We start from the raw sequence: 144,179 nt of genomic DNA, 5'->3' as shown, positions 1-144,179 counted from the left end.
AAAAGCAGATAGTTATCATAACATAAGCATCAATAGCACCATACACGAGGTGCTACTTTTACCATTTTTATAAACGTTTAATTAGGTTTCGGTTGATAAAGCTGATCGTCAGGAAAATCTTAAGCGGGCAGACAAGGCGTATGGGGCAAAATTTTTGAACAGCTGTGAGCTATTTTGACGTTTTTAAAATAATTTTTGTGATAGATTTTTACATGGCATTCACAAAAAATTACTGTATTTCAAAATTTGTTATTCAATTTTCGACTTTTTCTTCTTCCGCTTTTCTAGGTCGTGAAAAGTTTGGGGATTCGTGGCCTGCCAGACCTTTCTTCTCCCGTCTTTCGTCAGTGTTGATCAGAGCTCGCGTGCATTGATAAAGCGCGATAACACTGGGCTGTTGATTTATGTATATATGACGTATTATGTATCGCGCCTACAATACGTTTTAATTATAAAAAAAACACCTAGTTTTCATGATTGAAACTAAAAGCGACCCGAGTCATCGATACAGTTTCTGATATAGCATACCTCCATTGCTATAATGATTGTTTAACAATGTTTTTTTTTTTACTATTCACGTTGAAAGTTCTACTTTAAATTGATATTGTACAAGATTTTTGAAAGACAAAGAACAATAAAAAATCCCAAGCAAGAGAGTTTTTAGAACTTTATTTCAATGTACAAATAATGGACAGGGTTACATAACACAAAGGTTAGCGATTGATCGCTAATTTCAAAGAACAATTCTGATTGGTTCATACTCAGTCTACTTAGCAAAATGCGCATGCAACGAGGATCTTGACTGGTCATTTCATTTAGCGATTAATCGCTAACCTTTGTGTTACGGCGCCCAGGTGTCATCCTGGTCATGGGTGCACGAAAGGGAAAATCCCTTTACGAATAACAAATAGTATACATTGAATAAGAAAATAAGAGCGTGTATATAATGGAGAGGGAGAGAGAAAGGGGAGATAGGGCGAGCTAGAAACTGAGAAGGAGATCTAGCGTATATATATATGCGAGAATTATGAAATCATTTAAGCTCACATAATCTAGAAATGGCATAACCAGAATCACCACTTTTTTAAAGAAAACACGTCTTTAAAATTCGAAATAATGGTATATCGACTACGTCATAAAGTTACTACGAATGAGGGCAGATAGGGGGATACGCTGATAATAATCACGCAGTTATAGGTCTACTCTAATTGGAAAAATAAAAATACACTACATTTTTATCTCACCATTATAATATTTTGTACACATTTTAGCTTTTGTCATTCTGTTCTATTGTCGATGTACATCACTCAACCTTTCGAGTTTTGTACATTTATGCAACAGTTTCAGATGAATCTGAAAAGAAATACCCCAAATACTATCGAAAATAAATGGAGGGGCGATGCTCGCAAACACTCCATGGTATCAGGGAGTTACTCTCAACTCCCTGCCCGTATACTCTCATACACGAAAAACAAACACCCATTCCTCCTTTCTTCATACTCTTTCTCAGGCACATATGCACCACACACACACACACTCACACACACACACCAAAACACCCTCGCACACACACAAAGACGCATGTCCATACTGTATACCCCATACACACAATCCTCTATTATATGATGCTCCCACTCCTCTCCACCAACTACAATTTGGCCCCTTCTCACCTTAGAACACACCACGTCGGTATTTCTCGAGATTACTGATTTTCTTCACCATTTTAATCGGTTCTCTCTTCCTGACCAGTGTGATCATGGGCCCGTTGCAGAAAAGGTTGCGATCAAGCGTAACTAAAAAAATCTTGCGCAACCTAATTTTCAGCCAATGAAGCAACCGTATTCGACACTTGCGCTTAATATTTTGACCTGCGTTTAAATGCAACTTTTTCTGCAAAAGGCCCAATTTCTCTTCATATTTCTCATATCGACTTAACTTACAAATTAACAGTAGAGTCAGATTTTTTTAATGCAAAATCAAATATCTAATGAAACATATAATAAGTATGATAAATTAATCAAGAAAACTGAAATATCTTCAATACTCATGGCAACATTACGATTAATTATTTATCTGAAAAATATATAAATACATTTATATTGGCATTATGAATGCGTTATTTCTTTGACATTATTTTCAACTGTCACTTGAGAATCAACTAACTAGGTTATCAATTCAAATATTTTTGTTAATTATCCATTTCACATATTTAGTTTATCTCTCATTCATTCATGTGCCCTCCTTCAGTATATTGAATCTAATGAAATTCCTCATAATTTTCTCACGTCTGTCATGCCTATACAGCGCGTATCAAAGAAAAACGGGACAGTTTTTAAAAGTCTATCAAAATTTTGTTTCAAATTATTATGTCTATATTTTGATGTTGATAGATGCTCTGATGTATTATCTTTCAAATGCCATTAAAAAAATGAGTTTCGTTCATGCTTGAGCGAACACGAAACGTTTTTGTCAGGGGTTCAAAAAAAGGCTTGCGCCAAATGAGAATTATTGATCATCAAACTTCCTGCTAGTTTTTATTCAACTTGCTCTGCATAAATTATGTTCATACTTGGTACATACGATCCTTGGATGATACTGTATGTGTATCCATGAAGAGGATGGGGTCGAAGGTCATCTAGGGGTCAAAATATTATATTGCATATTTCAATTATCGCGAAATCAGGCGAGACTCATGGTTCGCAAACCACCTTGTTTCATTTAAATATGTTATCTCTGAGCATTGAATATTATTTGATAAGTAAGAAAAACAACTTTTTTGTCAACCAAAGCAAGGAGATTTCCATTATTAATGGGGAAAGCTTGTAATTTATTCATATCCTATTATTATGTGCAACAAAGGTTATGGTGCCTTTAAAAGACATGATTCCTATTGTCAAGGGGACATTGATTCCTTGAACAAGTTAAATTGTGTGCTCGACAGGACAATATTAATTCTAACAGAAGGATTCATGTCTTTCAAAGTCGCCATAGCCTTTGCAGCACATAATAAAAATATTTGATTAAATAACAAGCTCTCCTATTAATAAGGCGAATCCCCTTACTTGGGTCGACAATTTTTTAGCTTTTACTTATGAAAAAAATCACTGCTGAAAGATACCATATTAAAAAAAAACCAGAACAATTCAAGGAAATGAATAGGTTTCAAAATGAATATAATTCGAAATTATGGCAAAGATAATGAAAAGATTCAAAGGAGGTTTGCTGATTAGACTCAGATTTATTTCCAACAGAACAAAGAATAAGCAATTCGCAAGAAGTCTGATGATCAATATTTTATGCCATTTGGCGCAAGCATTTTTTTGGGACCCCTGACAAAAACGTCTCTTGTTCGCTCAAGCATGATCGAAACTCAATTTTTATAATGGCATTTGAAGGATAAGACATTAGAGCATCTTTTAACATCAAAATTTAGACATCATAATTTGAAACAAAATTTTGATAGACTTTTCAAAACTGTCCCGTTTTTTTTATATACGCACTGTAGTGCCTTTATATTCACGAAGATGCACTAAAGTGGACTTTTCTACTCATATTCATTTTATATTGTTTCAATAGTTGAAAAATATATACTGTGAATAACGTTCTTTTTACCGTTTTATCAGCTACTATAATTTCATATAGTGACCTGAATAAAATTATTTTCATTGATTAATTGAATAGTCATAATAAAATTATTGTTTGATGACCGTAATATTGTTAAGTACATTTATAATCATTGCCGATATGAATATGAACATTAATGCAATAACATTAGATTAACAAAATATGTAATTTTCTGAGCCTACATAAGAGGGCATTGGAAGGTTGGAAGAAATTACATCTCGGATCATAAAAGAAAAGATGGAATGCACACATGTATCATTAACTTGAGTTGAATAATCATATATGAAACACATCATAATGTCATACTTTAAATCGAACATACCACTAATTACGACAGCTGCTTGCTTTGTACATAATAAAGGCTCAAAACCAAAACATAGACACGATTTACAATATCATTGCAACCAACACCAATGTCAACAAAGGTAGCAATAGTACTGCTGCTACTACTAGTAGACATAATAATAATAATAATAATAATACTGATAATAATGATAATCATAATGATGATGATGATTTCCATTTCCATTTCCATTTATTGGTTTTTGCAACATTTTTCATAACAAAATTCTGGACAAGAAAATACATATCTGAAACTTGATATCAAGATAATGAACAATAGTTTTGTATATAAATCATCAAATATATCTTACATAAATGAAAATCATTAAGTGGTATTTTCTGTTTCACAATAAAAAATAGGATGGTTGCAAGGGTCGTCACAAAAGCAAAGCTTGAAAACGTAACAACCCTGGAATATAGCCAAAATAATTAATATCTATTGTCATTTAAACGTGCAGGTGCATGAGGGACTGGGGGGGGGGGGGAGATGCTTGGTCCTTAGCATGGAATTTTAGAAAATAACACGTTTTGTTGTTTGATTTTAATTTATACATGTTCTAGATAAAAGTCAATGTCTAATTAAAATAATGATAACAATTGTAATGATTTTCTTTTTTAATTTGTTAGGTATTGGTTTAATTGCATTTCTTTTATAGTTCGTTTAAAGGAATAAAATGATCTTGTCAGCTTGAGTGAATCTGGCAATGCATTCCAAATATCAGGTCCATGATGTCTTAGTGTTTTATGTGCAAATAGTGTCCTGGGATTGTTTAAGTGAATATTATTGCATGTTCTTGTTGGATATGAGTGTAAATTGTTATTATATGAAAATAAATCCGTGAATACCGGAGGAAGCATGTCGTAATTATATCTATACATAAAAAGTGCTATTTGTAAAGTATTAATATCATTTATCTTAAATATTTTCAGACGATAAAAAAGAGGGTCTGTATGTGAAAGATATGCAGATTTGGAACACATTCTAACCGCTTTCTTTTGCAATAAAAGTATATGATTAAGCCTTGTTTTGCAGCTATTCCCCCAAATGAGGTTACAGTAGTGAATATATGGTAAAATCAATGTATTATATATCATAACAAGAGATTTCTCTGGTAAGATTTGTTTTAGTCTACATAGTATTCCAATTCCTTTAGCTACAGAGGAAGACACGTTGCTTATGTGCGGAGTCCATGATAAATGATTGTCTATTGTTATACCAAGAAATTTTACGTATTCTTTTTTATCTAAAGGCACATTATCAATTTTTATATCTTGTATGAAATTTTCATTTCTATGAGATGATTGAAAATGCATAATATGAGTTTTACTTATGTTAAGAGATAACTTATTACATTTAAACCATGATGAAACTGATGATGATGATGATAATGATAATAATAGTAATAATAATAACAATGATGATGATGATAATAATAATAATAATTATAATAATAATAATAAATCATAATGATAATTAAGAATAATGATGATTACATAATTATTCTTAATTATCATTATGATAAAGAATAAATGAACAATAAAACAATACAATGACAAAAACAGTGACTCAAGAATAAAAATAACAAACACCTATAATAAGAGCAAAATACACAACGATTATATCAATTACAGCGCCACCGACGGTGACACTACCGATAACAGCACACTTGAACCTAAGTACACAACATCACTGATGCCAATAACTATGTGGGAAACATATAGGCCATAACAAGGTGCATATTGGAACTTGAATATGCCCTCCAGCATATTGGTGATGATCTCCGACCACGGCGGAGGAAGAAGGAGATTATTAAACACATATATCATCATAAATATATTTAATACTATGCCACAACATTTACTGATGATCTATAACATTACTTCGAACATACGTTGACACATCGACACAAACAACAATTGGCGCCTTGGGCACTCACCAGAACGGATACAAACGCTCCATCATTATAATTATTGTTAAATAAATGCACATTTAGCAAAACAGTATAATCAAATTAACACGAAGAATATAATTTACAAATTTAATTTACATGTAAATAACCGGCATGAAGGATACGAGCCTGGTGGTCGGCTGATGTATAGTAGTCAATAAACGGTAAAGGTTATTTTCATTAGGATGACAGAAGACAATAAGAAATATACTTAGAATACATAAACAATTAATTTCATCAATTATTTCATTTTGTTTTTTTCGTGCCATGGTTTCACTCGCATCTAGAATGCCAAGTGCTGAAACAATCAGTTTTGGCCCAAAGTTTTTCCCGTCACTGCATGATTTAGATTGCTCATATTTAAAAAAATTTGACACTTTACTTTGCCCTTAAAAATGTGTGTTATAATTTTCGAAAAGATCAATCAACATCCCAAAATGTCAACTTTATCAGATGTTATGCAAAATTAGTGAAACGCCAATTCGTCTCACCATACACAAATTTTGCTCCATTTGACAGGTACGGATCGTGACGTAATCACGTAATTTAGGACCTTCGATTAACATGATTTATAAATGGTATAACAGTCGGTATTTTGCAACAGGATAGCTATTGAAGAGCTATTCTATAATGCAGATCACGGTAATGAGGAGGTTAACTCCAGTATATTTTCAGGACACACACATTTCAGCAAAAATAATATATACATACAATGGTACATGTATGGTTTTATTATTTCTACTTTGTATGAGAAAAATGTCTTATCACGTTATTCCTCCAACTATATCGGATGAGTTGTGAGTTTCCAAAGATTAATAAAATGAACAATCAGTACTGAATTTTTATTGAGGATTCACATTCCTTTACGCAATAATAGCAACGGCATTAACAACATCACCGACGTCAACAACAAAGACAATAATGTTTGTCGCATAGAAGTATGTGAAACCGCAAACGATTTATGCTATGCCTGTCAACAACCATAGCAAGGAAAGTATGGAGAGAGAATTCAGGATTTTTTTAACGGCTTTGCATACTTTTCAAGGAATGGCAAGAATCTTGGGAAGACATCGTCAGATGCATCTTTCCCGACGATGCAGTCGAGATGTCCATAGTCAGGGACCATGAACCACTCATAGTCCTGATCTGGGTTCGCTTCCTTGCACCGTTCGTAGCTCTGCTTCGTGGTCTCTGGATCCCAACAATGGTTGTCCTGTCCGCTGAAGTACACGGTGGGAATGTCCAGGTGCTTCATCTGCTTTCGGTATGCTTCGGAGTTCAGCCTATCTGGACAGTGGAAATCGGGAAGGTACGGCTCTGCATCGTCTTCAATTCTGTCGAGGAACCCTTGGCGGGTACAGTGAGCAAAGTGCTTGAAGATATCAGAGTGGACGTAGCCATTCCATTCGTGCAGAGTGTCGTGCGTTGATGGGTTCATATTGTGATGAATCCAGAGGAGACTGTAAATGAACGTTATCCGATGACAGACATCGCTATCACATTGCTCTCGACTCTCAGACGTGATATTTGAGATGCCATCAAAGACTCGGTTCATGAACTTCCGATGCCAGGCATCCTCTATGTCAGAGTAAGCGCTCATGCCCTTCACTCCTATGCATTGGAGAAACTTCGGAAGGCGTGCGTTCGCCTTGAGCTTATTGAACCTGCTGACGATGAAGCGGAAGCCGACTTGGGAAATAACCATACTGCGGATTTTCCCAGTCAGGTGTCCACCAAGAAGAGAGGCATGCATTGTAGCCGATCCAGCGCAGTGAGCGAAGACTTGAATATTGGGTGCCCCAGTGACCTTCATCATAAAGTCTACAGCTGGGGGAATGTCTTTATCTGCAGGATCACTGATGAAGCTCCCCTTCTTGTGAGCCTGAAGGGCTATTGAGAAGCGCATCTCAAGGCCCCAGACATCAAAGCCATGCTTCACCAAGAACTCGACGAGACTGACTTCTACCGTGTCAAGAGCAAAGATACGATGTGTGACGCCAAGTCCGTGTAACAACAGAATAGGTCCTTTATCCCCACCTTTGTATCTAGTAAATACGAGTGGCGTGCCGTCGGTAGCCAGGAAATGATGTACTTCGGGAGTAATCCCGTTCAAATTCAATGGCCTTCGCTTCCGTGGCTCGGAATCGGGACTGAATGGAGAGCTCAAACCGTCAGGATCAAAAACGCCATAGGAATCCACTAAAATGCCTGTGAAGAAACTTCCGAACTTCGCTTTCCATTTCATCCTCAACCTCTTCTTGCAGCAACAGGTCACCTCCAACGTGGACAATTGCTTGATGAAATCCGAGAACTTCATCTCTAGTTTTCCCTCACCGATCTCCTTCCCGCCTGGTTTGGATCCTTCCGAGACCTTGATCGCAAGTGTCGTCGTATCGCTCATACCTATTTCCACCGCAGAGTCTTTGTGCACGGTCTTGACACCTTTGAAGACATAGAACTTGTCTCCGCCATGTAAATTCATGTCATATGTCATTTCCTTGGTCTCGACATGTTCATCGCTCTTCCGGAATAAGTGGAATACTCCGTTCGAGACTGTCAAGGGTTTATCGTGTAATGCCTTACACGTGACTGTCCCGTGGATAGCTGCCTTGTGTTCGGGATCCATTTCGAGCATGTGCTCGATGTCGTGACTCTCAATAGTCAGAGTGAATTCAGCAGGATACGGGAAATGATCAACGGTCAAGTGGCCGGCCATGCGTTCAGTGAACTTCAATCCAGGTTTACACTCGCTCTTCGGTTTCTTCTCTGTACGGATCAAGACAAAAGGAAAACTGTAGTCGTTAGCACAACCAAATATCAAAATATAATTTCGATGAACTGGGCATTCACTTCAGATTTGTAGTCGTTTCTGTTTTCTTTGATCTTTTCATGAAGAAATATGTAATCAACTGTTTTGCTTGATACAATAGAAAGACAACACGAATCTTTATAAAAATACATATGATAGTCTCATCTATATTTTTGACAGACGATTAATTGGCATGCCTGTGCATCGGGATAGCAGCCGGGCTTATAGTCACCGTAAAAAATGAACATTTGTGTATTGAGAAGTCTACAGAATGGATATGAGCGATTACGAATCCGTTATAAGAGTGTAGCCTGCCTGTACATTAGTTGAATTTATCATTGTCATTATCTATTCTCAATTCCCATGAAATTTAAACAGTTACAAAACACATATGCAAACAAGTAATACGCATACGCTGCATACAAAGAAAAATATCCGTATCCAATCCTTTTGAAGATTCGTTATGGATAGACGTACGGCCGCTTTCATACATACAGATGTTACGAAGTTGGATAGAGATGTAATATTCGCCGATTGTGACTATGAAGTTTGTGAAATCAATTACACCTCGGCTATAGATGAGAACAGATAATTTCAGGCCAATCTTCCCAATACACAGCTAACCCTGCACAATTGTTGTAATGAAGGAAAATAACCCCAATTTGATTGCAGGATCCCAGCAAACTATACAGTCGTGTAAAACTGAATACTTACCTAGAGGTTTACCGAATTTGTAGTTGATTGTCCAGCCATTACTCTCAGAAAGGAGACGCATGCATCTCTCTGCAACCATACTAATTGTCAGTGTGGGATTTACACCAAGACTTCGAGGCATGACAGCGCCATCTACGACGAGAAGACCGGGATAGGTTTCAGCTGAATCTCCTTTAAAGACGTGTCCAGAATGGTCAACCACACCTTTGAAAAAAGATTGACCATAAAATAATAAATTGAGCTTCCTACCTTGTTGAAATGAATTAGCTCATAGATACGGACAGCAAGAATAGTATAATGAGATCAATAAAGATATGTAATATGTAATTCGAATTACAACAACTTTTTTCCTTATCGTATCAACAGTATTTTAGCGATATCCGTTTATTCACTCATTGATTGGAACCAGAAGGAAATATCGTGGGCTTATTTTATTGTACAAACTCTCTTTAAAATAGATGTAAGTTCCCATTAATTTTACTAAAATTTCCTCTTTTCTGTTGTCTACATTTGAATTGAAAAAGGTGTTACAAGTAACAAGTTACCTTCTTTTCCGGATTCTGCCATGCAGCATCCGCCAAGAGGGTGTACGGTCACGACACCTTTGGTGCCTTTGAGCTTCGGAATAACACCACCCCAAGTAGGATTCGCTATGACCTCTCCTTTGAGAACTCTTGTTGCCGATCTTGCTGCATCATAGATCTTCTGGAAATTTCGTTCCTCACCTATCTTAGGGAAGTCTATCCAGACCCGGCCATTGGCTGGGTCATGGCGCATCCGGCCTGTGCTCGAGTCATGGCTCATGGAAAGGAACGCGAGAGTGTTCTTGAAAGCAGTACCGGTAATGGAGTGAAGGAACTCTGTGAGTTCATTCTCACAAGGTGACATGTCTTCCCCTATCGAGGTCTTCATGAGCACCTTGTAGGGTAGTTCCAGAAGAGACGGAGGTGTGCCGTCCTGAAGGACGAAGCCATCCTCGAGAGGCATGCCGTTCAGATGTCTACGCATGTCCAAGAATCCGGTGATGCAAGGTCCAGGCCCTTTATTTGGCTTCTTTGCCATGTCTTCTAAGGCTATTCCGACCGGGCGGATCTTCTCGGTGCCGTTGTAGCTGAAGTTGAGGGCGTCCCCGTTTGTGGTGAAACCTTCACCAAGTCTAGGTGAGAGGGACAAACCATAGAAGGCTGACTGGAGCAGAATGTTGGTAGAACCAAGAGATCCTGCTCCAAGGATGACTGTCCCTGCGGATACTGTACGTTCCTCTTCGTTAAAGTCATCTTGACCAAGAGGCACATAGTACACAAGCCATCTTCCAGATGATTCGTCTCTTCTGATGGACTGTACTTGAACCTAGTCACAAAAGGATAAAAAATTAAGAAAAATCTAAATTCATTTTGAATCAGACGAAGTACGATTAAAAAAATGCCAAGAGAGGTGTTGGAAGTTTTCATATTCATATCGAAAAATAAAATCGATGCAGCAGTAATCATCTGCAATAATGTTTACAAACCATGAATGACTTGACTTATAGTGGGCTTGCTATCCTCTGGCTATCCTCCGTAACAGTGATATGCAAGTAAAAACACATTCAGTGGCGTGATTTGAAATTAATTGTAAAAATAGCAATGGCTCTTGAGTTAAATTTGTTGTGTCAAAACAAGAAAAATCGGCCAAATTTCAGAAATTATATAGAATAACGTAATACAATCTACCCCAAATCATTATTTTTTAAAGGTGCAGAATCGCCCCCCCCCCCCACACACACACATCCCTGCATGCCATTGTTTAACCTATCACGATGTTCGGGTTCTCACCTCTGTAAACATGTAAGCGCCATGGGCCTTTGCATCGGGTAGGTAGTTCATGTTGAGTGTGTTCTTGGCACCAGTGTTACAGCCGCTGCAACAGTTGCCGCAACCGACACAAGCAGGTTGCGGTAACCCGATGTGGTTTTTCTTCGTCTTCTTGAAATTCACATAGAGCGGTAGCCTGTATAATTGGGATACAGCCGAGATGATGTTTAAAGTATTGTGTTTCTTCATAAATGCATAGGCTTACACAGCGATTTTCCCCCTTTCCCGAAGTCTGAGATTAACGATAGTGTGATATTCTCCATGACACGGAGAATACAGAGGCGTGCTGTCACGGTCTCTTGGTATGTTCACTTACATGGTGCATTTTTTAAGTGTGGCATGAATAGGGGCCGGGTTGCTTGCTAATGTATCCGAGTCCACTAAGGCTACAACATGATTTTTATCCTTTGTCGTTGACGTACAAAATGATGAATTGTTGCATTAACTGAACTTTAGGAATTATCTTTTAATTATCTCTTAAATCAATCTTTAGGGTATGATTTTATTCTGTTATTTATAACCTTCATTCTACTCCCTAAGCCATATGCAGCTAAAGGAAGAGACAAACTATAGAAAAAAACAATATTTCAATTTTCTATCTCATATCCATTGCAAAAGTTTAGTTTACTTTTTAATAATGACAAATTTATAGCAATTCAAATAAACACGTCAGCTTTACGTACTTCTTGTAGATTTCATTGGTTGCCAAGTCTTCGATGTCAGTGAGCAGTCCCTCTGCGATCTTCTTCATAGCTGCTTCCTTTGGGAGTGACGGGTGGCTATCAGGGTATTTCATTGGTCGAAGCATCGATACCACGTGATCACGATCGGCGCCGTTTAGGTTGAGGACGTCATGGCGCAGCTTTTGCGGCCAGGCCTGAATAGGTGAAAGAGTAAACGAAAATGGCGAAAGAGTTTCAAATAAATACATTGTGAAAAATAAAAGTCTCCATATGGTTGAGAACAATTTAAGCTAAGGCTTTCATACTACATGACTACCGCTTCACACAATCATCACTACAGAAGAATGAGCTACAAACACGGCAGAAAAAAAACTATAACGTAAATACCATCAACAATCAAGCCTATAGAAACACACACATCTAAAAATTTGTCCAAACAGGCAAGATACTGTCGTTCATCCTACCTTGTCTTCAAAGACTTCAGGGTCGGCATCCAGGCCGACGTTGGCGTTGATGAGTGATGTCCCACCAAGGCCACATCCCTGAACGACGGTCACCTCTGGTCCCATGATGATATCGTATAGATCAGTCGGTTTACCTAGAGTGAGGGGGAAAACAAATTGAACTAGTCTTAATACTTAAGTTGTAGTAACCTTCTTCTGTGTATACATATTCCGCAAATTTGTTTGTACATTATGGTCACTTGTTTCTCTTGTACTTCTTCAGATACCTGAAGAAGGCCCAATTATGGCCGAAAGCTTGTGATTAAACTTGATAAACTGAACCCCGACTACGTCTCATGGCTTATTCTCGCTGTATTTATAGCATGTTCTCAAATGTATATATCTATATATATATATATATATATATATATATACATATACATGTATATATTTATATACATATATATAATATCTTCCTGCTTACTATTTTTAAACGATTTTATTTTTCAGAAGAACTTTTTTTCTTATTCTTTCATCTACGATTTAAATCTTACATTGCAAGAAGAAATATTGATCAAAGCATCGTTCTCATAATATATCTATATATTTTTAATGTCAATAAACCAATCGAAAATTGATCAGTTCCATTCCACCCGATGAAAGAAAGGATTCATGGAAAAACTTAATTCCATTAGTTACAAATGGTTATTCTAGATTACAATTATGCCAATCGGAAAGTCCATGAAAAGAATATAATGGTACAAAACTGGAAACAATGTATTGTTGCATAGCATGTATTAAATGCAAACTTGTGGTAATATGGTTAGTTTACCAACAACGATTCGTCTAAAGAAATCTGTTATTGTTCATTCTCTTTTTTTTTTAAACCGTCACGTATTCAGTTCGCGTGATACTGCCAGATAATTGACGTGGCTGGTTATTTTAAGCACTCTGCGATAGTTGATATTTTAATTGGATCGTTGGGTATCCATTGATGGAGAAAAGTAACAACAAACAATATTCAAAAGGAATGAAACGTGCGGAATAACAGGCATAAATAAATGGTAGATAGTACTTTGGTCGAATGAGTGCTCAATACACACAGTGATATATGGTACGTAACAATTTATGTGACTGAGAGTATTTAATAGGTATATTATCAGTCATTCTGTATACGTGTCGCTTGTATCCAAACACACTCTCTTTTGGTCTCTCTTTCCATGTCCTCCACGACAACAACAATAACAGCAAAGGAATACATTTATTCCCAATTGTGTTTATAAATACCATGCATTGTACACCGAACACTTCCCTCTTTTTCCTGCATATGTTTCAAAAATATGTTATCTTATTTGCAGATGGGGGGGGGGCAAGGCCCCGGGATCGATTTTTTTTTAACTGGGGGTGCTGATGTAAATTTGAAAATAAAAAAAAGGTTTTACTCCATAAAGTGGTCATTTTGGTTACATTATTCCAGTTTTACACATCTTCCAGGATACCTGGGGGTGCTGCCTATGCAGAATGATACACGCAGTACCCCCAAGAATTTTTTTTTGGGGGGGAGGTGCTTCAACACCCCCAGAACCCCCTCTTCCCAGGACCACGAGGGGAAGGGGGTTAAAGCTGAAATCAGTTCTCATTTGTCATTAAAATTCTGAGTAATTTATTCTTTATTTTTTTTAATCTAGATGGAAAATTTCATCACGTTTTTTTGTTGGCAATTAACTTACCAGTTTCTAATATCCCACTATCTTTCTGAGTAATTTGGGTATTTTTCGCTGCTTCCACCAGTGTTTCGGGAAAGTCCCCTGGCCACCATTCTTTGCCCCTCTCCAAGACGCAAACAGTCTTGCCCGCTCGGGCGCAACGGCTAGCTGCAATGGACCCTCCATATCCGGATCCGATCACGATGACGTCATAATGGGGCTGGAGTTGACTCAGCAGAGAGGAAAGTTTGTATCCGGTGTAATCTGTACCGAATTCCTGCATGGAAAAAAGGAAGGAAAGAGTGGGGGAAAAAGCGCGGGATGGTAAGTGGTAGTCATTGAAGTAGAACAAGAAATTTCACTTCTCCTAGATAGGAAGCGGAGGAATGATAGGTTTATAAAACAGAATTCTCTATTGGCACCTTTGCAGTTCTAGTTTATTTTCATTTTCATCATTAACATCATAAGCAAACACAAATAAAACACCACAAATAAATAACAAAACATTTGTAGAGTAGCTTGTTTGGAAATGTTAAAATTCTGAAACGTAATGAAACCAGATTTATCATACATTTATCAAGAAATCGCGAACACAATTGGTGTTATTTTTTTTATATTAATTGATTTCTCATTGTGCATTCGATTTTGATGAAATTCAGTGTGTTATTCTCGTACAAATCAACCTCTCTTCTTAGTCTGCAGGCACAGACCCTGATTGAAACTTTGATCAACAAGTGTGTCTCCACGCAAAGACTAGCATATACAAAACTTGCTGTTTTCATTCAGTACACACTAACACAAGACATGAGTAGGCTGCACATTCAGACCCTTAACTCGATTGACGAGTTTGCACAGCAAACTACTCTCTTCTAGGGGAAGAGGATTTGACTTGACCTTTAATAAAAAGAACAGTGCCGTATATCGTGAGGAATATTAACATTGAATAATACATGTGGTATCAATTTAAGAAGCCTATATCAAAACAGTGTACTGATCAGTGAAATTCAATGGAAGACCATGGATTATCATAAAATAACATTGTTTTAATGACATGATAATAAACTCTCAATGCTGACTAACTTTCATCAAAGCCACATAAAAAAGCGACAAAGCGTAGAGTGCCTTTTTATCATTAGATACCGCGGATGCTTTTTATTCATATAATATGTTCAACGAATTTTTGTTTAGATAAAAATAGTGCATCCTCCAAAAAAAGAACAGTTTTGTTGAACATTTTGTTCAAAAACAGATGCAAAGTAAATTTTTTTTAAAAGATGTTTTATTGTTTTTCTCTCAAATCAAATTTCATACAATGCAGTTTACAAAGTAACAATTGTAAATAATAATTCGAACAAATTTCTTAAACTCGTATACATTATGCACATCATGAAATAATATTCTAAGACACTGCATCGTACCACTACCAGATGAGTTTAACAAACAAATATCACAGAGAAAAAACTTATAAAAGTATATGCGTTGTACCTTCCCCCTCCTTACCCACCCCCCCCCCCCTTCCCTCCGCAAACCCCCACACTTTACACCCTCAAACACTCACACACTTCATACGCCCTTGCATACGGTGCCCGCGTTCCGTTTGAAACACCATAATGAACGATCATAATCTCGTGAGCTCTGTCGCCTCTATACTCTTGTAAGAAAATGTTCCCATTTCCTTATATGGTTTGATAATTTACCCCGCGTTACTGCTAAAATTTTCTCTTCACGTTCATTTTCTAATATCTTCTCTCTAATTTCGTTGGGACTTGGTGGTCTTTTTTTAGTCCTGCTGTAAACAAAGATCAGATATTTTATAAAAAGAATAATGTGATTAATTATCTGTTCCTTCCCTATATTAATAGCATGCTTAACACCAATGTGTATATCCACCCACCTGACATTTTTTATTTCATAAATATTGAATAAGTTACCACAACCTATCCATACGTCTCTCGTCTTTTCACATGAAAAAAAAAACAGATGCTCGTAAGTTTCTTCAGTATTCCCACAAAATGAACATTCACTATCTGAGAACATTTTGAATAAATGTAAATATTTATTCGTGTATATTAATTCATAAAGCATTTTAAATTGAAACTCTCTAAGCCTATATACTGCTTAGAGTACATTTTCTGGGTCTTGAAAATATAGCACAGATATCTTTTTCGGAGAAATTATATGTCTTCTCTATATTATCAAACGCATACGATTTTTCCAAGTTAATACTTAAAAATAGTCCCAGACTACGATTACACCTTTTAAATAGATCTAGATTTTTTTGCCTGATGCAAGATAATTATAAAATGACAAAGAAGACAAGAAAATGACTTTACTGCATTGCCAGACAACTCTATGATATTGTTTTTTATGCCAATTGAAATCTTAGAAGAGAAGTTGTCCTGCAATATCATTTCAACAAGAACTGCCTTGTTACCAGAGTGACCCAGAATTTAAACTTTATTATCCGAATGGTCAGCTTTGATTCGGAAAAATGCGTCAGCTGGATTCAAATCCAACCGAGTAAAAAAAAATGACCCGTTATTTGTCGTGTTACTTTGACTCGGAATGAGTCAAAGTAATTAAATGTTGTTACCACACCATTCTGACTCAAAATCTATGTGGGTATCTGAATGACGTTAACCCTGAATCCCAGCGATTTGACTCCCAGCTGATAACATTCCGAGTCGAAATTGACTCCCCATCATACGAGCGTAGTCACATCTGACTGGGGAATATGACCGTATTGAATAGGTTCCGAATCTTTGTCAAAATAACTGAGGTTGCATTTAATATTTACATAGTTTGGGTCAAAATAACTGAGATTGCATTTAATCATTACATAATTTTCGTATATTTTAACTGAGGCAACATTTAATATTTACCGAATTTTCGTCAAAATAGTACTTTCTCTCCTTGATACCGTCTGCCACATCTGCCATATTCCCACGAACAATCCTCCCTCGTCTTGTAAAATATCCAAAGCTATATTTCACAATAATCTAATTTAGTTACACTTCAACAGTACCCAGACCTGTAGGCCTACTTTCGTTCGCTCCGTTTTCACTTGGTAATATTGATCAATATAATGAGTTGTTATACCAGTCGCAATTTATATACAACTGAAATTCAGCCAGCCAATGTCAATAAATCAAAGCAATCGATGATCGTCTGCAAACAATATTACGAGCGGAAACCGCAGAAAAGAGAAGTGGGTAGTGCAAGGTCCACTCTTTTCTAACATCCGGGTGTTATAGGACCCCATGCAGCTAGGAATGTATACCTTTTTTATACCCAAAATAATGATAATATATCCCGCTTTTATATAATGCTTGATACATCACAATGATGTCTCTAAGGGCTACACAGTATAGGATTCCACATAATACAAGCTTTATGTGATTACACACTCTTCAAAACAGTTTACCCAATATTGGGTAAAATGGGACCATGTATGTTTGCTGGGTAAATTGAGCCCAAAAATTTCCCGGTCATATCATGGAATAGGCAATGACGTCATGAGGCAAAAAGTTTGAGGGGGCGATATGGTGTATCGGGCAAAAAATTAAAATGCGAGCGAGCGAAGCGAGCGAGCAAAAATATTGACATTTTTATTACAAAAATCCAATTTTGTGATAGATTTTGATATGATATTAAAAAAAGATATATTTCATCACCCTTCTCTCTTTTTTTTTGTACGCCACGGTGAATAGGATTTTTGTTATATGATTGTGCGCATCAGTTTGAAGCTCTATATGCTCGAGGGGGCCTAGTATGGTGCGTGTGGCAAGAAGTAGCTTAATATAAGTCCCGAGCGAGCGAAGCGAGCGAGAAAAAAAATCACCTTTTCATGAGAATCTTACATGAAGATAGATTTTGACGTGATATTCAGAAAAAATATAATACACTTTTCCTTTGCTTTTCTTTCTTTCCTCCTTTTTTTGGTTTGGTTGTAGAACTATTGGGGGCCATAATTATAGTCCAAACTCATCCATACACCAGTGCTATGTGGGTGGGGTCCGGGGCGGAACCCCGGAACGTCTTGATTTTAAAGCCATTTTTAACCTTACAGATGGCCACTAATTTTAATCAAATTGCGTGTATATTTATATAGCTTTCACACAACACATAAATTCAATGCAGTTGTGTACCGTAATCATCCAAATATTTTGAGGGGGCACACCATAGCAAATGTGGGAAAATTTGTAAAAAGTCGCCAGCGAGCGAAGCGAGCCAGAAAGAAAAATGGCCTTTTGAAATTATAATTATGTGATAGATTTTTACATCAGAGCAAATATCATGTCATATATATATTTTGTCATTGATATCATTTCGCTGCCTCCTTTATTTTCTTTTATTGCCTGTGGAACCCCCCCCCCCCCCGGTACGCCAGTGCTTCAACGCAAAGTTTAATGCAGGAAGGGTCCATACAGTGGCCGTTATAGAGCCCTTTAAAGGTTACAGATGAAGAGCCCCCACTGCACAGGGTCTTGGACAGAGCACCCGGTAGTTGTGGAGATTTAGCAAGTTTATGATAGACTTTCATACGACATAATGCTATATACCATCCATCTTTCTTCCCGCTCGTTATCTTCAATCCTCGGCAGCCCGGTAGTTAGCTTAATCTTGTCCCTTCTCTTTATTTTCCAATTCAGATTTTGGCTCAGTCCATTCTACCTTCATTTCCCGCTTTTGTTTGCCGTTTTGTCATCTTTAATTTATTTCCCTGTCTTATTAATCATGCTGATGTATTTATATATCGAGGAGAATTCTTCTTTCTCACTTGTTCTTCTTTCCTTCCTTTTCCCGCGTTTTCTTTCCTTTTCCCCTTTTTTAATGTTTTTTTCTTAGTTTTCTTTTCTCTTTCCCTTTCCTTTTCTCCTTTCCTCTTTTTTCCTTTCCCTTTCTTTCTTTCTCCAACCTTTTTTTTTATTATTTTCCCCGTTTTTTTTATTTTCCCGGTGAACTCCGCCAGGGGGGGGGGGCAGCTTGCCCCCTGCCCCCCCCGCCTGTTACGCCACTGAATTCAGTATGTCATGCGAGTCCAAGCCACCAACTCTATAATTTTACACAGTAAAAAAAATAGCACGTTGTTTAAGCCTGTCACTCTAAAAACAACTTGTTTAAACTTTTCGTAATTGTTTAAACTTTTAATCAACTTGTTTACAAAGTTTAAACAGTTATTTAAAAAGTTTAAACGATATTGTTTAAAATGTTTAAACAGTAGTTCTTAGAGTGACGGGCTTAAACAACGTGCTTAACATTTTAAACAGCATTTTTACAGTATAATAGTTGTTTATTTTTAACCATGTATTTTAACCAAGTTAACCAACCTAAAAAAAATTAACTTTTGTCTATTTTCCTGCTGGCCAAATTTTCCCAGGATTTTCTTTGGTAGCGTGGGAAAAACTTGGATTTTATTTCAACATGCTTTGTGAATATTAAGGTATTCGAGACCGAACGATCAAATAAAACGCAAACGTCATTGCATTGTATTCTACGTATACCCAGCAAGTTTAACAACTCCCTTACGCCTCACGTTTAATTAATATTATTTCACTGTACAGGTTCATGTTTACACAGACATGTCGGATCAGGTTTTTTTTAATCAATATGAACTCGATAATGAGACAGTCACACTAATGAAATCGATTTCAAACCGATTGATGTCACTGCATCGGATATAACGGAAGAGATTTGATCGGACTGGAGTCGGGTTCGCCGATGTAAATGGGCCGAAATACACTTGAACGGTGGGCGTCATAATTTTAAATACAAGACCGAACCGGGTATGTAATTTCTCATCCTTTTCCGTCACGCATAATGGTAAGTATCACTGGCGGATCCAGGGGGGGGGGGGCACAGCCTGCCCGTGCCCCCCCCTTATGAGAAGCAAAATTAAAATTTGCAATGTAAATATGCCGTTGTAACAGAAGTGTGCCCCCCTTTTAAAGTGAAGTCCCTTTTTTTTGCTTGTCAAATTTTTTATGGGACGAAATATCCATAATTTTTTTGCTTGTAATATTTTTTCTCGGAAAAATGTGCCCCCACCTTTCGGAAAATCCAAAACAGGATTCTAAGACCGTTTCAAAGGTTATAGGAAGAGTCAAATTCCGAGGAAAAGTAAAGGCCTGGATAGAGGATGTCAAAGTTCTTTTTTTATGTATTGTTTAACTTGGCAATGTTACAGAGGATTTATAAAGCTGAGTTGCTATTGTAATAAATGGTTAAACTGTTTTTGAAGGTGCAACCTAATGCCACACTGGGGACACACATTTGGTATGTGAGCTCCTGTATGCAACTTCGCACCTTCCACACCAAAAAGATGCAAAATTGCACGTGCTCCCAAAGCAGTGGCGTACCGTGGGTCACGGCATCAGGGGAGGGGCACCAGCAAATTTTTTTGTCACTTAGTGAGCGCGCGAAGCGCGCTCAGTTGCCAGTTATACTGACCTAGAGACATTTTAAGTACAGTACCATTAAACGGATATGTATCTCACTGATCAAATAATGCGAGCGCTAAGCGCGAGCTGAAAATGTTTGATATTCAGACCTTAAAAGAGACGTTACAAGCAAATTTTTGTAATCATGATACAAAACTGTCTCGCTAAACAAACAATGCGAGCGCGAAGAGCGAGCTGAATTTTTTTGTAGATATTGACCCCAAACAGGGTCATTTTAAGAAATATATTTTAGGAATCCAGTAAGAGTATATATATCTCGCCATAGTCATCTAATGCGAGTGCCAAGCGCTTGCTGATTTTGTTAGAATTACATCTAAACACATGAAGCGCCTGTAGTCATTGTAATCATGATTAACATACGCATTTCTCTCAAATATTGCGAGCTCGAAGCGCGAGCTGAAAGTTTAGGAACTTCAGCCCTGCAGGCTCATTCTAAGGCTTGTTTGTAGGAATTCACTAACCAAATTCAGATCAGAAAAAGGGACATTTAAGGACTGATTTTTTTAACGAAATCACTGCGTATATATATGCCCAGTGCAACTTATCTTGCTCCATCGGCACAGCAAGACAGTCACTCGGTTTGGAGATTCGGAGTGGGGGACTCGGGGGATGTTCAAATATGCAAATCGAAAGGTGGTGTATTCTTTCTTTCTTTCAATTTTAGCCATTTTCAATTGAATATTTCGACGTTTTTTTTTGGAGGAGGGGTTAGGGGGGTTCACCCACCCCTTAAAATAAAGTTTCTGCTGCAATTAATACATTGCTGTCCTTGGAATGGCCTCAAACATCACCAGACAAGAAATGGGATAGAAAATCAAACGAGTACAGAATGCGCACCCTGGATGACGTGCACGAAGTGAGATTAAAATGAAAATCAGAAATGGCAGGCAATATATCATGATCATGAACATGATGAACGATTGAAGCGGCGAGATTGGAGTATAAATCCAGTTGCGCTCCGAGTCCCCAGCCCCAGCGGACAATCTAAATTATTTCAACAACAGCAACAACAAATAATGGTGACACTATAAGCCACTGATTGACGACAGAAGATGCAAGGCTGATGTTGGCACGAATAAACACAAAAAAACGCAGAAAGAGGAAATACTTAAACAAAATCAATTTAGGAAGGATGCTACACATAATTATTCTCAGACAGTCGTACCGGTGGACCGGATAGAGAAATAACCCGGATTCATGAACATGTTGGATAGCACGTACACTTCTAATATCCGATCCAACACGTAATACCACCATGCAATATGTTTTTAAGGAATTGTTGGTACTCTTATAATGATTTGTAGATACTCTTCTTGATTTTCTTAAATATTTGTATACAATGTACTGTATGCTACCATCTGAAGTATGTAGGCATTTGCGTTAAGTACACACACAATACACGAACTCTCACGAACTCTTTCGAACAATGTTTTCCTATTTAAAAAAAAGACTCTCACTTTCTGCTCTGATTATTTTTTGTTTAATATTCATCAAAACTGAATGATTTGCTTAAGTGTGTATACCTATCAAATTCACAGAAACAAGGGACCGAAAACTGATAGGTTCTTCATGTTTTTGTTTTTGAAGAATATGAAATTTATACTCAGTATAAACATTGACATGCTGGTGGGATGGGGTTCGACCCCTTAGATTTCGTTGCAATCGCATTTATAATTAAAACGTTGTACTTCATAAATGTCATTGATTTTTTTTTCCTTTTGAAATTCGTAGTCCCCCATCTCATTTCAAGAGACACGCGTTATACAAATTGAACCACAATGTACACGTTGGTCGGGGCGGGCGTGGAGGGGGGTATTCGCGTGTCCTTCCTAGTATACAGGGACACTAGTCCTTCCTAGTGTTCCTGTATAAAACGCTAGTCCTTCCTATCCCTTCATCCGCCTCTAGAAGTACACATAGTATTTTTAGTATCCACATGAAAAGTATAGTGATGCATGCATGTATCTTGAATATACTGCATTTTTTTAGTGATTTCATAAAGTTGTGAATGATTAAGGTTCTAAAAACAAAACACTGTCTCTAATCTCTTTTAAAGCAAAATCATTGATTATACCATAACACAGACGTTTATCTAGTGTTTTTAATGATGGCGCCATTAAGGATTAAAAAATACCATCATAGACTTTACTTAGGGGCGCACCATAGAGATGTATACTAATACATCTCTATGGGGCGCACGTACACTGCTAATAGGATCCGGCAATTTCGGGAATCCCCTTTAGACCCGTAAAATGACGTAATGGTTGGAAAAATATTCATATAAAATCAACGGTGCATATCTGAACAATTTTTTTCCATATAGGCATAGAGAGGGATTACTACTGGATCTGTCCAGTCCCATAAGAGAGCAGTAATTTGTCAATGCTGGATTTTATGGGAACTTAATTAGTTGCCCAAGAAACCCGGCCTGTGAGCACTGTGACTGCAACCAAGTTTGCATGTAGTCTTGGTTTGAGCCCCTGTAGCGCGAAAAAATGTTGAAAAACACCTTTTCATATCTTTAGCGCTTGAAGGATATTGGATGAACTACCAAATGATAAAGGTGTGAATGATGTCAAGTGGAGAAATACTTCCAAGAAACCAACCTAATATATAAATTTCAGTCCGGCTTTCGTAACGGATATTCCACTGAAACTTGTTTAATACATTTAACAGATTTTATCAGGAATGAAATTTCACATGGGCGCATGGTTGGAATGGTTCTCCTAGACTTACAAAAAGCCTTTGATACTGTGAATCATAGCATACTTTTTAAGAAATTAGAAGTGATGGGTTTAGACTCTGCATGTGTGACATGGTTTAGATCATATTTATCTAACCGTCATCAGGTAGTTACCATGCAGACGGTACTTTCTGATTCACTGCCTATTAAATGCGGAGTCCCTCAAGGAAGCATTTTAGGCCCCATTCTTTTTATGTCTTACATCAATGATATGTGTACTTGTATTAACGAATCTAAATTAATTTTATATGCTGATGATAGTGTCTTGCTATATTCAGATACAAATCCCAAGATAATTGATAAAAAACTTAGTGCTGATTTGGCTAATTGCATCGAATGGATGTCTGACAACAAGCTTAGTTTACACGTTGGGAAAACGGAAAGCATTTTATTTTGTTCTAAACGAAAGTTAAGATATACACACGATTTCAAGGTTTCATATAATAATCAGGTAATTGAAAGAAAAGATTCAGTAAGATATTTGGGAATTAATTTAACAAGTAACCTATCATGGACGGGTCTGGTAGACTCAATCGCCAAAAAGGCTAATTCACGCTTGAAATTTTTGTATAGATATCAAACCTGTTTGAATATGAAGTCTAGACGTATTTTATGCTTTGCGTTAATACAATGTTTATTCGACTATGCTAATGCGGCTTGGTACGGTAGTCTGGGTGTTACGGATAAGAAAAAGCTAAGAATAATTCAAAATAAAATTGTGAGATATATAAATGTTTTAGGACCAAGAGCACATGTCGGATATAATGAACTTGAAAAGGCAGGATTGCTTCATGTAGATCACAGGTCACAACAATTAGTATTACACCACGTGCATAAAATATTCTATTCGGATAAATTAGATCATTATATAGCAAATAATTTCACCCGGGTATCAAATATCCATAGGTACGATACTCGAAATAGTAATTTTAATTTCGTATTACCAAAACGTGAAGGACATATTGGAAACACTTTTTATTTTAATGGCATCCAATCTTGGAATGCTCTTCCTGATAAAATAAAAGCCGTTAAATTCTTTTGTCAATTTAAGAGTGCATTAAAAAATCACCTAAAACTGGAAACTGCCCGAGAACAGCATTACCAGTAAAATAACACATTTTGTACAGTTGGTTTCTAGTATTGTAGATAATGTATACATTAGGGTATGTTAAAATATAATCTTGTTTTACATATTAGGAAGATTATTGTTTGCTTCAGATGTTTGCAAATTATATGACTGATGGATATGTTTGTATGTATTTTATTTTTTCCCCCAATATTCCAGTACTTGTCGTAGTTTATATTTTTTGTTACAATATGTTAATGTTTTATACTAACTATAGGACCCCATTGGAAATAAGCCTTTCGGCTTTCATGGGCTATCCTGTCAAGGTATTTCCTCAATTTCATTGTAATCTCCTGTGATATTCTTGACGAATAAAATCAATCAATCAATCAAGACTTATTTTTGGCGATTTTTTCAAATCTCATTTTTAACACATGAGTCTATGGGGAAATAATTAGTGGTGTGTGCCCTTAGTACCTACATGACAATCGGGGTAGTATTTTAAATGATGGCGCTATTAAATAATTATTCATGAACTTTGTTTAGTTTGTTTTTGTGATATGACAACCGGGATAATGGTTGTCATCAATTGAATAAAATTTGTTCCCCATTATATCTAGATCATAACCGAGTAATTGAAAGGAATGGGAAAGTAAGAGGTGGGGGGGGGGAGGGAGCAGAGAAAGCAAGATAGATGGAGAGAGAGGATGAAGGAAGAGAGAGAGAGAAAAGGTGAGGGAAGAGAAAGTAGAGAGGGATGGGGAAGGAGATAGAAGGAGAGACGGGGATGATCGAGAGAGAGGGACTGAAAGGAGAGCATTGGCGTATATCAATGGGGGCATACATGGACCCCAAAATTTTCACGACTGAGAAAAAAATAATGAGGAGAGAAAGGAAAGTGAGAAGGGTGAAATGTACTATTTTCTGAGTATTATATCAAAATCTAGATCTCGATCAGAGAATTGGAGTTATGTAATAATAATAATTGTTGATTTTTTTGCTCGCTCGCTTCGCTCTCTCGCAATATTTTTCAAAATTTTGTTTTGCCCGATACGCCATGTCTGGGCTCTCAATTTTGTTTGGCTCATTTCGCCGTCGGGGGGGGGGGGGGTAACGGGAGAGGGGTAGAGAGATGAGAAGGAGGAGAGGTGGTGTACAACATAGGCCTCGCTTCCAACCTTTCTGATTCCTTGCTATCTGAACACATATGCGTGTATCTCATATAATACTCAAATCCATGATCATGGATGGTCTGGCCTGGATAACCATCGCAATCATTAATCACTCACATACTTTGTCCAACATGACTGATTTGGCGCATCACCAGCGTGATCACGTCACGTGATCATCAATGTTTGGCATCTATCCACATGGGGGCAGGTCGGTTTGAAGATAATTAAGGACCCATGCGGTGGGACAGGCGAGACGTGAATATTCCACTTTTAAAAATGACTTTTAAAGGCTGACATTAACACTGAAAAGCAGGCCTCTCACTGACACAGTAAATATGATATGAAAAGGAAAAGTGAAAGACGTTTAAAGCCTACTTCAAACATGCCAAAAGCGTCATCTTGTGTGCTGAAAATAAAGAATTTATTTATTTATTTTCGTTTTATTTCAACAGGGTAGCCCTTTCAGTTACAAAACTGCTCTACCAAGGGGCCCTGCACAATAAAAAACAAATACATATAAATAACAATTTACACACAAAAAACTTAAAACTATATACTTAACTACAAATATCTACTCAAGTAAAATCACATTAAATTAAAATTAAAAAACTAAAATCACATACAAGTAAGCAACATAAAGTAAATTAAGGAGGAAAAAATCTAATTTATTTCCATGTATGTTTCCTCGACGTATTTTACAAAGTGTACACATTCAGCTATAATATCAAAATTCATATTTGCGGTTCAAAATTAAATGTATCAGGCATAAAAATGAAAAAGTCAAGTTTGCACAACATTACAATTATTATTTCCTTTCAGAATTATCATCATTCTGTTGAGTTAATCTTTGGAGTAATGATAACTCCACGATATATAAAGTTGTCTTTTTTGTAACATGAGCTATGAATTGTATGCTTATGATTTTGCACACAATTCCAATATTTAATTTAGTGTTAAACATTATAATTAAACAGCAATATTTATATACCACCTACAACATTGATTCCAAGAGCATAATATGTAAATTCATGCCTACAATTTTCATTTCTTGTTGGCGGGTCATATGTTCATTTTATTTGCCACTCGATTGTTTGAATTCCTGCCGTGCCGCTGCCCCCAAACTAGTATGTAAACCGACTAGCTATCCGACTAGCACAAGTTCTAGCCTGCAATCTGGAATTTGCCAGGTGTTGTTTGTAGGTTTTATAGGTTAAAGTTCAAAGGTAATGGATGAAATCCAATCTGTCACACATGCAGGACGAATCACTAACGAATCGACCAAGATGAGTGAGAAATATGGTGTGCCAAAGTGGAGCCACGAACTATCGAATTTCTTAACCTGAAACCATTCTTTAAAAGAAAGAAGACATTTGCAAGGTATAAGGGAAGGTGGTTGCATTGGTATCTACGATCCTCTTGCAAATCTTAGCCTGTGTGACCTTTGACCTGTGTGATCTTTAAATAAGGCAAATTCCTTCAGGAAACTTGGACTTAACGAGAGGTGCCTTGAAGAGGGTCAACTCTCGAGTTTCTTGACATTGAACCCTTTTCTGTGAAAATAAAAATCACAACAAGAATCTTTGCCTTGGGCAGTATTTGTCTTTCAGTCTCAAATTTTATTCGTGGCTTGGCTCCGCTATTTGACAGAACAGGCGCGTACAGAGGGTAGGTACATCCATTGGCGGCGGAAGCCAAACAATTTTTAGGGGGGACCACCACAATTTTTTGACATGCAAAAAAAAAAAGTTATATATCAACCATAATTTTTAGGGGGACCGACAAAAAATTTGGACAAGCAAAAAAAAAAAAAAAAAAAAAAAAAAAGGTCATCAACGAAAAATTTAGGGGGGGACACGTCCCCCCCGCTTCCGCCGCCTATGGGTACATCCCCCAATCAGATATCAAACTTAAACAATACACGGTTGCATGTCTTATAGAGGGTTCCATGACATTTGCTCCTGTGACTAATAATGAAAATGCACACATTAAGCACGTTAAGCCAAACGTAAACCCGAGCTTCATTAAGCCTTCATACCTTACCTTATCCTAATCATAATCCTTATGTTTCTGAACAAACAAAACCATGCAGCTGCATGTAACAATCATATTATTTCTCTAGAGAATTTAGCGGAGGAGCATTTGTTGTAAAAAAGCAAATGTCGCAGTACCTTCTAAAGGGGGGGGGGGCTTGAGGAATACTTCCCTCCCTAAAAGGATCAAGAATAGCCCTCCCCTAAAAAAAAAGAGGAAAAAGGGAAAAGGACAAGTGGACTTGTTATATCATTTTCTGAATATTATACCAAAGCTTATTACAGATTAAGATGAGCGTTTTTAAGTCAAATGGTTTGGGATCGGTGGATTCGCTCGCTCGAAATTTTTAAAGAAATTTATGTTCCATACACCATGCTCTCATCACTATGCAATTGATTTTATTAATCTCTAATTGGAAATGACGAATAAGTGACGATCATGAATAATGATCGTGACTTATCCTTCATTTCCAATTAAAGATTAACAATGATTCATTATCAATAAACTCGTTCGGCTCAGGTAGGCGATTAATATTTTATGAATAACGGTTCTCAAAAATCGCGATATTGATACATCCCCACTTCTCTCTCTCTCTTTAAGAACCTATAATAAAATGTTCATTTGCATTATATGTATTGTACATCACCACTAGCGTACCTACGGGGGGGGGCAGAGGGGGCAGACTGCCCCCCCCCCCTGACGAGTTACTGATTGATTGATTGATTGATTTTATTTGGCAAGTCACCATAACATATATACAGTAGCATTAAAACAACAGGCTTGCACAGGATGACCCACGAAAGCTCGAAAGCTTATTTCCAGTGGGGTCCATACACCATGCTCTCATCACTATGCAATTGATTTTATTAATCTCTAATTGGAAATGACGAATAAGTGACGATCATGAATAATGATCGTGACTTATCCTTCATTTCCAATTAAAGATTAACAACCCATGCAACGGACATATCCCTGCCCCCCTGACGAGTCTTGAAGCCTTTTTTTTTTTTTTTTTTTTTTTTTTGCTTGTCAAATTTTTTGGCGGACGAGATCCTTTAATTGTGGTTGAAGACCTTTTTTTTTTTTGCTTGTCAAATTTTTTGGCCGACGAATTTGCCCCCCTGTGGAAAATCCTAGGTACGCCACTGTACATCACTGAAGAATAAGGCCTGCATTTCGCAAAACTCTTGCCATAGTGGTAGAGAGGAGGTTAAGCCATTCATTTGATTTTTTTATTTAAATTTTAATCATCTGCCGGGTCCCTTTCTAGGCAGTATGCACCAAGATCAGATAAGAAATTCGGAGAATTACCTTTCAACTTTTCAACCTAAACTATAAAAAAAAAACGGTAAAATTTGATACACTATCATGTGCAGTGAAGGCGGTAGTCAATTTATTCAAATTAAAGTCTGTGTATATATTTGCGGAGGGAATTACCATGTACTTGTACTCGGCAAACAACTTTCTATCAGCGGCGTAACAGGGGTCAGTGGCCAGGGGGGGCAAGAGCCAAAAATTTCCCGGTCATATCATGGTATGAACAGGTGTATTGGTGTAATGAGGCGACTATTTTGAGAAGGCCAGATATTGCGTATCAGGCAGAATTTATCTATTAAAAAAAAGTTGCGAGCGAGCGAAGCGAGCGAGCAAAAATTTTGACCTTTTTAATAAAAAACTCCAATTTTGTGATAGATTTTGACATGATATCCAGAGAATAATATATTTCACTCTTCTCTCTTTAGATTCCTTTTTTGTGGTCTGTACGCCACTGTGAACAGGATTCTGTGCGGCAGTAGCGTGAAGAGTAAAAAAAAAAAAAACCGAAGGGCGCATTATAGCACATGTGCTAAAAAGCTGCTTTATATAAGTCCCGAGCGAGCGAAGCGAGCGAGAAAAAATCACCTTTTCCTGAGAATCTAACTTTGAGCTATTTTTTATTCAGTAAATAAAATCATATCCTACACTTTCATAGTTTCCTTTGCTTTTCTTTCCCCCTTTTTTGTTGTTCTTGTTTGTAGGACTTTTTGAAGCCATGGCCCAACCCTTCCATACGCTGTGCTGTGCGGCTGGGGTCCGGGGCGGAGCCCCCGGAACTTCTTGATATCAAAGCCATTTAAACCTCGCAGATTGCCGCTATTTTAATCAAATCGCGGGCATATACAGAATATAGCTTAATTTTACACAACACATTTATTCAACCCAGTTGCGTAATGAACCATATATTTTGAGGGAGCAAAACATTGCAATGTGGGAAAAATTTGTAAAAAGTCGCCAGCGTGCAAAGCGAGCTGGGAAAAAAATGCCTATTGAAATTAAATTCTAATTATGTGATATATTTTTCCATTATATTCAGCAAATAACACCTTTTATTGTTTCCATTCATTTCATTATACGTTGTCTCATATAATTTATTTTATTTCCTCTTGGGTGTGGAACCAAGACCTCCCCCCCCGCCTGTCTGCCAGTGATTGAATGGGGGGCGTTATAGAGCCATTTGAAGGATATAAATGAAGAGCCCCTACTGCGTGGGGTCTGGGGCAAAGCCCCGGTAGCTTATTTGCATAAAATTTAGCCCCGCATTTAGCAAGCTTGAAGCACAATGTTGTATGCAGTCCATTAGCTTTTGACTAATTACATTCTACCTTTGTTTCCCACAATTGTTTGCCATTTTGTCATCTTTTGATTTATTTCCCACTGTGCTATTGCATTACATAGGCCTATTTCGGAATGATTTGCTCTTTCTCAGATGTTCTTCTTTCGTACATTTTCCCGCTTTTCTTCCTTTTCCATTAAAAAAAAGTTTTTTCTTCGTTTTCTTTTTACTTTTCCCTTTCCTTTTCCTCCTTTCCTTTTCCCCTTTCCTTCCCCTTTCCCTTGCTTTCTCCCTCTTTTTTTTTCTTTTTCCCGTTTTTCTTTTTTTTCCCCGGTGAAATCCGCCAGGGGGGGCAACTTGCCCCCCTGCCCCCCCCCCCCGCCTGTTACGCCACTGCTTTCTATCATTCATTGTCTGGGTTTACATTTCTCATACCGCACAAATGCGAAGCCCTTACTATACAGGCGCCTAGCCCCTTCCCTTCTTTGATCCCCCCCCCCCCGGGGGGGGGGGGGTACTCGACCAAAATAGTGGTACGTATGTGCCGCGGGCGAGAGATCCCCGGGACCCTCCCCCTCTCCCTTCCCCGCCCCCTCCCCCTCCTCTCTCTGACAACGAAACATCCTGATTGTAACGTGAAGCACAATAGCCGATTTTTGTTTCGAGTTCTGTTTAATGACATATGTTTCAGCACACTGGTGATTATATGCAATGCTCGTATAAATGCATGTGGTTGCTATTTAAATACGAGTGAGTTTTATCAGTCTACTCTTATTATCCCTATTCGTGGGGGAATGGATCAATTTTTAATTAGAAATACAAGACGAAACATTGCATTCCACTTCAAGCAACTTGTTTGACTTGACCCCCGATGGGTGAATTGTCTTGTTTCAGTACAGCAAATACACAAGTTGTTTTGTCAATACAAATATAACAGTATTTAACAACGGTGAATAACCTGACGGGCAGATAATATTTACAAGGAGTTGAGGTACATCCTTCACTGTAGCTTAAAAATTTAGGTGATTTCATGGATTGTTTATGGTGATATTATGTACCACAGGTCAAGTTTTTTTTTTTTGGTGATGGAACTTTTTTGGGGTGGGCAGCTCTGCATACCAGTAATCTTGGCCGTTGAACAAATTTACTCCTGTCATAGAAAAAGGGGAAAATAATAAAAGTAATGATAACCAACAGTGACAAAAATTTAAAAAAATTATCATCATTGGCTAAATAGCTTCTATCATTTTGAACGTCCTCCTCCCCCCCCCAAAAAAAATACAATATAGAAGAAAGATGATACAACCTCGTGCGAGAGCTTTGTCAACAATGCCAATGACAATGATGATAAGGTAAAATGTCTTGCTTGAAATCAAAAGATATATATACGTTTCAATCAAAGTCCATTTCTATACTCTTACTGTCTGTTTGTTCTATACGGCCTTTAATGAGCATAGGCGGCGGAAGCGGGGGGGACATGCCCCCCTAAATTTGAGGTGGGGGACGATTAGTTGATAACCTTTTTTTTTTTTTTTTTTTTGCTTGTCAAATTTTGTTGTTGGTCCCCCCCTAAAATTTTGGTTGATAACCTTTTTTTTTTTTTTTTTTTTTTTTTTTTTTTTTCCCCATTAATTTTTTGGGCTTCCGCCGCCATTGCTAATGAGTCTTCATAATATGCCTCGTCTATCTTTTTACTGATATCATATTACCGAAATATTTGTACTGTATGCAGATGAGTATCGATCCAATTATGATTTTATGTTTGCCAGTAATATGACACAGATGAAGAGTCTCTATAGTAATAATGTTAACATTCAAGATGTAATATTGGCGATGGGTGGGGGTCATGTGCACGTGTTATGCGATCGTGCCAAGTCGAGTCGTCAATGTCATTATTACGTAATCGAAATTAATTTATGTGAGGGCATACATACAACCGGAGACTTGATTAACCCGTTGACTACCGAATTTCGCAATACGAGAGCCACCTGTTCCAGCATGCATTGGCTTATAGTTTTTTTTTTCGAAAATGCCCGGCCTCGTCGTTATTGAATGTTCTATGATATCAATGAGAAACATTTTAATCGGATTTATAATATAGTACGCAAATACTAAAAATCTTCTCTTTTTTTTATTCCCCTTCATGTTGCTGACATAGTATGATTTATATACTCCTCCTTTCAGTTGATAATTGATGCGATGCTTATTTGGGTTTCTGTCTTGTCTTCATGATTCTCTTCCTTGGTGACACCACGAAGGTCCCGAAGGTAAATTATAAGAATATATATATATTATGCGCAATCCGCTCACACTCATTAAAAGCCCAATGGGGGACATGTTGCATATATAGTATACTGCTCGAGCTTTGATGATCAGCCAGAAAAAGTGAATCACAGTCAGGAGTTCCCTGGACATGCTGGAGTCTATTCTTATTATAATGAGCAACAATTCAATCCATCTGAATCAGTGATAGAAATTACAGGGTGTATAACTATAAGCTTCTGTTCAACATACAACATGGGATTATACTCGAGGATTATGACGTGAATATACGAAGATGGATATGGACACATGCATTATATTGCATGGTCAGATTTACAACCGCATTTCTTTAGAAGATGTATATAACCTGTGTATAGTGAAAATTTGGAGAATAAATATTTTAAACCATCCGTGCATGTTTTTAGGTCAAATATTATTTTGGGGTAGATGCTAAGAAATATCCCACTCTAATACACGATGCTAGGTTACACTACGATGTGAATATGAAGGATTATAAGCCTACCTTCTTGCCTGTGCTGGCACAAGTCCCCATACTGAGATGCGGAATGATGATGTCCTCCTTACCCAGTTGGGGAGTGGGTCAAATGTAATCTTACCTCCGAAGTACCTACTGCTCCATGTAGGGATGTAGTCTGCCGTTCGACGCCAGGCGTGCATAATATCGCCCGTCTGTTTACTGTGGGATGGGTGTGTGGTTTCAAGAAGAGAAGAAGCCAGAAGGCTGCGGTCTCGCGCCGTCATGAGAATGATAAAAAGAAAGAAAACAAAATCGATCGCCTGCGTCACCTCTTAAGACGTGTTTGTCCCCAGAGGCGTCGATCCTGGGGGGGGGGGGGCAGGGGGGGGGGCGATCGCCCCACCACTGAAAATATTGGGGGCAAACGTATCGTTTTGCTCCCCCCAATAATTCCGCATGTGCAAAAATAAAATGAGATTGTAATGTTACACAGAAATCAGCAAGCGAGAATGAGATACACAACTCGTATTTTATTTAAAATCGTACTCAAAATGTCCGCTTTTCAGATTGGAATTAAAAAAACTTCAGCTCGCGCTTCGCGCTCGCATCATTTCTATGGCGAAACCCCATACTTTTCATGATTAAATAGATGAATAGAATGTCCCGTTTTCAGTTCTAAACCCCCAAAGAACTCCCGCTTCGATTTGCAATAATCTTTTGTTGGATATATATTTTGTTCTTTATTAAAACGTCCATTAAACTGTCAAATTTTTTTTCAGATCGAAATATCAAACTTTTCAGCTCGCACTTCGCGCTCGCATCTATTATTCTTTTAGATACCCATCTTAATCCTTGGTACCAAAAATGCTTACAATATCAAGCTTTCAGGTCAGAATATAAAGAAATTTCAGCTCACTCTCGGCACTCGCATTATCTGTGTAGTGAGATATGTATCCTCCTCATGGGTTACTACTAACAGTCCTAAACAGGTACTTTTTTCCTGTTTTCAGGTCAGTATAGTATAAAATTTCAGCTCGCGCTTCGCGCTCGAATAAATTTGTTGGTGAGATATGTGTCTCTTTCTCATAAGTCATGTATATATATATATATATATATAACGTCCATTCAACTGTCAATTTAAAATATATATATATATATATATGTGTGTGTGTGTGTGTGTGTGTGTGTGGGAGTGTGTGTGTGTGTGTGTGTATGAGTGAGTTTGTTTGTTTTGTGTGATCGAGCGCCTTTGGAACGTTGACTCATGATTTCGCCCCCCCCCCCCATCTGAAAAATGGATCGACGCCCCTGCCCACCCCTACTCAATTTTCTCCATGCCCCTCTCCGCTTTGCTACCCATGTTCTTCCCCACGTGACGGTGATCCACATTTTCAATTGTGGGCCCGAAATTTAGATGACAATACATTTTTCATAAAACCAATATTCGACGACATGCTGCACTATTTATTTAAAAAAAAAAACACATGATGCATCGATAGCTTCGTTTTCCTAGAAGCATTTTTCAGAAACATACCTTTTTTTCTGGAGCAGTGCATTATGGTATATAAACTATATTACACCCTTTTGTTATATATCAAACTTATTTTATTAATTGTCAAAAGTTATGCCTGCTCAGTTCTGTATTAAAAATAATGATAAAAATGCTAAATACTTGTTTGTTGTTTTTAGCGCATGATAAACAAAAAAATTTTCTCTTTGCGTCTTGCATTCTATGTGAATTGCAGATCGATAACATTAAAATAAGGCATTTTTTTAAAAATATATATTGTCTCAATGATAATGTCCCTCTGAAAAACACTTAAATCAATCCTCATGGTTTATGAGGGCCGGAATTTCTAGATATATGTGAGAAAGCGAAACAAACAGGGGAAAAAATCAAAAATATTATTTTTGTGAAGATTCTAACACGCAATAGCCTAAAAATCAGTCCACATTTTATCCTTTTTCCTTTCATCTTTTTCTTTTCATTCTTCCTTTTCCTTTCTCAATTTCTTCTCGGTTGTGAAATCCGAGATTGGGGTGCCCCAAGAGCCCCTATCCGTGATGACGGAAAAGGTCCCGATGGTTGAGCCTATTTCTGAAAAAATGCTTCTTGGAAAATAAAGCATATCGATGAAAAGTATAATTCTCGATATGTTCGCTGTTTAATTAAACTGCAGAAAAAGTATGCCCGAATAATTTAAATAAGGACTATCTCACTCCCCCAACATGACTCTTGTCAATATACACTCAAATGGCAAACAGTGGAGGAACTTATCACATTTCAAGATTGTGTTCTTGCTTTCAAAATACAAAACGATTTAGCACCAACCATATCTGGAACCAATTCTGCAAACGTAATGTAACTTATAAAACACGATATTCTGAACAATATCCCCTTTAAATATCCTGCCCAAGGACGGATTATAGAAGATAATCATTGGAATATGTTGCTGCCGAGTCTTATTTAATTCGCTCCCTTGTGATATACATAAATGCACGAATTATCTCCATGATTAAAAAACACTGTAAATCATTAAAATTCTGACTGCTTTTTAATTACACTGAATAACTTGATGTAATGATTCCATGATTCTTGTTGATTCACACTATAATGATATTATGTATGATGTATTCTGTTTTACTTAATTATATGTTACATACATTGAATTGCTATGATGTTGAGTTATTTGTTAAACTGCAGGTCGCCTTTGGAAAGCAGTTTTGCATAACCGAACAGGCTTACCCTGCAGTATAAAATAAAGAAAACAAATGAATAAATGAATAAATAAATAAATGAATAAATAAATAAATAAATAAATAAATAAATAAATAAATGAATAAATAAATAAATAAATAAATAAATAAATAAATAAATAAATAAATAAATAAATAAATAAATAAATAAATAAATAAATGAAAATGCCTCGTGTCAGTGCGGTGTAGGCCTGTTCCTCATATCATGTCCCTATACTATAAAATTTGCCTTAGGGGTAATTACGATTAAGGAGGCTTACCCCCTTTTTCGAGCACATTTTTATCAGAGGTAGGCAATAGCTAGGGGGAGGCAAACACGGCGTACGGGGCAATAAAAAACTGTGAGCGACTGAAGTGAGCGAGCAAAACATTTAAATTAATTTTGCGATAGATTTAGACATAATATTTAAAAAAATGATGTAATAATATATTACCCATTCCTTTCCTTTTCTTTCCTTTTCTCCCCTTTTTCTTGGTCGTGAACATTTCGGGAGTCCATATGGTCCCCAAGCCCCCTAATCTGTACGTCACTGGAGATAAGCCTGCATTATATTTCCCACGTATTTTTTTTTTCATTAGATCGAGTCTGCTTCGTAAACAATTTTTAAAAGTTCTAATTCTTATCTTCTCAACTTCTAAAAGTAATCGGCCTCCACTTGAGTTCCAGTACAAATATATTTGAAAAACAGACAGAAAGGCAATTCTGCTCAGACTATAAACGACAATTAAAGGGGCCATAAAAGCCATTAAAAGGCCATGAAAAAAACCCATCGAATTATTATTATTATTATCGTTATTAATATTATCATCATTATTATTAATATTATCCTCCTCATTATTGCTATTATCATAATTATTATTAGTAATATTATTATTACTATTATTATCTTTACTATTTTTATTGTTATTTTTATCATATAATCATTATTATTGTTATTATTATTATTAACGTTATTGAAATAATCATCATTAGAATTATTGCTATTATTATTATGATTATGATTATTATAATATTTACTATTATCATTATTACTATTATTATCATTATTATTTTCATCATTATTATTAGTATTAATATCATTCTTCATATTATTCAGAGAGCTACATGTACTAGTATTAGATTTTGAAGACCTATGCCGAGAAAAAATTATGATTTTATATATATAATTATATATATATATATATATATATATATATAATTATATATATATAAATATATATATATATATATATATATATATATATAGATATATATATATATATATATATATTGGTGATTATAATAATCTGACAGGCAGTCATTATGATAGTCCCTTCATTTTCTTATTTCGTTTTGTAGCCTTTTTCAAAGCCTCATAAAACTAAATGTTAATAATACTTTGTATGTAATCACAGTAAAAATCAGTAATTTTTTCTACCAGGGCATGAATAAACCAAACAAAAAAGCTAATTGAAGCGTAACTTCAAAGTGATCCAACTTAGCTCTTTTGTGAAAAATATTTAAATCTGTCACATTCCATTTTAATTAGAAAGCCTTGAAACTAGCTAGCTTTAGTGCAATGTTTCTCTTTAATTTTTTATTTCAACGCGGGCGCGTCTTTGTAAACAAGGCCATAAACAAGGCCAAGCCCAAGGGCAGGCCTATTGACTGCTTACTAAGTTACTAGAGTCGAGAGAAGCGCAGTTTCAAACAGAGATAGTGAGAACATTTATTTGATGATAATAACGTGTAAGAAATGTTGTGTAATCTTATTTTTTGGAATTAAGTGATTTGTGTTTGAAATTGTTCGTGATTGAGCTGAGTGACCAGTGTTTTGCAGTAAATACTCGAGCGTAAGCGGAAACGTGAGGAGCTCCACCGCAGGAGCTTCGGCGGCGGAGTTCGGAGCGATCTTGTCGGAGTTGCGTGGGCGTGGTAAATGTGTGTCAATTGTGAAGTGTGCATATATTCCCGGGGGGGGGGGGGGCACCTATATTGACGAGTGGATACCATTCGCGACCAAAAAAAAACCATGTAAAAAGGATGTCTTTTTAAAGTTAGTAAGACTAGAGTTCCATATGCACCCCCAGCCCCCACTAAGTAAAATTGAAAATAAAAACATGGAGAAGGTTCAGAATAATAATGATTATATCTAGCCAGGCATATACCGTATATGATGGGGGAGTGGAAATACCAAAATATGGCTTTATTCCGTCAAATTTCGAGCAGGATCTAGTGCGTGTAATTGTCCATAGACATCGGTTTATTTAGTCAGTAAAGGGTCTGTGGCCAAATTCGCTATTGTGCCCAAGCGCCATTAAAACTGCTCAGCCCAGTGAAAATTCTTATCGCTAGACGTGCGTAAGAGCATGTGCGACCGCGGTGTCACACATGACCGCACAATAACAAAGCTCAGTCAGCGGGATATCGGCGTTCAGTGAAGTGGCGTGTTAATGGGTATTTCAGCTGAATGCGAGAGAGGGGCGGGGATTAGGGATTGGGGGGGGGGGGGGGGTGAAGGGGCACTAAAATATATGAAATCGGCGGGTTTTCAATAAAATACTATGTGCATCGTATTTTCGTTTTCTTATTGTGTTTTATGTATGATACATGGTGGGTAGATTTATTCCTCATTCATTCATTCATTCCATCCAATTTATTCATCATACTGTGCATTTAATTTCATTTCATATTATATTACATAACACTGTTTTACTAACCTTATTTTTTCTGTCCTTGATGGGGATCGAACTCCTACCTTTTGATCTGCAGTCCAGCATCGTAGTCAGCACACCACATGAGATGAGCTGACAGCCGAAACTGGTTTAGCGCTCAAGTCGTACGGAGGTTTCCCCGGCGCCGGCGGCAGTTAGCCGAGGCCAGGGAATCAACGATCAGTGATTTAATTCATTAGAAAATATATATATTTAAGGATCCAGGGGCTATAGATAATGGTACCGATAATTCCAAACAGGATTTTGTTATTGTTTTCACTTCGTTTATATTATCGCTATGTATTTTAACACGATGTGCGTTTACTATTGAGTATATTGAGTCACCTGAAATAACACCGGAACATTTCTCTGTTTAGGCAACAGGGGGCCTAAACATGGAACAAAAAACTCACGCAACTAGTTTGCACTTGATGTTCGTAGTCGGCGTGTAGGCCTAAAACTTTATTTTAACATATATATAGCTTCCTTTTTTTCATTCTAAACTCCCAAGTTATCCCCTCTACAGCAAACCTCATGTCGCTATCGGTCCGCCAATATACGATCTTCTCGGATATTTTCAAATAAATGTGGCATTTTGGTAGGCACGGCAAAATTGAAAAAAAAAGTATGCACAAGAAATTGTAAATAATTTCATATACTCACTTTTGCGTTATCCTTCTTGGTTATATATAAATGCCCCGTTATATTGAATTTTAACCTCCTTCACTCCTTCCGCCAAAATATTCCAAGTCAACAAATTTCCTCATTTTTTTTCGCCGGCAAGCTCATCAATCATCTCTCTCATTAAATCTTTCTTTCTTCACTCTAACCCTCTCAAACGATCCTCACTCTAATCCTCTGCGAAAAGTTGCGCCCTCCATGTCAATCGTGCCCCACTGACATCAAGATGTGTCTTGCCGCATCTCGCACATAATGCATAAACTTTTATGCATGATTTTATATATTCATGAACTTTCACTTTATGCTGTATTTTTATGTTGTTTCTCAATTTTCCTCCTTCGCGTTATTGCTTTATTCCGTAATTGTTAAACTCTATATAGGGCATTTTATTATGTCCAACATTTTTGCGTATCTTTTCTACTCTTCCATCGTCACCCTATCACAAATGGATTTTGTCAATGTTAGCTTATTTTTATTTTCCTCAAGAAAGAGCAAGACGGACTTTTAATGGTACAGATGTATATTCCAAAGGTGATTAGCTACAAATACGGAATAAAGGAAAAACATATGTTAAAACGCAATTTGAATTTTTTGATGGGCAAATTGATTAAGGTGTTAGTATGGTGACAAACTTCACTAAATACGGGATAAAGCTTATAGAGAAAACTTGGTGAGCATAGGGACGAATCAACCGAGATTCTTATAATTACTATTGACCGGAGGGCGGGAAAAGTGGTGTTCTGGGTTTGAAATGTCTGGCTGGGCGGGGGGTAGAGCGAAGGAAAAGTATATAAGGTAACAAAAATGGGAGGCATATTCGGGTGTTAGTATAAAATCTTCAACAAAATACGTAAAAACCGATATAGTAAAGTTGAAACGCAATAATAGATTTTTTTTTTTTTTTTTTGGGGGGGGGGCATAATTATTTAGGTGCTAATAAAGAGTGACAATTAAGCTTCACCAAAATACGGAATAAAGTAATAAAGAAAAGTTTGTGGGCATAAAGTACTAAGTGATGATCTAACCAAGATTCTTAATTCTCTATTGCTTTAGTCCGTATCAATTTGATGCAGTATAGAGTGACTGCATCAAAAATATACAGAATAAAGCAATACAGAAATGTTGGCATATTAAGGTGCTGGTATAAAGTGACAAACTTATCAAAATACGGAATAAAGCGATATAGAAAATTTTTTACACAATTTAATTTTCTGTGGGTATATTAAGGTGCTAGTATAGAGTGACAAACTTCATAAATATACGGAATAAAGCAATATAGAAAAGTTGGTGGGCATATTAAGTTGCTAGTATACAGGCCAAAATTTCTTGAAATATGGAATAAAGCAAGAGAGAAATGTTCTCATTTAATTGATTCCTCAAAAATTGAATATCTTATTTTTATACAATTATTTTACTAGTGATGATTCTGATTTTAATGTTATTGATATCGAATTCATTCACTATTTGTATAGAACCTAAGTTACACTTTTATCTTTTTGTATATATTGTTATTTCATTTTAACAGGACCATGTTTAAAAACAGTGAATCTGAGCTTGTTATCCTGTATAAAGATATTTAAATAAATAAATAAATTTGTTATGTTTGTTTATAGTCTTCATTCTTTATGGTGTATATTGCTTTATTACGTGTCTCTGTGTCTTTTTTTTTCTTTTTTTCATCCGTTTATGATTTTATTTATTCATGAACTTTCACTTTATGCTGTATTTTTATGTTGTTTCTCAATTTTCCTCCTTCGCAATATTGCTTTATTCCGTAATTTTTAAACTCTATAGGGCATTTTATTATGTCCAACATTTTTGCGTATCTTTTTTACTCTTCCATCGTCACCCAATCATAAATGGATTTTGTCAATGTTAGCTTATTTTTATTTTCCTCAAGAAAGAGCAAGACAAACTTTTAATGGTACAGATGTATATTTCAAAGGTGATTAGCTGCAAATATACGGAATAAAGGAAAAACATATGTTAAAACGCAATTTGAATTTTTTGATGGGCAAATTGATTAAGGTGCTAGTATAGTGACAAACTTCACTAAATACGGGATAAAGCATATAAAGAAAACTTGGTGAGCAAAGGGACGAATCAACCGAGATTCTAATAATTACTATTGACCGGAGGGCGGGAAAAGTGGTGTTCTGGGTTTGAAATGTCTGGCTGGGCGGGGGGTAGAGCGAAGGAAAAGTATATAAGGCAACAAAAATGGGAGGCATATTCGGGTGTTAGTATAAAATCTTCAACAAAATACGTAAAAACCGATATAGTAAAGTTCAAACGCAATAATATTTTTTTTTTTTTTTGGGGGGGGCATAATTATTTAGGTGCTAATAAAGAGTGACAATTAAGCTTCACCAAAATACGGAATAAAGTTATAAAGAAAAGTTTGTGGGCATAAAGTACTAAGTGATGATCGAGCCAAGATTCTTAATTCTCAATTGCCTTAGTCCGTATCAATTTGATTCAGTATAGAGTGACTGCATACAAAATATACAGAATAAAGCAATACAGAAATGTTGGCATATTAAGGTGCTGGTATAAAGTGACAAACTTATCAAAATACGGAATAAAGCGATATAGAAAATTTTTAACACAATTTAATATTCTGTGGGTATATTAAGGTGCTAGTATAGAGTGACAAACTTCATAAATATACGGAATAAAGCAATATAGAAAAGTTTGTGGGCATATTAAGTTGCTAGTATACAGGCCCAAATTTCTTGAAATATGGAATAAAGCAAGAGAGAAATGTTCTCATTTAATTGATTCCTCAAAAATTGAATATGTTATTTTTATACAATTGTTTTACTAGTGATGATTCTGATTTTAATGTTATTGATATCGAATTCATTCACTATTTGTATAGAACCTAAGTTACACTTTCATCTTTTTGTATATATTGTTATTTCATTTTAACAGGACCATGTTTAAAAACAGTGAATCTGAGCTTGTTATCCTGTATAAAGATATTTGAATAAATAAATAAATTTGTTATGTTTGTTTATAGTCTTCATTCTTTATGGTGTATATTGCTTTATTACGTGTCTCTGTGTTTTTTTTTTCTTTTTTTCATCTGTTCATGATTTTATTTATTCATGAACTTTCACTTTATGCTGTATTTTTATGTTGTTTCTTAATTTTCCTCCTTCGCAATATTGCTTTATTCCGTAATTGTTAAACTCTATATAGGGCATCTTATTATGTCCAACATTTTTGCGTATCTTTTCTACTCTTCCATCGTCACTCTATCATAAATGGATTTTGTCAATGTTAGCTTATTTTTATTTTCCTCAAGAAAGAGCAAGACGAACTTTTAATGGTACAGATGTATATTCCAAAGGTGATTAGCTACAAATACGGAATAAAGGAAAAACATATGTTAAAACGCAATTTGAATTTTTTGATGGGCAAATTGATTAAGGTGCTAGTATAGTGACAAACTTCACTAAATACGGGATAAAGCTTATAGAGAAAACTTGGTGAGCATAGGGACGAATCAACCGAGATTCTAATAATTACTATTGACCGGAGGGCTGGAAAAGTGGTGTTCTGGGTTTGAAATGTCTGGCTGGGCGGGGGGTAGAGCGAAGGAAAAGTAAGGCAACAAAAATGGGAGGCATATTAGGGTGTTAGTATAAAAACTTCAACAAAATACGTAAAAACCGATATAGTAAAGTTGAAACGCAATAATATATATATATTTTTTTTTAAGGTGCTAATAAAGAGTGACAAGCTTTACCAAAATACGGAATAAAGAAAAGTTTGTGGGCATAAAGTACTAAGTGATGATCGAGCCAAGATTCTTAATTCTCTATTGCTTTAGTCTGTATTAATTTGATGCAGTATAGAGTGACTGCATACAAAATATACAGAATAAAGCAATACAGAAATGTTGGCATATTAAGGTGCTGGTATAAAGTGACAAACTTATCAAAATACAGAATAAAGCGATATAGAAATTTTTTAACACAATTTAATATTCTGTGGGTATATTAAGGTGCTAGTATGGAGTGACAAATTTCATGAAAATACGGAATAAAGCAATATATAAAAGTTGTTGGGCATATCAAGGTGCTAAAATAGAGTGACAAGCTTCATGAAAATACGGAATAAAGCAATATTGAAAAGTTGTTGGGCATATTAAGGTGCTAGTATAGAGTGATGAACAAGCCAAGATTCTAATAATTCGTGTTGGCCCGGAGGGCGAGAAAAGGGGTTTTCTTTTGGGGGTATATAAGCAGCGGACAGGGGGATTGAAATGTCTGAGGGGGGATAGAGCGAAAGAGAAAAGTAGAAAAAGCAAATTTTATTCAAAATTCTTTTGGGCATATTAAGGTGCTAGTATAGAGTGACAAATTTCATGAAAATACGGAATAAAGCAATATCTAAAAGTTGTTGGGCATATTAAGGTGCTAGTATAGAGTGACAAGCTTCATGAAAATACGGAATAAAGCAATATTGAAAAGTTGTTGGGCATATTAAGGTGCTAGTATAGAGTGATGAACAAGCCAAGATTCTAATAATTCGTGTTGGCCCGGAGGGCGAGAAAAGGGGTTTTCTTTTGGGGGTATATAAGCAGCGGACAGGGGGATTGAAATGTCTGAGGGGGGGTAGAGCGAAAGAGAAAAGTAGAAAAAGCAAATTTTATTCAAAATTCTTTTGGGCATATTATGGGCTAGTATAGAGTGACAAATTTCATGAAAATACGGAATAAAGCAATATATAAAAGTTGTTGGGCATATTAAGGTGCTAGTATAGAGTGACAAGCTTCATGAAAATACGAAATAAAGCAATATTGAAAAGTTGTTGGGCATATTAAGGTGCTAGTATAGAGTGATGAACAAGCCAAGATTCTAATAATTCGTGTTGGCCCGGAGGGCGAGAAAAGGGGTTTTCTTTTGGGGGTATATAAGCAGCGGACAGGGGGATTGAAATGTCTGAGGGGGGATAGAGCGAAAGAGAAAAGTAGAAAAAGCAAATTTTATTCAAAATTCTTTTGGGCATATTAAGGTGCTAGTATAGAGTGACAAGCTTCATGAAAATACGGAATAAAGCAATATTGAAGAGTTGTTGGGCATATTAAGGTGCTAGTATAGAGTGATGAACAAGCCAAGATTCTAATAATTCGTGTTGGCCCGGAGGGCGAGAAATGGGGTTTTCTTTTGGGGGTATATAAGCAGCGGACAGGGGGATTGAAATGTCTGAGGGGGGGGGGATAGAGCGAAAAGAGAAAAGTAGGAAAAGCAAATTTTATTCAAAATTCTTTTGGGCATATTAAGGTGCTAGTATAGAGTGACAAGCTTCATGAAAATACGGAATAAAACAATATATAAAAGTTGTTGGGCATATTAAGGTGCTAGTATAGAGTGATGAACAAGCCAAGATTCTAATAATTCGTGTTGGCCCGGAGGGCGAGAAAAGGGGTTTTCTTTTGGGGGTATATAAGCAGCGGACAGGGGGATTGAAATGTCTGAGGGGGGATAGAGCGAAAAGTAGGAAAGGCATATTTTATTCAAAATTCTTTTGGGCATATTAAGGTGCTAGTATAGAGTGACAAATTTCATGAAAATACGGAATAAAGCAATATATAAAAGTTGTTGGGCATATTAAGGTGCTAGTATAGAGTGACAAGCTTCATGAAAATACGGAATAAAGCAATATTGAAAAGTTGTTGGGCATATTAAGGTGCTAGTATAGAGTGATGAACAAGCCAAGATTTTAATAATTCGTGTTGGCCCGGAGGGCGATAAAAGGGGTTTTCTTTTGGGGGTATATAAGCAGCGGACAGGGGGATTGAAATGTCTGAGGGGGGATAGAGCGAAAGAGAAAAGTAGAAAAAGCAAATTTTATTCAAAATTCTTTTGGGCATATTAAGGTGCTAGTATAGAGTGACAAATATCATGAAAATACGGAATAAAGCAATATTGAAGAGTTGTTGGGCATATTAAGGTGCTAGTATAGAGTGATGAACAAGCCAAGATTCTAATAATTCGTGTTGGCCCGGAGGGCGAGAAAAGGGGTTTTCTTTTGGGGGTATATAAGCAGCGGACAGGGGGATTGAAATGTCTGAGGGGGGATAGAGCGAAAAGAGAAAAGTAGGAAAAGCAAATTTTATTCAAAATTCTTTTGGGCATATTAAGGTGCTAGTATAGAGTGACAAGCTTCATGAAAATACGGAATAAAGCAATATTGAAAAGTTGTTGGGCATATTAAGGTGCTAGTATAGAGTGATGAACAAGCCAAGATTCTAATAATTCGTGTTGGCCCGGAGGGCGAGAAAAGGGGTTTTCTTTTGGGGGTATATAAGCAGCGGACAGGGGGATTGAAATGTCTGAGGGGGGATAGAGCGAAAAGAGAAAAGTAAGAAAGGCATATTTTATTTAAAATTCTTTTGGGCATATTAAGGTGCTAGTATAGAGTGACAAATTTCATGAAAATACGGAATAAAGCAATATATAAAAGGTGTTGGGCATATTAAGGTGCTAGTATAGAGTGACAAGCTTTATGAAAATACGGAATAAAGCAATATTGAAGAGTTGTTGGGCATATTAAGATGCTAGTATAGAGTGATGAACAAGCCAAGATTCTAATAATTCGTGTTGGCCCGGAGGGCGATAAAAGGGGTTTTCTTTTGGGGGTATATAAGCAGCGGACAGGGGGATTGAAATGTCTGAGGGGGGATAGAGCGAAAGAGAAAAGTAGAAAAAGCAAATTTTATTCAAAATTATTTTGGGCATATTAAGGTGCTAGTATAGAGTGACAAATTTCATGAAAATACGGAATAAAGCAATAATGAAGAGTTGTTGGGCATATTAAGGTGCTAGTATAGAGTGATGAACAAGCCAAGATTCTAATAATTCGTGTTGGCCCGGAGGGCGAGAAAAGGGGTTTTCTTTTGGGGGTATATAAGCAGCGGACAGGGGGATTGAAATGTCTGAGGGGGGATAGAGCGAAAAGAGAAAAGTAGGAAAAGCAAATTTTATTCAAAATTCTTTTGGGCATATTAAGGTGCTAGTATAGAGTGACAAGCTTCATGAAAATACGGAATAAAGCAATATTGAAAAGTTGTTGGGCATATTAAGGTGCTAGTATAGAGTGATGAACAAGCCAAGATTCTAATAATTCGTGTTGGCCCGGAGGGCGAGAAAAGGGGTTTTCTTTTGGGGGTATATAAGCAGCGGACAGGGGGATTGAAATGTCTGAGGGGGGATAGAGCGAAAAGAGAAAAGTAAGAAAGGCATATTTTTCATTAAAATTCTTTTGGGCATATTAAGGTGCTAGTATAGAGTGACAAATTTCATGAAAATACGGAATAAAGCAATATATAAAAGGTGTTGGGCATATTAAGGTGCTAGTATAGAGTGACAAGCTTTATGAAAATACGGAATAAAGCAATATTGAAGAGTTGTTGGGCATATTAAGATGCTAGTATAGAGTGATGAACAAGCCAAGATTCTAATAATTCGTGTTGGCCCGGAGGGCGAGAAAAGGGGTTTTCTTTTGGGGGTATATAAGCAGCCAGGGGGATTGAAATGTCTGAGGGGGGATAGAGCGAAAAGAGAAAAGTAGGAAAGGCATATTTCATTCAAAATTCTTTTGGGCATATTAAGGTGCTAGTATAGAGTGACAAATTTCCTGAAAATACGGATTTAAGCAATATAGAAAAGTTGTTGAAGTTCATGAAATTCGCAATAAAAACGAATGTCGAATTTTAGAAATAGCACCGAAATAATTCACATCCCCGATCCCCTTCAAAAAAAAAGAACCTTGTTGAGAATCAAACCACGAACGCCTAGATGCCTACGTATTATGCACTGCGCTACGCTCACCTATTCACTCGACGTAGTGAAATTAAGATTTATATATACCGCGTAAAGCTTCGCGAAGCACTGTACACGTGTGTTCATATGTGTGCGTTTTGCGCCCGTCCCGGATTTTTTACTTAGATGAGCGGTATTAATGGCGGCTGGGCATATTAGCTAATATGGCCGGGTCTGTGAGTCTAGGCTAGTCGAACTATCGGCTGATAATCGTTAAAATACCCCTTCCAGTATCAGCGCTTCTCGCTAGCATATAGCGGGAAGAGGTCTTGACTGCAGATAAAATGAGGTGAGTTCGAGTCCCAACTAAGGTAAGCAACAGTAAAAAAATGATAGAAAAAGCTGAGGTGAACGAACCAGAAGTCTCAACTCAACAATCTTTTGTTATTATTGGTGGGGGTGCATATGGAACTCTTTCCAAAAACACTAAAATAATGAAAAAAGGGTATCTATTTTCGCTCGGAAAGCTACGTGTTTAGTACCTCATTATGTTCATGCAGGCTCCACTTCACTACCGCTACACTACGCTCAGGGGTTTGAGAGTTCAGATATTTAGCTGATTTCAGATTTTGTTTGTTTTGCCTTTTGGTTTTCAGCTTCATTTCAGCTTATATTTGGCTTCCTCTGTACAAAAAGTATGGGAGCTCTTTCTATTTTAGACTTTTTCAACACTCCTCAGCTTTTTTCAGATCTTTTTATTTGTGCCCACTCACACCCCTGACTACGCTCCACCTACCCGAACATTAGGGTGCTTTTCGAGACCCCATGCTCGCGCATGGTATCCACTTGTCAATGGAAGTGGCCCCCCCCCCCTCCCCTGGCCATATATATTATGGGGAAATAACGTTAGAATTATGTGTGGTTACAATACATTTATTGTGGCAGAACTTGATTCATGTTGTTGATTTACATGTTACCACCATGCCCCACTGAAACTTGAAAGAACAAGAGGAAGAGAAAAAGCAGGGAAAAGTAAACAATAAGTAAGAAAGAATCAAAGACAAGACTAGAATGTCTAACTTAGAGTGAGAGGCTATTATTAATATATTAACTGGGGGGAGGGGACACTCAGTATATAATGCGTGGTGGGTATGTGTCGTGGGGAGGACCCTTATTTTTACACTCAAATTTCCGTTCCAATGGATAACATTCTTATCTTATTGAGAAAAAGAACAAAGAAAGCCGCTCTAATAGCATTTTCTTATTGAATTTTAGCGAGAAAAAGAAGAAAGAAGTCCGTTTTAAATCCAAAGCTTCGCATATTTTTCATTACGCCGTTCCGGTCGCATTGATCCGCTACAATGAGCTGCATTTTTGGTGAAAAGCGGCACACAGAGCACCGTCTGACCATCCCCTCTGCGCAAGTGCACCCGGCGCCCGTGCCGCCGGGCTAGCTGCATGCACGTATGCCCATTCCATAGGGATGCATGCACTCACACGCAGGCGACCCGTTCCAAGGACCCCCGTTTTTTTACAAACATTTGTAGTTCCGAAGCCCATTCCGAGGACCCTCCTTTTTACAACAAGCCCGCTCCAAAGCCCCCTTATTTTGTCTCGCCCGCAGCACATACCTACCACTTTTATGGTCGAGTAACCCCCCCCGGATCTTGCACAGGAAGGTACAAGGCACAACACTCCCAAAACTTCCATGGAATTATTTATTATTCAGATACTAGTTTACAAACTGTTCATGACTTTAATGTTTCTTATGAAACTTACTGAACGATATGAAGCCACACTTTTCCTCTTCTTTGTCTTTCTATAGAAATGGTAAGTATTATTATCTTGATGCCGAAGAAGATTTGAATCACGCATGTGGCATCCGATGGCGTATCTGGATGTATCGCATATTCATGTAGAGAGCTGAAAGAGGGCGCGCAATATTTATATAATGCTTGTTTGTTTACATCGGAAGCTTGTACTGCTGGTTGCGTTCTAGATGCTCAGCTTTTTTTTTCCTCTTGCCCTTTCATCATTTTGTCAAAAGATGGCGTACTTCACCTATAAGTCATTACATGAGGTGCAACCTGTTGAGTTTTTGTACAATTTCCTATTATACTCCGACAACTTGAATCAGGACTGTTATTCACATTTCGATTGTTGTTTGCATGATTTCGACCGCAGTATGAAAGGATCTTCGTGCAGCTTGTATTTTTTTTGTTTTTTTTCACTTTTTAGCATTAGTTGAATATGGAATAGGAAAGAAATTCAGAATACTATCTGTAGTTATTTGTTGCAAAAATTTACACTGTAAGAGTTCTAAAAACCTTAAAGGAGAATGAAACCTTTAGAACAAGATAGCTTGTGTGAAAACAGAAAAATCAAAGAAACAGATCAACGAAAGTTTGAGAAAAATCAGACAAATAATGAGAAATTTATGAGCATTTTAATATTGCGATCACTAATGCTATGGAGTTCCTCTCATTGGCAATGCGACAAACATGTGTGATGTCACTTGTGAACAACTCTCCCCATTACTTTTGTATATATTTCACTTAAACTGCCTCTTTTATCACATTTATCAGTAGATCATGTTTTCTTTTTATAGGAGGGCATGTAATACAGATCTTTAAAGAATACATCATGGACAAAGAGTTTGTATCACCATAAGAAAAGGAAAAAGAGACATTTTGGGGGTATTTTATAGTCCATCAAAGGGAAATTGTTCACATGTGACATCACACATCCTTGTCGCATTGCCAATGGGAGGATCTCCATAGCATTAGTGATTGCAATATTCAAATGCTCATGACTTTCTCATTATTTGTCAGATTTTTCTCAAACTTTCATTGTTCTTATTCTTTGATTTTTCTGTTTCGACAGAAGTCTACTTATTCTAAAGGTTTCATTTCCCTTTAAAAGAGAATTACAAAGAGATGGAAATGAATTTGATCAACAATATCAACTTCAAAATTCACATTTTCATACAGATTCAGGTAATGGTATTTTCACTTGATCAGAAAAAAATGTTTTAAAATAAAAATAATCATCACATTCATGGGGCTTTACCAATTTATTAATACATTAGGCTTTAACTCTACGTGCGCTGGGCCATGAACCCCTCTGTGAGTACTGAATTACTTTCAGAGTGGGAAATAACGCATTGTTTGCATGTGCGGGAAATGTACACAACTGCCAAAGATTGCTTTTACAGATCAAACTGTAACATGATGAATTTTCAGATCTAAAGGTATAAAAAATTGAAATTTAAGCCTCCTTTTTCACACTTTCTGTTCTTTACATGGACATACTATATAAATATATATGTACAAAATACATGTCAGCACGGGTGCCTTGAGGAGCATATTTTTTGCATATTTTATGCACTATTTTTGCTTCTCTGAAATGCTGTGGAAGTGTTTGGTACATATTCCGATTACAAATTCAACAACCCGCGAAAATGTCTGGATCCCCAAGATCTAAAAAAAAATTATGTATGCGAAAATAACAGTTCTTCCAGTATGTGTAAACTTACCTGTAGTTTTAATTGATTGCAAGCATAAAGGTAAAGTAACTGAAGATACTAAAGACTGAGATACTGGTATTTTCATCTCAAATCTGTAAAGTTATTTTTTGTCATTTCAAATTTTCAATTACCATATACCGGTAGTTTAAATTTACAAGTTGGGGATAAAATTTTTCTTCAGCCATAGTACTTTACTCTATATGCTAATGAACTCTTAATATATCATTGTATATGCAGATATTCCAGCGGCATGAGAGAAAAACGCAAACCTACCACATCCCAACGACTTGACGCAGAGAAGAGGCAATGCCTGTCATGGGACATGTACAGTGCAGCGGACACCGCCTCAACTGAAGGTCAGCCAAGCACAAGTCAAGTTGATGAAGGCATCGATCCAGATATGGTGTTTGGTGTAATGTCAGATGTGGGCCTGCGTCTTGTAGGGGATGGGACGTATGAGGTACCAGACCAATCATCTGGTGTGGACCTGTGCCCTATATCAGATGTGAGCCTTCATCTTGGAGAGGACAGTCCAAAGAATGCATCAGACCCTGTATCAGATGAGGAAGTTATTGACTTGACAGGGGTCAAGGATGTCCCCTTTCTTACAGAGGAAGTAGTCTGCACTGAGCCAGAGGATGTCCAATACCAGTTCCGCGTCTCAAGGTCCAAGTATGATATCTTGGAAGAAGAAGCAGCCTACAGCATCAAGATTCACTTGGACCAACCTGAAGAAAAAAATCAGAAAGGTCTTCTCTGCACCATGAAGGTGAAACTGTCACCTGTTTCTCCTGCTTTCATTCCTCAGCCAAACCCTCAACTCCCAAAAGATGGATACAGTACCCTCCTCCTGCGAGACGCACCCGGTTTGGATTTCCTGGTGTTCCACGATGAGCAGACCAAAAACTTGCCTATCTGTAAATTCAGCAAGAAGGATCGTCTGCTAGGACGTGGAAGCTTCCTGGCATTCGCTGTTGAGATGGACAGAAGACCAAGCTCCCCTTGCCTTGAAAGCTTCCAAGAACTTGTCAAAGTGAAGAAGGGGATGCTCCAGCTCTGTATTCATGACCATGATCCTGCGTCTGGATGTGCCGTGTTAGATGCTTGGATTCTTTCCGGTATAGTGTCTCAGCCATCCTTTGCATCTCAATGTCCGTCTAAGAAACGGCACCTTGAATACGTTCCCCAACTGATGAACTGGTATCATGGATATCCACCACCAAGTAAGTTTAATGAGTATCTTGGTTTTCCAAGCATTGGCAATAATTAGACATCAGAAATGATAGTATTCACGAGCAATGCATGTTTTAATTGCCAACAAGTTCTTTAATAATTTTTGGTAGTCATCAAACTTTTTTGTGGATGAATCGTGAATATTATCATTTCTTTCACATTTCTGATGTAAGTTTAATGATAAAGACCTCCCAATCCCCCCCATCTATAGGATAATTGCTATTATCATCTATATAGAGTGTTTTAGCAATACATAGAAACACATATTTTGGTCTGCATCAATTGCCTGTTCAATACAAGAGCGTATTCCGAAAAGGACCGAAATTTGAATATTTGCCCAAACTTTTGGAACATTTCTGGTATCCATTCTGAACCATCCAATATAGTATAAATGTCCTCACCAAGATGTGTAATGACATCTGAAGACAAAGGCTGACTGATTTGATAAAGATTAACTTAATATCTGTTTTAGAAATTGAACTTCATTTCTATTTTGATAGAAATGAAATGTAATCTAAAATATCTATCAGGGCGTACGGGTATTTAATCCACGGCCATCCAAAGCAATAACCATGGACGCCCTACATGTATAGATTGGCCTCATTGCCGTTTTCACTGGCCTTCATTGTTTTTGTGCCCTTTCTAACATTTCCTATTTTTTCTGTAATATAAAATTGTGCCCATTTGAAAAGTGGTCTTGCTCCCCAAGTACAAACTTTAAGGCCTGGTTCCCGTCTAACAAAGAGTTGTAATTGATCCAATGTACCTCAACTATATGGACGTCCATTTATATCATAATTTATCTAGCAGGAAATTTGCACAATGTCATTTTATGAACAATCAGTATCATAATTAATTGTAAAGAATTAGATGAATGAATGAAAAAAAATCATATCAAGAAAACATTTTGAACAGACATGCATTTTATTTGTTGACGTTGCTGGCTATCCGTAGTTGTGATTGATCGGATCGATTACAACTCTTTGTATTAAAGATGGGGCACTGATCTTTGTCATGAAATTTTGTTTAATATATGTTTATGTGCATGTCATTACAATGTAAAACATGTTACATTAAAGGAGTATAAAATACTACTGCCTTTACAAACGTTTTTACCGTATTATCTTCCTAGCTAATAAAAAAGGCAAGGTGCACAAAAGGTACGACTACAACACGCTCTTTGACAAAGTGCGCCAGTATCACGAGACACAGGAGGTAGTGGAGGTGATTGACGTCCAGCACTCAATCCTTGTCCCGGTCTTGCGGCCGTACCAGCGCGATGCTGTCCGCTGGATGGTCCAGAGGGAAACAATGACACAAAATGGTGAGGCATTATTGACATTCACAATTTATGACTTTCATCGCAATGAAATTTTATTTATTAATATGTAGCAGGGAAAAATTACACAGGGCTGGCGGCCCTGGAAACTAAGAAAAAAAAGGAGCCCTGGGAATTGACATTCATCGCAATGTTAAAGCTTATCCAATGTTGCGGATTTCGGCAGTAAGTTGTGAAAAGTAGGCCCCCCCCCAAAAAAAACACAATCTTTTGCCTGATGTGTAGCACTGCACGTCCCTTTAGTATAACTTGACCAATGCGGCAAAATGTTTCATGCCGCTTACAACATAAAGTTTGAGTGTGGCTTTCAGTCACACTTAACCAGTTGGAGACTGAACCTGAATATATGCTGGCTGGAGTCTATAGAAAACCTGTGTTATAGCTAAATCATTCAGTCTCCAACGGGTTAAATCTTTGTTAAATCCAGTGAGCTGTAGAACAAAAAAAATGTAGATTTATTTAATTGTATTCTTTTTTACAGATAAGGGTCAGCTGCATATCCTTTGGAGGCTGTTCAAGACAGTCGATGACAGGACCTTGTACTACAACCCCCAAAGTGGCGAGTGAGTAGGATTTGATTGTAATATTCTGCAACAGTGCACATTATATAATTTCAAACAGCCTTGTAACATTGATAAAATTAACTTTAACACTATGGCAGACTGTACAAAAAGTTACCATCAATTGTAAATATTAAGTATATCTCCTAGTAGTACACCCCAGGTGCACTTACCTATCATTGGTTTTCACTTTACATTTTTTTTACTTTTAATGTTTCCCTTTCAGGATCACTGACCAAATGCAAGAAATGCCAGAGGACTTTCCTGGTGGAATTTTGGCTGATGAGATGGGGCTTGGAAAGACAGTGGAAGTCCTGGCCTTGATCCTTGCTAATCCAAGGTGGGCCAAAGACTTCTCCAGAGGAACAGCTGCCTCATCCGGTCTACAGGATAACCCTGATGGCAATCACCTTTCGAGCGAACATTCCAATAATGACAACACTTCATCCTCCATGCAGGACAACTTACCAGAGTGTGCTAGTAGAGTTGAAGATATTCCTCAAGGCAATGACCTGTCAGAAGAACATTCCATAAACAACAATGCTATATCTTCCAAGCAGGACAAATCACCAGAGACTGCAAGCAATGTTGAAGATGTTGTGAATAGTAGAACTGAAGGAACATTGACTTCATCTGAAATTGTAGACATTCCTGATGTACCAAGCACATCATCCTCCATGCAGGACAAATTGTCAGAAAGTGTAGGAACTGGTCATTCTTCAGTGGAAGGTTCATCGGATCATAGAACCGCAGGAACATTAATTTCATCTGGGAAAATAGCCAATCCTAACGTACAAGAGGATGTAGCTTTAGCGGTACCAAATGAACAGGATGTCAATGGAACAGATGGAGAGACCCTTGAAGGAAGTACTGTGTTAGGTGATGATGTATCATCATTCCCAATAAATAAGATGGATGTGAGGCATACTGCTGCAGAGGAAGCAACAGAAACTCACCCAAGTCAGGAATCGTCCGAACTCACAGGATCAAATCCCAACAAAGGAGAGCATACACAGAATGTTGAGAACAGTGAAAGCCAGAGGCCAGGTGAAATGATGCCATCAGTTATCATTGATGGGGTGGAAACAAGAATCCTTGCTCTAAAAGTAGAATCTGAATTTGAGTCAGACATTGATCTCTGTAACTCTATGATCAATCAACAACCACAAGAGAATAACCCATTCTCAGAACCCAACGTGCAATACGCTAGCCAAGCTGTAAATCATGGGAATAGTACTACTCAAAATGCAATAGGAGTGGATTCCTCCATGCATTTACAAGGGGAAGAAGGAATGTCTTTGACAGTGATCAAAGAAGAACAGGACAATTCAAGTTCAGTTGAGATGCATGAACAACTTGAATCACCAATGGAAGATGTGAAAGAGCCAATATCAGAAAGGTAAATTGTTTAGTGTATCTCTTGACATCCTTATTGAGAGCTCGTGGAGGAGTATAAAAAAATATAGCATACCATCAGTGGATGACAAGACCATGTATATGAAATATTGTGGAAAAGCGCTTGTTTTCATGATTAGCGAATAGGTCAAGCAATATCCTAATCAAATCGCAGCTCTGTCAAAAAAAAAAAGCCATTTTGCATAATCTTAGACTTTCCAAATGGATACAGCTGGATGTAAACCATTTTATATTTTCTCCATTTTTGTCTCGCCTGCGTAGCGGATCGAGACATAGGTATCACTATTTCCGGTGTCGGCGTCGTCGTTGTCAACAATTGTGTTGTACACCCAATAACTTTCTATAGCTTCGAGGTGGGATCACCAAATTCATACCAGAGGTCCATCTCCTGAAGGCACAGGTCAAGTTCGAATATGAGTCGAATTTTAATAAGGTCAAAGGTTAATGAACTTTCCATGACTGGCACTGTGCTGTGTTGTACACATAATAACTTTGTACACCCAATAACTTTCTATAGCTTCGAGGTGGGATTACCAAATTAATACCAGACGTCCATCTCCTGAAGGCACAGGTCAAGTTCGAATATGAGTCGAATTTGAATAAGGTCAAAGGTCAATGAACTTTCCATGACTGGCAATGTGCTGTGTTGTACACATAACTTTCTATATCTTCGAGGTGGGATCACCAAATTCATACCAGAGGTCCATCTCCTGAAGGCACAGGTCAAGTTCGAATATGAGTCGAATTTGAATAAGGTCAAAGGTCAATGAACTTTCCATGACTGGCACTGCTGTGTTGTACACATAATAACTTTCTATATCGTCGAGATGGGATCACCAAATTCATACCAGAGGTCCATCTCCTGAAGGTGCAGGTCAAGTTCAAATGTAAGCCGAATTTTAATAAGGTCAAAGGTCAATGAACTTTCCATGACTGGCACTGTGCTGTGCTGTACACACAATAGCTTTCTATATCTTCGAGTTAGGATTGCCAAATTCATACAAGAGGTCCATCTTTTGAAGGTGCAGGTCAAGTTCAAATGTGAGTTGAATTTGATTAAGGTCAAAGGTCAATGAACTTTCCATGACTGGCACTGTGCTGTGTTGTACACATAATAACTTTTTATATCTTCGAGGTAGGATTGCCAAATTCAAACAAGAGGTCCATCTCTTGAAGGTGTAGGTCAAGTTCTAATGTGAGTTGAATTTGATTAAGGTCAAAGGTCAATGAACTTTCCATGACTGGCACTGCTGTGTTGTACACACAATAACTTTCTATAGCTTCGAGGTGGGATCGCCAAACTCGTAACAGAGGTCCATCTAAGTCATATAGCATACATGTAGTTTTGACATGCAGTGAGTCTCTTCATGACTGCAATATGCAGGCGAGACAACGCTTGGCGTTTGCCTTGTTATGATATTTAAAGGTAAAAGAAAGTTGTTGCATCAAACAATTATTTCACTAGAAAATCCTGAATATCAGGGTTAATTGTCACCATATCATTTCTAGATTTCTAGATCCGGTACATTAATGTAAACTTATCTTTGTGAAATCATGAAATCTTAGCTCAAAACCGGTAATTTTGATGATCACTAAGACAGAAAAACATATGTGGGACAATGTATTAATATTCCTTAGAAAAGTACCTGACATTTGATGGAATTCCGTGCTTACTTTGCTCATTTCTCAGCAATTACATACACATTTTCTTCCAGAGCCACTTGTCACATATTTTTATTCATACATACAAACATTTGGGTGGTGATTTTATTGGATTCTGTTTGAACTCATTTTAAGATCATTACCACAACTGGTATTTATCTTTAACATTTTGATACAAGGTTTTCGTACCCGTCAACATTAAACAAAAGTGACTTTATGCAAGACTGGTGACCCTTTCCTGTTCCAAATGATATATCCCTGTGTAGCTGACTTGGTACCTAAGAACATGTTCCAGTCATGACTGGTTACCCTTTCTTGTGCTAAATGATACATCCCTGTGTAGCTGACTTAGTGCCTGAGAACATTTTCCAGTCATGACTGGTGACCCTTTCATGTGCTAAATGATACATCCCTGTGTAGCTGACTTAGTGCCAAAGAACATGTTCTAGCCTTGCATAACCTTACAAACAACTTTTTGAAACGGCCTCATGAACTCTTTTTATCAGTTATATCTGTATTCACTTTGTAATTCCTCCTGTAGCCATGCTGATGATATTTTTTTTTTCATTTGTTCATCTTGTTTCTTCTTTATCCCCACACCAAATTTTTTTTCCAACTAATTTTGATTTGTGTGGTTTGCTTAATCGATGTAAGAACTCTCTCAGTCTATAATGATAAGCTAACAATTAACCTTAACTGTGCATTTCTCTGGAAATTGTTGCTCACTGTGTATACTCCAATTGAACTTTGATCAATTCTTGATTTATCATCCACAGTGAGAACCCTAAAGTCTTTGAGTGTATCTGTGGTCGGTACGAGCAATTCATCCGTTTACCAGCGTGCGTGCAGTGCCTGCGATGTCATTCCTGGCTCCATGCTGCATGCATTGGCTTTGATATCCACATGCGGGACAAACCCAGTCATGACCTGCAATTCTGGTGTCCGAACTGCTTTCCCAAGGTGGTAAGTCACATTATGAAGTAGTATCAAGTGAAAGTGAGATTAGAATTTATTTCACAGAGTGTATTGGTAGGTATGAGACACATTTGCTTGTATGTTGTATAAAGGCCACCGCACACCTTACGACTGGTCCACAATCCGATTTTCGGAACAAATAGCATTTTGCTTATTTTCTGAAAGTGTGAATGAAAAGTATCATTTTATTCGAGGTTAAATCAACTTAAAGAATACTAATATAACAATTTTTGATGATTTCACGCCTTCATTTTGGAGTAAAGAGCAAATTAGTTTCAAATCGTAGCCAATCGTACAATTGGTATAACATCATTACGACTAGATATTAAATTCACTTTTTTTCTTATCAGAATGATATAATAGTCACAGATTTGAACATAGGTATTCGTACGATGATATAAAACATTACACAGTAAGATATTCCATGTCTCAATAATAGCATCAAATTCTATTACGTTTTATTCCAAAATCGGATCGCAGACCAATCGTAAGGTGTTCGTTGGCCTTTGATATGGTTATTTCAGTATCACAGGTTAATATCCACTTGGTGTACTGGGACATGATCTAATTTCAGATTGACTAACACCACCATGGCTAACCCAATCTGTCTACTATCCATTTGGTCCAGTTGCCTTTTACTTAATGTACATGTAAGTTTTCACAAATGAAAAATCAGTTCACAGTTCATCTAATCAAACAGACCAGTACGACAAGACACCAGACAGTGGCCTGTACTGTTTTCAGAAGAAGAAGAACAAGTAGACTACCAGTAACTTACATTAAGTAAAAGGAACAAGATGCCATTCTATGAAATTTGCCAAAACAAGAAGCCGCCTTGACCTCAGGAAAACACTTTATAGCCAAAGAGTAATTAACAGATGGAATAAGCTTCCCCAGTCTGCCATCGGTGCTCCCGCACTCCTCAATTATAATAAAAATTGTCAAAACTGGGTTTTTAAATGGATCCCCTGGGACCTCCTTAACCCCGCCACACCATACATTCAACTGTACAGTGTATATACACCCTGCTATGATGGGGAGCGTTTCATGAAAGGACTTGTCGGACGTTTTATCCGACAAGTCCCATTTTATCCAACAGTTACCATAGGAACAGTGCCTCTCAGCCAATCAAAATCATGGAAAGATGTCAGATATGACAACTTGTCGGATGAAAATATTGATGAAACGCTCCCCAGGTGTGGCCTTCAAGGTAACTCAAGGTGTGACGTATAACTACTAGTGACTTGACAGTAGACAGTACTCAAACAAAAGACTCGGTGACGCGGAATTTCCAGTTATCATACGATGCATCAAGTATACAATCTGGGCATACCATCTAGCATACCATCGAGCATACCATCGAGCATGTTCAATCTGTAGCATAAAAATATAAACAAACAATAATAAGCATCTGTATATGCAGTTACATTTATGTACTTGCATGAGATAAAATAAATAGTCTATGTATTGCACAAATTATTTGTGACGTTTGAATCTTGCATAAATAAATATTCTGGTTTCCTGTAACAAATTTACCTATCAAATTCTGTCAATGTATTCAAATGACCTTGAATAAACTTTGCTATATGCGGTTAAATATACAAAACCTTTACTTTGTCTCATTTGTCCTTTATATCAACTATGATACTTAAATATTACCTTGCCTCTAAACTATATACTCTGGGGCATTATTGACTAGCAATAACTTTACTCAAACCAAATAACTAGGCTTTCATTTCACCTTCACTGTATGTGTTATTTGTAATTATCAGGGCTTTAAAATGCACCAAAAACTGGCTTTAATGCCTTATTTCCAAACTCATACATATACTGTATCCTTTTCAACAACTAGAACCAAATGTAGCTAACAAAGAACAACCTTTGTTTATTTGACATTCCATTTCGTTTACAACTCTGAACATGAATAGCCTACTATGCACTGTGTGCGAGATTACCACACAGTACCGTACCGATATGCTATTACGCAACACTCTTCATGTGCATGTCCAATTACCTATCAATGTACAATGTCAATATACGTTTATCACACGTGTATTCTATACGTAAACTCCAAACACTTTCACCAAAGTTATGAGCTAAATTAACAACAAATTAATTATCGTCTCGAGTTAATTTTGGTTCCATATATTCAGTTAAACATTACATTACGGAAATATAAAGGTCCTTTTACTTACAACATTGGACTTGTACCGATTATCTTGAATTCTACTGTAAAGTCACGACGGGCTGAACTTTAAATCTTGGTCGATCTTGGCAAGGCAAATTTCCAACGCCCTCTATCGACCCAGATAAATGATGCTACAACTCAATTAACGTCTCTGACGTCATGTTAAATATTTCAAAGAAAAAATACTTTCTAAATCTTACACAAGGTATGTGGTGTTAGATCAAATGGATATTATATGAAATGGTTGTAGCCTAATTGGAAATGAAAAAAAAATGGCTAGCAAATCAACTGGTAGACAGACTACTAGAATTAGACCATGTTGGATGAGACCCAACATTAAATTGACAGTGTTAATTTGCCGTATTTATGTCCATTAAGTTGAAATTACCCTTTCAAATACTTTACAGTGAATTAAATCATATAGAAATTATATTCTGTGAGATTACCTTGATGAGCACACTGTTTTTCATTGACATTTCAAGGAAAAAAGGCAACAATTTGATAAAATGTTTGTCTTTGGAATATTTGTGAAAATTTGTTGTAACATAATATCTTTGCAGCCACCACTTGAATCTGCTGCAACGCTGATCATTTCACCAGCCTCCATATCTTATCAGTGGGTTGATGAGATTAATAGGCACATCGACTCATCCACCCTCAAAGTTATGGTAAGTGTATATCAATACTGATTAATGTAGTTTTATCACATTAGCATGTATTGGCAAAGTAATATCAAACTGTTTTTGAAAAATCTATCAACTTTACCTATGAATCTCTTTCATCATGCAGTATTTTGTTAACAGTATATAATTGAGATTGAAATGTTATGTATCCATGAAAGAAAACGTTTTTCCTCATTATTTTATCATCTTCGTTTGGGCAAACAATTTTATTTCTAACTTTATCTCACAAACTGTATGTCTACCTTATTCAAGATATAAATTTCATATATAATACTGAAATATATTTTATGTTCCAAATTTTCTGTATTTCCTTTTAAAATGTTAAACATAGTGGTCTTTACAAAGTAATGATGGCTTTCAGGTAAACCTAATTTTATTTAAGAAACACTCTGGAATGTGTTAATTATAATATTACATTTCCCCCCTAGAGGCCTTTTAAACAGGAATAATATTCCCTCTTTCAAGCAGATCTCTATCCTTTTTTTTTTTTGGGGGGGGGGTGATCTTGAAGCAGAACTTCCTAGTGTTGCAGCCTCTCAGGCCATCTGATTGATGAAGTAAACCCCTTTGATATAATTTGATTTGGCAGATGTACGAGGGTGTAAAGAAAGAAGGCTACATCCAACCACAAACCCTTGCGAATTGTGACATTGTCATTACGACTTACAGCACACTCCGGACGGAGCTGGACTATGCTAATCTCTCTCAACCAGGTATTTCATGGAGCTCTAGCTAGCAAGTTTATTTCATGTTGTCAAGTTCTCTCAACGTAGGATGCAATGATAGTGTCATAGACAGTCAAAATGCTCACAAAAAAACTTGATCAGGCTCATATACAGATCAATTTGAGCAAGAAAGTAAAGAAACTTTGCAGGCAAGTCTTTATTTGATTGTTACGGTCTGAATATTACTAGACAGAAATGATGATAATAAATTGGTCCACCTACAAAGCAAAGCTACTTTAATATATATATATATATATATATATATATATATATCAATATATTATATATATATTATATATATATTACCCTGGCTGTAGATGAGCTGCCTTATTTGTGCTAAGAGTATAGAAGAAATGACATTGTGAAGGGTATTCTTCATATGTGTACATGAAATTTCTTTAAAATAAAATAATGTGACCCAATCTTCTACAGGTGCCGAGGGGCGTAGCCTTCGCAAAGCTAAGCGGTACCAGACCACGCCCAGTCCTTTACCCTGCATAGAGTGGTGGAGAATTTGCCTGGACGAGGCACAGATGATTGAGTACACGACGGCTAAGGTAAATGAAATACAATACAGAAGGTGGGATGTAATGTGTGTTCATGTTATATTATTTTGTGTGGTTTCGTTTCATTTCGATCCAGTTAGGTGGTTCGACAAGGAGGGGATTGCCAAAGAAGATATGGAAGACGCAAGGGGAGGAGGAGAGTTGGAGGGTTGGGTTCAGGATGGAGGATGCAATGAATCCGGCAAAGTGGACAGGGGGGTAAGGGCGATTGCTGCGAGTGTGAGATGAATTCGGCCACCCCCATCACAGGGATCAAACCAGATTAAAAACTTTGGATTGATGATGATGATGATAACCATCATTATTTCAATCGGCCTTTGCCCCCTACAGATCTACTGACTCAAGCCTTGATAACACCCTGTCCTTCATGAGCATCCTCCTTGTCAGACCAACCTTATCGCTTACCTTCTTCAAAACACTTCCATGTTGTCCCTGGTCTTTCCTTTCTATTGCTATCTACTTCCAGATCCCATGCTCTTTTCACAGGATCATCTTCCTTCCTCAACATGTGGCCCCTATTGTTTGTCATATTGTTGTGTTTTCTTTCTTAGTCAGCTGAGATGGCTAATAGGCTATCGGCAAGGAACAGATGGTGTGTGACTGGAACGCCTATCCAGAAGAGTCTTGATGGTAAGTGTTTGAAAAAAAATAAAACTTGCACTTCTTAGCTTGATTACAAACTCCTCTCTCTTATCTATCTGTTGTTTTTGTCACAAGTATATTAAAAAATTGTCAAAGATATTTAATCGTAAAATTTGATAAACATTGGTCTTGTAGTACAGACATGCAAGACCTGTTTTCAAAATGTGTTGGAAAGTGTATTGTCATGGTAACAGCATGTTATGGCAAAAAAACAAGGAAAAGTCATTGCGGATCAAACTACTCTCAATTATTTACCAGTGCTCATGAAATTTGGCAAAAACATTAATTTACGCTTGGAGCAAAGACATGCAAGACATAGTTTCCAATGTGTTTGTTATTGCGTTGCCATTGTAATGGCATGGAGCGGGGGTATTATACACCTTCAGTGATAAAATTTCTAGTTAAAAATTTTGTGCTGTGCCGAGGTAAAAATAGCCCCACTAGCCACAGGAAAAGGTCATCACCAAACTTTAAATCACCCTTTGTCATGCCTTTAATGAAATAGGCCATTCGATAGTGATGTTTCCTTCTTTTTGATCACTTTTGAATTCTAGATCTGTATGGCCTATTCTTGTTTCTTGGGATTGAACCTTACTGGGTTAAACACTGGTGGGATGTACTTCTCAGTATCCCTTACAGTAATGGCCACAGGGAACCACTACAGAAGGCACTTTGCAAGATCTTCTGGCGCTCTGCCAAGAAGGATGTCCTTGATCAGGTAAGGTTCAAAGACATTGCTACATGTTTTATCCTAGATCTGTACATGGGTTATTACCGTTCCTTGGAGTTGAAGCACTTGTGGGATGTACACCAAGAAAGATGTCCTTGATCAGGTAAGGTTCAAGGAAAATACTACTTGAAAATTACAAGCAATCAACTTACTCCAGGGCCCTGTTTTGTAAAAAAAAACTACATGTACCATGGACAGCTTGATTTTGATTGCCAGCTGAGCCCTGTAACCATGGTAACTGTATGGCTAAGCTATAATAGTTAAGTTGTTATGGAATGGGGCAAGGATACACAGAAAACCAATCATGCCCATAGACTCAGATGGTTAATCTTTAAGTTATTTGAATCATTGTCAAACATGAATTACATCACCCACACTCTGTGCTGGTATGATGTATTCATTAAGTCAATACGGCAGGCTTGTTTGGTTAAAAGATTAATATGATTCCAGTAACAAATGATTGTTGTTTGTATTCTGTAATATTGTGGCGTAACCGAGCTCTGTCGGGGTAGCGTTCTGCCGTCTCGCAGTCTCCAGAACCCGGTCCACGCTTCTTCTCACTTTTATATCTCTTTTGGGGTGGATTCGCTCACAAAAGTCTATTGTGCAACGTGGTACACTCTCTCACCCCTCTGAAATACACCGAATCACCCGCTCACTCACCCTAAATCATGCAAATGAAGCATCTTGGGAGATATTCAGTATACAGTTCAACTTGATTTATTCGGAGCTTACATCTTACAACCGCACGCCACCGCAGCTCCCAGCGAACTGACGTACTTCTCCAATAATCGCAAAGCATATCACAACTAAAATATCGCCCTCTACGATATAACTATGAAATACATCTTAAGGTATAACTCATTATGCTACAATATCATGAATTTAAATGAAACATTGTTAGAATGAAAGAGTTCTGGGTCTCTTTTCATAAAAACTTGTTATAATAATAGATGCACAATCTCCATAACAAGTTCACTCTCGGCTAATCAAATTGAATGAATTCAGTAGCTTTAAACTCTTACTGCAAATTTGTTATTATAACAAGCATTATGAAAGGGGACTCTTGTTGTATTAGTAGTAATGAATGTAATAATGATGACTAAGTACAAAGCAAGGAAATAAAAAAGGATTTGGGGAATTTGATAACATAGTTATCATGGAATTGCCCCAGAGGTAAATATTAAGTGGGGTTTTATTTCAAATTCTGCCTGTGGCTGTTTTGCAAAGATGTCAGGCCAATTGATTTCTTTCATTGTAATGTTATGAATTTTGTATCCTTTACTTCGTTTTTTTTTTTTTAATTTATAATCTGCTGCATTCGGTGTTATGCTTTAAATGCAGAGTAAACTTGATTGCTAAATATGTTGACGAGTTTCGGGAAGATTGATGTTTGATTTTAATAATTGTACTCCCATCCAGACGGAGGAAATACAACAGTTTTATCTAATGTACACCTATCTACATGATGTCCACTATAAATGTGTTTTGTGTTTCTGCATGATGATAGATTGCACTTCCACCCCAGAGGGAGGAGATCCACTGGTTGGATTTCTCACCTGTTGAGAAGTACTTCTACAAGACAAAACATGAAGAGTGCTCTGTCCACTTCACATTTGTGAGTATAGGCCCCTCTTACACAAAGCTTAGTACTTGATCATTGGGCTAATTTTTACCCTTGCTTACATTGATCAGTATGTGCAATAAGCTGTACAAATCCCTTGTATGATCAATCTTAAAGATTTGTGTAAAGGATCCTAGAATTCTCCTGAAATCATAAATTGAGAATTCTAGGATACGTAACAGATAATTACTATCATGTATTTTGACTTTCTAAACAACAAACAGTATCTTACAAGAAACCTCTTTTATTTTTATTAGGGGGGGGGGTGATTCCCTTACATTGGTGAAGACATTATATACTGAAATTCAAGCTTGCTTTTTTTCTTTTGTAATTGCTCCCTTAAAGTGATCAGTTGAAATTTTTAGATTCAGAAATAGTGTTGTCCTGATGTGTGTGAAAATGGCCTGAACATGTATGTTGTATGGGGTTATTTACAATTCATCTAATGCCAATTCGTCCATTTGCCAACTTGTCTACTATCATTAGGTCTACCATCAGTTCGTCCACTCACCACATGGTCTACTTTCATTTAGTCTAATGCCATTCCATCTAATAACCAGTTGGTCCAGTAGCCATTAATTCCATATACCATTTGGTCTTATCGGACTATTAATAGACCAACTGGTTATGAGTTGAAATGGTAATAGACCAAATGGTGATTAGACGAAGTGATGATTGGACCAAATGGTTGGTAGACAAAATGTTGATGGATGGAATGGCATTAGACTAAATGAAAGTAGACCATGTGGTGAGTGGAGGAGTTTACAGTAGACAAATTGGCAATTTACCCGTTGTAAATGTAGGTTACAAATAATATGTCTGAAATTCTCATTCTAAAATATTTATGGGAAGTATTCTTAATAGCGTGAAAATATTGAGGAGCCATATCTTTCTGTTTTAGGGTCATTTAAATTTTTAGATTTTTGTAAAGAATTGATTTTTAACCTGTTAGTCTGTAATTACCATATATTCTGTACAGGAATAATCAGGGAATAATTTAGCTTTACAAATTTAAATAGCATCTTTGATCATAAGAGTAAAGCTCTCAACTAAGTAATGTACAGTCCTATGTAAAAAAATGCTAGACAAAAGACTTTATGCATAGCAGTCTCTAAAGAATGTGGAGCAAATTGCGATGCGATACCAGGAAAATTATTCCCTGCAATAATACAGTTCCCGTAAACAATCTTTTAATAGTGTAGAAAGATCAGTCTAAGTTACTTAACCCTATCTAGGTCGGGGGGGGGGGGGGGGGGCCTCCGAGGGCCCGCCTCAACGAGTCGTGCGATATTTCCGCCGCGCTAAATTTTTTGACCGCGCTGCTCGCTGACTTTTTACTTTTAAGTCTTGCGCAACTTTTGCGTCATTCGAGTACGCGGTTCCGAAATTACGCAATGTTATGTAAGTGCATGTTAGATAAAAAAATGCTCAAAAACGTGATTTCGTGTACAAAGTCAATGTAAATTGTGTTTTCAACCAAAAATCATAAATGTATGATTATTTTTAGTTTTGCTGGTCTAAATGTTGTTTTTTTTATGCTGTTTATGATCTTAGAAGAGTCCCCAACGAATTTCATTGAAAAAACAATGAAAAACAAAGGGTCCAAAAAACAAGGAAATACATAAGAAATTGCAAAAAACAATATAATACATAAGAAATTGATCTGATATCACAATTTTATTAATGTACACTTGCTAAGAACATCACAAAGAGTTACTATGCCAAAAATTATAACATTTGGAGCTTTATAGAGTATGATTTTGCATACTAATTACGCATAAATTAGCATAATAACTTAATAACAATCGCATGAAATAAATTACTATACAATTTTGTAGATTATATCCCAGACAACTTGCGTGCCAATTTTCGGCGCGATCGCGTGGTCGACGGCCAAGATCTCAAGGGGCCCCCCCCCCCCGGCCATATGAACTCCCAAAATACCCCGGCCTAGATAGGGTTAAGTTGTAGCTGTAATATTATTTATATAAAAATAGACAAATTGTATGATGTACAAAATTTTAAACTGGACTTCAGAATTCAGGCTGAAAATTTTATCTTGTTTTGTATTTTCTATCTACCCTAGAATTCTGACAAGGCCAGCATCGGTCCTGAAACCAAGCTCTCGACCCTTGATAGAAGATCTCTTCAGAGTGTAAGTAATCAAATCTGCTTCATTAACCCATTAGAGACTAAATGATTTTGCTGTGGGCCCCATCTTACAAAGAGTTGCTATTGATCCAATCAACCCCAACTATGGAAAGCCAGCCATGTCAACATCTAAACGGCATGTTTATTCAAAATATTTTCTAGATTTTATGTATATTCATACATTCATCATTTCCTTGAAAATTCTGATTATTATTTCTCATGAATATATTTTGAAATGGGAGCATCGCTGAATTTTTTTCAGGCAAAAATTAGAATTTTGTTTGGACCCTGAATACTTGTTGCCCTATTGATACAGTTGATTAATAATCAGATGTTAACACACATTGCACTTTGTTACTTTTTCTGGTTAAAAGGTGACAGAGTTATGTGTAATTTTACAATTATTTGAGAACAAATAGACATTTGACTGCCTCTTTGAAAAGTCAAGGCATTTATATAGTGCTTTCAATCTTGATAAATCTATTTTGTGGCCTACTTTTATGATAAACTAAGCTTCATATGGTTATTTCAGTATGTTTTTTGTGTCTTTAAGTCATCTATTTTTATGTGCTTTCAGATCACGCCCTGTTTTCTAACCCACTTTAAATTGTTCTTTCTCATAATTTAGCTTCTTCGTTTTGTATAAATATAAAAAGTGATGAAGTATTCTATATTAATATTTGTATTAGTTCTTATATGATTTTTTTTCATTTTCTATAAATAGTGCTTTGTATTTTCTTTTGTATTGTCTTTAGCTATATAAAATGAATATATTATTGCTACATTTGCTCATGCGACATTAGCCCCTGACTTTATTTTGTCTGAGATATAGAGTTAGGGTTGCAATAGGGTTTTATGTTAGGTTTGGGGTAAGCCTAGGGATAGTGTTGCAGATAGTTATTCCATTAGTATGTGAAATTGATAGCGTAGCAATTGTCGTCTGAGCAAATGTCATGGTACCACATTTGTTCATCTTTGTTTATTCCTGTCTCCTCAGCTACTGGGACCTCTCCTGAGGGTGCGCCAGGCCTGCTGCCACCCTCGCATCGTTAGGGGTGAGTTCACCGCCCTGCAGAAGAAGAAGCAGCTTAGCATGCAGGATCTGCTGAAGACCATGATAACCAAGGCTGAGATAGACAGTGACGGGGCCCATCGTCAGCTGGTCTGTGCCATGAATGCCTTGGCTGCGGTACACTGCATCAAGGAGGAGGTATGGTATCTTAGAAATTCATCCTTGGGTTCAAAATCAGAGAAATTGAAAAACTGACTTTTGTAGCTAGAGTTAAATCTTTGTCTAAACACGGCATTTTGTTCACTTTAAAAAAAAAAAATTATTTAATATTCTGGTGGTTGAAACCATCAAGTATGCTGTTTTTGTCTCGCCTGCATAGCAGAGCGAGACTATACGCGCCGCTTTTCCGACGACGGCGGCGGCGTCAACATCAAATCTTAACCTAAGGTTAAGTTTTTGAAATGACATCATAACTTAGAAAGTATATGGACCTAGTTCATGAAACTTGGACATAATGTTAATCAAGTATTACTGAACATCCTGCCTGAATTTCAGGTCACGTGACCAATGTCAAAGGTCATTTAGGGTCAATGAACTTAGACTATGTTGGGAAAATTAATTTCAAAAACTTAACCTTCGGTTAAGATTTTGAAATGACATCATAACTTAGAAAGTATATGGACCTAGTTCATGAAATGACATCATAACTTAGAAAGTATATGGACCTAGTTCATGAAACTTAGGCATAAGGTTAATCAAGTATTAGTGAACATCCTGCTCGAGTCTCAGGTCACGTGACCAATGTCAAAGGTCATTTAGGGTCAATGAGCTTTGTTCAAGTTGGGGGTATTTGTTGAATTACTATCATAACTTTGAAAATTTATGGATCTAGTCCATGAAACTTGGACATAAGGTTAATCGAGTATTAGTGAACATCCTGCCTGAGTTTCAGGTCACGTGACCAAGGTCAAAGGTCATTTAGGGTCAATGAACTTTGGCCAAGTTGGGGGTATTTGTTGAATTACTATCATAACTTTGAAAATTTATGGATCTAGTCCATGAAACTTGGACATAAGGTTAATCGAGTATTAGTGAACATCCTGCCTGAGTTTCAGGTCACATGACCAAGGTCAAATGTCATTTAGGGTCAATGAACCTTGGCCAAGTTGGGGGTAATTGTTGAATTACCATCATAACTTTGAAAATTTATGGATCTAGTTCATGAAACTTGGACATTAGGTTAATCAAGTACCACTGAATATCCTGTGCGAGTTTCAGGTCACATGACCATGGTCAATGGTCATTTACAATGTAAGGTCAATGAACTTTGGCCGTGTTGGGGGTATTTGTTAAATTACCATCCTAACTCTGAAAGTTTATGGATCTAGTTCATAAAACTTGGACATAAGAGTAATCAAGTATCACTGAACATCCTGTACGAGTTTCAGGTCACATGACCATGGTCAAAGGTCATTAAAGGTCAATGAACTTTGGCCGTGTTGGGGGTATTTGTTGAATTACCATCCTAACTCTGAAAGTTTATGGATCTAGTTCATAAAACTTGGGATATAAGAGTAATCAAGCATCACTGAACATCCCCTGTGAGTTTCAGTTCACAAAACCAAGTTAAAGGTCAGTTAAGGTCAATAAACTTAGGCCATGTTGGGGTAATTGTTGAAGTGCCATCATAACTTTGAAAGTTTATGGATAGAGTGAATGAAATGTGGACATGGGTGTAGTTGACAGTCTTAAGTCTCTGTTCAAATGTCATTTATGGTCAATGAACGTGGTATTATGTCATTATATAAATGATGTCTTTGTGAATGATTATTTTATAGTAGTTTTCAAAGTTAGCACTGCTGCTATATTAAATTGCGTAATGCAGGCGAGACTGCCAGAGGCGTTCCACTTGTTCTTATTTTGTTTTTAAAATCATTTTTAATTTGGAAAAGCTTCGCATGTTATATGATATAATCATTTATCATTGAGATTTCTTTTATCACAATAGCTACCGGAAGCTGCTTCCCTGTATCGTGAAGTTCTGAAGTCGGCTGAAGAGCACAAAGACAAGATCAAGACGGACAAGCTCCAGATACTGCACGCCACCTACAACCTCGACAAGATAATCAAGGATAGACCAGAGGTTGTTCAACCCAGCCCAGCTGACGGCAATCTTGCTAGAAGGGTGGGTAGCGAATTCATACTTTAATATGCATATTACTTTCCTTGGAACCTGGTAACAAGGTATTCTTTTCAGCTGTTAAACTGTATGATTTGGAGTCATATTTTCATGCAATAGTTACTGCTATGTTTAGCATTGGTTCAGGTTGTTAAGAACAAGCTTTATATGCATTAGAAGTTGAACAGCAAACCACTTAAAGGGAGAAATATGACTTCACATTCGTTTCTTGTTTTGGACAATAGATGGTGTCCCTGAGAAATCAGTACTTGCAGAAAACGGCTCATCTTGTAAGTGGTAGCTTACAGACCGTTCAACCAATCAGAGACAAGGTCGTAGAGCAACAGGAGAAGGTATGTGAATGCAGTGTAAATGCCCAATTTACATACACTAAATAGTGTAGGATTCATTCATTCATATGCATTTATTTCGTTCATATATGAAAAATAACATTTACAAAACATATTGGAATATACAAGAAATAGAAATAATGTATGAAACGAGGAGACAGCTTAGAAGGCAGAGAAGCCTTATTGGTGCTGCTACCAATAGAACAAAATACAAATTATACCCCAAAAAATACAAACAAACTTACAATATACAACTCCTAAAAAACCTAAATACGTAACATAAACAAAGTAACGATAAAGCCTGTAATATAGAAAAAGAATTAAGTATTATAGTTGTCAATTAAATATGATTTTGGTCTCCTTTTGAAACGGAAAGGGAAGGGCTATCTTTTATATATAATAAGGAAGGTTATTCCAAATGATTGGACCTTTGAAACAAAAAAAATAGATTTTTTAGCAACATTAGTTCTCGTCAATGGTAAGTGAAAATGAGAGGAACTGCGTGTATTATATGAATGGAAATCGTCATTAAAAGAAAATTTATCAGAAAGACTTGGTGGAACGATTTTTTTATAAAAGAGGTACATGAAAATGGCCAAGTTGAAGTAGTATAGATCAAATATGTTCAAGACCTTTAATTGAGAAAATAATGGTTTAGTGTGAGCAAGGTAACCGGAATGATTGGTTGTGGAACAGGTACACATATTCCACTCCTGATACCAACGAGGTCAAAATATATTAAAGAGTAATTGGGACGACAAATGTACTCACTACTTGGGTGTATTCATTACCTAGTCTCATGGGCGGAAATCCCAGGGGGGACAGGGGGGACGTGTCCCCCCTACTCAAAATAGTAGGGGGACACAATATCAAATGTCCCCCCTACTATTTTTGGTCTTTTATGATGGTAAGAAATACATTATTCTAAATCAAAATAAAACATGTATTTTAACAGATGAACTTACTTTGGCGATGATAACCTTTTTTTTTGCTTGTCAAATTTTCCCGCCCCTTGTCCCCATAGGCGGATCCAGGGGGCCGAGGGGCCCGCCCCCCCCCCCCCCCCCCCCTTGGCGGAGCAAAAAAAGAAAAAAGGGAAAGAAAGAAGGAAAAAAGGAGGGAAAAGAGAGGAGAAAAAGAAGAGGATGACGAGTGCATAAAATAAGATGAGGGGAAGACTAGGAAAATAAAAAGAATCTTTCGTGCCACTATATATTTTTTTCTGCTCGCGCTTCGCGCTCGCATCAAACGTTAAGTTATAGCTATCCTGTTCACGATTACAAAAGCTGATTAAAATGTTCCATTCTTTCTTTAGAAAGTTCAAAATTTTTCAGCTCGCGCTTCGCGCTCGCATTTTTTGATTGTTGAAATATGTAACGCCTTCATGGCTAAGTGCATGCAGTCCTTAACAGGTACCAGTTCAAAACGTATATAAAAATTTTCTGCTCGTGCTTTGCGCTCGCATTATTAACACTCATCCTTTTCAGGATTTACAAAACATGAATAGAGTGTCTCGTACAGTAAATATTATAGGACTAAATCTAAAAATTTTCCGCTCACGCTTCGCGCTCGCATTGATTGTTTACTTATATACCTATTCTGCTTGAGTTACATAAAGTGCTTAGAATTTTCATTGTTTAGGTGAAAATGTCAAAAAAAAATTAGCTCGCGCTTCGCGCTCGCATTATTTGATTATTAAATGCTATTTTAACAGGTATCTTTTCCATCAGTTCATTTCTGCTCGCGCGTTGCGTTCGTAGTAATTATTAAGTTGCATACACATCTTTTTCAGGATAACAAACATTGCCCAAAATCAGTTCAAATTAAAAAAAAAATACATAAAATTTCCAAAAAAATTAGCTCGCGCTTCGCGCTCGCATCATTATATATTAATTTATAAGAATAAAGCTAAGAAGTGACTAATGAGGACACCCCTTCAAAGAAACAAGCAAAAATCATCTTCGTGCTGCCGATCGGGGAAAATATGGCTGAAACAAATTTCCGCCCCCCCCCCCTATTGGCGAAGGCTGGATTTGCCCTGTGTCCCCCCTACCTTTTGGGAGAGATTTCCGCTCCTGCCTAGTCTGCAGACACAGACCCTGATTGAAACTTTGATCAAAACATGGGTCTTCACACAAGATGAGACTAAAACTTCCTGAAATGAAGGAGATAGAAGCTATTCATCCTACCAAGAAAAAAAGCTAAAAAAACAGTGGCAAAAATAGTCATTACTTGACTGGTGGCCAGCCAAACCAAACAAGAAGAAGAAGAAGAAGCTGTTTCAACCAATATAGGAGCGAGAGAGCCTTCAGTACACACGTCATTGTAGGCTGCCCATTCAGACTACTTTAACTTGAGTGAAGGGTTTGCACAGGAGACTATTCAGTACCCACGATACTAGGGTAGAGACAGGGAATAATTTTGCTTTACAAATTTGAATAGCATTTTTGGTCATGAGAGAAAAGCTCTCAACTAAGTAACGTACAGTCCTATGTAAAAATATGCTATTCAAAAGACTTTATGTGAAGCAGTCTTTAAAAATTGTGGAGCAAATTGCGATGCGATACCAGGAAAATTATTCCCTGAGAGATGACAGAGCCTGACTGCATGTGCAGGCTGCTTCTTCATTATCATCCTGAGATGTATCCCCAACTGAATACTGTTCCCAGGAACAATGTTCATGACATCTTACCTCTGTCACTTGAGTGGAACTTGTATGAAGGTATTGGAAGTAGTCATGGTGTCAGAACACAGTGGCCCTTATTCTGAAGTCACGTTTAACTTAGACCACGTTCTAACTCTACTAAAATTATGGGGAGCCTAAATTTCAGAAATTCTGTTTATATTGTATATTTCTTATGTTTACTATTTTGTTTCCTTTTGCTTTCATAATGAAGAAGAATACTTCAGTTATCATTCCCAGACAATTATGAACAATTTGGGTGTCATACATGTACTGTATGAGTTAATAAATTGAATGTGTACTTTTAAGGATTTGTGCACTTATCGGTTCTCCATAGTTAAACCACAACTTTAAACCAGGGTTTAATTCAAACCTGAGTTCAGAATACGGGTCTATGCTTCCAACAATCGCATGAGGTATCATTCAGGAATATGAAAACGATATGGCTGCCTTAACACACTATCCAATGGATAGATTTCCCTTTGTCCTTGAATTGGGGGGGGGGGGTTTGTTAGATAGAGAGCTGAGATTTTGAAAGAAATTCACTTGATATACAATCTAGTCATAAAAAACTAGAAAGAGATTTTTTTTTATTGTGGTACTCAATTACATGTATGTTGTCGGGCCTGAAGGGCAACAGTTATCGATTACTGATGGAGAGGACTTACATGTAGTATTAACTCTTTGTGCGCTGGACCATGAACCCATCTGTACTGAATTATTTTCAGGGAGGGAAACAATGCATTGTTTGTTGAGTGTGAAATGCGAAGTTCGCACGGCACCGAGTGTTTTTCATTTCATTTCATTTCATTTATTTCACATTAAAAACCAATACACACAATTACAAAAGACAGAAAAGGAAATTACTCCATGTATATATAAAAGAGAGAGAGAAAAAAAAATTAAAATACAATGGTAAATAATGTGACCGGGGCTAGAAAAAGCAGAGCTTATCGAGTCTAGCCCCGGCAGAAATGGAGAATACAAGAGGAAGGAGAGGCCCACCCCGGGAGCACGTACGGTCAGAGGCATTAGGCACTCTGGCCGTGACCAACTAAGCTCCTGGAGTAGCTCTCTCCTCCAGTGAACACTTTAAAATCAACCTAATGGAAATAAGGGGGGGGGGACAGAAAAAAAAAGGGAATTAAAACGAGTTACACACTGATTTTGATTAATGATTATTTAGAATTGCACAGATACCTTTTGTATTTCATCTTAAACTGCCGTAATGACGGACTTTGTTTGATGTTATCATCTAAAGCAGACCATACTAGATAGCCCTGATACTTCACACTTCTCTGTCCTGTAGTGGTCCTGAAATACATGCTATGTAATTTCTTTGAGTTTCGAGTATTATGACAATGGACATCACTATTGCATTTAAACCAATTTTGGAGTGATTTTGGAAGTAATCCCTTTTCAGACCTGTACATGAATTCTCCAAGTTGTAACTTACACAATTCGTATATAGTTAGTACTCTAAATTGTTTAAAAAGGTCTTTTGTGTGAGCCAGATAATGAGTTTTACCAATTATACGTAATGCACGCTTTTGCAACAGATATAATTGATTTAACAATGTATTTGATGCATTCATCCAAAGCATATTCCCATATTGTAAGTGAGGTAGAACCAATGTATTGTATAACAAGAGTAATACATTTGATGGTAGTACAAATTTCAGCTTTGACATAACGCCAATTATTCTTGATATCTTCAGTGCGACATCGTTAACATGTAAAGACCATGATAATTTGTCATCAATACTAACTCCCAAAAAACGGGTACTACTCACTTGCTTTAAGGGTTCTGATGAGTCCGCAAACTTAAGTGAAAGTAAGCTCTTATCATATTGTTTATTACATGGGACAAAATGCATGAAATTTGTTTTGTCAATGTTTATCCTTAACCCATTCACTTTATACCAATCATTTACATTTTGTATTTCTTTATTCATGTTTTGTATTAAGGTACCTAGGTCTTTTGCACTTGCAAACACATTAGTGTCGTCAGCGAAAATAATGTATGACAAAGCAGAGGATGCATTTGGTAGGTCATTTATATATAAAATGAAAAACAAAGGCCCCAATATTGACCCTTGGGGTACTCCACAAGTCAGCTCTTTTTTAGATGAAGTTGAATTGTTATAAACAACATACTGTTTTCTGTTTTTTAGATAATTCTCAATCCACTGTAATGACAAACCCCTCACACCATAGTATTCCAGTTTTGATAACAAGACTTGATGATTAATTGAGTCAAATGCTTTGGATATATCTAATGATAAACATATGGAATGTTTGCTCTCATCAAGAGAAGTACACATTTGATCAAAAAAATGTGTTAAGGCTAATAAAGTTGAGTGTCCAGATCTAAAGCCATATTGGAAATTTGTTAAAATTCCTTTTTTCTCAATATAATCCAACAGTCTTGAATAGAACAGTTTTTCCAAAATTTTTGAAAAGACAGGCAAGAGAGACACCGGTCTATAATTACAAAATTGGTCGGAAGAGCCTTTCTTATAGATCGGAGTCACCCTTGCCAGTTTCATACTAGAAGGAAATGTACTTGTGGACAGTGAGAGGTTAAAAATATGTACCAGTGGAGCCAGTATAAAATATAGAGATTCTTTGATGATAGAAACTGTTATATTGTCATGACCAGGGCTTTTACCTATTTTCAATGCCTTTACTATGTCTATAATTTCATGGCCCTGGATTGGTTTTAGAAACATTGACTGTTGGTACTGACCATTCATTAAGGACCTACACTTCCGCAAGTCAGTATTACCTATATTGGTTATCACACGTATCCGACCGTCTTGCGTCCAGATGCTTTTATATTTTCCTTTTTGTTTAGACTTGACCTCTTTGAAGAGTTCAGATCTTAACCTCGTTAAGCTCTCTTGAATGAAGATTGGGTCACCAGATTGCTCCCTCAATTGTCTCCGTGCTTGATATACTCGGTTTCTGGCGTCGTAATTGGTGAACCGTATGATGATACCACGTGATCTACCACTTTTCGCGCCAAGGCGATGCGTCCTATCAATGTCGCCATCTTGAAGAATGATTCCAAGCTTTTCCTCACACACCTCTTTCACTATTCTAGTAGTATTTTCATTTTCATTCTCCTTAAGACCATGAAAAATAAGGCAGTTTCTCCTGGAATATTGCTCAGATTCATCTTGTTGTTCTTTTAAGCTCACAATTTCACTTTCCAAAGCGGTGATTCTCTTATCTCTTGAGGATAACTCAAAATCAATTGATTCTTTCAAGTCTTCTCCGACTTTCTGAGTTATGACAGCAGTTAAATCATCAATAAGAATTTCTTTTATTTTACTTACAAGAGTGTCGATTATTGAGCTAGCCTCTAGGGCTTTCCGAACTTCATCTTGTATGTTGTCCTTTGAGTGGTCATCTGCACCACGTCTCGATCTCCTCTCCATTGCGAAGTTATCACAGTAAATCAAAATATCAAGCACTAAATGACATATAATGAAGAATAAAATCCAGGTAGCATGTATGTTCACAAAGATAGTTAAGATCGCTGACGATAAATAAAGATGAGCAAACTGATGTTACAGCTGTGCATTGGTGCGAAGTACGCCTGTGTGCATTGGTGCGAAGTACGCCTGGAAAGGGTTAATAGTACATTAAAAATTAATAAATTAATAATAAATTTCAATTTGTACTGAAATAAAATGAACACTAAGAATACCGAAGCAAAATGACGTGAATTCTGAGAGTAGAAGGGTTGGGGTGAGGAGGGAGGATGCACTGAACTATGTGAAGTGGAGTGAGAGGGTATGGATGAATGCTGTGAGTGTGATGGAAATTAGGCCACCCCTTTCAACCGACAAAACCAGATGTAGACCATTGGAATACTGACTGACTGGCACTGTCACTGACTGATCAGCAATGGAATATTTTTCTATAAACGGTTTGATTATTTGTTTTATTTTGCCAGCTCCCGGGTGGCCCAGCATGGTACCTGGATGGCATTCAATGGGCCATCTACCAGGGATTAGGAGCAGAATTGGTTAAAAGAATCAAGACTGAACTAGAGGCAAAGAGTGAAGTTATGGGATTAGCTAACAGGTAAGATGAGGCTTGATGGCTAGCTATAATATGTGTGTTTCTATTTAATATCACAACAGCCAACCATAGGCCTGTACTGCAGGCTCATTAGATTTCCTTAAATTCCTTCTGTTTTAGACTCAAAATCACAAATAGACTGTCAACTCTTAAAATTGGCATTGCCACACATATATCATATATCTGTTCTTAATCCATATTTTTTGTGATATTGATGCTTGCTTGGTTACAAAGAAACATCAATTTGATTTTGATGTGAATTATTTAGATTGTGCACTGCAAAAACTCTGGTGTTGATTTAACACCAGCCCAGAATCTATATATGTCCACACCAGAGAAGTGTTAAACAACACCAGTATAGGTGTTTATACAACACCAATTAGTATTAAAACAGCATCGGTTTGATTCCAAACTGGTGTTGTTTCAATACTTCTCTGGTGTGGATATATATAGATTCCGGGCTGGTGTTAAGTCAACACCGGAGTTTTTGTAGTGTGGATACCTTGATGATGGTTGTTGAATGAATATAATCTTGAAATATAAACTTGGAATCTTATGTTGGGATCTAACCTTGAAATATTTATTACTCATCAGATTCCGAGATGCAAGGGGACTTCAGTTCATCCTGACCAATGAGCTTGAGGAGCTAGCTCAACTCTATGAGTCGGCCTGGGACGGAGTAGCTAGTCTACAAGACAGACTCCAGGACAAAGCTCTTCTAGCTGAAGCAACAGACTGCCATCTTAGACCCTTCAAAGGAAAAGCAAAGAACACGTAAGCTCAGAAGTAGACTATATAATTTTTGTCCTTGTTTGAGTTTATAACATGTGAAACTATAGAGTAACTTAGATATTTACTTTTAACCATGATTTGTAAAATCGCAACATTTAATAACGAAATATCAGAAGATGTGACTTATGAAGGCTTATGTATTATTATTAACCAAAGGTATCAAATAAATCAAGACCATGCTAATGTTCTCGTTAATTTTTATTATGTTTCTGTGTATCCTTCCTCATAGCGAACTTGCTCTGTCTTGACTTAACATTCAAATTCACCTTCAAATTTGATTGCGCCTTGACTTAAAGGGATGGTCCGGGCTGAAAATGTTTATATCGTAATACATAGAGTAGAATTCATTGAGCAAAATGCCGAAAATTTCATCAAAATCGGATAACAAATAATAAAGTTATTGGAGTTTAAAGTTTAGCAATATTTTGTGAAAACAGTCATCATGAATATTCATTAGGTGGGCTGATGATGTAACATCTCCACTTTCCGTTTTCTTATGTTATTACATAAAATCATATTTTTTTCATTATTTCATACTTGTGTGAATAATATGTCTCCCTTATAATGAAATAAGTTGCAGCAATAAATATCTAATGCACTAAATCAGTTGACAATCCAATTTTTCTAGTTCTTGGAGGAAAAAAATTGAATAAACCTATTTTCATATAATAAAATACAAAAGAACAAGTGAAGATGTGACATCATCAGCCCACCTAATAAATATTCATGACGAATGTTTTCACAAAATATTGCTAAACTTTAAACTTCAATAACTTTATTATTTGTTATCCGATTTTGATGAAATTTTCGGCATTTTGCTCAGTGAATTCTACTCTATGTATTAAGCTATACATACATTCAGCCCGGACCATCCCTTTAAGTGCAATGTGAGTTTCTAGATGAAATAAACACTTGTTAAACTACATGTAAGTCCTGCATGGGTGAAAGGCCAATTTAATCCTGAAACTGTTCATGATTTTACATTGATTTCATGTAAAATGGTAATTTTTTTGTGCAATGAGTTACATTTACACAATTACCTCAACTCCTTTTCTGCCATGCACTGCCTTTATCTCCCTCTGTTTCTGTGTCTCTCTGTCTCCCTCATTATTTCTTAATCTTGCTGTTGTTCATGTTCGTCTGTCTATCTCTCTTCCACCCTTTGCTCTCCACTCTTCTCTTGTCTCTTGCTCTATCTATCTCTATCTTTCTGTGTTTCTCCCATTAAACTCTCTCTTTTCCACACCCCCTCTCCCTTTCTCTCTCTCTCTCTTTCTCTTTCTCGCTATCCCTTTACATCTATCTCAAACTCTCTATCTGTATAGGTGTCCATTTTGCAAGGTTCAGGACCATCTGCAAAGATACGAGATGAAACTCTTCTCATTTGATGTCAGGTTTGTAGAGATCATTTCCTCTTCAACAAATATTTTTTGGGGGATCAGCCTGCATTTGAGAACATTTATGATCTGCCTCCCCCGAACCAAAATAAATCTTGATATTTATGTTGCTGTTTCGCAGTAAAAAGCACTTCCCAAGCTTTAAAATGAAATATACATTGTCAAACTTGATCAACCCAGAGTGCTTCAAAGATTAAGGAGAAAACAAGGGTTGAAGTTTACTGAAACATTAAATGTGTATACTTTGCAACCCCAGAGATTGTTTAAGTCCTGAAACTTCTAAGCAGTCTGTTGAAAGTAGTGTAAGTACAAAGAGAAAGTCAGTTTATGACATGTTCGGTCCATTCATTGGGTCACAGTGTCATTCCTTGCTTTTGAAATAGGACAGACTTTGAATTTTGTCGCTTAGGAGTAATTTGTTTCCGTTTTCAATTACATTTTCATGTTTTCGCAATAATGATTACAGATGATATTTAATCAACAAGGTTATGTAATTTTACTAAAAAGAATATTCACATATGGACTTGTTATTTCACATCAGAAATCTGGAGGCAGTTGGATTGGCTGGTCCATCCAATGCTGACCCCAACCAAGACGACTTCAACATGATGGCCGGTGGACCCCGTGGTAACTGGGCTATCAGTGAACACGAGAGGGCGCTGCGTATCCTGCACAGCTTCCTGAAGAGCTGCAGTGCCGATGACTTGACCTTAGAGGAGGGCACCATCTTTTTGGACATGCTTGAACAGCAACGGAAAGAATTCAAGGTATTGAATATTGTATTAGTGTAAAATTCTATGGTGTAGTAAATGTATGAATTAATGGGGTTTTTTGTGTTGGGGGGGGGGGGGAGGGTGTCGTAGCTTATTGCATATACACTACTCAAAAAAAGTTAAGGACCACTTTTTAAAACGTACATAAAGATTTTATACAAGGTGTTTTATTTCTGGAAATACCTCAGTACAACTGTCCTAAATGACCTTAAACACGCTGTAATCAATTTCACGCATGGGTGGTTTCAGTTGTTGCACAATGTCTCTCGCATCACTGCACATCCTGAAAAGTGGGCCCCGAGGGGTATCAGCTACCGACATGAAGTGGTAAAAACGAATGTCTGAGTGTCTTTCAGGCAGTTCAGTAACGAGTGTGACCACCTCCTGCAGCAATAACGGCTTCACAGCGCTGTCTCATGAAGCTGATGAGGCGATTGATGTCTCTGACGTCCAGTGCATCCCATGCAGCCTCCAGAGCCACACCCAGCTGCTGCAGTCCAAGTGGATGGGCTTCGAGCTGCTCGAGACTCCTCCCCATCATGTCCCAGACGTGCTCTATCGGGTTTAAGTCCGGGGACCTCGCTGGCCACTCCATACGCTCAATCCCCTGGCCCTCAAGGAACTCGGTCACCACCCTAGCTCGGTGGGCACGGGCATTGTCATCCATGAAAATGATGTTTTGTCCCACATTTTCTGCAAATGGCACCACCATAGGTTCAAGGACCTCATCCCTGTACCTCACTCCTGTCATTGCTCCCCCTGGGACCACGTAGAGACGAGTACGGTTGGCGTAGGTGATGCCTCCCCACACCATGACGCTGCCTCCCCCATAACGGTCATGTTCTGCAATACAGGGGTCTGCAAATCTCTCTCCTGGTCGCCTCCAGACTCTCGAACGTCCATCATTGTGGTCAAGGGAAAATCTGCTCTCATCTGTGAACAGAACTCTACGCCATTGCTGTCTGGTCCATCTGACATGCTCCCGGGCCCAGTTGAGACGAATTCTGCTGTGAGCAGGGGTGAGTGGGGCACACTGAGCTGGCCGTCTGGCATGCATATTGGCTCTGTGAAGTCGGTTACGGATTGTTTGAGTGGAAACAATCACTCCAGTTGCTGCAGCGAAGTCATTGTTGAGGCGGCGTGCACTGTGAAAGCGGTTGCGGAGGCTGAGATTCGTCAAGTAGCGATCATCTCTAGGGGTTGTCGAAACTGGTCGGCCACTGCGGGGTCTCTCGTAGTATAGCCCTGTCTCTCGGTGTCTTTGATTTGCTCTGCTAATGACACTGTGTGACACGCCCATCATTCTGGCTACTCTTCGCTGACTGAGGCCAGCTTCCAGCATCCCTAGGGCTCTGGCTACATCTGTTTCACTTAGGTGGTGTCTTGGCATTGCAAGTTGTTGATTGTACAGACTAAAGACGGAAAATGCTTTGGAAGACACTTGTCTTATGGCCCACTGCAATGATGCCCGTACAAAAGTGGCTTCCAAAGCATTTTCTGTCTTTAGTCTCTACAATCAACAACTTGCTGACAATAGCAATGCCAAGATACAGCTGTCCAGAATGCCATCAAACACAATGACATCAATTTCACACATGCAGTTCTTTCATGATGTCTCTGGCATCATTGCAGTGGGCCATAAGACAAGTGTCTTCCAAAGCATTTTCCGTCTTTAGTCTGTACAATCAACAACTTGCCTACAACAGCAATGCCAAGACACCACCTAAGTGAAACAGATGTAGCCAGAGCCCTAGGGATGCTGGAAGCTGGCCTCAGTCAGCGAAGAGTAGCCAGAATGATGGGCGTGTCACACAGTGTCATTAGCAGAGCAAATCAAAGACACCGAGAGACAGGGCTATACTCCGAGAGACCCCGCAGTGGCCGACCAGTTTCGACAACCCCTAGAGATGATCGCTACTTGACGAATCTCAGCCTCCGCAACCGCTTTCACAGTGCACGCCGCCTCAACAATGACTTCGCTGCAGCAACTGGAGTGATTGTTTCCACTCAAACAATCCGTAACCGACTTCACAGAGCCAATATGCATGCCAGACGGCCAGCTCAGTGTGTCCCACTCACCCCTGCTCACAGAAGAATTCGTCTCAACTGGGCCCGGGAGCATGTCAGATGGACCAGACAGCAATGGCGTAGAGTTCTGTTCACAGATGAGAGCAGATTTTCCCTTGACCACAATGATGGACGTTCGAGAGTCTGGAGGCGACCAGGAGAGAGATTTGCAGACCCCTGTATTGCAGAACATGACCGTTATGGGGGAGGCAGCGTCATGGTGTGGGGAGGCATCACCTACGCCAACCGTACTCGTCTCTACGTGGTCCCAGGGGGAGCAATGACAGGAGTGAGGTACAGGGATGAGGTCCTTGAACCTATAGTGGTGCCATTTGCAGAAAATGTGGGACAAAACATCATTTTCATGGATGACAATGCCCGTGCCCACCGAGCTAGGGTGGTGACCGAGTTCCTTGAGGGCCAGGGGATTGAGCGTATGGAGTGGCCAGCGAGGTCCCCGGACTTAAACCCGATAGAGCACGTCTGGGACATGATGGGGAGGAGTCTCGAGCAGCTCGAAGCCCATCCACTTGGACTGCAGCAGCTGGGTGTGGCTCTGGAGGCTGCATGGGATGCACTGGACGTCAGAGACATCAATCGCCTCATCAGCTCCATGAGACAGCGCTGTGAAGCCGTTATTGCTGCAGGAGGTGGTCACACTCGTTACTGAACTGCCTGAAAGACACTCAGACATTCGTTTTTACCACTTCATGTCGGTAGCTGATACCCCTCGGGGCCCACTTTTCAGGATGTGCAGTGATGCGAGAGACATTGTGCAACAACTGAAACCACCCATGCGTGAAATTGATTACAGCGTGTTTAAGGACATTTAGGACAGTTGTACTGAGGTATTTCCAGAAATAAAACACCTTGTATAAAATCTTTATGTACGTTTTAAAAAGTGGTCCTTAACTTTTTTTGAGTAGTGTATATTTTTTTTATTTCTTTAGTATAAAGTAGAGGCTAAAGAGATGTCATACAATTTTACTCAACATCATATCTGTGTCATTGTTTTTCCTTCAAGTTTATGTACATATTATTATGTTATGATGTTTGTAATTGTTCATCCAATCTTATTTCATTTGGCCAATGCCTGAACAAGTGGCAGTCTTGGATGAACTTGAAAAATCATTGTCAAAATTATAATTTATTTATCAAGCGTATAATGTCAATCTGTAAATAGCTTTTGTTTACTGGTAATCTTATTCGATGTAGCCACTGAGAGCATACTGGGGTGCCATGCGTGACAGAGTGGCAGCAATGGACGAATTGGAGATGGCAATGCTGAGGTTAAGGGTCAAACTTCCGGGAGAAGAAACAGATCCCGCCTCCCAGCCTTATATCATTGAACCATTGGAGGTATGTTGTCATTTTCTTTCAAGTTCATTAAATACGAGGATAATTTAATATTTTAAAAGGGTTATAAAATATATTCTTTTTCCAACAAATGCATATACAAAATCTAATAATCATTGGTTTGGCTGAATTTGCAAATGGGACGAACCTTCCTTTTGCGAATTGCAGTGTTCAATCAGTCTCTACCTGTAAATCTAGCATTCTAGCAATACCCCAGTCAAGAATTCACATATATTTTTTTGTGGGATATAATTTCTTATTATTGAATCAAAAGTGGAGTTTGAGAGGTTTATTTCCAATTTGTCTAATGCCAATTTGTCCAATTACCAACTAGTCTACTATCATTTGGTCTACCGTCAGTTCGTCCACTGTCCACATGGTCTAATTGCCAATTCGTCCACTTACCTTTTCATCTAACCAGTTGGTCCAATAGCCATTTAGTCCATATACCATTTGGTCTAATTTGACGTAGTGTTTGGCAAAATGGATGAAAAGAAAATGAGTATTGGACCAAATGGTTATGAGATGAAATGGTAATACACAAACTGGTGATTAGACAAATTGACTATTGGACCAAATGGTTGTTAGACGAAATGTTGATGGATGGAATGGCATTAGACTAAATGAAGGTAGACCATGAGATGAATGGACGAGTTGGCAATAGACAAATTGGCAATTTACCATTTGAGAGCTATCAATTATGTGCATGTCCGTATATTTCCATTGCCTAATGCCAAAGGACACCTACATGTTGAAATACACCATTACACTTTTTGATTAAGTAAAGCAAGATTTCCTTTGTCTTTTCATTTACATGTCTGTATGAGCATCATCAAAATTTATTTGTAAATTATTTGCAAATATGCTGCACTGTGTGATGTTAATTTGTCTTTTCCATGATATTTGTAATTCTGAAGAAGAAATTACTAATTTAATCCCCGAAAGATGAATGCTGAGCTACTGGTTGACATATTTGTACTTCTGGAGATTGATTTTGCCTGCAGGTTGCTTATATCTGTGGAGCGTTGTTGCCCAGTGGATTAGTCTTTGGACTTTGAAACAGAGGGTCGTGGGTTCGAATCCCAGCCATGGCGTAATTTCCTTCGGCAAGAAACTGATCCACAATGTGCTGCACTCAACCCAGGTGAGGTAAATGGGTACCGGTAGGAAGTAATTCCTTAAAAAGCTGTGTGCGCTATGAACGCCTAGCTTAGCCGGGTAATATAGGAGCGCCTTTAGCACCTAATAAGGTGGATATGTGCGCAATATAAATACCCTATATCATTATTATTATCTATGTTCATGTCCAATTACTCTAAATTCCAGGTTGAACAGCAGAGGTATAGGTTCCTGAATGACCGTATGGTCGCCAAGAATGACCTCAAGAGGAAGCTAGGTCAGTTGCTCTACCTGCAGAATCTGGACAAAGCTCAGTACAACCTCAAGGATGGTCATAACCCCGAGGTCTGTCCTATCTGTGTCAGACCTCTTGGTGGTCAGGTAAATTTAATCATTCTCCATCAATTCATCACTTTGATTAAAGGTCAAGTCCACCCCAGAAAATTGTTGATTTGAATCGATAGAAAAAAATCAACAAACATAACGCTGCAAATTTCATCGAAATCGGATGTAAAATAAGAAAGTTATGACATTTTTAAGTTTCGCTTATTTTTCACAAAACAGTTAAATGCACAACTCAGCTATATGCAAATGAGATAGTTGATGATGTCCATCACTCACTATTTCTTTTGTTTTTTATTGTTTGAATTATACAATATTTCAATTTTTACAAATTTGACAATAAGGACCAACTTAACTTAACCATAAACTGTTAAAATAATGGTAATTCCACATGTTCAGGGAGAAATAAAACTATGTTTCACTTGACAAGGAGGAGAAAATTAGAATATTTTATATTTCATATAATAAAATACAAAAGAAATAGTGAGTGGGTGACGTCATCAGTCTGCCAATTTGCATACTGACCAGGATGTGCATATAACTGTTTTGTGAAATTAAGCAAAACTTTAAAATGTCATAACTTTCTTATTTTACATCCGATTTTGATGAAATTTTCAGTATTTTGCTTGTTGGATTTTTCTCCTTTTTTTCAAATCAACTTTTTGTTAGGGTGGACTTGTCCTTTAAGGCAAGGAAATGAAATGATTAGACTGGTCACACCTAATGACATAATCAAACTGTGTGAATGATGTTTTGCGTAAGGTTCATCAATTTGATAAATCCATCTATTTAATTAAGTCAATGAAATTAAACGATAAGACTGATAACACCTAATGACATAATCAAGCAGTGTGAATTGTGTTTTACCTAGGGTATTTCCTTATAGTAACAAAGGACATAATAATGGAATGAATTATTTGTATTTGTATTGATTTTTTATATTACTATGAATGATTTCATTGTCTCATCTATCATGTTTAATGTGCAAATGTATTGTATTTGTACGTTGAAGCGTTTTACATTATAGAATTGGTAAAGTTGGGAGAATAGAATTGGTAAATTTGCACAGTTCAGTGGATTCCCTGTTTTTGCAGATCCCATTCTTCAAAACAAAAGTAACGCTAGGTGATAGAGCTATTGCGTCTGTAGCCTCCAAGCTCTGGAATAGCTTACCCCTGGAAGTTAGGAAAGTACCATCCGTAAACAACTTTAAATCAAAACTCAAAACAAATCTATTTAATTAATAACAAGTATTTTACGTCCTAAAAAGCGCAGCAGTAGAGTACCGTATATACTGTAGTGAATAGTTTCTGCACTCTATAAATCTATATAGTATATTATATTATTATTTTGCCTTGTCCTACAAAGTGTTTCAGATCACTTGAAAATATTTTTTTTCAAGAAGTAATTTTTTTATGGAAAAGTATACATACATTTAATTGTATACTTACATGTATGTAATCATGAAATCACAAAATGCCAATGAGAATGGTTTTAATGCTTCTCTTAAAATACCCAAGGATGAAAACTGTCTAACTGTACATGTAAGTATAAGTGGCATATTATCCCCAACTTTCAATTTGAAGCTAACACCGTAAACATTTTATGACCAGCTAAAATGTGAGTTACTGAATATATGAGACGGATGATTGTCATTGGCCAAAATAAGTGCTCTGAGTGGTGTATACAAGTCTGACAGTTACTCAAATAATCTGGAGCCTGGTTATTGAGTGTCTTGTAGACGAATATAGTTTTAGTAATTGTACAAATTTTTTGATATCCGATGTGTCCTTTGATTTCCAGTGGACTGTCCTTCAGTGTGGGCACTGTTTCTGCACCGAATGCATGGAGACCATGCTGATGCGTGTCCACATCGCTGGCCGCCAGGGTTCGGTCAAGTGCGCCGTCTGTCGCTTGCCTACAGAGGGCACGGACGTCTCCTACGTCAGCGTGACGCTGCAGGCGGGTTCCTCGGAGGCGGCGGAAGAGAGAGTTGTGGAGGAGAGTATCAAGGTCGAGGGGGATCACTCGACGAAAATCGAAGCGGTGGTGAGAACTCTGAAGAAGATTCAGATGATGGAGCCTGGAGCCAAGGCTATTGTGTTTTCAACGGTGAGTATTGTATTACAAGTTGGTTCTCTTGTTAAGATATAGGCTAGTAAGCTTTGAATCATTGCCGCTCTTGCAGGAAATGTTGCAATCAAATCGTCTTTCAGTGAATTAATCTCCATTTGATAGTAAGTTATAATGGGGAGCTATAAACTGACTTTATGTGTAGTTGCTAATTGACTGTGTGTTATAAGTAGCTAGTCTTAAGCCACTTTCATACCAACAGCCGAAGTGGAGTTACTCCGGACTCTAGAAGGAGTTAATCCACTTTAGAGGGCAGTATGAAAGTTCTAGGATTATTTCGATCCAGGTTCATAGCAGAGTACTCAACCCACTTCAGAAGATGGTTACAAACGGAGTTAGTTGGCACCAGAAGTGCGGTACTGCCTATTTCACGCGTAACTTCATTCATTTTTCGCATGGGGGAGATTGTGCGCGCCACACATGGCGCAAACTTGCTTGGAAACCACGGATACACTGCTGCGGAGCTTGCCAGTGTGAGAGGGGGTGCAATGTCGATCTGCAGTACAAGCATATCAACTCAATCCGGAATTACTCCAGAGTAACTCCACTTTACCTTCAGTATGGAATCTGCCTTAGAATATACCTTTTGGGAATGACTATTAATGATAAAAATATTAAGTTAGCCTATAATGTAATTTGTTTAATATTTTGAGAGGAATTGTACTTGTTTTGCTTCTTGGTAACGCAACTATTGCAGTATGAAAGTATTGAGTAATGAATTAGTGTGTTACCATTCAAGTGGGCCTTTATTACAAGACTACACCGCTCAGAATGTTGCATTATGGGTGAAGAACCTGGCCCGGTTTGAATAGCAGAGGACTTGAGATGGTGGTAGACAATGCTGTTTGTTCTTATTAATGCTTGTCGTTTGTTTCTTACGTTCGTCTTCTAGTGGTCCGAGGTCCTCGAACTCATCTCAAAAGCTCTGACTCAGTATGAAAGTATCGAGTAATGAATGAGTGTGTTATCATTCAAATGAGCTTTTATTACAAGACTGCACCACTCAGAATGTTGCATTATGGGTGAAGAACCTGGCCAGGTTTCAATAGCCAAGGATTTGAGGTGGTGGTAGACGATGTTGTTGGTTCTTATTAATGCTTGTCGTTTGTTTCTCACCTTTGTCTTCTAGTGGTCCGAGGTCCTTGAACTCATCTCAAAAGCTCTGACTCAGAACTGGATCAACTTTAAAAATGCGGCGAAGAATGGAGGCCAAAAATATTTTCATGTGAGTAGCCATTTATATATTACTTTAATTTGTTTATTTAAGTGTGATTTGAATAATCATTCATTGAATTTGATTTTAGAATGGAAGTAATGACATTTTACCTTTGTCTATACTGGCTTTTGTTCATTGATTGGAATTCGCGTTTGAAAATTCATTTTCATTTTAGGAAAAATCTGAAAAAATAGTTGTTTTGTTTGCAGTCTGAGGTTATAATGACCCTGGTTTGAGAAAAGTTAGTAGTGATGGTTTCATACTCATTACAAGGTCTCTCAGAGAGGACCTTTTTATGTTAAAAGCTGTCTGCCCTCTGGTTGCTTATTAGCAAGCATTCAGATAAAATAATTACTTTAATTGTTTTTATGACCTATTATCTTTTGTAGGCTGCATTGACAGACTTCAAGCATGATCCAGACATCACTGTCCTCCTTCTACCGGTCCATAGCGGTAGTAAAGGCCTTAATCTCATTGAGGCAACCCATGTTCTTCTGGTTGAACCCATTCTAAATCCAGCTAGCGAACTGCAGGCCATTGGCAGGGTGCATCGTATTGGACAAACAAAGTGAGTTCGTTTCTTCATGTTTCCTTATTAATTGAAATCACATTGGCCATATTCTGAAGTCTGGTTTAACTAAACCGTGGTCTACATGTAACTCTGTGCTAAAATTATGGGGAGCCAAAAAAAAAAAAAAATCTGTTTATATTGTATATTTCTTATGTTTACTATTTGGTTTCCTTTTGCTTTCATAATGAAGAAAAATACTTCAGTTATCATTCCCAGACAGTTATCAACAATTTGGGTGTCAAATGAGCTACTAAATTTGATGTGTACTGTTAGGGATATGTGACCCAATTGGCTATCCATAGTTAAACCACAACTTTAAACCCGAGTTCAGAATATAGGCCATCGTGTAAATGTGTAAAGAACATATTTCAACTGAATTAATTTATCCTGTATTTTTTTCACTTGTTATCATTTTCTGGGCAACATTACAGTAAGGGTGAATCTACAGATTCTGAGGGACTTCAATTCACTTGCGTATAAAGACAGTTTTTGTTAACTTGCGTAATAGTCTTTGTACATACATCATTCTATGTGATAGCTGTTTTCTCGATTACATTGTACATCAATGCTAATTGTATTATGTACACATTTCAAATTAACTGCAGATGGGTGTTTAGCATTGTTGATTTCTTAATTGTATAATGTATATATTTTTTCAAATATCTAACTTATGAATGAATTCCACATTTATGAAGCTATTTATGGTATTATCACATTATTTCCAGGCCAACGGTTGTACATCGCTTCCTCATCCATGAAACCATTGAAGAGAAACTTCATACCTACCTCAGTACACACACAATCAGGTATGAGATCAAGGAACTTGTATATATGATAATAATTATATCCTACATTAATTAAATCCTGTCTTCTGATTGGTTTAAATAGCATCATGTGACCAAACATATTCTCACTATTTTGTGATGTTAAAAATGAAACGCCCACTGAAGAAAATTTACTATTCCGTGACGTCAGATGTTGAAAATTATTTTTATCTAAAAAGTATAGAGGGAATTATTCATCCTCGGTTGGACTGGCAAAATTACTATTTTCCCCTCGGGGAAAAATAGTAATGCCAGGCCAACCTCGGACAATTAATTGCCGCTATTTGTTCTCAAAGCCTGGTATATTTGTATATTATACTTGCTTTCATAATGCTCAACACTTTATCGGAAGTTCTTATTGCTCTACAGTAATGCAGCATAATTTCCCTGGCTTTAGCGGAGCAGCTGTCACACTGTACGTGCCCTGCGTTTCAAAGAATAAATGCCTGCCCCCATCTACCTCACCTGGGTGGAGTGCAGCTCAATGCAGATTAATTTTTTGCTGAAGGAAAATGACGCCCGGAGTGTAGGATTTGAACTCACGACCCTCTGATTAAGGGTCGGGTGTCATTATTACTTTGACTGTGCTGTAAAAAAGTTGATACCATCATTAATTTATTTTCCCTCCAACCTGGGACACCTTAACCTGTTGACTCCTGGAACCAAGTGATCCCTCTACAAAGCCTATGATTGTTACAGAATTCAGTAATCGATGGGTTAACCTGTTTCTCTATCATCTTCTTCTTTTCAATCAGGGATGGACTCAACTCGGTGGAGACCGATACTGGAGACATGACCTTCTCCGACCTCAAGGGGTTATTCTCATCTGAAACTTAATCCGGAGCTTATCCAGAAAGGCTCCATGATCTGCAGCCGTTATGCAAGAATCAGCATGTATTCATGAAGCTGTTTCGTATGTGTCAAGTGAATGAGCATGTAGATAATTCTAAGTCTGGAAGCTCTACACTTGGTGTAAATGACCACCTTAAAAAGTTGTTTAAGGAAAAGTGAGAGGGCAGGTGTTAGATGACTTGTTCTCAAAGAAGTTTGATTTGAGATTCAAAATGACGAATGGGGAAAATTGTATGCATAGGCTGAATAGACCTTTAAGTTATTTGATTTCACAAAAAAGTTAAAGGAAAATGAAACCTTTGAAACGAGATACATGTAGCTTGTGCGAAAACAGAAAAATCAAAGAAACAGATCAACAAAGCTTTGAGAAAATTTTCATAAATGATAAGAAAGTTATAAGCATTCGAAGTTTAGATCATTATTGTAAAGTAGATCCTCCCATAGTGTTTTTTCTTCAATAGCATACCTTAGCCATTGTTTGGACATATATTACATATACATGCAATATTCCATCACCTATAGTTATATGTTCATCTCCATGTATATTAAATTATTAGCAACTTAACCCTAAAAGGACTGGGCCCCCGCCCCTCAACACGTTGTGTGATATTTCCAGAACGCGTAAAGATAGCGCCGAAAAATATTTGGACTTTTCTTTGAAGTCCTTTGATCCTTTAAATAAGATTACAAAAATGACATCTGGAAAAAAGAAGAAAAATTGAAGTGAAATTGGGTGTTAAATGTGCTAATAATGTTTTTCATGAATAAATTTGCATATTTTATTCATAATAAATGAGAAATTATTATTTTCGGAATTTTATTTCATGCTGGCTTGTAGTTTATGTGGTAAAGAATGTGCGTGCCAAATTTTGGCGCAATTGCACGAACGACGGCCGGGATCAGTCCTCAATACATCTCAAACAGCCCAGTCCTTTTAGGGTTAAAGGGAAAGTCCACCCTTCTGTCAAGATGGTTAAAGCAGAAATAAAATGGAAACATATTTATGGCATTTTGGTGAAAAGGTGGTTAAGATAAAATTATATTAAACTTTGAAACTTCATAGAATGGAATTACTTCATACATTCTTTAATGAAAGATCAATTATGTTAAAAAAGATGCTAATATGAACACTTGCAATGTGCCAGTATACATGAGTGAATGCTTATGATGCAGAATATTAAGGAAACCAATATTAGAAAATAGCTGTCCCAGGGCTCAAAGGAATTAAAGCTAAACATTGATTAAAGACTAGTGTAAGGATAAGCGAAATTGTAGATCTGAATTTTTTTTAAAAGAATAACGTAAAGTGAGAAAAGAGGAAACCTAATGAAAATCTCTAGGCTTGTATTAACTGCTTTTATTGAAACAAACTTAACATTTTGGTGGATTTTCCCTTGGAAATTAGTAGTGAGAACTATTTATTCATTTTCACTGTATGATCTTAGTTCAGTAGAAAGACAAATTCCTTGATATCAATCATGAATGCAGACTTGTATATTTGTATATGTTTACAAAGGATTATATATTTTTATAACGTAGTTTACAGTCATACGTACATCAATCATAGTATTCTGTATTCCATTTGATCATGTTCACACTATGTAGACCAATTGTTTCAGAAATTTGTTTTAGTGATTTTTTCATCTTGGGGGCCTCAAGTGTGCCCTAGAATAGATAATGAGAGCATCAACTTAACACCAATCCGGGGCCTGTCCAACAAAGTGTTCGGAGATTCAAGTAATTTAAGTGGTCGTGTGGTCCAGTAGTTAGAGCATTGGACTAATAATCGCAAGGTTGTGAGTTTGAATCTCCGCTCTACCATTTCTTCACTTTGATAAAATGACCATAGAATAATATCTGTAAGGTCAGCCACTATGACTGATTAACCTAGAAGTAATATGTTTCCTATTTAATTGGTTATATACCAGCTTGGCATTTATTAGCATAAAGCTGTCCTGCCAAGTTCGTATTTGAGTTATCTGTCTATTCTTAGGCACACGACTCGAGATTAAGCTCCTGACCTTCCCAGCGCTCAGTGCATTCAATGAATTGATCCTGCTGGGTACCCATTCACCTCACCAGGGTCGAGTGCAGCACAATGTGGGTAAATTTCTTGCGGAAAGAAAACATGCCATGGCCAGGGTTCAGTGTGTGTATAAGTATCGTAGGCCAATTAGGTTACATCTAATCAAACTTGCTTTGCTACAGTGTATGGATTGGGTTACATGTAAATGTAACTAAGATATATGCAGAAGTTGCATAAAGCCATAAGATAAAAAAAAGTATAAGGTAAGAACAAAAAAGACACTGAAACTTATTTAGATACATCTTCATATCTATGTTTATTAAAATATGAAAATATATTACAGCTTGTTTACAAATGCTTTTCAATCATGTGTATTTATTATCAATTCCCAACTCCCGAAGGTATATTATGTACACTAAATTCATTTACAACTCTAAGGCCTGTATTCTGAAGTCGGGTTTAACTTAAACTCCGGTTTAAAGTTGTGGTTTAAGTATGGATAGCCAATGGTTACATAAATCACTAACAGTAGAGATATCATATTTCAGCTCATTTTGCTCTCAAATCATTCATAATTGTCTAGGAAGTATAATAAATGATTGTCTTCACCATCGATGAATTGGGAAAGAGCACAGTAAACATAAGAAACATACAACTTAATAAAGATTTTGACACTTTTGGCTTCCATAATTTTAGCACAGAGTTAAACCATGGTCTAAGTTTAACCCGACTTCATAATACGGGCCTAAGTATGCACGCATGCATGTCTACCCAGTTAAAATAAGGGGTCAAGGCAATATAAGGTGGCTTGTCAAGATGACTTCTAAATGGTTAATTTATTATCATGACATGACTTCTAAAAAATTGTTGACATGGCGACATAAGATGTAGTGCCCAATGAACTTCTTAAAAGTATGGTAATATAGGGTGGGAGTCCGGCCTTGTTTTCTGTCAGTTTCCAAAAAAACTGCACAGGCTGGCTGGAAAATATAATGAAGACGATAATACACAGCATACAATGTGGAACTATGTACGTAATATATATTTTTAATGTAAACAACTGAACCTCAAGTCTAGCGGTATGAATGAGCATGTGACTTTGTGCAGAGCTACCAGAACTGTGGCTTGCTGTCGCTCCATCGCTCCCCAGTGGTGCAGTAACGCTCGCCTGTACGACCTACCCTTATGCATGCCAGGGACTTCACTACTCTGGATCTAAACAGAATTTTGACACAGGCTAACTTCAATAGGCACATGTCACTAATTAAAAGATTGGTTTAAGAACAAAGTTCCAGAATCCAAAGTCACAAAATGGCAAAAGAAATACCAATGAAAATGAGATGGGATAAAACAAACTTACCAGTATATAAAGGGTCACAGTATGACCATCGGCATGTTTAATTGATTGCCTCAATAACTAAGAAGTTACAGGAAGTTAAAATTAATATGTTAATCACACCTATTGAGGTCAAAAAAGCATAATGCATGAATGGACTCAATCATGTCAATGCAGTTATTAGGTTGAGACTGAAACAAAGACTTTCGTGACTTTGGATTCCGGAACCAATCGATTTGAGGGTCTACAGCCTCTTTATTATTAAACCAATAAAAAACGAGAATTATTATAATTACAATATGTTATGGCCTAAATATTCTCTGAATGAACAATACACACAACATGTGAGCTGCGCGCGTGGCGTGTCTCGATGAGCAATGCATGGAGCAGCATCATGCACGTAGTCAGCTATAATGTACACACGATATATCCGTGAGTAAATTGCGATCGTATTTAGTGTAGGCCTACCATTTCTATATTATAAAACAATTTGTGATTGCTAGACAAAATCAGTGTTTTTGTCCCACGTCCCACGAGCTGGGGCGTGTAAACGCTACGCAGAATAATTCGCAGGCCGAGTCTGCTCCACGAGGCGGGTCTGTCCCGCAAGCCGGGGCAGCGTGTAAACATGGTAGATGCTAGACAGCATCAAAGAGGTCCAAAAACCTTAGAATTTGAAGGTCACTGAATAACCGCGTTAGAAAGGGAAAAAATATACTAGTAGTTAGAGAAGCGCCTTGAAAAGGTAGAAAAAGCAAACCAAATATAAGACAAGGAGGACTGCTAGCCAAGATGTGGAGGCGTACTTGAAAGAAATTATTGCTGAGAAAGACAACTTTTGTGTTGTCGGGATGAATGAGGTGAAGGATGGCGTAGAAGATTGTTCAAAAGCTCTGGAAGATATTCTTTCATCCAAGTTCAAACTCAAAATCAAAGTGGAAAGTGCTTCGCATGCTGGGAAACAAGGAGATAGACCAAGACATATACCTGTAGCTGTGACAACACGCTTTCACAAAGAAAAAATACAGATGATGAAGAAGGCCAAAGTTGCTGTCAAAAAAAGAGGATACATGTATATACCTCATAGATGATGTAACCAGGATTGATCTGGAAGAAAATAAAAAATACAAGCGCAGGGACCAAGACCTGTATGCCAAGGGCACCAAGCTATGTTTCTTTAATGGACATTGACGAGGAAGTAATGCACCTCTACACTGGAAATATGAAGTTTTTAACTAAAATTTATGACAGATTGCACTACGAATGTAAGTCCATGTCCAGGGGAGCGTTTCATCAATATTTTCGTCCGACAAGTTGTCAGGTCTGACAACTTTCCTTGATTATGATTGGCTGAGAGGCACTGTTACCATAGTAATTGTCGGATAAAACAGTACTTGTCGGACAAAACGTCCGACAAGTCCTTTCATGAAACGCTCCCCAGAACATCAAGATCACCAGAAGAAACATTGAGGCCTTCCTGATGATGTCCTGCATGTCAAACTGTCTGTTGAAATGACAATGACTTTTTTCTCAATTATTGATGATAATATACATCATTGAGAGAGTCGAGGTCACAACAGAAACTCTGAAATTGAGATAAGAACGAAGATTGTTACAGACTATTTATCTCTGATTTAATCAATGTCGTACGTCCAAGACTACTTAAATATTGACTTATTGTGAAGAAGTTTGGATTGTAAACATTCATTTATCTTGAATCAACAAGGGAAACAAACTCACGAAGAATAAAAGATAAACAGATCGTTATGATTAATGAAGTTTAGAGGTTCCAACCATTTACCGTAGTGACTATAAGTTTACACAATGATACTGCAAAATACCTTATGTCGCCATGACAACAAGTATCATTTTACTCATAGATGTTGATCTGCTAGAAATATAGCACAGATGACAGAAGTTTTTAGAAGTCAATTTGACAAAAAACCTTACATCACCATGTCAAGATAAAAAGTAAACTTGAAAAGGCTAATATTAGCTTGACAAAATAAAAATATCTCGCCGTCTCATTAAAGTACATGGCATGTTAAATCTTCCATACATACATATACAATTCCTTTGAGCATGTACATGATCTCTTCATAATCACTTCACGATCATTTCTCAGTTAAGAGTAAAAAAATACTGATTTTTACAAGAAAAATATTTTTACATATTATAAAACTAATCCCAATGAACACTTATTCACATAATGTCTCGGTGACTATTTACAATTAACTGATAATACAAAATAACATTGTGCATCTGACAATTTTAATACAAACAGTACTGTATTGCACTTAGTGAACAAACATATATGTATAGAATTTTCAATCCAGTGTAATATTAATAGCCCTGTGATCTCAGGGATTATTCCAAACTGACCATGTATTGAAGCAATCTACAAAGTTTAAAACCTAACTGAATAAACATAAACAAGACATAATCGTAAGCATTAGAAAATCACCTCATTGAATCAACTGTTCAGCAATCCAAGTTCCGATATGATTTTATAATAGCATCATCATTATCATCATGAACAACATCAGCCATTTAGTCTAATCAAAATTCTGATAGATTTCAATATGGCATCATCATCATCACCAATTCCATCATTCCATAGGAAGCTTCAATATTCGTCATCATCTTCATCATCGACATCGTCTTCTGATTCAAACAGCTCATCGTCGATGTCACCACTGGACAGGATGATCTCAGGGCACTTGAAGTTGAAGCGAGGACATATCACATCAAAGTTCTCACCTGGGTAAAAACAGATGATGGCATGCTCAATAACTTGCAATGCAAACAATTTTTGCAAAAATGTCAGAAGTAATTTGGATTAGTACAAATCAGACAATTTTTTTCTTTGCCTAACGTAAAATTGATACCTTGTCTCACTTGGATAAAGACAGTCATAACATCAATACCTTTCAATGCAAACAATTTTTGTGTAATTGTCAGAAGTACTTTGGAAGATATAAAGTAAAGATTGACTAAAATTAACAATTTTTTTTTTGCCTTTAACGCAAAAAGGGATATCTTGTTGCGGAACGAACAACGTACATGTATTTGACATCAAGTTACTATATGAAATTTTTGTTTTCAAGATATCCTAATCCTGAAGGTATTCAGCAATCGAATATTTGGAAATATTTGCTGCTCTCTACATGGAAGGGTTTAATTAGTTATGATATTTAAAAAACTTAGCCTTGGTCAAGATTTCAATGTTAAGGACGCGGCCACCACCCCATCATCGGAAAAGCGGCACAAATAGTCTCGTTCTGCTATGCAGGTGAGACATTAACGTTGATGAAAAACTCGTCAGATTTTCTAACATTTTGTGAGACACTGTCCAGTTCCTGCTTAAAATGCCAATTCGTATGAAAAAGAGTAAAACAACTCACCGGTTTTAAGATTAACAAAGGTAAAGTGACCCTCCATGAAACCGCCATCACTATCGAGTGGTGTCCAGCTACAGTATGAGAACTTAGCCCCTGGCTTCATCACAGGGTATAGTCCTATAGGATAAAGAACAGGAAAATTGACATGGGGGGGGGGCTAGGGCAATTTCACCCCCGAAATGCTGAAAAGTGCCCTGGTGGGTGTTTCATCATGAAAGCTGTTCGTACGTTAAGAGCGACTTTAAGAACGACTGGTGATCCTTTCTTGTGGTAAATGGTATGTTCATTGGCGATGATTTAGCGCGTAAGAAAAGATCACCAGTCGCTCTTATCTTACGCACAGCTGTATGAAATGGCCCCCTGGAAATTAAAAAAGCCCAGAAGATGCCCTTAAACTGCAATGTTAAAGCTTATCCAATGCAGCAGATTTAGGCAGTAGGATGCATAATGTAGACACTGAAAATAAAAAGATATAGATATTTTTTTTGCCTGATAAAGAATGTGGTGTTATAAAGTTTGTTCAAAATTTCTTGCAGAAGTGCAATTCTGTGTGACTACTCAGGTATGAGCTACGTTCTCTTGTAGGTTCAGAGGAGAAATTAAATCCAACAAACAATAATTTGTCCCGTGTATATAGTGATATTACTATATACATATACTTTACCGCGATCCTATTATTACCCTGGCAGTAGCTGAGCCCCCATATAGGCACTAAAGCATTCAAGGAATAAATCCTACCAGGTACCCATTCACCTCACCTGGGTCGAGTGCAGCACATGTCAATCAATTTCTTGCTGAAACTACGCCATGGCTAGGATTTGAGCCCACAACCCTCTGTGTCAAAGTCTGGAGACTAATCCACTGGGCCAAAACACTCTACAATGCTCCAGATATTTGGTTACCATACATAAATTTGCTAGTCATAGATAATCTAATAAAAGAAATAATTTAAGATTATCTTTTTCAATCCACTCACTATTGCTGACATTTTGCTTCTGAAAAATGTATCTCATGTTCATAGTTAATCTAATCATATAATTTAAGTGGTATTCAAGAGGATATCAGACGACATAGTCACAGACAAACTGGAAATTCCCTGACCATTTCAAACCATGTACATTACAAACTCACCAATCACCGCCTCCCCATTGACCTCATGATACTGTCCCTGTGAATCTGTGATCTCCCAATGGCGGCTCAGTAATCTACATGATCCTGGATAGAAAAATTTACAAATATGGCTTTGTGAAACAAAGGGGCAACAAAAGAAATAACATATGGGACCACGTAAAATGTTGACAATGAGGTTTGACCAAGAAATGCTTGATAAATTTCCAATATAAGCGGATTTGAAGAGCACTCCTTTGCATTGAGCCATTTTAGTCCAATATTATGTGAAACACAGTACCACCAACACTCATCAAGTTGCTATGAGAATCATCATAGATGTATTTAATGGATGGCAAAAATAGTACAGTTCCTGTGTATCACATAAATAAAGTCTCTTTGTGTTACCTAAGGACTTGGATATCATATCATTACCCTAGCTTTCAACCCACTACCTTTTACATGACATTTAATGAATGAATCCAGCCACGTCCCAATTTACCTCACCTGGTGGCCTTTCTTAAAGCTGTTCCTGAGTTAAGAGTGACTAGAACAACTGGTCATTTCTTATGTGCTAAACCGTCGCCAATGAATATTTTGGTGTATTTTACCACAAGAAAGGATCACCAGTCGTTTTTAAAGTCACTCTAACTCAAGAACAGCTTTATGAAACACCCACCCGAATTGAGTGGATAATTCCCTTGCTGAAAGAAATTGATGTCATGACTGGGATTCAAACCCAAGACCCTCTGACTGAAAGGCGAAAGTCAGAACTGCTAGACCATCTGCTTCCACAGAAGTAGTAGAAGATAATGCAAATGCTCGTAAACTATGCTTTGTCTAAGTTCCAAAAACCAAACTTTTCCTTTTACAAGCAAATGAAAAATGTTGCACACGTAAAAAAAATGGGACTTCCAACAAAAATAGTTTCACTTGTTTGAAACACTACATACTGTCGGCTGGTACGTTTTCATCCATCGTCATGGAGATCTGATATGCAAACAGAGTCCTCATGTTATTGTTCTTCCAGATGTGACTGAGACTTGGTACAAATGATGTTGCTACGGTAACCTTCACATCTCTCGTCACTGCAACACATGTTGGTTCATGGTAAAACCTATAGATAATTGGAAAGCAATAATATTTTTAAAAATTGAAATATTGGAAGCCTCTGATATAAAGTCCTTAAATGGAAAAGCTGATAAATATTTGACAAAAATGCTATTCTGTATTGCTTTAAACCAACTCAGAACTTCATAAGTTGGTGCCAAAATGCCCGCTTTTCATGGCAAGCACTGATGAAATCCATACTTTCATTTCTCTCCCCCCCCCCCTGCTCTCACAGAATCAGGGCCCTGGGAACGAACTGGGGTGCTGATGTAAATTCGACAAGCAAAAAAAAATTTTAAAAAGTTTTCTCTACAAAATCAAGGTTATTTCTGTCCGGAGAAATTTGACAAGCAAAAAAAGAAAGTTTTTTACTACAAAATATTGGTCATTTTTCTTACATTTCTCCATTTTTAACACCTACCAGAATTGATGGGGATGCTGCCTATGAAAAAAAAACCGCAGCATCCCCACTTCCCAGGTCCATGCACAGAATTGCAGCTCATAATGAACATACTATATATATGCCAGCAATAATCAACTAACAATGAAATCATATATCAACCAGAACTACCCTCCTAACCTTTATTTCCAATATAAAAAGGTTTAATATGTTGCCCTTTTTCAAAATATAGATCCAATGAATTGAATGATCAGAAATCAAACAAGCAAAGCTCACCTAGTGATTTTGGATGATGAAACAACGAGTTCTGGATCTCCAAGCTTGGTAGCGAGTTTCTCTAACCATTCCATGTAGCTTGATGCCTCGACAAAATAACCTGCAAACTTCTGTCTCCTTACCTACAGGTATAAGTAAAGAAACATACAGATAAAATAAAAACCATGGAGGTGTCATTGACTGGTGTCTTGTATTCAATACAGGTGTTGTGGGTTTAATGTGTCAATTTCTTTGGCTAAAAAAAATCCCTTTTTTGCTGCGCTCAACCCATGTGATGAAACCCGGGATTGTTCTGCTAAAGCTAAAATAATTATGCTGCATTACTGTTAAACACTTTAATAAAGATATTAAATGATGTGGTTTGTTCTCTCTAACTGCACTGTGGCACTAATACATGATATTTGCAGCATTCAACAGGCTACCGCAGTAATGCATCCTAACTGCTTTGACAAATCTGTAAGTTTTTAATTTTATTTGCAGTGGACATGTATATCCCTCCTGAATGTTACATCATTGTAATGCCAGATTTCCAAATATTTGGGATTTGTGAATAATAATAATAATTAATATTCAGTTCTTTTATAGTGCATAACACATAGCTACACATGTCCCTGTGCACTTGGATGACATTTTTTAAGGAAAGAAATTAGAAAGTAAAGAGTGTTGGGCACTGAATTCATTACAAGTTAAACAGATACTTTTTTAGGGGAAGTCTTAAACTTATCTAAATCATGAATATTTCTCATATAATTGGGAAGTGCATTCCATAAGACGGAAGAGGCATGTGCAAATGAGCGCTCACAACCTGTTTTGGTAACAATGGGAGGAATAGCAAACAGCCGCTTTGTGCTTGATCTTAGAGTATGAGGAGTCTGATGTAAAATTAATAGTTCGCTTAAATATGATGGAGCTATCTGATGGAAGCATTCATATGCAAAAACCTTTGGCAAAACCTTTGAATGACTCTTTAGAAGTAGTGTACTTGGGTTCTGTGTAACATATAAGATATGACCAACTGCACAATAAGCGTAACTTATGTCTATGATCAAAACATGTACGAACATTTACAATCACTTGTAAATATTACATGTAACCGTATCACTATACTGTAACACCCCCAAGATTTGCATCACTTACCTGGGTGAGATAGTAGACACATCCCATAGGCAGACCCACTTTCTCACTCACGCACACAACCTGACCATAGTTAGTGTAGGGGCACCAACTCAATGCTAACATACCCTGAATATGAAGAAACAGATATGGTATTATCAGGGAAAAAAAACATTTGGATTACAGAAGGGGAATATTTTTTTTCATTGTTCTCCTTATAAATGAGGGTACTTTCATAGCTACAATACAATCTCACTAATGAAGAATAAATGAGAGAATGGCCGAGTTACACAACAAGCCCTGTTCCCACTGCTTACATCATATAGTATATGAAAGACTGATATAGATGGATTCAAAATCCATAGATATCTCACATTCGTGGTAAATTTTACCCTTAAATAGACTGGGCTATTTTGACGCCTAAGACTAGGGGAGGGGGCTGATTCAGCCCTCCTTATGATCTCGACCGTCGATCGAGACGAAAATTGGCACGTGCGTTACCCATGGCATAATCTACAAAACTATAAGATCAAATTCTGCAAAAAAATCTCATTGCTAATTTCTTATGCTAATTTTTGGCTCACAGACTCCTTATAGGAATCTGATCAAATGTACTATAAAAAAGAATTCAACATCACATTTATTTTCTTATATATTTTATTGCTTTCTAAATTTTTTATGTATTTCTTAGTTTTTTTACTTTTTCTTTTTTATTGCTTTTTCAATGAAAATTGTTAGGGACTTTAAACATAAACAAGATGAAATTAATTGGTTTTAAAGTAAAAGGAAAAATAACGATACAATAATGAATTTTGGCTAAAAAACACTATTTGCATTGGATATGTACACAAATTCACGTTTTTCAGCAACGAAACCCAAATTTTCAAAATTTCTATTGATTCATTCCTATAACTTTGTACAAGGGACTGGACATCAACATACATGTAGGTATGTCATGGACCATACCAAAAAAAACCACTCACTATTTTTGGCAGGGCATTCTTGATATTGAATGCCAGTGGCACTGCTACCTCCATGCTGTGATGGTCATAGACCTCTAGGTTCCCCAGCAGAGACCCCCTCCCAGGAACGACATCCTGGCCATTATGGATAAGATAGGAACAAGCCAATTCTAAAGGCAAAGGGCGATCCATCATGGCTTCTATTGCATCCAGCTCACCCTGGTCTATCGGTCCTGGTAAAAGAAGACAATACCAAACATACTGTAGCTTCTAATTTAGTTTCTCATTGTCATTGAAGACATGGCATGAAATTTACTCAAGCAACAATTGCTCCAATTCACAATACACACAATTTTGACAATAAAGTAAGGATTTGGAAATTCCTAAATTTTCCTGATTCATTGAGCATTGAGCAATTGTAGGTTATTCCTTATCGCAGATTTTTTTTCACATTAATAGCTTTAAATAATAACATTATCTTATTTCATCTCATTTGGCCAACTTATCTTATATTTCAGAGCACTAAGAGACTTCTTAATTCAATCTATATGAAAAACTGAGTACTATCATTACAATTATGATTGTATATTAGTAAATTTTTATTATTGTATATTATTATCAACATCATCATCATCATTGTCGTCATCATCATCATCACCATCATCATCATCACCATCACCATCATCATCATCACCATCATCATCGTCATCACCATCATTATTTATTGTTATTCTTTTTTGTACATTGATTACCTTTGAGAGATGATCTTGTTCCTGGGCTTCTTGCCTCCAACGCACTCTCAATCTTGTTCCAAGCAGACCTGACCTTGGCGTAACAACCTATGTACTTGCCCCATTTCCTGTGCCACACCAGGAAATTCTCCTTCCAGGAATCTGAAGAATGCTTTCTCCTGGGGGAAAAGGAATATGAAATTATGAAGAAATTTTGAATGCATCATTGACACTGACAGACTGACATACAAGCAACTCCTTTGTCCCCCTCTCCCATTTCTTTTTTTAGAGAAAAATCAACCTAGCATTGTGCTGAAAATTTCATCAAAATCGGATGAAAAATAAGAAAGTTATAACATTTTAAAGTTTCGCTTATTTTTCACATAACAGTGATATGCACAACTAGGTGAGTCAGTCCATGATGTCTATCACTCACAATTTCTTTTGTTTTTTATTGTTTGAATTATACAATATTTCATTTTTTATAGATTTTACAATAAGGACCAACTTGACTGAATCAGATAGTAATAAACAATACTAATTCCACATGTTCAGGGAGGAATTAATCTTTGTATCACTTGACAATGAAGAGAAAATTAGAATATTTCATATTTCATATAATAAATTACAAAAAAAATAGTGAGTGGATGACATCATAGTCTCCTCATTTGCATACTAGCCAGGATGTGCATATAACTGTTTTGTGAAATTAAGCAAAACGTTAAAATGTCATAACTTTCTTATTTTACATCCGATTTTGATGAAATTTTCAGTGTTATGCTTGTTGGATTTTTCTCTTTTTATTCAAATCAACTTTTTGTTAGGGTGGACTTGTCCTTTCACTGCAATTTCTCTGAAAGCAGGAAGACAGGACTCTAATGACATCAAAGCCAGAAAATCACATGCACATTTCATAATCTCAAAATTGGAGGATTATGAATACATGAATAAAACTATCAACATCTTTACCATTCCCCCTTCAAAAATAAAGTTCTAGAAATACCACTGAAGATGAATGATACCCCCTGCCCTATCACGGTGGCCCTATATGGGGAATATATGGAATTGTTAACGCTGTAAGCCTACCTGTTACATTTAAAAATGTGTCTTTATCTTCAATCCAAGACAATGTGTGCCTTATCAGGTATGTGCCATGAGCATTCTGCAAAAAAATGAGGAGGTAGTTTGCTCTGCAAATTTTTTCCTTGATTTGTGGCAATAATATGCTGTTACCATGGCAATGCAGTACCTGACATATTACGAGAATGCATCTTTCATGACTTCGCACCACGACTAATGTACGCGTAAAGCCTCCTGGCATTGGGTGATAACTGAGGAAGCAGTTTTATCTACAAAATTTGCAACACAGACTTTCTGACTGCCCAATTATACCCCGAATTCAATACCCCTTTAAACTTCATTTACCGGGGGGGGGGGGGGGGTATAAGAATAAAACTCACTCTTTGTCCAACCAGTACAAGTCTGAAAATTTCTTCCATAGGTTCTCTGCATTCGAGAGCTGATTCAACCTTTGGCAAGTGCATGCCACACCTCTGTACAAGGAGAAAAGAATAAAAGAAATTATATTCCACAAACTAAGAATCTTGCAATAGAATTGGTCAAAAGTCAGTCCCGTGATAAAGGGTAGTTTCCCATCACCAGTCATCATATGCAGTGATGGAAATTTTGGCCAGAATTCACAAAGATGGTTTTTAAAACCATCGGTTGAACCCATGGTTTATGCAGATTTCCTGTATAAGTTACGCTTATTTTACCACGTATATTAAAAAATTTCCCAATGCTGATGTATGCCTTTGTCACAGTGCGCCAAATTGACACCTGTTGCTATAATTAAGTATACTATTTTATTCATGAGTCCACTATTTGAAGTGCGGACTCATTAATTCTTTCGATTGTTTTTTCAGGAAATAAACGAATGGTAAAAATGACATTGTGATACGGAAATCAATAAATCAAATCAAATCAAATAAATCAAAAGGATGTGGAAAAGGAAGAGGATAAAGAAGGAAGAGGAAGATTGGGAAAGAAGGTAAAGTGAAGAGAAAGAGAAATTCGATGGCTCAAAGAGGAAGAAGACCAAAAGGAAGGGGACCGTGTGATCATTGTCAACTTGTAGAATTGAAAGGGGAATATGACAAAGGAGTCGATGAATGATTTATCCAGTACACTTGAAATATTAATCAGTTATAAATATTTTACTGAAAATTTGTGAAAATTGAGTCAATGAATAGATTGATGAAGAAGAGAACAAAGGTGAAAAGGGGATGAAGCAAAATACAAATACTAGGAATCTATTGATTAAACAAATAGTCATACCGTACCTAACCAGACATTGTATATCAAGGCAGTCCAAGATCTTAATAATAAGCTCATCTGGCAGTTCTAGAAGAGAAGTTGCAGCCATACTGACATTCAAACACCTCTCTCCCTGTATAAATAAAAGAAAATGAGATTAATTGAAGTTCATCTATTCCAATTGTCATTCATTTCTCAGTAACTTATCAGTCTGCTGGACTCCATCTTGCTTGAGGAGATAGGAAAGTATTTTTAAATGCTTTAAAAAAAATTATTATTGAAGAAACCATAAGGCCAAGAGGCAGAACAACTGCTAGCTAAGTCATGGAAATTTAATGTTATATGATGGGGGGACCTAAAGCTACGCACTTTGTTTTCAAGCAATAAAAACTATCCCAATTTTAATATTTCAACAAATTATCTTTCACTAATTTGTGGCAAACATTCTAAAGATCATTAACCAAGAAGAAAATATCGCAAAAATCACTAATACGAAAATCCCGCCGTGTTTTCCGAACACCTCTTGATTTCGCCATCCGATGTAGAAGGGGTCCTAAAGCTACGCACTCGATTTATCATGCAAAAAAATAGTATTTCCTGTGCCTCAATTTCTAAAAATAAATTCAAATTATTATAGGATAAAATGAAATTAAACCGAATATAACTCCAAAATTCCAAACAGTTGCTGGTTTTCTCTGCATTTTAGAGATTTACTGCAGCCTCTGTAGAAAAAGTTGAATAGGAATCGTTCGTCACTCTGCAGTCACAGTTCCACACACAGAGTGCGCATTTGCCATAACTGCATGCGCGATGAGTGGTGCGTAGAGGACCCACGCAGCTTTAGGACCCCCTACCATACGGTATATACATGTGACCAAGTTACTGCATGCAATCACCAATCATTTTAACCTCGTTCGTAGGATGAGTGTCACCAATAATGAAGAGGCTCATACAATTTGCATCTTGATTAATTAAAACCCAGGATTACCACGTTTCACTTTCAGTTTCACTTCATTCATGCACTCTCACTGTCTCAGCGCAGTCACTCAGTCAGGGAGGTCTTTTTCCTTATTCATTCACCAGGCCAGGTCCACCTCGCATGCTTGTGACTTTGTGTGAGTGGGCCAGCAATGTTTGGACCGACATAGACAGTAATAACCGTCGTTTCTGGGGATTTATTCAACAATTTCTGACATTTTACTGTAATCCCCATTGGAGCCAACGTAGTTCAGCGGAACAACCAAAATACAGAGACTGAAGCTTTTGGTCTAGGACCGACATAGCCATAGGTACTAGGAGTGGCCCCGCCCCCCAACCACCACTGGCGGGGCGCGCCGGGGGCGGGGCCGGGGGTCAACGACAACGTTCGCTCCCCCACTCCATCTCTGACTCTGCTGCTATTAAATACTACAGTAGGAGCTCGGCTTCAATTTCGATCCTCTTCTCTCACCCTTTTTTCTTCAGGCCATTAAACATCGTAATGCGCATCATTATTTTTACTGATTGACTCACCAAATAACTTGTTAGGCCTATTTTTTTTTTATTCATCAGCTCAGGATACAGCCAGCCACAGCTTCACAGGATTTGTTTTGTGTCCAGATGACAAAGACGCTAAATAACGAGATAACACAATCCTCCGCGAGCTGAGCTAGGCTCAGGCTGCTGCAGGAGGAATTGCGCACTCAAAACGCCAACATCCTCCGGACCCCACCCCCGTTCCCAATAAATTGATGTTATGGGTTATGGGGGTTGCCTCCCCCCATCCCCTATAGAGTATGAAAAGGAAAAAAGAAGGACAGACGCCAAATCAAAGGGTGAACAACAAATAAATAAAAATCAAGAGGGAAAGAATAGAGTATAGGCCTATAGGCTATATCGAGTTCGGGAATTACGGCCATATGATATGCACCATGTTCCCCATAAAAAAAGAAAGCTTAGAGTAAAATGGGGCCGGAAATGCTCTTGGCCACTGATTGCAGTAGCGTATGCAGGGGGGGGGGGGGTCACAGAGGTTTGAACCCCCCTAAAAAATGTTGAACCCGGCCTGTACGCAGGGAGGTGGTTACAGGGGTCCCACGTACCCCCTTATTTTTTTTCTATTTTTTTTTTGCTTGTCCAATTTTTGGGGTACAAAACGACCTCAATTTTGTTGTTGAAGACCCTTCCCCCCTAGTCTGCAGGCACAGACCCTGATTGACACTTTGATCAACAAAGACTAGGGGGCCTTCAGTACACAAGGCATGCCGTAGCTATTATAGCTGCAATTTAGACCCTTAACTCGAGTGAAGGTTTCGCATAGCAGACTATACCCCCCCCCCCCCTTTAAAAAAATCCTGCGTACGCTACTGACTGATTGCCACACCCATCAGTACGTCCAGCAATGAAGAAATCAATATAGAGAGATCATGAAGGAAAACGAGTTAAACGACAAATCGATCGAGAGACTCAATGAAATTAAGGCCGGGAATCGAAAGAGAGAAAAAAAAAATCCGGGAAAAAAAATGAGGAAGAATAAACAAATTGGGCAGAACGAGAGAACGTGAAAGAGAAGAAATTAAGATGCAAATTTTCTCATTGTGATTCGTTCCTAGGGAGCCGAAAGCCCTTGATTCCTCCTGTACCTGTTGAAAAGGCAGTAGGCATATAGGGCATATAGGCCTACCAAAATAGGCGGGGCCAGTAGCGTACCGTGAACCGCAGGAGACAAAGCATTGGGGGGGCAGTGCATTGTCTGTGAACAATGCTTTGCCCCCCCAATGCTTTGTCTCCTCCGAGTCACGGTACGCTACTGGGCGGGGCCGGATGTATAGATTATGAAAGCGGCATATGGCTTAATTTCGGCGGCGCAAAAAAAAGAAAGAAAAGGAATTAACATGGGGAGAAGAGAACTAAAATGAATGCAGAAAACGAAACCAAAGAAAATTAAGCAAAATTAAGGGTCGATGAAAATGAATCAGATAATATGGAGAGAATGTATAAATTGGCAAAAAGCAAACCTATCGATCACTAGGTCACTTTATATGCGAAATAAAGATTCCACTCGCTTTATTTGGAGACCGAATTTATACAAAACTAAAGGGTTGATGAAAAGTGAATCAGATAAAAATAATGACTGTCAATATTCAATTGTAAGAATTAGAGCTCGAACTTTGAATTATAAGCTTGCTCACAGTAAACACAGTTTATTACAGAGCTCTATATTGGCGGAGCAAAAAAAAAGGACAAAAACGGGGAAAGAAAGAGAAATAAGGAAGAAAAAAGAGAGAACAGAGTAAAAGGAGGGAGACGAATGAATAAAATAAGGTGAGAGAAAGGCTTGCCTGGAAAATAAAAAAAATCTTTCATGTCACTATATATTATTTGCTAAATGTTTATGTTTATGGACAGGTAACTCCCGTATGAACTCGGCAGGACAGCGTGCCAACAGCCAACCCATGCATCCTATCCATGATTACAAAAGTACTTAAAATGTCCAGTTTTCAGGCCTTAAAATTAACAAATTTCACGCTCTCATTATATAGGCTTATTATAGATTAATAAATAAGATAATAACATTTTTATGAATTCCTAATAACTAAATTTTCCCCCTTATTTTTATATTAGAATGGAATATTGATAAGTTCACCTCGCGCTTAGCCGTTACGTCAAACCCCCGTTTGGAGAAAGACCGCAGTTCAGATTGCAAACTGCGGTTCTATACCCCATTTTGCGTTTGTAAATCCCAAAATCATTTCCAAGCCCAGGGGGCCGTTTCATAAAGCTGCTCGTAAGTTAAGAGCGACTTTAAGAACGACTGGTGATCCTTTCTCGCGCGCTAGATTTTCGCCAATGGTGTGTACCATTTACCGCAAGACAGGATCACCAGTCGCTTTTTATTTACGAACAGCTTTATGAAACACCCGCCTGATCAATCCCGCTAGGCCAGGTAATCCCCGCTGTCTCCACAGGCCAGATTATGAGCGTTGAGCCAAGGACGAAATGATAAACAACAGCTGTGCTATTACGTAAGACTTCTCTGCCTGTAGTAGGACCTTCGGAATGAAATTATTGTATTCGATATTTAATCACGTTTTCAAATGCATATTGTATTCAGAAATCCAATGTTAGTCCATTTTCAAGTTCGAACGAAGAAAATCGACCTCGAAATAAGGAAAGTAAGTGAATTAAAATGACGGCATGCTTTGGCTTTGCTCGGGCTGTTGTGTTATCTTCGGACCAGAAACAGGTGTTTTGATACTTAAATTGCTTGCTTGGGGCAGTTATGGTTTGTCGTACTTGGAGAAGAGAATTGATTGAGGGAATCTGGGGTATAGTGTTTTCAAATGAAAGGTTTTCGCCGGGAAGATGAATATGAAGATGGTGATCATTTTCATATGATGTCAGAATGTCCATATAATGTCCCGGTCCTATATAGGTCAAAATATTAATAAAAATATGATAAAAATAATAAAAACTCGCGCTAAGTGAAATCCACACCCACTTCACAATTTTCATACATAGTGCACTGCTTGAAATAGTCCCAATATTGCTTGAATTTACCCTTTTTCAGATTGGAATATGAAATACTTTCAGCTCGATCGCGCTTCGCGCTCTCATTATTGTTTGTCATGATTTTATTTTTATGCTTTTTTCATTTGATGATTGTTTTGCCAAGTGTACATATAAATAATTATTACAACTATTATCATTTTTTTGTAAGTTTAGGGGCTTTCATAGTTGTTTTTTCGGCAAGCCTCTCCGTTTTACTCTAAAATACAAAAATTTGTCTGTATATTTTATATAGACCTAATTATGCATGTTATATATGATATTAAGTCTTGTTATGTTATGTTTATTATATTATTTACAACATTGTGAAACGGAAATCAATGAATGAAATGATGTATTCAGAATGCCCTGGGGACCGTTTCATGAAAGTTGTCAGCACTGACAAGTTGTCTTTCTTCGACAATTACCATAGTAGCAGTCAGAGGCCAGTGCCTTTCAGGCTTTCAGCCAATCAAAACCAAGGATTCACTGAAATTATCAGCACTGAAAATTTAGTCAGTGCTGACAACTTTATGACTCACCCACCAGATTCTATATAGGTCTAAATCTTAAAAAAAACGCGCATGCATGTTTATTGAGATCAGACGCAGCTTGTTCATCAGTCGAAACGTTTTTAAATTATCCAGTTTCAGATCAGAATACCTATTACCCATCGTTTTCATGATTTACAAAATATGAATAGAGTGTCTCGTTTTTAGGTCTGAAAAGTCAATTTTTCCGCTCACGCTTCGCGCTCGTGATAATTTTTTTTTTTTTTTTTTGGGGGGGGGGGGGGTCGGAATGTCAATTTTTTAGCTCGCGCTTCACGCTCGCATTATTTAATTGTTTGAATATCACTTATTTTCACATTGAACAGTACACTATGTACAGTGATATAAAATGAGACAGTTGATGATGTCCTCTGCACTCACTATTTCGTTTGTTTGTCTTGTTTGAATTATTTACGATGTTTCATTTCTTTGTTTTCTTTTTTTTTAAACAAATTTGACTAGTTACCAACTTGACTGAACCACAAAATGTTATGACTCGAATGAAACTTTGTTACACGTAGTGACAAAAGGATGATATTCAAATATTTCATATTTCATTACAATAAAATACAAAAAAATAGTGATTGTCATGCACAATTGCACATCATGGGACTGCATGATGCCTGCATGACAATCCCTACATAATTTTTTTGCATAGTGTAACTGTTTTGTGAAAATACCCAGAAGGAAAAACCAGTAAGACCAGTATTTTTTTTTTTACTGGTTTCCAGTAGATTTTTACTGGTTTCCAGTATATTTTTACTGGGCCAGTTGATTTTTAACTGGACCAGTAAAAATCAACTGGAGACCAGTTCCAACAACTGCATTCCAGTTGAAGCAATTAGTAATACCAGTTAAATTGTTTTTCATCAAACTGATGCTATATACTGGTCCAATAAATGGTTTCCAGTAGATTTTTACTGGTTTCCAGTATGTATTTACTGGACCAGTTGATTTTTAACTGGACCAGTAAAAATCAACTGGAGACCAGTTCAAACAAAGTAGTAATACCAGTTAAATTGTTTTTCATCAAACTGGTGTTGTACTGGTCCAATAAATAATGACTTTATTTCAAGTCAGATCATACGACGAATTATGGAAAATGAATCTTGCAATTCAGAGAAAGTTATTACCGTTATCATTTATCATTGTTATCATCATTCTTTTTATAATTAATATAATTATTATGATTATTATGATCATTGTTGTTATCATTCTTATTACTTTTATCATTGTTATTGATTTTGTAATTATTATTATTAATATTATCATAATTATCAAGTATGAACATTATCATTAAAATAATTATTTCCTTTTTTAAATGATTAAGATAAATCAAGATATATTCCTCTGATAGAGTCAACTGGTCTAAAGTAATTCATTGTTTGAAATTGAACTGGTCAAGACCAGTAATTCTGATGATGCTGATCACGTGGTTTACCTCATTTGCATATTTCCTGTTTTTTAAAGAAAAATCAGGATTTAGAATGGAATATCCTTGCAATGGCACTCATTGTTGTTTAAAAACTGTCTAAATAAGTGTGTAAACTAATTCACAATGAAAATGTGTAATTTCATACGTCACATTTGAAATAACAGCAGAAAGATTAATTTACTAACCATTTTTTCCATCACATTTCACTGACCATGGTATATAACAAACCAAATGCATGTAATAAATTGATCCAGTAAGACCAGTATGATGACCAGTTCGACCAGTTCGAGGACCAGTCAGACCAGTAAAAAAATACCAGTAAAGACCAGCTGAAATTGGAAACCAGTATGAAGACCAGTGAGACCAGTAACAGCCACCAGAAACAAGACCAGTATAACATTCCAGTAGTTCAAGACCAGTTAATTTTTAACTGGACCAGTAAAATTTTAACTGGACCAGTATGACCAGTTAGACCAGTAAACCGATGTTCCAATTTCCAGAGTTACCAGTTAAAATTATACTGGTCTAACTGGTCCAGTGCGGGAACTGGTTTTTCCTTCTGGGTAAGTGAAACTTTAATTGTCATAGCTTTCTTATTTTATATCCGATTTTGATACGATTTTCAGCATTGTGTTTGTTTAACTATATATCCATATTGACAGTGGCGGACCGTGACCCGGAGGAGACAAAGCATTGGAGGGGCACTGTATTGTTTGTGAACAATGCTGTGCCCCTCCAATGCTTTGTCTCCTCCGGGTCACGGTCCACCACTGCATATTGATTCAAATCAACTTAAAAAAAAAAAACATGTATCTTTAACAAAGTTTATTGTTTAAGTTGTTAAAGTTTCAGTTAAACAACTACTGTAAGGTTCATACAGTAAATAACCAGCGTTGTGTAAATTTTAAACAACTCTTTTACTTCTTTTTACTTTTTTATTTTATATATATTTTTTTTTAATTTAGATCCGGTCATCCGGAAAAGATATAAAACATCATCATGGACACGAAGGATTACGACTCAGTGATATTGAATATACTGAAGTGAGATGTCTTGTTATCTCGGGTCTTTGCTCCGTCAACGTCAAAACGCAAAGCATCTTGGGTAAAAATTCCTTCAACGAAAATATCGAGCGCTACTCTCGAAATTTACTTATTGGTATGTTGGGTCACTTTTCAAGTTTTATATGTTATTAATTGAACTATTCCGACTTTGATATATGTTATGTTTAAGTCATATAAATAAAAATGCGCGTAGGCCTAGATAAATGGGTTAACAAACTTCACACATTTCGTGTTTCCATGCCCACCGGTGACGCTGATCGCCAGCGGATTGTTGAAGACAGTTGACCCGAGGCATCCGGCGCCCTCGCGGTCGCTTGCTCGGTGGCGTTTCGTGTCGCGAGCCGCGGCCGCGTCTGTCGCTTTGAAAGAATAATAACGTTACTATTTCTAATTTTCTTTGGCCATTGCTTAACGTTAGACGTATTGCATGCGTCATCTGTATCTGCACCATCATGTCTGCCATCACATTTTTCTGTCATCATCATGTCTGCCAAATGAAATAATGCTTCTTTTTTTTACCCCCAAGCCAGGCCCAAAATTCACCTTTTTTTTGGCCAAATTCAGGCTTTCTTTGGCTTGGGGCTTGGGCTTTTTGTCTTTTTTTTTTACTTTGTGACTGGTCACAGTCTGACTCGTCTGAGACTGAGTCTGACTCTGCTCTCTCTGTGGACGTGGGGTGACCATAATTTTGCATTGCCAGGCATATACCGGTATTGCCTTAGACCAAAAGCTTCGGTCTCTGTTATGTTGTTGGTTGTTCAGCTGAACTCCGTTGGCTTCACTCACCAAATACAGAGACCGAAGTTCTAGCGCGATCTGTACAGGGGACCCAATGGCCATATGTTTATGTACTTAAGATCGGATAAAACGGGGAAGTGAATTTGCGCGACAGCCGAGGTAAGTCACTGTTTTTTTTCCTTTTAACTTGATTTTTCTCAGTTTTTTGGCAATTAATGCCAAGAGGGAATATTAATTTGCATTTTGGTCGCGTTAATTTTCAAAATTTTTATTCATTAAAAACAAAAATTGAAGAGCCCCGACGGGGGGATTTTGCATTGCAAGTCCCCTAATGGTGGCTGCACGCTAGCGAGCCGTCTGTGTACGAGGAGAAATAAAAAAAAATAAAAAAAGTTAAAAAACTCCTCGAAACAGACGGCTGCCAGCTGTCTAATATTGCCTTGGCTTGGGCACTTTTCAAAAATTCAAAAAGATAGTAGGGCCTAGGCTAGACAGCTGGCAGCCGTCTGTTTCGAGGAGTTTTTTAACCTTTTTTTATTTTTTAAATTTCTCCTCATACACAGACGGCTCGCTATCGTGCAGCCACCATTAGGGGACTTACAATACAAAATCCCCCCGTTGGGGCTCTTCAATTTTTGTCTTTAATGAATCAAACTTTTGAAAATTAACGCGACCGAAATGCAAATTAATATTCCCTCTTGGCATTAATTGCCAAAAAACAGGGAAAATTAAGTTAAAAGGAACAAAAACAGTGACTTACCTCGGCTGTCGCGCAACTTCACTGCCCTGTTTTATCCGAACTTAATACACATAAACATATGGCCATTGAGTCCCCTGTACAGATCGCGCTAAAACTTCGGTCTCTGTATTTGGTGAGTGAAGCCAACGGAGTTCAGCTGAACAACCAACATAACAGAGACCGAAGCTTTTGGTCTAGGCCTAGGCCTACAGGCTACACTACAGTTAGGCACTTCAGGTGAAAATTAGGAAAGCGAAAGGATGTTCCAGCATATTTGATGGGCTCACAATGAGGCTCAATATCTACGATTCACAAAACTGTTTGAATTTTCAAATTCCGATATCTAGAAGTCGAGTCATTGTCATCTTTGTGATGAAAAAACAGGCCTTTTTGTGGACAAAAGATTGCGAAATCTTAATTATTCTCTTTGTTTTGGGCATGGCACATTTATAATACATAGCTTATGGGGAATTGTACAAGCTTTTTATTTAAATCTTAAGGACGTTCCACAGTTATGTTTGTGCGCATTATGATCTGCGCATATTTTACACTCTGCGCGCTGACGTCACAATGGATGAACATGTGATTAATTAGCTGTAGGTATGAGCTAATATTTCTCCTTATCTGATCTAGCTGCAAACACAATGCGTTATTTTATGAAGCTAAAAAAATTGCATTTTTAAAAAGTATCTCTACAATTTCATAATACTTTACTCTGCAGTGCTGCAAAGAATGATGAATATGACCCCGAGTTTGAATAAATGGACGAGTGGTTTTTAATTTTTCTTCAGATGGATACAAAGCATTTGGCGCGTTTTTTGTGTTTTAAAAAGCACATTTGCTCTAATAAAAGTGCTGATAGTTTGAAAACAAGCACATGAACACCTATTTTTCATTGTTTGCACCTCTTAAGTATACCTTCCTCTACAACTTTGCAAAGTTTGGTTAAAATGACATGGATTTTTAATAAAGTGCAGCATTTATTGCACTTTCTAGTTTGTTATTGAAACTTTACATTTTTGATATTAGGTTTTTGTTATCTTTTACGCTATTTTTTAAGAACTGATAGTGCTGTTAGACTTAAAACAGTAAAAAAATAGCACTATAAATAGATTCCCAATCTTAAAGATACAATTATTAACTCTCTTGCGAAATTTGATGAAATTTTCATGGATTTTGACTGAGTAATACAGGTTTAAACACACTGTAGTGCATCTCGTGAGGTCTAAAAATGCCAAATTCTTTTGAATGCGCAATTCTTGAGAACATCCATTTGAATGAACCTTTAAAGCTCTATAGCAAAAAATCAAGCACATGGACCCATGTTAATTTATGCATATTTCGATTATTCAGGTTCTAAAGTATCTATGTGCAAAGTTTGGTGAAAATGACATGGATTTCACTTTAACTGTGGAACGTCCTTAAAGTACTCAGATTGATTTGACATATTGGCATATGATTTCTTTGGTTCAAGGGCAACTACCCCTGGACGATAACCCCTCACCCCCTCACCCTCGGACAATTCCCCTCCCCCCACCCCCCTGGACAATTACCCCCCCCCCCCCGGACAACTACACTGTACCCCTATCCAAAAATCTACACCTAACCTAACCCTATTTCGGGGGTAATTGCCCTGTGGTAGGTTTGTGCACAGGGTAAACATGACTTGATATTGATTTTCTTTGCTTGAACATTAGAAATTAAGTTTTCAATGAATATAATTTGTAATCAAAGAAAGAGAATTAAAATAATAATCTTAGGATTTCTAGAAAAAAATAAAAACAGATTGATTTCAATTGTCTATTATCTCATTATTGTCTTGTTATTATGGTCTCAATAAATTGTTGATATTATTATTGTCTCATCATCGTTTCATTATTGTCCCAATTAGTATTATAATTATAATAATTATTATTATGATAATTATTTTTGTTTCATTAATATTATTTTCTAAATAATTATTACAATTATAATTACTATCATAGTAATTATTGTTATAATTATTTCATAATAATAATTATTATTGAAATAATAATTATTATTGTCTCAATAATTATAAGGCCTATAATTATAATTATGATTATTTTTATGATTATAATTATAATTATAATAATTTGTATAATAATAATAATTATTGATGACTTATCAATATTACTGTCTCAGTAATTATTACAAGTACAATTACTTTCATTATAATTGTTATCATTATAAATATTTTATAATTATTATTATTGTAATAATAGTTATTTGTCTCAATAATTATAAGGCCTTTGATTATAATTATGATTATTTTTATAATCATAATAATTTTTATAATAATAATTATTGATGACCTTTCAATATTACTGTCTCAGTAATTATTACAATTATAATTACTTTCATTATAATTGTTATCATTATAATTATTTTATAATAATTACTATTATTGTAATAATAGTTATTATTGTCTCATTAATTATAAGGCCTATAATTATAATTACTATAATTATAATTGTTTCTACAATTATATTATTTTAATTATAAGTATTATTATTGTCTTCTGTTACTTTTTCATAATATCTTCAAATTAATAATTAACACCATAACAAAGGTCCATAAATCAGATATCAAATTCATGAAACACATCTCATGTATGTAAACCTATTTCTAAATTAAATTCATGCAAGGAGCTTTCTGTGCCATTCAAAAATACGACTTTCATTAACAATACCATATTCTAGACATTCAGACGCATTCCAACAAAAAATCACATATCAAACAAAATTCTTGAAGTTTACTTGCAGTTTTGCTCTTAATACTTATTTCACACGAATTCTACAAAATTATTTTCAAAATAACAATTTGATTTTCATAATTAACAGAGCTCAAATCGTAATTTAAAAAAATATACAACGGCTGAAACATACTGTGTCTGAATACCAAGACTAATCTCAGGCCCAACGCAGTGGGGATGACGTCACTCATAGCTGTTCGTATACGCTCAAAACAACCTGCTCGATCGGCCGAGTCAGATTCACAAACACCTCATGACACTCAAAACTGAAGCTCATATTCGCAAACTCTCTACGGACCAAATTTGATTAGAATTTCATAAAATGTTCTCAAATATACAATTTTATTACTGACCGAGTTTACAAGGGATCCGATGATTACAAGAAGGTGATTTCAAGCAAAGAAAAATAAATACCTGAATATTAGGTCCTTCCCTCGCATGAAGGTAAGTGAGACTCCGTCTTGTATATTTCCGATGTTTACCGAAGATGTACGAAGCAACCGCAGGAATTTTTGACCAATCAAAATCAGCGGAATAAAGGAAGAAACTGACTCTGTCTTTTCGAGGAATGCCGAATGCAACTCCAGCGCTCGGCCAAAGTGCCGAGCGGAGCGAACTGTGTGTGTTAGATAGGCGCTCGCCATTCACTGCAATGCAAAAATCTACGTCTAGCGCTGTGTCCGCGCGATCGCCCGCCCGACTGAAGTGCCTACTACAGTTCACACAAAATTAATCAAAATCCTGATATTAAAAATAAAAATTACCGGTAGATATAAATTAAAAAGGCAAGATCCTAACGTTAGACTTAAGATCAAAATCACTCAACGTGATGGAATTAGAAAATATAAATTACGTCAAGCAATAAGGGTTTCGCTGGTATTTAGTATCACGATCTCAATTATAGCAATCGACTAATGCACGCTCGGCTAACTTTAATTTAAAGGTGTCAATTTTGAAAAAGTGTGACCTTAAGTTTCACACGATTGTTTTGCAAAGCCAAAGGCCTTTAGAAAAGAAATGGGGTCTAAAGCAGACAAAGGCAAAATAATTGTATCAGATGGAGGTTAAAATCACATTTTACTTAAATCTACACTGTACCTGTTAGCTGTTTGCTGTTCTGCTCGCAAAATGGCGTTTGCATGATGCTTGTTGAGAAGTTTGGATTTTCTCAAAATGGACGCAAAAGATAAATTTTCCAATGTTTTGTGGACATTTTGCCAATATTCTAAACTTCAAATAATAATACGGCCATATTACGGGGAATTTTACTAATTCGCTCTTTCTGTAGTTACAGTGTAGGTGTTATCAGATTTTTAAGATATTAATTACTTTTTGAGATATGTGACAATGCGCAAAATAGGGTAACGAAGGAATTATATGCCTAATCATCTGACAGTCATTGAGTCCAATTGTTTTTACATACACATGTAGGATTGAATTTGAATGTTTCTTTTTAGTTTTTTACAAACCTGCACAAAATTTACAGAGAAAAAAAATATTGGGATAATAATTTATGCTATTATTTCATTTGAAAGGTTCATGGTTTTCCCATTTATTTTTAATGCCCTCAATCTGAGATCACTGATATATTTTGCTAATTTTCGAAAACCGACAATTGATCGTGGTTTTGGATTCCTGTATTCTAAATCATATCACATCATCTGAAAGAGAGCACTCTAAGTAGTAGAAAAGTCCCAGCCTAAAAGTGAAAATTGACAATTTTATAGCCAAATATAAAAATTAATCTAGAGCTAAGTTGTAAGCCCAATTTTCTACACAGAAAATGGCTCAGTGAAATTTTTTTCACAACGTTTAGTTTTACGGAATCTGACTTTTAATTCATGGCAGGATGTCCAAATTTGATTAACTGATATCAAATTTTTTTAAGGAATGAAAAAAAAGAAAAAGCTTAAAACTACTCACTGAGACTAAATTAGCAGGGATGCCGCTTTTTAGACTCAAGTATGAATTTAGGCATTTAAAACTTATTTTCAGCCATTATAGATTTTACATTCTGTGTTCTGCATATTTGCAATCACTTATCTGACTGTAGGGTCTATGAAGGGAAGTTTCTTGAACCTTGGACCTTGAAGTAGTAATCCCTTAAGCAGCTCTTCTAAGCTAAACTGGGATGGGATGGGATGTGCTTTGACAGGAGCTGTTGGTGCAAACAATTTTATTGGAATTCTATTTACAATAAGAATTGTAAAGTGCAAGTAAAAACCATGTTTCCAGTGCTTACAGCATCCTGGAACCAACAGGAGGCTTTAACCCTCTGATGACTGGAAGTGCAGCCCCCTGGAAGATAGCAACTGATGGGGCAGTAGCTGCTAGTAACTGTAGCTGATAGATGGTTCCAGATGCGAATGGTACAGGGATATCTGTATGCATCAATCGTTGCTTCAGGTACAGGGAGTTTGAGCATATGATCTCTTCTGGCGTAATTTCCTTCGGCAAGAAATTTATCCACTTTGTGCTGCACTCAACCCAGGTGAGGTAAATGGGTACCTGGCAGGAATTTATTCCTTGAAATGCCAAGGCGCTGTAAAAGGCTGCGAGGCTAAAGCCAGGGTAATAATATCCAATTAAGCGCATAGGGACGCAGTTGGCAGTGATATGCGCTATATAAGCATGTTGGTATTATTAGTATTATTCTACTGATTTACATGTATGGAGCCTGGGTTATTAGGTGCTGAAGCTGAATATTCACAAGCTGGCGGTGTGTTTGATAGACTTGTCATTCATTAGTGTGTCATAAATCTCCTTTTCTTCCTTCCAGAGTCGGAGACGGTGATATAAGAACAAAATGGCAATGCAAAATCTGCATCTTGCGGGAGAGGATGACGATGAGATGTACTCTGGCTACAATGAATACAATCCATTTTTTGACACAGAGGTAAGGAAGGAAAATAAGTTTCAACATGATTTCTAATTGGATGCTAATGTTGCGGTGGGTGTGGCTTGATTGACTTGTTACTCAAGTTTAAACTTCTCAGAATACATAACTCACAACTTAAAAAGTAATCTTTACAAACTTTAAGTTTTACTAATTGTAGCAGTTTTCAAAACACCATCTGTGGTTAATTTTTGTTCGGTGACAATGTTAATAGTTGGTAAAAGATGCAAATGATCATGCCTGACTGAAGTTAGGAACACCTTTTTCATACACAGAGTAAATATCATTGGAAATAAATTTTATGAATATTTTTTTTTCCTGCTACAGAATCTTGAGCAAGATGAAACCTTTCAGAAGACAGTACAGAAAACAAGTCATGGAAGAAGACCACCTGTAAGTTTGATACTACAACACCCATTATGGGGTGTTGCAAGAAACTTGCGATCAATTGCAAGTCTATTTTTGGTCCCTAAATCAATCATATGTCTTGTAGTTAATTGCAAATTAGTGATTGATTGTTAATCTGCTTCCTGAATCAAGAAGTTTAATCTGATTTGCTACAGCTAACGTTGATCTATCAATTGTAAAATTGCAACATACAATGCAATATTTGCAATTGATCGCAAATATTTTCTTGCAACACCCCCTGAGAGCTTTTATGATCAACCTGTTTGAGTATACATGTACTGGCGAATTTCCCTTTTATCCTTTCTGATTCCTCCCTTTAGTTGTGCTTTTCTACTCTGCCCAACGAGAATTTTTCTGACTCGGCTCTGGGTGTTATTCTTAGTGACTATATTTCATTCTAGCAGTTATACCTAATTCTTCACAAAAAGTGACCTCGATGATTCGACCCTGAAATGATGCAAAATACATCAGAAGGAACTAGGGGGAAAATGGGGATTACATTGTCCTCTTTTTATTTCACTGATCTTTCATTTCATTCAATGCTATAAAATTCAAATAATCTGTTCGCCCTAATTAGGGAAAAGAAAATCTATTTTTGCAGTTTATTACAGAGTTGTACAAGAAACACCAGCCCAGACTGACAAGAAATTGAATAAGAATATTACTACAAAAGGTGCTTAATTTGATCAGTTTATTATTGGTTGAGCTTGGTTGAATAACCAATGGTCTGGTTCTGTCACTTAATAGTTTAATACCATATCTTTCACTTTATTATTAATATTTTTTATTTTTTTGCAGGGGGGGGGGGTATATTTCAGGCCTGGTATATATTTCAATCCTTTTCTAATTCCATGGAAATTTCATCATGGACCCTTTTGCCATTCAATTTCTATACTTTCTTTGCAACATGTGTCACTTGTTGTCCCCCGTCTAACTTTTGGTCATTTTTGTGCAGGATTGTACTGCTTGATATGTTATATGTCTATGGTATTAATTCTTTGCATGCTTTGTGTAGAATGCTTTCTAGTCTAATCATATTTCTTCTTTTTTCTGTTATAACTTGTTTCATTTCTACATCTCAAACTATTGTGTGATCTCAGATGACAGCTGCTAGGCAACCCCAGGTGAGAATTCTTCTCTTCTTTTCTTTTCATTTATTTCATTATTGAACTCATTTGTTAGAATTCTGAAGTCCAGTATAACTCTAGACCATGGTCTTACTGTGCTAAAATTAAGAGAAGCCAAAAAAAATATCAAAAATTGTTTATATAGTTTATGTTTACTTTTTTTTGTTTAGAGTACCCCTTTAATCATATGTGAAGTTGTGAACAAGGCTTAAGACAACTCTAGTTCGTGGTCACTGGCAGATCCAGGGGGGGGGGGCACAGCCAGCCCATGCCCCCCGTTTGAGAGGCACAATGAAAATTTGTAATGTAAAAAATGCCGTTAAAACAGAAGTGTGCCCCCCCCCCTTTCGAAAGTTTTCAAGTTTCAAGTTTAAAAATTTATTGATCAAAATCCACACATATTGGATCATTCTCAATTGTGAAGACCTTAGAAGACCTTCAATTTTTATTTTTTGCTTTCGTGGACAAAATCCGCTTAATTTTTGGTTGAAACCCCTTTTTTTTCCTTTTTTGCTTGTCAAATTTTCCTCGGGAAAATGTGCCCCCCCCCCTTTCAAAAAATCCTGGATACGCCTCTGTTTGTGGTCATGTTGAAGGAGAGGTGGAAAGCAGGATACTGATTGGGAAATAGAGACAAGAAAAAATAGGAAGCAATTTATCAAATACATGGATGAATTTGTTGAGCTGGCTGGTAGTTAAAAGACATAATTGACCATTTGCAAGATACAAGGCACATATCTCAGAGGTAAAGCAGCTTTCAAGAAATGTCCATTCTTTTCTATTTATATGAGTATTTGAAACCAATTGGAAAGTCATTATCGGCTTATCATTTTTTGTCCCTTAGCATCAGCAACTGGAAGGTCATTGGATGCAGAAACCTCTCGCTGCACATAAACTTTGAATGAAGTTTTTAAAATATTTTTACATGCTTTAATATATATATGTTTTTATAATGCTATGGTGATATTATTTCTCATTAAGTATTGCTCTGTTTATCATTTCTTGTGATTTTATCTGTATAAGTATGTACAATTCATCTTATTATGCGAACCAATCTTGAAATAACAATTTATATAATTATCATTCTTTCTCATGATTTCAATATAAACCAATTTGCAGCTTGTACTCTAATGTGATATTTTTTAAATTTATAGATTGGTGCACAAAGAGGCATGATGGGAACAGCTGCTGGGGTGAGTGATGCCTTTTCAGTTTTCAGCACTAGAAATAAATAATAATAATAATAATAATATAGGTATATTTACCCAGGGAAGCCACTTCAGTTTCGAAAACTGTTCTACCAGCGGGCCCTGCTATTATTCCCCGGCTTTTGCTGAGCTGCCTAGGCGCTCAAGCATTCAAGGAATTTCTTCCCAGCGGGTACCCATTCTTTATTATTAGAAAATTAGAAAATTATTATTTATATTATTATTATTATATTATTATTTATTATAAATTTATTATTAAAATAAGAAGTTCATAGTGCACTACAGTATAAACTGAGCAGTAACAAAAGCCAAATAGTGTTTGACTACATTAATACTCCTCACGTCCGTCTGGTATGACACTCCTGTTGCCCCATGCTCCACATCTCTTACCCCTTGTTCTAAGTATGGCTACCAAAAATGGTCCGTCTTAAAGGGATCATTTTATGCTATTAAAGTACCCTTGTTTCACCTTCATCCAGTGTGACAAGGGTAGCTTTGTAAATCAGAATGGAATACCTTGAAAAGATTTCAACCAAGTTGACAGACGGGTCGTGTGGCCTAGTGGTCAGAGTAATGGACCCGTGATTGTTAGGTTGTTAGGTTGTGAGTTTGAATTCCCTGCTCTGCCGTTGTCTCCACTTTGATGAAATGACTTGAGAATAATTTATGTTGTCTATTAGGTCCATCACTGTGCCTGATTAACTTAGATTTAAAAAATGTTTCCTCTGTAATTGGTTATATACCAGCTTGGCGTTATACCAGCAAAAAAGTTGTCCTGCCGAGTCCCCAAGGAAGAAGTATATCGTAAATCAGATTTGTTATATTTGATGTTTTGATTCATTGTTAATGCTTGAAATTTACACAATTTCTGCCTATTTGTTATCTTCCATTTGTTTATCAGAGTCGTCTTAAAACGGGTCTTACATCGTCAATGGGAGCTAGACCTATTACAGGGATGGCACCTCAGGTAAGTTTCAAATGTCCTTTTAAAAAAAATTCTTGTAGATCGTAGGTCTTGAAAGTTGGAATTGAATTAAGATAAAAGGGATGGAAAACACTATGGAAGAGGGGATATAAGTAAAATTATGAACAGTAAAAATTGAAATGTGATGATGATGGTGGTGGTGGTGGTGGTGATGGTGATGATGATGATATTGGTGATGGTGATGGTGAATATGGTGAATATGGTGATGGTGATGATGATGATGATAATGTGAATGATGGTGGTGATGTTGATGATGATAGTGATGATGGTGATGATTATGATGATGATAATGCTTAGGGTTATGATGATGATGATGATGGTCTGGAACTCAAATAAATTAAAAATGTTAGAGTACATGTATGTGTGCAGACGAAGGAAAATTTCATTGCTGATCTTAAGAACAACTGTTCGGTAGTAACAACTCTAGTAAAGATGCTGATATAACAACATTGATAAAAAATGATATTGAAAATAATCGCAGACCTTCATTTTTGTCTCGCCTGCATAGCAGAGCGAGACTACAGGCGCCACTTTTCCAACGGCGGCGGCGTCAACATCAAATCTTAACCTAAGGTTAAGTTTTTTAAATGACATCATAACTTAGATATGGACCTAGTTCATGAAACTTGGACATAAGGTTAATCAAGTATTACTGAACATACTGCCTGAATTTCAGGTCACATGACCAAGGTCAAAGGTCATTTAGGGTCAATGAACTTTGGTCAAGTTGGGGATATTTGTTGAATTACTATCATAACTTTGAAAATTTATGGATCTAGTTCATGAAACTTGGACATAAGGTTAATCAAGTATTAGTGAACATCCTTACTGAGTTTCAGGTCACATGACCAAGGTCATAGGTCATTTAGGGTCAATGAACTTTGGCCAAGTTGGGGGTATTTGTTGAATTACCTTCATAACTTTGAAAATTTATGGACCTAGTTCATGAAACTTGGACATTAGGTTAATCAAGTACCACTGAATATCCTGTGCGAGTTTCAGGTCACATGACCATGGTCAATGGTCATTTAAGGTCAATGAACTTTGGCTGTGTTGGGGGTCTTTGTTAAATTACCATCCTAACTCTGGAGGTTTATGGATCTAGTTCATAAAACTTGACCCAGGCCTAGTTTCACCACAGATTAATTAATAGCTACACAGCTATTGCATTTACAATTTTAAGGAAAATCTATAATTTATCATACATGTACATGTATTGTATTGAATTGATTTGAGCTCCTCAAGTCGAGGAGAGCGATTCTGAGGAGCTCAATTGAGCACCTCGAAAAAATAAGGAGAGCGATTTATTGAGCTCCACGAAATTATAAACGTGAAGGACTGTAATTGTGATATTAACGCCAATTGATATGGAATTTGTTACTTGATATTCTTTCCATTTCTCTTCAGGATGGCAATGTTGCTCGACCAATGACCGCTGTCAAAGCTGCGGGATACTCATCAACTGGCAGAGGTAAATATAATATCCTTTTAAATACTTACGGTACCACTATTCCTTTTTTTTGCATTTGATTTGTTTTTTCCCAAAATACATGTATTGCAGCTTGTCATGGTAAATGTTTTCCTTAATCATTGGCTGAAATTACTGATACACTATAGATGGACTATAAAATATGAGCTTACCTGACATAATTTGTCATAATCTGTTCTCATTCCTTTCCCCACCTGTTCACTGTTATCCAGGGCAAGCATTTGACCCATTGGGTCAATCATCGAAAGGACCACCGCCCCCATTAGAGACCAAGAATGAAGACTCGTAAGTGTCCTAAAGTATTTTTTAACCATCATAGTTAAGCCTTTATCCATCCTTTTTTAATTTTTTGCATTGTTTGAATTGAAAAATGGAGGGTTAATCATGAAAGGTCTGTCGTATAAAAGCTGAATATTATTCAGAGTAATGGATGTTTAATTCCTTGGTGCCCAGTAGCAAGGTATCCCTAAAAAGACTGGGATATTCTGACACCTAAGAAGTCGGGGGAAAGAATTATCTCGGTCCCCTACGATCTTGGCAAATAAGGCTATTCCGCCGAAAAGTTTAATGTGATATTTCAGTTGATGCTTTCTCTAAGGGATTTTGTAATGAAGATTAAAGCCTTACTATAAATGGGTCTTCTTGGCTTAATCTCAGATCACCAGATTTAATCAAATATTCGCTGTCAACTAAGCTTTCACCTCCTCTCTGGCCCATATTTTGAACTCAGGTTTGAATTAAACCCCAGTTTAAAGTTGTTTAACTATTGAGAGCCAATTTGAGCACATTCAATTTATTTTCTCATATGACACTCAAATTGTTCATAATTGTCTGGGAATGATAACTGAAGTATTTTTCTTCATTATGAAAGCAAAAGGAAACAAAATAGTAAACATAAGAAATATACAATATAAACATAATTTTGAATTTTTGGCTCCCTATAATTTTAGCACAGAGTTAGACCGTGGTCTAAGTTAAAGAATACAGGCCATTGTGTATTTTGGGGATTTTACATTTTCTCATTCCTTTGAATTGTTTTTGTCTGTTTCTTTTCCCCATGATCAGTGCTGAAGAGAAAGTAAAACAGCTTGAGAAGCAAGTGAATGATCTGATAGAAGAAAGCTGCTTTGCTCACAGTAGAGGAGAATTTACTCTGGTAAGAATAGGGAATTCATTATTACATATTGATTACAAAAGGCAAAAGATCAATAATGATCATTTTTGTCTCACCTGCATAGCAGAGTGAGACTATAGGCGCCGCTTTTCCGACGGCGACGGCGGCGGCGGCGGCGGCGGCGGCGGCGGCGGCGGCGGCGGCGGCGACGGCGGCGTCAACACCAAATCTTAACCTGAGGTTAAGTTTTTGAAATGACAGCATAACTTAGAAAGTATATGGACCTAGTTCATGAAACTTGGCCATAAGGTTAATCAAGTATTACTGAACATCCTGCCTGAGTTTCATGTCACATGACCAAGGTCAAAGGTCATTTAGGGTCAATGAACTTAGACCATGTTGGGGGAATCAACATCAAAATCTTAACCTAAGGTTAAGTTTTTGAAATGTCATCATAACTTAGAAAATATATGGACCTAGTTCATGAAACTTATACATAAGGTTAATCAAGTATCACTGAACATGCTGCATGAGTTTCACATCACATGACCAAGGTCAAAGGTCATTTAGGGTCAATGAACTTTGGCCGAATTGGGGGTATCTGTTGAATTACCATCATAACTTTGAAAGTTTATGGATCTGATTCATGAAACTTGGACATAATAGTAATCAAGTATTACTGAACATCCTGTGCAAGTTTCAGGTCACATGATCAAGGTCAAAGGTCATTTAGGGTCAATGAACTTTGGCCAAATTGGGGTATTTGTTGAATTACAGCCATAAATTTGAAAGTGTGTTGGTCTAGTTCATAAAACTTGGACATAATAGTAACCAAGTATCACTGAACATCCTGTGCGAGTTTCAGGTCACATGATCAAGGTCAAAGGTCATGTAAGGTCAAAGAACTTTGGCCACGTTGGGGGTATTTGTTGAATTGCCATCATATCTCTATAAGTGTATTGGTCTAGTTCATAAAACGTGGAAATAAGAGTAACCAAGTATCACTGAACATCTTGTGCGAGTTATAGTAGTTTTCAAAATCAGCACTGCTGCTATATTGAATCGCGTGATGCAGGTGAGACGGCCAGAGGCATTCCACTTGTTTGGGTTGTATTTTTCATTTGCACTGTCACTATCTCACTATAAAAACTTGCTCGTAGAGCATAAAGCTGTTGGCTTATTCTCACCCAACTGGGTACTCGGTTTTATTTGCATCTGTTGAAGTTTAGATACTTAGAAATACATGTAGGCTTAAATCTTGACTGCATACATTCAAGAACCTTTCGAGTTCCATTACCCTATCTGTTTATGTCACAGATGAGAATGCAATTCATGAAAATAAAATAACATGTGTTTCATGAATGTAGTCAGAATTGACAATGTTAGTCAAAATCTCAGTTTTTGATATGCTGATAAGCACCAGTCCCTGATTGTTATTTTGCTAACTGTCAGAGAATGACAAATTGTCAGAAATGACGAGTTTCCTAAAATTGTGCCCATTCTTGAAGTATAAGGTAATAGATTTATTTATTCCTAGTTATTTATATGTTTAAGTGATTTATTGCACTGTTTGTCTGGTTTTCCTTCCTCTTTCCTTTTGAGGCCTTTATCAATTTCAAGCTCTAAGCTTAAGATGGAGGTCTCCTACATTTCAAAATGTATTATGTCGATATATGTATGTATATATATATATATATTTATGCTATTTGTTTTAATAATTAGAAAAAAGAAATTTATCAGGTATAAATATATTTCAATTAGATTGTTAGAATGTATGTATGCATATGTTATTTATTATGTCATTTGCTTATTGTCATGTTATGCTGAGAAAAAATGATTACACTTGTATAATACTGTTGTTATTGGAATGTGGAAATAAATCAAATCAAATCAAATGTTATTGCATAGGCTCTGGATAAAGCAAAGGAGGCTGGACGGCAGGAGAGAAGACTAGGATCGGTCAGAGATCAACTCAGTAACAACGAACAGGTCAACCTTGACTTGACCTACTCGGTGAGTATATTCTACATTCTTTCCATAAAAGCCTGTTCGTTTAAAATAAGGTTGAATAGACTGATACATGAACAGCATTTCATTTGTCTGCATACAATTGGTCTTCACATGAAAATACTGGTTGATATTCTCTTAGCATTGATAAAGTAAATTCTAACTTAATTTAGACCACTTTGTGAAATGTCTGTTGCCAACTCATACTCTATTAAAGTGCAGATTATATCAACCCTGAATGTATAAAAAAATAAAAAAAAGATTTTGCAATTACAAAAAAAAAGATTGTATAATTATAAGATGAATTTCAACGAGTTCTTTGCTAGATTATATTTTTCATGAAATTATATGGTAGAGCATACTAAAAATTTTTTTTTTCAATTGGGCCAACTTTAGGAGAATGCAACGCAGCGATAAATGAAGAGAACTGAATGGTCCAATGAACATACATATTAAAGTTATCTCAATGACCAGTACCATTTGAAAACTGAAAGCTCATTGCTTATCTTTATTTTTATGCATGCTCGTGTCTTTTGAAATAAATATATCTACAAAATTCAGTGGTTATGAAGATCACTTGCATGTTATCATGTTATACTTGTCTTTTCCTTTTCCTTTTTATTTGTTTGTCTGCTTTGTCATCTATACCTTTTATCAATTTTATATCATTAAATCATTTATCATTCATTTTCACTTCATGTTTGTAGGTCTTGTTCAACTTAGCCAATCAGTATGAAGCTAATGAGATGTTTACAGAAGCCCTCACTACCTACCAAGTCATTGTAAAGAATAAGATGTTCTCAAATGCAGGTGAGTGAATGTGGGGCTCAAATTAATCTAAGGCTATCAAAGGCCATGCCTTGGAGGCTCCATGACATTTGCTCTGGCGACAATCGCTCCGCTATAAATTCCAAACACTAATCAAATTGCAACCTTAACCCTACATCTGAGACGAAATAAAGCATGGAGCAATTGTCGCAAGAGCGAAAGTCGTGTCATGGCTTTGATACCAATTTTTTTGGCTTCAGTGACCCTGTCATTGGTTTTAATCCTTTTAGGTGCCTTTAGTAATTGACCCTGTTATTGGTTTCAATCTTTTAGGTATCCTTTTTTTTTTAATTTTCCCATTTGTGTTGTGATATAAAAGCGAGCCCCAAAGATAGAAAAGCGTTCCATGACATTTGCTCCCTAAAACTTAACCTCCAAAACTAAATAAACCCTAATCCTTATCATTGCATTATTCTGAACCAGAAGCTTTATCACAATCCTAATTTTAACCCTTTGCCCTCTGGGATATCAAGACCGGAGCAAATGTCGCAGGAGCATTTGTCACGTCACCTAGAAAAGTGGCCTCCCCAAAAATAAAAATATAAGACATTTAAAGACTGATAGTAAAGAGGCAAATATTGACTAAAGAATAACATCTGGTTGACTAGACTTAATTGAAATCTGGGGTTAGGCTTTATAATTTTACTGAATTTCTTTGACATAGTTCTAGCAGTTAATGAATTGCCATGATTTCATCAGATGTTATTATAATTTTCTTATCGTGCTTGGAGAAGTGGGTCAAAATGATGAAATTATCATCTTGTGATAATAATGATTTTATTCCTCATCAAACATGAAATACGTGAGGAAGTTCGGTGAAGTTTTGAAGTTTAATAGTGTCACAGTTACACCAAGATAATGACTCCAAACCGACCAAAATTATGTAATCCAAAATAATGCAATAGTTTTGATCGGTCTAGAGTCGGTTTCGTTGGTGTAACTATAACATAACTTTGTGGGTTCTAAACGCGGGATGTTCCACTTTCCCTGTCAGGTCGTTTGAAGGTGAACATGGGTAACATCTACTACAAGCAACGCAACTACCCCAAGGCTATCAAGTATTACCGTATGGCCCTTGATCAAGTCCCCAATACACACAAGAGATTGAAGTGAGTTCACTAACTTCTGGCATCGATATGTTGTTATATTGCAACATTTTTAAAAATAACCATAATCTTCAGGTGAAAGAAATCAGAGAATACTTGAATTTATATTTGCATTTTCTTTGGATGTTTGCAGAATAGACTAGTTTGTTATATATGACCAAAGTTATCTATTTTAAGCTTTTGAAGTGAAACGCAGCCTCATTTTCTTGTTTGTTTTTCTTTCTTAATGGTTCCCGTAGTGACCGGCTGGCATATCGTCAGTGTTTTGGTTTGAAAGGAAGTACTGACGACGTGCCCGCCGATCATCGCAGTCAAACTTTAGTCTTTTACCTTTCTTTATACAAGTATCCAGCTCTGTGTATGATAATTATAGACTTACTGTTGTGGTGACGCATTCCGGTACTCTGCTCAATTTGTGAATCATTTTCTATAATTATTCTTATGTTTTACTTTTGGTTTCCCTTTTTTCAAGCCTTTGAGGCTTTTTGGGACACCTTTTTCTTCCATTCTTATATTTTAAAAAAAAATCTCATCTTATTGTTTCATGATTATATTTGTATATTTATGTTCAAATGTATCATATTTGTATGTTTTTACATAATATTATTGAAAGAAATAAATGAGAGTATTTTCACTCTCTCTCCCTCAACACAACATTGATGCTAGTAAGCTGTGACTTTACTTCAGCTAAACTATGATTACATATTTATTTTGGCTAACTTCAATTTATATGTATTTTTTTTGAACAATTGTCGATTACTTCATATGCATCTTCATCTCTCTTGCCCCCCCCCCCTTTCATCTATTCCCACCCACCTTCCCCTTTCCAGGATGAAGATAATGCAGAACATCGCCAACGTCTTTGTCAAGATGGGCCAGTACTCCGACGCAGTCACATCCCTAGAGCACATCATGGCTGAGAAGTCTGATCACTCAACAGCGTTCCATCTCATCCTCTGTTACTACGCAACAGGAGACAGAGATAAGATGAAGAAGACCTTCCAGAGGCTCCTTGGAGTCGAGATGAATCTGGAGGACGAGGACAAATACCTGCCACATCCAGTAAGTTGTCCCTCAGTTTCTTTTCTTGCGTCTACCGTTGGATTTTCCCTCCTATTTCTTCTCTCCTTTCTCATTAGCCTTATCTCTTGTATTTTTGTCCCAAACTGATGAATAAACTGAACGTTGGCTTGAGGATTGTGTGCTTTTAGAATATAATGCTGAGTAGTTTCAGTAGTCCTGCTTTAGAAACATTTGTCTGTGTATGGTGTTAACCAATATTTTTTTTTCATTATTGTATTGTTCATTGTTGCAGTATGATTTTTTTTGTACCCCTCCTGTTTCCTATTCTTTTGCGTAGAGCACTCTTTTTTATTCCATTTTCTTTTGACTTTACATTGAATGTATGATTTCAGGCATTTCCCTTACAACCAAAAACCTTTCCCCATAGTGCATTGTTCTTTACTTACCCCCACCCCCCCCCCCTAAACTAGCAGCTTAAGTCACATCAGCACTCACCAAATCACTGCATTTTTTTCTGTGTGTGTTGATTCAGTCAAAGCGTACTATTTTATTTCCATGCACATTATGTGCTTTTGTGCTTCATTTTCCTCTTAAGTTTTCATTATTCTTTCTGCTTTGTTTCATATACCTTTGCTTCTTCATTTCCATTTTCTATATGTTATTAATTGTAAAAGGAGGAAGAACCTTTTATACCAGCACCGGTGAGTGTTCTAGTTTAGAGTTTATGTTATCTCCTGATAGTTCAGACACTTGTTAACCTGAGTATATCAGAAGTTTACATTACATAATTCAGTTATTTTTGTATCATTTGTTTTGTTTCATTTACTTTCATTGACCAGTCTCTTATCCCAAGTCTCCTTTAATTGAAATTTAAGACCCTCTAAGGAAGCAATTAACACACCCAAAGAACTTTTACTACTTACGGTTGCCATTTATGTGATTGATGGTTTTTTTTTTGCACGATAAGATATCCTTTTCTATGTTTTTAACTTGAAACTAATCCAACATTCTATTCTTTGAGTTTGATTCTTTGAGTTCTATCAAATACATGTATTACAAGAATTGTTTAGATTGATTACTGGCCTTGGTCTGCCAGTTATGGTATCTTTAAAGTATTCTTAAAGGTCAAGTCCACCCCAGAAATATCTTGTTTTGAATAAATAGAGAAAAATCAAAATAGCAGAACGCTGAAAATTTCATCAAAATCAGATGTAAAATAAGAAAGTTATGACATTTTAAAGTTTCGCTTGTTTTCATAAAACAGTGATATGCACAACTCAGTGACATGCAAATGAGACAGACGATGATGTCCCTCACTCACTATTTTTGTTTTTTATTGTTTGAATTATACAATATTTCACTTTTTACAGATTTGACAATAAGGACCTACTTGACTGAACCATATAGTATTAAACAATGCTAATTCCACATGTACAGGGAAAAATTAATCGTTTTTTTACTTGGCAATGAGGAGAAAATTAGAATATTTCACATTTCATATAATGAAATACAAAAGAAATAGTGAGTGGATGACGTCATCAGGCTCCTCATTTGCATACCGACCGAGATGTGCATATAACTGTTTTGTGCCGAATTAAGCGAAACTTTAAAATGTCATAACTTTCTTATTTTACATCCGATTTTGATGAAATTTTCAGTGTTGTGCTTGATGGATTTTTCTCTTTTTATTCAAATCAACTTTTTGTTGGAGTGGACTTGTCCTTAAACATCATCAAAAGCATTGCATGATATTTGTTTTCAAAATGTTAAATTTGAATGCATATTAATCTGCATAGGGAGAAAAAAATTGTTATTTTGTACAACAATTTCCTTGTCCGTTAAATTATGACTCATGGAGAGTGTTTGATCAAGATCTGTTGTCTGATAAGTTATCAGATCTGTTGACTTTCCCTGATTTTCATTGGTTGAGAAGCACAGGGGTCTGACTGTTACTATGGTAACCGTCGGAACAAACATATTTTGTCAGATCAAATATCCAACAATCCCGTACATGAAATGCGCCCAATCAATAAAAAAAAAAGTGTAGACAGAACTGTTATACACTCAGTTCAAACTACAATTGTAGTCTGTTTTTGAAAAGTAGTACATATTTGTGAAATCATACTATAGAGCATTGTTCAGATACATTGCGACAAAGCTCAGCAAATCTTTTGGTGAGAAAAGCGCGTCCATTATGCAATTTTAGTGCAGCATATGTTTCGCGTCTCTAAAAAGTTGCGCAAACAAATCAAATCTTTCACTTTGTTGTTAGGAGTCATACTACATGATTCCATGAACTTGTCAGTGCAATTTAGCTCCAGTCAAGTCTTGTGCTAAATATTTCAGAATTCAATTCTAGCCCAAAGACAAAAAAAACTTCTTGCCTGTGTAGCATTTTTTATAGCCAAATATATTCCATTGTCTCTGTATATGATGTTGCTGAACTTTTTTGTTCTATTTCAGAACAACCTTCGATTTTAACCTTATGGCTTTTCCCCTTCATTTCCTATTTTAGGATGACAAGCATGCTAACATGATCCTAGAAGCAATTAGGAATGACGGTCTCAGGCAGGCTGAAAGGAAAAGGTAAGGAGGCTAAACAATTTCTGTTTTAAAAAAATATAAACGATGCTTGGAAGAAAATAAGACTGAATGAATGAATAAGGCAAGGCTTGAAAATAGAAAGTGTATAATCTTTCACTGGATATAGCAGTCATTGTCTTTCTCATGGAACATAAGACTAGTACACTCCACGTGAATAGAATATTGCTGTACGATTGGTGAAAAATGAATGATGTTATGGATAGTAGATCTTCCCAGTCCATGATGGTCCACTTTCAGTTCATCCCATCACTTCCACCGATGGTAAATATGTACCTAATATATGCCATATTTGATGTGTTTCGACCCTGTAACAAAAGAAAATGCAATCAATGTTACAATCAGTTATTCCTGTAAGTCTGTGCCAGACTATGTACAAAAAGTTGCAATCAATCGTAGGTATTAATAAAAGCATTTTGTGTTGCAGGACCCTGTTTACCTGTATCTATAAATCCCACTGCAATCATTATAAAAATGCAAAGCATGGTTACTGTGCAGTGGGAGACGTGCTAGCTCAGTTGGTAGAGTGGGGGTTTCGGATTCCGGTGACCGGGGTTCGGGTCCCGCTTGGTGCGTTATTGCACTTTGGTAAGGCATTTATCCTCATTACCAGGTCCCTTGGAGAGGACCTTAAGCCGTCGGTCCTCTGGTTCCTTGTTTACAAGCATTTATGCTTTAGCAATCAGGCATAAAATTCCACCCCATCATTGACACCATGTTCGAGAAGTAGTCTGTTTTCGAAATTTCTAATGAAAATCGTGCATTTGATTATGCAAATGATAATTTGCTAAATCAGATTAGCCTGTATCCATATCATGATTTCCATTTTGCTGATTTGTCTCCTTAGGAAAGCTAGTATGGAGAAATGCGTCATGGCTGCAGCCAAGCTGATAGCGCCCTCTATAGAGCAGAGTTTCTCCGCAGGGTATGATTGGTGTGTTGACTGTGTCAAGCAGTCCAACTACATCGACCTTGCCAACGACCTTGAGATCAACAAGGCCCTAATGTACCTCAAGCAGAAGGAATTCAATCAGGTATACATTGATGCAGGCCGGAAATTTCAATTGACTCTCAAAGCAACAAGGATTCCACTTTTCAGGTTAAAGCCTGAATTTGGGCCCAAGAAACTTTTTTCATAGGCCACAGATAAAACTTTTTTCAGGGGGGGGGGGTGTTCAGAGTGACTTATTTTAGATGATTTCAAGTCTTTCTTATGAATTCTCAGTGGCATCCCTGATTTAGATGAGCCAGTTCATGGTTACAGTCTATAACAAATGTGCCAATGAATGTTATTTAATTTACAAGTTGTCAACCTGTAGAGATAAACAGTGAATTTTTGCTCAGTCATATATTCAAAGCATTTGTTTATTCACTGGTAAAAGTTTTTTGCTCAAGATGGCAAACATATCGAGTTGTTACAAGTCAGTGTTGTCTTATGTCAAGACCAAACAATATGTTAGTCCACAAGTCTGTGGAATGCTTATTTTCCTTTTATGTATTCAATATACATGTATATCAATGGGACATTGTACCAAAGATTTCATTGTATGCTATCTTTTTCTTCTCATTGCATTGACAAATCCTTCTTTTTTTTGGTCGAATTTCTGTAATAGGCTGTAGAGGTTCTGAAGACGTTTGAGAAAAAGGAGTCCAAGTGCGCCGCCGTGGCCGCAGTCAACCTGTCCTTCATCTACTTCCTACAAGGCGATGTAGCTATGGCTGAGAAGTACGCAGAGGTTGCGATGACAGCAGATAGATACAATCCTCCAGGTATGTGGGCATCAGATGAGGGGTGGGATGGGGTGGGGTGAGGGTGAGGTGAGGGTGTATCACAGCTGGCTGATTTTTGTACAGTAAAGCCCAGCGCACACTATGCGATCCGATGCGACACGATTTTCTAATAAATCGCATTTTGCTTTAAATGTGAAGGTTCCAAGAAGTAAACTTATTTTATGTGACGTTTTTATAAACTTTTCTGTAGTTTCCAATTTTCTCTGATACTATTTGTCATTCTTGTACATACTGTATATATATCATCTTTTTTTATGCTGAGAAAATAAATAAATTGAACTGAACTGAACTGAACATTGTGTTTGGAATAATAAAATAATAATTTTGCTTTGCGACAAGTACTATGGTCAAAGTAAAGTCCAAATCGGCTTCAAGTTGCAGCTGATGATGACATCATTGCGCTTTTAAATTGAATTTGCTTTTGTTCCTTCAGGGAGGTACGAACTAGACTGAATTTCGATTTCAGCAGTCCTTACCACTATTCTGAACTCTGATCGCTAAGATTTCATCGGCTGGAATGTTCATCTCAAATGTTATTACAATTTCTTTGAAATTCAGATCGCATAGTGTGCGCCGGGCTTAACATAGGGAACATTCAGCGATAGTGCTGGTCGATATTTGATTTCAATGTTAGTCAGTCATCGCCTGCAAAATATTGCCGATAATACCATAGATTTCCAAGTCGAAGATTGATTGTAAATGTTCATAATGATCTGCAATTCCATGAGATTAGGGAAGGTGGAAACGGAAGTAAGACTTTCTTAAGTGCTTGTTAATGAAAAACAGGCATTCGGGTGCCAACTTACAAAGTTATACAGAGCAGCATTTGTGGTCAATGAATAGTAATTAACTTTTTATAATTGACAATATTTTGGGCATATTGCATTACCAAGATATATCAACATAATCGTATACCCATTATCAAATATTTATCGCCCAGCAATATTCAGCTGTGCAGATGTTTGTTATAAAGAGCTGTTGTTCAAAATTGAATGCTATATGAATAGTTTATTGAAATGAACAATTTGTATAGACTCTACTATGCACTGATGGTACCAGTGTTAATTGTTCACTTACGGGAAGATACCAACTGATGTCAACAGTTGATTAGACTTACTATACTCTGATAGTAACATTTTTTATTGTTCACTTACTGGATGAAACTGGTGTTTAAAGTTGATTGGACTTTACTTTGCACCGATGTTACCAGTGCTAATTGTTCACTTATTGGATGATACCAGTGTTAAAAGTTGTATAGATTTTACTATGCACTGATGGTTACGGTTTTCACTGTTTATTTTTCGTCTTGAAGCCTTGGTGAATAAAGGTAACTGTGTGTATGTCCAGGGAGATCTTGAGAAGGCCAAGGAATGTTATCAGGAAGCACTCAGAACAGAAGCGTCCTGCACAGAAGCTCTGTATAATCTAGGTCGGTATATAAATGTGATATTGACTTGCCATTAGGGGAATATTAGATATATTGACCCACAAGAGAATATTGTTCTGAGTCTTATGGCAAGGGCAATATATTTCTTTAAAGGGCAACATTTCCTATGTTTCCCAAAGTAGAGCCAGTCAATATAGTTTTGCAAAGATTAAAAATAGCTGTTACAAGAACTGCAATAGTTTGATGAATATCTATTGTCCACTATCGTCTCACATTTTCACTAAAATTTGAATACATGTCCAATGGTTACTATAGACTCAGGATTTTCAAACTACAAATATTATGTACCGATATCATACATCAAAATTATTTTCATTTAAATATTAACCAAGGACACTTTGACATCATTTAGTCACTGTAATCCAGGTCATGCGACCAACAAGCTTTGTTTTGATATATTTCTAATCTCATATTTACTCTCTTTAGGTACTTCACCTATCAGAAAGAAATGTGATGAAACCTGCATGAATTGAGGGTAATTTCTTTGTGTAATGAATTAGCATATGTTTATCATTTTTCAGGTCTCGTCAACAAGAAGCTTGGTCATCTAGAGCCAGCGTTGGATTGTTTCCTCAAACTCCATGCCATACTCAGAAACAACGCTCAAGTGATATTCCAGATAGCATCAATGTATCCTTGATAAATAACACTTTTTTGTAATATTTCAAGCTGTTTATGGGATAATTTGATAGTATTCATTTGGAATTTTTTTTTTTTTTACAAAGTGTGCAATTTGATAATTAGTTATAGATACAGAAATTATGTTCTGATTATTTCATATTCAATTTTATATCATTTATTTCCATATTCTGTTCAACATTTAAACATACTAGATACAAACAAAAGTTGACTCTTAAATGATAAAATCAGATAGCAATAAGCAGCAAGTAATATAAAAAAAAAAACTGACTCCTTACAAAAAGTGTAAATGAGAAATATACTACAGGTTCCCTTTTCACAAAGACTAATAAGGTAAACTTGCCATTGTGGTAACTAGCATGGGAACAAGTTTCAGCAACCAATAAAAATGAAGTTTCCATGGTATTGCCATAATTGTGAAGATTCCATAATTGTAAGTCCTTATGAAATGGGCCTGTGATCTAGCTGTTCCGGGGGGGGGGGGGGGGGCATACATTTTGACTGTGCAGTGAGAATCCATCAAAGTGTAGTTAAGCATAGAGTCAAACCATGATTTGGTCTTAGCCAATCAACTTGCAGAATTTAAATAGCTTTCAATTGATCATTGATAACAAGATTAATGTAACGGGTCCCTCCCTTTCACTTAAAGTTCGAGTCAAGTTCCTTGACCTTATTTTACGATGTATAGCTATGAGATGTTAGAAGATATCCCTCAAGCCAGTGAATGGTTCATGCAGCTGATAGGCATCGTACCAACTGATCCGGGTATCCTCTCTAGAATGGGAGAGCTCTATGACAATGAGGGCGACAAATCACAAGCATACCAGTACCATTTTGAGGTTAGTATCCATTGAAACTGACATACATTGGGGTCATGCCTGTTTCAGCGCTGTGGTCGCAACAGGTGGTGGCACCACTAGGCCCCATTTTGGTTATCACCTCACAATAGCAATAGATGGGAATTCACAAATGTTAGGGATATATTTTTATTTTCTTAAATTGTTTCTTGATGAATGGTAGAGCAGGGAAGGGAGAAAGGAAAGTTAGACTCTCATCGGTGCTTGTCCATGAAAGCGGGTGTTTGGGTACCAACTTACAAAGTTCTGAGTAGGTTTAATGCAATACAGAGCAGCATTTGTGGTCAATAAACAGTCATGAACTTTTCATAATTGACAATATTTTGGGCATATCGTCTTACTGCGATTTTTCAGAATGATCATAAAACCATATTGGAATATTTTATTAGAAATAAAATTTGTTTTGTATACATGTAAAGTACACTCTAAATCCTGTTTTGTCAGCACTCACTGCTCTGACTAGCTTAGTAGCTTCCTATGGGGGCTGGTGCCCTTATTTGCTAGATCTCTGTGAGTACTGAGCTGACCTGGCTTGCCCATTAAATTGTCAGTGAATGGAGCAGCAAGCAGGAGGGCACCAGGCCCCATCAGGATGTAGCTAGGAATTCCAGTGGGTGATGCAAAACTGTACTTGAAGTATTAAGAGCTCTTTGTTGACTTAAGCCATTTGTTGTTGTTATATGTATTTATGTATATCTAAAGGAACTGTTGCTGCGCAAGCGCCATTAGCGTTTCTGGACGGTGTATGGGCTTGATACGACATCACCATTAATATTATTATTCAATACTTTTTCAGTGTCGCATAATTTGAATAATATCATTCAGCACAAATTCATAATGCTCATTTTCTCCCACACAGTCATTCCGTTATTACCCGTCCAACATTGAGATCATCGAGTGGTTAGGGGCGTACTTCATCGACTCTCAGTTCGTGGAGAAGGCCATTCATTACTTTGAGAGGGCGGCGGTCATCCAACCCAATCAGGTCAAGTGGCAGCTGATGATTGCCAGCTGCCATAGAAGAAGCGGTAAGAATATTAATCCATTGCTTATCAGAACCAGGTGATCCCTGTACAAAGCGTAGGGGAATTACAGAATTCAGTAGTCTAAAGGTTAACAGTGATAGTTTTGTTGTTTAGTACTTGTTAACTTCACTGCCATTTAGTCTTCTTAGAACTGCGGCCCTGCCAACGGTGCCAATGATCTCTGAGCATAATGGAGGAGGAGTTCAAAAGAGAGAGAGAGAGAGATGTTGTTAGAAGATACCTTTACATACATATTTATACAGGAAATGGCAAGCCCAGCAACATTTATGTGTAATAGGTTGATAGGTTGTAGGGCAACAAGAGCAAATGTCTACTTTTCTGTGCAGCCTGGTTGAAATATGCCAGAGCCAGTCAGATTCTATAGAAGCATATGGGAATATGATGTGGTTGCGTGCAAAACTCTATTTTATGTAAGCTTTATAGTGTGCATCTATTTACAGAAAAGATGCTTTTGATTGCCATAATATGTCTCAGAAATAGAAGGGGGAAAACATTAGTGTGTTGACGGGTTGTGTAATAAAAACCCATAAGGACTAAATCTTACAAAGGTCAAACTTTGGTAGGAAAATGCCCTGAAAGAATGTTTCACACAGTAACAGTTTGGTTTCTAACTCATTCCTTCCTAAAGGATATAATATATAGTATGCTAATGATGAAGCATAGGAGAAAAGATTCTGATATCATCATTGTAAAATATTAATCTCTCATTCATATACATCAAACAAATTAGATTAAGGTATTATGTTTTAACATTATTTGTCCCAATGTAAATCATGAATGATGAACACAAGGATGATTTGTTCAATAAGACAGTGTTTTATTTCTCTTTCTAAAACAGGAAACTATCAGCAAGCCTTGGAAACCTACAAGAAGATTCATAAAAAGTTCCCTGATAATGTAGAATGTAAGTGAAACTTTAGTCACTTCCCCATAAAAAGTATCATAGATTGTGAATAATCACTTGGAAAAGGTAGCAGTGAAGCTATATTCAAAGTAGGAAAGATTCATGATAATACACCACCGTAGGTACAGTTAGTTATCTTCCATGCATAGTGGAAATTGTCTTTAGAGACCACCTAAGGGAGAGAAGAGAAACAGTCTTCATGAACAGGTAGTGTCTACAGGTTCATTTAATACATGTTTCAATGGGGAATACTTATTGAAAACAAAGTTTGTTGTCAGCCCTTCTATACAGGTGATCATAAAAGCAGCTTTTTATGGAGATTTTGAAAAATTTCCTTTAATAGCCAAGGACTGACGCTTTGGTTTCTCACGACAATATTGTATAATCTTGCATGGGCGGAAATCTGTCTCCAAAGGTACGGGGGATTGGAAGGCAAAAAAAAGGTTTTCGCCTAAAATGTATAGAGGTCATTTAGTCCAAAATACATGTATTATTTCTATTGTGAATGATCTATTTTTCTCCATCATAAAAGACAAAAAATAGTAGGGGGACATTTGATATTGTGTCCCCCTACTATTTTGTGCAGGGGGGACGCGTCCCCCCTGTGATTTTTGCCCATGTAATCTTGCTAACATGTAAGTCCGGATGAAACTTATCAGTGATGATAAATAGTCGATCCAATCTGTCTCTGAGACTGATTTTTGTAAGTGGATTCTATGTTATTAGTCTACTATTTTTTGTTTCAGGTTTGAAGTTCTTAGTACGTCTTTGCTCTGATCTTGGACTGAAGGATGCCCAAACATACGCAACCAAGCTGAAGAAAGCAGAGAAAACTAAAGAACTCAGAGAACAGGTTTGATAAAAAATCATTTCTCTCTTACATTTGTTAATTTCTCTATTAATATGTTTTTGTAGGAAAATTTTATCCACTTTTTATTTCTAATTTATTTAAATCCATATTTGGATTGTCAGGGGGGAGGTGACAGCTGTGTAATCTGCTCTCAAGGATTTGCTAATTAAACCTTTACCAAATTTCCCATGATCAGAAAGCAATAACATATATAGTGAAATTGTATATCAAGAGCCGCACAATGAATAAAAGTCTTTATGGTGGGCTTAATAGACAGGTGGTGCTTTTTTACAGGTGGTCATTAAAAACAGTTTGACTGTATTGTTGTACAGAAGGGTTGTGGTAATTTTGGGGCTTTGCTAAATGTATTAATATGGCCTATCAAGATTGTCACATAGAACTGAAATGATAGCTGGTGGGTGTCTTATAAAGCTGTTCATAATTATGAAAGACTTTATGAGAGACAGGTGATCCTTTCTTGAGGTAAATTATGCGTACCAAATTTTTTTTGTGTAGATTAAGCTCTTTAGAAAGGATCACCAGCTGTTCATACAGATACTTGTAACTTACAAACAGCTTTATGAAACACCCACCTGGATACATAATTAATACATTCGAACAGCCAATGATAACGTACTAAATGGAAAATCTATTTTTTTTTTGTTTCAGAGGGCCACCAGTGGTAACAGACGCGGTAGCGGTCGTGGTGTACGGCAAGGAAGCGCAGGTCAGTTATTTCATTGTACACAAATGCATCTTTCATAATCATGTTTATGAATTACACTTTAATCTATACACTCAACACATTAATATCTCATCTCATATTTCAGTAATTGATGTGATTAATAAGAATAGCAATACCCAAGGGGACGATATACCTGTCACTTTTTCAAAGTCATATGTTTGGTAATATAATTAACATTCATCCACTTTACAAATATATAAGAATCGATTGCTGTGTTTGTTGTATGATATATACCCCATATTGACATTTGGTTTAATTATGTATTTGATTTGATTGTTGGCCATTTATTAACTGAGAGCTTGATTCAGTGACTCCATCTTCAGATTAATTCATATGATAATTATTAATTGTTTATCGGAGGGGGGGTGGATACATAAACACAACTGAAAAATTAAGCCCCAGATCCACTTGAGGACGTACCGGTAGAAAATTTGTTGGTCATATCTCAGCTTAAAATTTAATCACCTTAAATTCATAATATTATGAAATACAATGAGATATTATTAGGGACAAATATGATAAACATAAGAATTGAAAAATGAATGATTAGTTTTATGTGAATTTTAAAGTGACTCAAAGTTTGTGTTACTTATTTTATGATTTGCAAGAAAAAAATTATTATTCTCATTCGGTAAACAATTTTGCTGCTTGTGTCAGTCAAAGTAGTCTTTAATTTAATCTAAAGGGTTTTTTAAACCAGTAATATCCTTTTTCTTCGAGCTGGAGCATGGACATTTTGCATCTAAATCATAAATATTGAACTGTTCAATTCACAACATCCGTTATTTTATTGATCTCATAAGGCTAATTTCCTATCAAAATTCATATTGATAATTAAGCATGTGCTCCTAAAAATACATACAATTAAGTAATTTCAATTTCCATGAATTATATTCAATTTTCTTTCATTCTTTGTTTAATTTTTGCTGCTATTATATAGACATCAGAGGTGAGAATTGGCATGGTTTTGAAAAAGAACTGGAAATATGCACAAAACATTTCATTTCCATGGTTATATTTCTCTATAATTGTTTTATTTGGCACAGTAGCACATTTTGAAGTTTGAAGATGATTTTGTTTTTGGTTGGGGAATTTTTATTTTTATTTTTTACTACAAAAGTAAGTGTCTTCTTTATATATACTGTGTATATATATATTTTTTTTTTTTCTTTGGGTAACTTGGAATTAGCACTTGTGAGGCAGTATGAATCACATGACAGTTTTCTTTATTTTTTATGGTTTTATGTACAGGAACAATTAATGTATTACTAACACTATGCACACATGTGTTTTATCCTGAATTTCATTTTTTTTTTCAAATTCACAATTTATATAGATGATTGATAAAAATTCAAACCACCTTTCATCAATATAACAAAAATTCTTAAAATTTTGTTTCCAGCAATCCACTTTAACGCACCATTCCAATCACCTTAATGCAGTTTCAACTTTATTCAATCAAAGTAGAGTACTCACAAAAATAATGTCGCTACCTTAACTTGACAAGTTTTCATGGGGCTTTTCAACGGTGATAACTCACTCAAAACTATAACAAGCAACTGAAATCATTGCATCTGATGAGCTGAGAGTGAATTTGATTTTGACAGTCACCAACAAGATGTTTGATGAAAAGCTGTCCTTGGGGGCTGTTTTATTAAGCTGTTTACAATTTCGTAGTTCTTAATGAGATCCTCAATCATGTCAAATCAAAATGGCCAGAGTCAAAATATGATCTTTGTAGATTGAAATTCTTGTCGTAAGCAAACATCTCAATGCAAAGTTTATGACTTGTTGAAAATTGATGAGGGTTATTAGGAGATTCACTCCCACACATGAATAAAATAGGCTCATTTTAATTCCAGTCGTTTGTAAAATCATGCATAACCTTC

The 144,179-nt window shown here is 36.8% G+C and overlaps 4 protein-coding genes across 6 annotated transcripts; 2 read left to right on the top strand and 2 right to left on the bottom strand.

Annotated features, from left to right (window-relative positions):
• Nucleotides 1-5,541: 5,541 nt before the first annotated feature.
• On the bottom strand, nucleotides 5,542-17,265 carry LOC129259465 (uncharacterized). The gene is made up of 8 exons (XM_064098479.1): nucleotides 17,006-17,265; nucleotides 14,148-14,400; nucleotides 12,439-12,572; nucleotides 11,975-12,168; nucleotides 11,253-11,427; nucleotides 9,984-10,788; nucleotides 9,439-9,642; nucleotides 5,542-8,681 (listed from the first exon to the last, which is right to left on the bottom strand). Exons 1-8 carry the CDS (start codon nucleotides 17,060-17,062, stop codon nucleotides 6,925-6,927), a joined length of 3,579 nt encoding a protein of 1,192 aa, XP_063954549.1. The 5' UTR covers nucleotides 17,063-17,265; the 3' UTR covers nucleotides 5,542-6,924.
• Nucleotides 17,266-37,261: 19,996 nt separating this feature from the next.
• On the top strand, nucleotides 37,262-92,980 carry LOC129258945 (E3 ubiquitin-protein ligase SHPRH-like). Of its 3 annotated transcripts, none has more exons than XM_064098477.1 (27): nucleotides 37,262-37,415; nucleotides 50,600-51,585; nucleotides 52,728-52,919; nucleotides 53,416-53,497; nucleotides 53,721-54,893; nucleotides 57,349-57,535; nucleotides 60,296-60,403; nucleotides 61,008-61,131; nucleotides 61,576-61,700; nucleotides 62,261-62,339; nucleotides 62,906-63,069; nucleotides 64,592-64,699; nucleotides 66,792-66,860; nucleotides 67,854-68,066; nucleotides 69,877-70,053; nucleotides 70,293-70,400; nucleotides 77,045-77,175; nucleotides 77,767-77,946; nucleotides 79,290-79,358; nucleotides 79,903-80,128; nucleotides 83,417-83,560; nucleotides 84,884-85,057; nucleotides 86,822-87,130; nucleotides 88,281-88,376; nucleotides 88,757-88,935; nucleotides 89,664-89,744; nucleotides 90,518-92,980. In XM_064098477.1, exons 2-27 carry the CDS (start codon nucleotides 50,613-50,615, stop codon nucleotides 90,597-90,599), a joined length of 5,553 nt encoding a protein of 1,850 aa, XP_063954547.1. In that variant the 5' UTR covers nucleotides 37,262-37,415; nucleotides 50,600-50,612; the 3' UTR covers nucleotides 90,600-92,980. The 3 variants fall into 3 exon arrangements, with proteins under 3 accessions (XP_063954547.1, XP_063954545.1, XP_063954546.1); XM_064098475.1 differs by lacking the exon at nucleotides 37,262-37,415 and adding an exon at nucleotides 47,008-47,185; XM_064098476.1 differs by lacking the exon at nucleotides 37,262-37,415 and adding an exon at nucleotides 47,021-47,207.
• Nucleotides 92,981-93,441: 461 nt separating this feature from the next.
• LOC129258946 (F-box only protein 3-like) lies at nucleotides 93,442-107,076 on the bottom strand. Its single transcript, XM_064098478.1, has 11 exons — nucleotides 106,905-107,076; nucleotides 105,419-105,525; nucleotides 104,537-104,629; nucleotides 103,098-103,255; nucleotides 102,367-102,578; nucleotides 101,408-101,512; nucleotides 100,271-100,392; nucleotides 99,438-99,601; nucleotides 98,509-98,592; nucleotides 97,381-97,494; nucleotides 93,442-96,736 (listed from the first exon to the last, which is right to left on the bottom strand). Exons 1-11 carry the CDS (start codon nucleotides 106,938-106,940, stop codon nucleotides 96,603-96,605), a joined length of 1,329 nt encoding a protein of 442 aa, XP_063954548.1. The 5' UTR covers nucleotides 106,941-107,076; the 3' UTR covers nucleotides 93,442-96,602.
• Nucleotides 107,077-112,927: 5,851 nt separating this feature from the next.
• LOC129258947 (intraflagellar transport protein 88 homolog) lies at nucleotides 112,928-142,325 on the top strand. The gene is made up of 23 exons (XM_064098474.1): nucleotides 112,928-113,063; nucleotides 119,999-120,115; nucleotides 120,443-120,508; nucleotides 121,624-121,647; nucleotides 122,805-122,843; nucleotides 123,760-123,825; nucleotides 125,251-125,314; nucleotides 125,545-125,617; nucleotides 126,398-126,488; nucleotides 128,355-128,459; nucleotides 129,161-129,263; nucleotides 130,276-130,390; nucleotides 131,218-131,449; nucleotides 133,926-133,996; nucleotides 134,859-135,045; nucleotides 135,625-135,781; nucleotides 137,115-137,231; nucleotides 137,771-137,879; nucleotides 138,577-138,727; nucleotides 139,605-139,773; nucleotides 140,630-140,695; nucleotides 141,442-141,548; nucleotides 142,215-142,325. Exons 2-23 carry the CDS (start codon nucleotides 120,026-120,028, stop codon nucleotides 142,308-142,310), a joined length of 2,298 nt encoding a protein of 765 aa, XP_063954544.1. The 5' UTR covers nucleotides 112,928-113,063; nucleotides 119,999-120,025; the 3' UTR covers nucleotides 142,311-142,325.
• Nucleotides 142,326-144,179: the final 1,854 nt, after the last annotated feature.

Source organism: Lytechinus pictus, chromosome 4, assembly GCF_037042905.1.
Source record: "Lytechinus pictus isolate F3 Inbred chromosome 4, Lp3.0, whole genome shotgun sequence".
Lineage (NCBI taxonomy): Eukaryota > Metazoa > Echinodermata > Echinoidea > Temnopleuroida > Toxopneustidae > Lytechinus > Lytechinus pictus.
Note: the sequence above shows the minus strand (reverse complement) of the source record. Positions and strands in the feature narration are given on the sequence as shown.

Bases quoted from the DNA above. Each gene is read 5' to 3' on its own strand.
- LOC129258947 (XM_064098474.1), top strand. From the start codon at position 120,026: ATGGCAATGCAAAATCTGCATCTTGCGGGAGAGGATGACGATGAGATG. The intron at 125,618-126,397 runs GTAAGTGTCCTA...CCCCATGATCAG, and splicing joins GAGACCAAGAATGAAGACTC to TGCTGAAGAGAAAGTAAAAC. The intron at 138,728-139,604 runs GTTAGTATCCAT...TCTCCCACACAG, and splicing joins CATACCAGTACCATTTTGAG to TCATTCCGTTATTACCCGTC.
- LOC129259465 (XM_064098479.1), bottom strand. From the start codon at position 17,062: ATGGCAGATGTGGCAGACGGTATCAAGGAGAGAAAGTACTATTTTGAC. The intron at 14,401-17,005 runs GTAAATATTAAA...TTTTCCATGCAG, and splicing joins ACTATTTTGACGAAAATTCG to GAATTCGGTACAGATTACAC. The intron at 9,643-9,983 runs GTAACTTGTTAC...CTTTTTTCAAAG, and splicing joins GGCAGAATCCGGAAAAGAAG to GTGTGGTTGACCATTCTGGA.
- LOC129258946 (XM_064098478.1), bottom strand. From the start codon at position 106,940: ATGAATAAAAAAAAAATAGGCCTAACAAGTTATTTG. The intron at 104,630-105,418 runs GTACGGTATGAC...CTCCTTGTACAG, and splicing joins GATATACAATGTCTGGTTAG to AGGTGTGGCATGCACTTGCC. The intron at 101,513-102,366 runs GTGAGTGGTTTT...CTTCATATTCAG, and splicing joins AGAATGCCCTGCCAAAAATA to GGTATGTTAGCATTGAGTTG.
- LOC129258945 (XM_064098475.1), top strand. The intron at 61,132-61,575 runs GTATTTCATGGA...AATCTTCTACAG, and splicing joins TGCTAATCTCTCTCAACCAG to GTGCCGAGGGGCGTAGCCTT. The intron at 62,340-62,905 runs GTAAGTGTTTGA...TTTGAATTCTAG, and splicing joins TATCCAGAAGAGTCTTGATG to ATCTGTATGGCCTATTCTTG.